Consider the following 144179-nt stretch of genomic DNA (forward strand, 5'->3'; position numbering starts at 1 on the left):
AGGCACCACTGCATCTGGATGGATGAACTCAACTTCTTCCTCCTCCAACCGCTACCTGCTTTCTCAACCTCAATCTTCACCATAGCTCTTGCCGCCACCTGGCTCCCACTCATCGTAATTTGCTTCCGCCTCGTTGGTCTCCTGCTCTGGGGTGTGCCTGCCGTGAGCACACAGGCTGCCCTTCCTGTCGGAGAAAGACGATCCCAGGCCGCTGGAACTGCGCTGGCTCGGGTTTGGCTTCAAGGCGGAGGAAACAGGAGTGTCCCCAGCCTGAATCGGACCAAAATGGGCTCCAAGGGCAGCAAAGGATGGGTTGGTCATGCACCAATGGATTCATATAATCCCGGATGTAACTGGACACAAATTCACCTCTGGGGATCCTGTGGGAGTGCTTTCCGTGTGTTCTTCATAAGACAGGGCTACGGGAAGCCCTGAGCTCCCAGGGCCCACTGTTTGGCATGCTCACGGACGCTGCTCACGATGATGATGGACAGTTAGGGGAGAAGAAGCTCCAGCCAACAGCGTGCGACGAAGAAAGGTTTGAACCTGACAAGCGATCGTACTGTGGACGACAGCCTCCGTCACCTCTGTTTCCCTGGCCCTGGATGAGATGCCTGGTTCAGACTTTCTCTGATGTTTCCCGGCAGTTCCAAAACCACTGTGGTTTGAGGACTTGGCGCTGAAGTGCGAGCACTCCTGGCTGTGTGAGGCTTACACCGCCAGGGGGCGCTGCGTCTTCAGAAGCAGAAGTTCTCCTCCTCCCCACCCCCGCCGTGGTGTCCACGCTGGGTAACAGTACTAGTACCGGCACCCACCGTTTTGTGATGATGAGAAACATGGAAGCCACATCACAAAGCCTGCACAAACCTTGTCCACAGAGCCTCAGTGATCTGGGACCAGCACGGCTCCTTGAACACGAGGCCTCCTCCCAGGACAAGGCAGTCAAACACCCACGCCCCTGGACTTCTATTTCCAAATCCCTTTCTTTAGGGGCCAGCGTGTGGCACAGCAGGGTAAGCCACCACCTGTGATGCCAATATCCCTCATGGGTGCAGGTTCGAGACCCGGCTGCTCTACTTCCGATCCAGCTCCCTGCTACTGTGCCTGGGAAAGCAGCAAAGATGGCCCCAGTGCTTGGGTGCCTACACCCATGTGGGAGACCCAGAAGAAGCTCCTGGCTTCGTCCTTGCCCAGTTGTGGCCATTTGAGGAGTGAAGCAGCAGATGGAACATTTGTCTGTGTGTTTCTCTTCTCTCTCTAGTTCCGCCTTTCAAGTAAATGAAAAATAAAACAAATCCCTTTCCCCAGAGACTGCACCCGTGTCTCTTGGGTTCTTTGGTCTCCTAGCCGATGGGTTGCCCTTTTAACTTCACAAGTACTCAGTGTGGAGTCCCTGCTCCAGTTCTATAAATTCACACTCCCTGCTGTTGCACCCTCGTGAGTCTGGGCAAGCATTAGTGATAACAACTAAAGCTAATTCTACTTGCATCATGTGTCATCGGCTTCCACATGGTTTCAGTTAAATCTGACTCAAGTCAACAAACACATCATGGTGGAGCCCTTGCAGGTCACAGGGGTCAGTGGGCCACAACCTCGTGGCTTTTGTGCACATGCAGAGAAACGGAATCTACAAGCAACTATAGTACAGGTAGAAAGGGACACACAGCTCAGGAGGGGATGAGACAAGCGCCCCGCCCCCAAGGACCTGAGCTGTCCACTCCCTGTGCTAACCCAGCCTGCACTGTGCCCTGATCACCTGGAATCGTCCCCACAGCTCTTGCCACCACCTGGCCCCCACTCCTCGTAATTCGCTTCCGCCTCATCTGCCTCCCGCTCTGGGGTGTCTACACCACAAGCACACAGGCTACCTAGGACATCAGCAGGGACCTGCGGGGAGCCTCCGCTGTGCTGACTGGGGACGGCCCAGCCTCTTGGCAGGGACCTGCTGTGCTTCTTACAATGCAATCGGTCCAGACCTTGAGATGAGTGATGGGGCTGGAGCATTCCAAAGCCAAGACAAGGATCAGGCTGGGACCGGATAATGGCCTCCAGGGAAGGTGTCCTAAGGCAGGAGGCATTCTCAGAGCCTCCTAGGGGACAGCTGGAGCCCTCTCCCAGCTCTGAGGGAGGGGTGTGGGCAGCACAGCCCTCCTCCCTGCAGCCTTGCAGCCCCTCAGGACCACACCGGGCAGCAAGAACTGTGGGCCAGCACTGTGCTCAAGCCCTCCCTGCCTAGCAACCCTGGAGCAAGGTGCCTCCTGCAGACGAGACAAGTCAGAGAAAGGAAGGGACTTGTCCACGGCAGGAGGCTGGAGCCCGGGTCCTGAGATGGCACGAGCGTGCTGTGAAGCCGTGGCCTGGTCCTGTGTGTGCAGCAACACAGGACTTGGAGGTGGAGGAGGGGGCGGGAGACACCTGCCCCTAACCAGCAGCCTGTAGCCCTCCCTCGCCGCTGGGTTCTGAGTCACCTCCCAGGTCTTCATTTTAACTCAACACAAGGGACCCAGCAGCGACTCAGTGCAAGCTGCAAACACTCTTCCTCCAGATGCGCAAGGCCCAGGGAGTGAGACACTGATGGAGACCCCCGGTGTGAGACACTGAGGGTCCTAAGTTCCCCGGCAGATGCTAAGTGAGCCCTCTGTTTATCCCGGCTGGACCACCCACTAGCTCTGGCACTCCGGGAAAGCGACTTCCTGTCGATGATCCCGGTGTTTCCTCCTCTGGAACAATTAGCAAAACCAACATGGCAGCTGCTTCGTAAATATCCCTTCCCAACGATAATTTTCCTGGTCTGATTCCACCAGTAAAGGCTGCAAACTATTTAATGACCAACATTAGAAAAATGACCCCATGACGTGACAGTTTCAGAACACTTACTCGCGTGGTATGAAATCATGAAAAATCACTTCGGAATATGAACAGCAATACTATAGTAAAAAAAAATAATGACACAAAAATTGTATCTGCAACTCGGTTGAGAAACAAATCCTAAAGGGACTGTTCTAAACTAGTGTTTATCAAAATCAGCAAGTTGTCCCACTGGGACATACTGCTGTTCCCAGACAACAGAAAGGCTGCACCTTTGCCCAGAGAAAAGTCTCTTAGTGGGAGCCTCCGGATGGTGGCTGGCGCTGTGGAAGTCTCGTGGAGTCCAAGCTTTGCAAAGGGTCATTTCGGGAGTGCACACCCACAGCCTGGTGGCAGACCCGCCAATCATGCCTCTGGATTCAAGCCTGGAAATTGGTCCTATTCCCCCAGGGGGCTTGGCTATAGCCTTTTCTCCCTTGTGCCTGCCGTCCCCACCACCTGCCAAGAGAGTCAAGGTCAACCCTGTGTGCACCCTGGTGCCTCCACAGAGATGCTCATCTGCCCATTCACTTCAGTCTCGGCGGTGGGCCTCAAAGAGCCCCTGTGGCCCAGCTCCAGCCCCCTCGGCTGCAGCCCCAGCTTAGTTGCACTGCTAAAAGGACCAGTGGGATACCTCCCCATATCTCCCACCCCATATCTCCCAGCCCAGGGGAACCCACGCCTCCTGACAAGTGCACTGGGAAGGTTCTCAGTCTGTGCCCCAGCCCCTTCCTTTGCACTCACCTGTAGAGGGGGCTGTTGTGAGATCCATGCTGGCCTCTGTCTCACAGCTCACTCTAACCCCCACCCCCCACCCCCATCACTGCCGTCAGGGGACTGTCCCATCTATGCAGGGATCTCCTGGAAGACAAACCCATGTGGGCTACAAGCTAAGCTTCCAGGCTCTGGTCCCTGGCTACATTTCCCACACAGCCCTTGTTCCCTACCTGGGACTCCCCATGTCCTTCCAAGCCAAGGTGCTGTGCCAGCCTTGCAGGACTCTTATAGTGCGTCTGGGCCTACTTAGGATGCCTCCAGTGCTCACCTGACTCTGGAATCAGACTTCCAGACAGGCCTGGTAAAGAAAGACAGGCATAAACCAAGGGGACCGCAAAGAGAGAAGTCAGTACTCAGCTCCACAACAAGCGGACACTGATGCATGTGTGCAAGTGTCAAGAACAAGCAGGTAGGAGCTGGCGCTGTGGCGCAACTGGTTAAAGTCCTGGCCTGCAGAGCCAGCATCGCATAGGGGCGCCAGTTCAAGTCCCGGCTGCTCCTCTTCCGATCCAGCTCTCTGCTATGGCCTGGGAAAGCAGTAGAAGATGGCCCAAGGACCTGCACCCACATGGGAGACCTGGAAGAAGCTCCTGGCTCCTGGCTTTGGATCAACTCAACTTTGACCATTACAGTCATTTGGGGAGTGAACCAGTGGATGGACCTGCCTCTCTCTGTAACTCTGTTTTTCAAATAAATAAAATACATCTTAAAAAAAAAAAAAAAAAAGAAAGAACAAGCAGAGAAACACTCCCACATCAAACAGACAAAATGCAATGCCACAACTCCCCTCAGTGGGATGGAGATATGCGACCTCTCTGATACAGAATCAAAGGGGCCATTCTAAGAAACTCCCTCAAGAAAACAACGAAAAGGAATGAAGAAAGCTTATGAGATTTATGGGATAACATCAGAAATGTACAAGATTTTAGCAATAAAGTGGGATAAGAGGGGCCGGCGCCATGGCTCAACAGGCTAATCCTCCGCCTTGCGGCACCGGCACACCGGGTTCTAGTCCCAGTCGGGGCCCCGCATTCTGTCCCAGTTGCCCCTCTTCCAGGCCAGCTCTCTGCTGTGGCCAGGGAGTGCAGTGGAGGATGGCCCAAGTGCTTGGGCCCTGCACCCCATGGGAGACCAGGAGAAGTACCTGGCTCCTGCCATCGGATCAGCGTGGTGCACTGGCCGCAGCGCGCCGGCCGCGGCGGCCATTGGAGGGTGAACCAATGGCAAAGGAAGACCTTTCTCTCTCTCTGTCTCTCTCTCTCACTGTCCACTCTGCCTGTCAAAAAATAAAAATAAAAAAAAGAGGGATGAGAGAGAGACAAAGGTATAGAAAGCTTATTTTTAAAATGATGGCAGGAAACTTTCCGTATATGGGGAGAGATGTGACCTTTCAGCAAGAGGGAGCTCAAAGGTCACACCAGTAAGATTTTGTCCGAATCAGACTACCCCAAGACATCATATAAGTGAACTGTCAGGAAGAGAGGGAGGGGGTATAATACAGCAAGAAAAAGAAGCAAACAGAATATAAAGGACTTTCAGCATAGATGGCCCCAGACTTCTCCCAGGAGACCTGGAGAGGGTGGAATGATGTATTCCAAGTGCGGATAGAAAAACATTGTGGACCAAGGATAGCGTGCCCAGCAAACCTGTCCTTCAGAAACAAAAGGGAGATAGAGACGTCACCAGATAGACTAGGAGAGTTCATCGCCACCTGGCCTGCCTTAAAGAAATGCTAACCAGGGCTCTCTCAGCTGAAAGACAAGGATGCTCATGAGTAGCACAAAGACACCTGCAGCCGTCAGACCCACTGCAGAAGTGTACGCTCTACGCCTGAGACCCCAGTGTCGCACAGGAGCGCTGAAGGGACACTGCTCAGCTTCCAATCCAGCTCTCTGCTAATGCGTCTAGGAAAGCACCAGAAAATGGGCCAAGTGTTTGGGTCCCTGCACACACGCCGGAGGCCCAGGCTCCTGGCTTCTGACTGGCCCAACCCTGGCCATTGCAGGTATTTAGGGAATGACCATCAGATGGCTGATCTCTCTCTCTCTCTCTCTCTCCCTCTCTCTCTTTCTCTCTCTTCCCCCTTCCCCTTCCTGCTTTCCCCCTCCCTCCCCCTTCTCTACATAACTGTGCCTTACAAATAAATAAATAAATCTTTAAAAGAAAAAGTAGTATATATTCAAATTCACAATATCTTTAGTGCGAAGAGTAAAAGGCAAAACCATTAAAATAAAAATAACTATGTTAATTTGCTAAGTGATACGCAATGTGAAATTGTGGCATCAAAAGTTCAGAATGAGACAAGAGAGGGCAGAGAACCTTTGCAGTGTGGTATAGTAGTTTTAATGCAACCACGGTTGTTACCTGCTTAAAACTGCTCATTAGAACTATACGGCATTCTTTGTAAGCCTCACGGTAACCGCAGAGCAAAAACCTATCATTGACACGCTAAAAATACAAAGAAGCGATCCAAGCATAGCACTAGGGAAAATGACTTAAGCACAGGGAAAACACGACGGGAGAAAGGAAGAAAGGACACACAAAACCGCTAGAAAACAATTTTTAAATGGCAGTACTACTTCTTTACCTACACACAATCATACTGAATGTAAATGAAATATTTTCCAGTGAGAAGTCCTACAGCAGTCGACTAGGCTTTTAGAAAACTGACCGTGCACTACCCGTGAGGGGCTTAGGTAAGCTGTAATGACACACGCACAGTGGACGGGAGGATGAAGGGGCGAGTGTCTGCACAGTGCTTAAGCCACCCCACGCATGCCCACAACCCATATCAGAGTACCTGCCGTGAGTCCTAGCTCCTCCACCAGGATTCCGCTTCCTGCTAGCGTGCTCCCTGGGTGGCACAGGGTGATGGCTCAAGTGCTCGCCTCCCATCACCCTCGTGGAAGACAGGTGGAGTTCCAGGATCTGGCTTCCGCTTGACCCAGCTCTGCTGTTGAAGGCATTTAGGGAATGAACCAGCAGGCGGAAGATCTCTCTGTGCCCGTCTCTCTTCTCATCTCTCCGTCTTTCTAATAAAATGAAAAAGAAGTGTAAATATAATTAATTAGTGACTTAACTGTGAGAATCCAAACTCTGAGACTTTTAGAAGAAAACATAGGGGAAAGTTTCACGACTCTGGTCTGGGCAGGAAGTTAGGTGGTGCGACCTCAAAAAGCATAGGCAATAAACCTAGAAGTAGACAAATGAGACTGCAACAAACACAGCAAAGGAACAGTCAACAGAGTGAACCGACAGGTAGCAGCACGGGAAGCGACATTCGTGAACCACATCTGCTGAGGGGTTACATTCCCAATTATGTAAGGGGCTCAACAGCACGCACAGAATAACTCTGTTTAAACATAGGCGAAAGAGCTGAGTATACGTTTCTTCAGAAGGGAACGCACCAAGGGCCAGGAGTCGTATGGAAAGATGCTCAATATCACTAGTCACTAGAGACATGCAAATCAAACACACTTCACATCTGTTCGAATGGCTACTGTCAAAAAGACAAAAGATAGCACGTGCTGGCAGAGAAAGGAGACTCTGATGCATTGTTGGTGGGAATGTAAATTAGCATAGGCACTGTGGGAAACAGTATGGAGAGTCCTCCAGAAAATTAAAAAATAGCAGTACCATATGATTCAGAAATCTCACTACCAGGGATGCAGCCAAAGGAAATGAAATCAGTGGGCAGACAAGTGCTTTGCTCTTTTATCACGGTCGTCACAATAGCCAAGAACTGAGTGAACAGAAGTGTCCGTGGACAGATGAATGGGTAAAGAACATGCAGGGTCTATGCAGACTACTGATCAGTGTGGAAAGGATGAGATCCTGCCCGCGTGTGGGACAGGAGAATGCTATGGTGAGTAAGACAAGCCAGGCACTGGCCAGCGCCGTGGCTTACTTGGTTAATCCTCCACCTGTGGTGCTGGCATCCCATATGGGTGCCGGGTTCTAGTCCTGGTTGCTCCTCTTCCAGTCCAGCTCTCTGCTGTGGCCCAGGAAGGCAGTGGAGGATGGCCTGAGTATTTGGGCACCTGCACCTGCATGGGAGACCAGGAGGAAGCACCTGGCTCCTGGCTTCGGATTGGCACAGCGCACCAGCGGTGGCAGCCATTTGGGGGGTGAACCAAAGGAAGGAAGACCTTTCTCTCTGTCTCTCTCACTGTCTAACTCTGCCTGTCCAAAAAAAAAATATTAAAAAAAAGACAAGCCAGGCACAGAGAGATGGGATCAGCTGATGGGGAGTCTAAAGCAGTTGGTCTTCTAGAAGTTGCGAGTGGAATAGTGATCGCCAGGGGCCCAGAATGACAGGAAGGAGGAGAGGATGGGGTGAGGTTGATGCACAGGCGCAATGTTAGAGCAGGAGAGGTGTTCGTTCCACTGTAGGGTGACTATGTTAACAATAATATATTGGTATGTCCAAAACACAAAGAAAGGATCGGGAATAGCCTCCCCCACACAAAAATGCCCAGCACCTAGGGTGACCAACACAAGAGTCGCCCTGACTGGATCGTTTCAGGACGCAGCTATGCATTGCAACATCGCCTTGTGTCCTGATATCACGTCTCATACAAAAATGGACCCCAACTTTAAGGCAGTGTGGATAGCGCCGGGGCACGGTCTCATGCCGTCTGGGTATTCCACAGGAGCATGCGTTTCTGCATAACCAGACCAGGCACTGCATACAAAGCTGCCTTTCTTTCTGCTTTGTAAACTTACCGGCCAACACTTTATCAAGAGGGGTCAGCCTGGAAGTGGAGGAATGAGGGGGAAAGAGGGGAGGAGGAGACCCCAGGTCCATCAACACGTTGTAAACACCTGCTCTGTGTAGGCCCTGTGTAGGCAGTTGATTGTCACAGCCGTGTGGAATCTTAAAGAACTCAGCTGGGCAGAGAAGGCCAGGGAAGGGCATGTTCAAATGCCCTGTGTGAAGCAGGGACAAGCAGGAAACAGGGAGCTGGGCCTGTGGGGGAGAGGAGAGGATGTGGTTAAGAGGTGAGCAGGCTAGAAATGCCTGGGGGTTGGGGGCGTGGCAGCGTGGGGGGGGGGTTAGCCCATACAGAAGGGTTTGCCGTTTAAATGCTAGTGGTGTATTAAAGCTAGACAGTGTTGCCACCTGTGTAGTTTTTTTTTTTTTTTTTTTTTTTTTTGTATCCATCTCTACACTGAGCCATTCACTGGTTCCAACCCCACTAACCACACCCACCTGCCTCTAACCCGCCTCCAATGCCCACCAGGATTTGAAGCAGCCAGGATGGTAACAGGGGGCAGAGTGGAAGGCCCCATCCTCACCGGTGAGAGTGTACAGTGGACGGGCTGGACTGGGGTGCCAAGTTCAGCCATGGCGAGGTCCTGGAGGTGGATGGCTTTGCAATTCCATTGCTGGGATGCCCACCTTCCAGGGCAGGTTCCCGGGGCTCTGCCTGGGGACTGAACTCAGACAGGAGGGCACTGAGGGGGCGGCTCCACCCACACTGTTAGTAAAAGGGGCAGCCTATGTGGCGCCATGCATGCCTCACTCGCCAGCTTAGGCTCTGGCCTGCAAGCTTAGGTCCTGAGCCCCATGGCCCAAGTACCGGTGTCAGCTCCACCCCCACCTGCTCCTACTTCCCTGCCCCGCCCCCAGGGCAAAGTTTTAAAAGGACCTGTCCCTGAACAGGTGGCTCTCTCTCTTACTCTCTCTCTTTTCCTTCTTTGCCCCTACCTCTGCTCTGTCAGGTTTTCCCCACCAAGGAACCCCTCCCCTTGCTCTGGTGTTTGGTGGCAGCCTTCCACGCACTGCCCTCAACAAAGGCGCAGACCCTGGCTTCCCAGGAGCAGGCACAGTCTCCTTTCCGGGTCCCTCCTTGGAGAGCTGGCCACCTGGCGAAGCCTTGCTCTTGCTTAAGGGACTCTGAGGATGTCCACAGCCAGCTCTCCCAGCCCGCAGGGCACGCCTCCTAGGGGACCCTCAGAGGCAGCCGGCATGGACGGACCTCACTGCGCCTTGTCCCCTCCTTTAGCCCTAGGAGGGCAGGGCTGGTTGATCCAGGTCCCGCCGCGCTCGGGAGAAAGACCTAGGCGGTCACAGAATCCTAAGCCTTCAAGGTATAAGGCAGAAAACTTGCCCACAGGAGACAGGCTCTGCCAAGGCCACAGACGCGGTCTGGTGGCAGACAGGGGGCTGTTTGGTTTCGAGTCCCGGTCTGGGAATAGCGAGGTGCAGTGTCTCTCTGAATACCTTCATGGGTACCTTTTTATTGAGTGTCTACTATGCGCCAGGGAGGGCTGGGGTTTTCCAGGCTAAGGAGCCAGATTGGGCGGGTGGCCAGGGCATCGAAGGGTTAAATTCCGAGCTCACCACGGGGGTGGGGGTAGTGGAGTTTCCCCTAGGAAGAGCCTCCTCCCTCCGGAAACCCGGGCGGGCGCGGAGAGCTAGGGCAGGGCTGCCCCGCTGGCGCGCAGCCTCCCCCGCGCCGCGCAGCCCCCTCGCGCCCCGGGAGCAGCAGCTCTCGGGTTACAACAAAAGGGGGCCGGAGGCCGGGCCTGCGGCGGGGGCCGCCTGCGGGGAAGGGGGTGGGCCCGGGGAGGGGTTTGCCGCCCCGCTCCGGTTAAAAGTCCGCGGGCGACTGGAGCGCGCGGCTTCCTCCCCTCGGGGCTCGCCTTGGCCAGCTCGCGGAGAACTCTGCTTGGCGACCGCTCTCCGACCCTGGGCTCAGCGGCGACCGGCGCAGATAGAGGCCCCCGTGGAGAGCGCAACCCGGCCCAGCCACAGCCACCCCGGACCCCTGCTGCCAAGTAAGGGCGCTTCCCGCGCTGGGCTTCCCGAAGCGGTTCGTGGGAAGGCGGGCACCGGTGCGCGGGTCTCCAAGCTCCGCACCCCGCCGCCTCTCGGCCGTGCTTGGGGTTCTGGGGGAGCGCAGCGGCGAGAGAGGACGTGCAAGGCGATGGGGCCCCACTCCGGCCTGGGCGGCCCCGCCCAGCCCTACTTAATCGGGACCAGGGAGCTGGGTTCTCCCCTTCCTCGCCTTGGAGCCTCGGTGCGCGCCGGGTCCCTTGAGGGTGCAGCATGGAGCCAGGAGTGCTGGGGGCTGCGCCTCTGGACAGATTCTGAATTTGGGGGGTGTGGAGCCGGGGTTGCCCACGGAGCTGTGGCTTTGGGGACTGGGAGCGCGCGGGGCTTGGACGCGTCGGGGTAAGGGGCTCTAGGAGGAGAGGTGCGGTCCGCACGCCAGAGACGCGTTCTCAAGTCAACCCTGGTGTGTCCGGGGACCTGGGACCCTGTCCCGCTGTTATTCCCTGTAAGGCCCTGGAGTCGGAAGGAACCAGCGCCGGCGAACCTCTTGAGGTGCGCGCTGGGTCGCCCGGGTACAGTTTATTCCGGTCTTAGGCCCCGACCCCGGTGCCTGTAACTTTTACGCAGGCGCTTAGCCCACTGCGCCCCTCTCCCCAGCCAAAGTCTGCGAGCTCCAGGTGCCGCTGTCGTGAGGGCCGGAACAGAGTGATTGGCTGAAAGCAAAGCGGTCCCTTTCTTCTCCATCGCTGTCCACTCCGCCCCAACAAAACCCAGCGAGAGTGCCCGGTGGAGAGGCGGCCGCGGGGGCAGAGGGGACCGAGCTGGAGTCCCAAGGGAGCTGTATTGACGGGCAGAAACCTGGCCGCAATGAGCTGCAGTCCTGACACTGTGGAGATCTTAAAATCGGTCCGCTCATTGCCTTGTGCACGGGAGGAACACTACAGAAGTTCAAAGCCAGGGGTTAGTGAGTATGGGATTCGAACCCAGGTCCATCAGGCCAGGCCCCTCCTCAACACCCACAGCTGGCCCGTGTGCCCTGGACTCCGGAGCTCGCTTGCCATCCTTGGGGGCTTTTCGTAGTTATTTATGTTGTATTGTGTTATGGGGCTAATGAGTGACTGACTGGGATCCGGGGTCAGGGGTCCCTAGTACCTGCCCATGGGGTGACAAAGTGCACACACCCCAGGGCTCCTGGCGGCTCTCAGGGCCCCTCCCTCCCCTGGGGATTAGGTCTGAGAGGGCCTCTCTGTGTGTGCATCTGCTTCTTTCCCTGTGACTCACTTAGTCATTGAGTGAAGAAGCCAAATATGGAACTGGAGTCTGCAGAGAGAGCAAGCTTCGGTGGCTGGCTGGACTCTGGGTGCTTCCCAGGCAGGGGCTCCTTCAAGTCACTGACGTTTATCTCCTTCCCGCCCCCTACTCCAACACCCTCCCTCCTTCCTTTCCTGGTCTCTCTTGGCCCCTTCCCAAGTCCTTGTCCTCTGACCTGTGGTGACCAGAGTGGAGTGGCCTGGTACCAGGGGGGAGCAGATTTTCCGTGCTCTGGACATGCTCATCTGTGGAGCTCATGTCCCAGAAAATGCTGCATCATTTATTTAAAATATTTCTTAATCCCAACAATATTTCAGAAATGTGCACCCAAGTTGACAGAAGGGATAATAAGGTACTTAAAAATGTTTGTGAAAAGTGGAATGAAGAGATACGTTAGTTTGGTACAAAAAAAAATTGGAAATCTGCATACAACGGGGTCTCCAAGAAGTTTATGAAATGCATATCATGAAAAACTGCATGGGTTTCAAATTTTTACACCAAGGCCTATCTTTTGATTCCTTTCTCCAAAAATGTTTGAAGTGCCTTCCACTGAGATGCAGTGGTTCTGAACAAGTTGCCACATTTAACGTCATCTGTCCCTTGGCTGTGTGCTCATACCTTAAGGCAAATGCCAGGTGTGTCCTGTCATGCCTGCATATTTCGCTGTGACCACTATCTGGTGTCGTTGCTACATCTAAGAATTGAATCAGGATTCTTTGATATCATCTCTGTTCTTTAAATTCCCCAACCTTCCCCCCAGATGTTTTTTATACTTCGTCTAGAAGGTCTGTTGATTTGTAGAAATTGTTGCATTCTTGTTGGTTTGTTTGTTTGAGATTTATTTAAGTCAGAGAGCTCCAGCCAGAGTGGCCTGGAAGGGGACTAGGCTTCACTTTTTTTTTTTTTTTTAATGAAACAGGTAGATATTTATGTATTTATAAGGCAGAGTTACAGAGAGGTAGAGGCAGAGGTGGAGAGAACGAGAGAGCTCTTCCATCCGCTGGTTTACTCCCCATACGGCTGCAACGGCCAGAGATAAGTCAATCCCAAGCCAGGAGCCAGGAGCTTGTTCCAGGTCTCCCATGCGAGTGCAGGGACCAAGCCCTTGGGCCTTCTTCCACTGCTTTCCCAGGCCATAGCAGGGAGCTGGACTGGAAGAGGAGTAGCCAGGACACGAACAAGCGCCCATATGGGATGTTAGCGCCACAGGTGGAGGCTTAGCCCACTGTGCCATAGCACCGGCCCCATTAAACCACTTTTCTTTCCACTGAAGCCTTTGATTCCTACGACGTCCCACTCAAGAGTGAGGTGGGTATTGCTGAATTCATTTATGGCTGAGGAAGGAAGCAAACAGATAAGCTGTCTCGACGGCCCAGCTAGTGACTGATGGAGCCAGGATCTAAGCCAGCTCCTTGTTCCTGGACAGCAGTGGTTTTAGCTTGCCCTCTGTGATGCTCGTGGAATAGCAGCTGCTCCCTGAAGACTTCCTCTTGGCTCGGCCTTCCTCCTGAGCGGGTCACTTCCCATACACCTGCTGTCAGAATTCCCCGGGTCACTGTTGAGTAGTTGGACATTTGGTGCTTGGGATAAATGAGCTGCGAGGTCGAGAAGCCTGGCTTGCTTCCTCCACTTATTGCAAAACCGTGAGAAAGCCATCCACCCATCTGGGGCATCTGAAGGAGGGAGCATTATCCACTCCCCTTCTGTAATGCAGGTCTCAAAGTTGCATGGGGCAGGCTTTTAACCTGGCATTGAAGATGCCTGTGGCCTGCGTTGGATCGTTCAATCCCTGGCCCAGTCCTGGGCTGCTTGTGGGCATTTGGATTAGGAGAGTAAACCAGTTGGATAGGAGATACCTGTCTCCATCTTTCTCTGTCTCTGCTCTCTCCCAAACTCATAAATAAGTAGGATGAGACAAACGACTGTACCTGGAATTCCTACAAGAAACAAAGTCCCCAGAGGGAAACCTGGTGGGGATGAATCATCACCCCTCTGGGGGCACTGCCTGGGTGATCTGCACACCAGTGTCCCCCGAATCCAAGACAGAGAAAGGGAGCAGAGGCACAGGGTTCCCGTGGAAGTCCTTGGTTTAGGGAACAACTCTGTTTATTCCGCCATTGATAATGGGGGCCTCCAAGAGTTTGGGGGACAGTGGAATCCAAAGTCAATGGATGTGCATTTTCCAGATCCTTTGGGGACCCCTGCATTGCACAGCACCAGAGCCTTTTGCTTTTGGCACCTGCCCGGTATAGGTTTCTTTGCTTTTGAGATGGGGTGATCAGGAGCAACTTTTACAACTTGTTAGGGAAACTCCCTGGCTCAGAACCTCCCTCCTTGGCAGGCTGCTTGGGAAAGGGAATCTGGTGCTGCTGTGTTTGTTGAGCTGGAGTAGGGAGTGACCAGACCTCCCACAAACAGCCAGGCAGGGGCGGGAAGCGGGTGCACGGGTCCCTTGCTGACCTGCAAGAACTCAGAAAGGACAAAGCATTCACCTTGGCCAGCAGCCTGTCTCCCTGGGGCTGCAATGTCTGGATGGTTGCCACTGCAGTTGCAAAAGCAGCACTGCTCCCTTCTGGGGCAGCCTGGGGAGCCTTGGGAGGAAGGGCTTCTGCCTCCCAGGGGCTGCGGGGGCTTCAAGAAGGGCAGCCTGTAATGAGCATGGTTCATCTCCCTCTGGAGAAAGCCTGTGTGGCAGTCCCACCCCGCCTCAGCTGAAGCCGCCGGAGCCGCCTGCTCCCAGGCCCATAGAACCGGCAGACCTGGAAGTCGTGGGCTACAACAGATGGAAGGGACAAGCAGAGTCCCACAGAGACGCCACAGCAGCTGCAGTCTGTGTGAGAATTTCAACAGTCTATGGACAACTGGAAAGAGACTTAAATTAGCTTTATTTTGCTGCGAAACATTTCATAGTTTTTTTCTTAACATGCACATTCCATGAACTTTTTGAAGACCCCTTGTGTGCACAGATCTCAGAATGTTTTGCCCCCAAATAAGCTTTTTGCATTTTGTCTTCCTCACTGAGCTTTTGTAAGTCCTCCCCTCCTCCAACCGAATCTTCTGTCTCCAGCCTTGTCTGGGGTGAAGCGAGGGCCGGAAACTGCTCATCCTGGTAACTGCACAGCTGTGCTCCTGCCATGGAACGTGGTGCGCGTATTTCCTCATCCAGGACATACCACCTGGTCAGGAGCACTGGCTGCTCTTCTGCCCCGGCCTGGCTCGGAAAATTCGCTGAGCCCCAGGACCACTCGCTGAGCCCCAGGACCACTCTCTGAGGACAGCCGCTTGCAGGAGGGTGATGCAGCACAGTGATGACAGCATAGATGAGATTGCGGCCCAGAGTTTCCAGCAATTGCTTGCACTTCCCTTGGCAGGAATGATGATAGCGGGAAAGTTGTGGGAGGGGGGTGGGGTGGGATAAGGATGTCAGAGCAAGAATTAATCGGCAGATAATGAGGATGCGGTTAGGATCACAGTCCGTAAATTCCGCCCAGAGCTGTCGGTCCCATCCTTGGGAGACCTGTAGCGTCATGGTTCGTTACGGCGCTCTGTGTGAGTGGCAGCGTGTGCTCTTGCTTTTTGGTTGCTGGGAACTATGTCAGACAAGCAGACGCAGCTGGCCTGCAGATGGCCTGCGACCACAGCTCCCCAAGATCCCCCTTGATGACTTGCCAGCGTGCTGTGGAGAGGGCGTGCCACAGAATCCTGCTGCTCACCTGTGACGTGGGCACCTATGACTTCAGCCATCTGTGACTCGTGAACAGCTGCATGCGTGGTTTCTTTCTCATCCTCTTTGAACCTGGATCTGCCACCTTCTCCCAGCCCCAGCCGCAGCCCTCCTGCAGCCTTGTCCTGCCCTAACCTGGGTAAACACCCCACAGCTTTTCAGAGTGCCTGTGTGATTCCAAGATCCAGTAAGAAGATGTTTGCCTAGATATATTTCTAAAGCAAATGCAAAGATAAAATTGAATAAAATACATTTTTAAAGCAAACCATTTTTTTTTCAAAGAATAATAATAGCTAAAAGAACACTGATCCTAAGTATATACCTGGACAGACTTTCTTGGGTCACTTTTTAAAAAATTTGGCAAAATGTACACAACGTACAGCTCTACCAGTTGAATTGTTTTTAAGTGTTCATTCACATTGTTGTATAATATCACCACCATCTAGCCTCAGAAGTTTTTCTTCTTCCAAAATGGAAACCTTGTACCTGTTAAGTAGTGGTTACAATTTTTATTTATTCATTGTATTTGAAAACCAGAGAGGCAGAGAGAAACAAAGAGGTCTCCTGGTTCCGTCCCCAGATGCCCAGCACAGCCAGGCAGCCAAGAGCCCCAGGTCCATCCGGGTCTCCCAGGTGGGTGGCAGGGACCCAGGTTCCTCAGCCACTACCTGCTGCCTTCCGGAGTGCACATTAACAGGAAGCTGGAGTCGGGAACAGAGCCAAGACTTAAAGCTAGGCACTCAGCCATAGGAGGCGGGTGTCTCGAGGGGCATCTTAGCTGCTAAGGCAAATGCCCACCCCTCATTAAACACTGACTTCCCGTCTCGCCCTCCCCCCAACTCTTGGCTACCACTGCTCTACTTCCTGTCTCTGAGCTTGACCACACTAGGTGTATCCTGTAAAGAGAATCGTAAGTGTTTGTCCCTTTGTGTCTGGCTTACTTCACTTAGTATAATGTCTTTAAGGGTTGGACCATGTTGTAGCATCTGTCAGAATGTCTTCCTGGTGTCATGCCCTTGAATGAGTATGGCACGTTTGTTTATCCACTCATCCATTGAGAAACATCTAGGGTATTTCCACCTTTTGGTTACGGGCAACAATGCTGCCTTTAATGTTGATGTACAAAATATCTGTAATGGGTGAACTCTGACCAAGGGAACGTGACCTTGCAGCTACCACCTAGACCAAGAACAGAGCATTAGCAAGCCTGTGTGGACTTGAGGGTAAAGCAGGTGGCTTCAGATGCATTCTGTGCCCACCTACAGCTGCCCAACCTATACCTCCAAAGCTGACCATTGATTATTCACTTTCTATACCCTGAAGGGGTTTGGAAGAGTTGTTTGGAAAGCAAATTTCTAATCCAGAGGCCACCAGGTTCATTTAGCATTTCCAGGGAAGGCAGGACAACATCCGTGAGACTGGCACTTGGAGCTGTCTTGGATGTCACCACCAGCTGTTGTGCTCCCAGGCTCGCCTGGGCCAGGGAGGGCTTGGAACCACCTCGAGCGCACCCGCCTGCTCTTTGGTCACAAGGCCGAAGCCCTCCATGAAAGAACTGGCCATTTCTCGCTTTCCTGACCCTTCTCCTGCCCTTCCTATCCAGTCTTCACTGTCCTGATTTAGTAGAGGCTCTGTGTACCAGCTATCCTGCCAGGCACGGCAGGAGACAGAGAAGTGAGTAAGACATGCCATTTGACTTGTGTGTTTCAAAATCTTCAGTCCAGAGTGATATGCTGATGCCTGGCAGCTAAGCCCACCATGCCCACCTGTGGCTAATAGCAGCCTTCAAAAGCAGCCCAAGAAACTGTGGACTCCTATGTGGCTCAGCTGCAGGGATGACCTAGGTCAGAACACAATTCCAGTGACTGTGCTCTGCACAGTTGGTTTTGTGCCCATCATCAGCTCTTAAAGAGACAGCCTTCCTTTGGAACTGCCTTCAGTCCAGTGCTCTGTGTGGCAGCATTCCACTCAACATGTTCTCAACTCGACATCAGTGGAACCCCGTGGGGTCTCTATTCTCTTTTGGTGGCACTTGGCGACTCTCACACCGACAGTCCTTGCGGTGTCTTCTCCTTCCCAGCAGCTCTCAGAGCTGTGCCCGGCTCTCCACTCTTTGTGGCCATTTGTAGCCGTCATTGCCCCCGAGTCACGATGTAATGCCATGGTCATGTTACCCCATGGTCAGTTTGGCCTGGGGGTTTGCAGTTGTCTTCCCCATGCAAAACCATCCTGTGCAGTTGTCAGGGTGATCTTTCCAGAGCAGGGGTCAGTAGCCTTTTTCTGCCAAAGGCCACCTGGCCATGTCTTAGATTTTATTACCATGTGGTCTCTGGTGCCGCTGGCCAACTCTGCCGCGTCAGTGCTAAAGCAAACCCAGACAACATGAAAGGAATGAACAGGACTGTGTTCCAGCAGAACTCCTCTTAGGAAAGCTTCACTTGCAGATTCAGCCCCCGAGGACCGTAGTTGGCTGACTCACTGCAAATCATGGACCTGCCCACGCCGCCCTCTTGCTCACCCTCGTGCTCCTCCCCAGCATGGGGAAGCCTCACACCTCTAAACGTGACATACAGAGTCCCTCATGGGTCCCGGGCTGGCATCTGCAGCCTCACTTCTGCCACTTCTCCTTGAGGTATCTGCTGCCCCAGCCCTTCACTGCTCGTTTGGCTATCCTGAGCCACCCCCAAAAGCCCCTGTGTGAATTCAGACCTGCTGCCTGGAATGGTGGCCCCCCCCTGCCCCCATCCAAGCCTATCAAACTCCTGCTTCCCTTCAAAACATGCTCAGGTTGTTAGCCACCTGCAGCTTTCCCTGATCCTCGTGCCCAGTTGGATTCACTGCCTTCCCACTTCTGTCTGTGGACGCTGTCTGTTAGTACGTTAGTGTGCTGCTGTCTCTTAGTACGTCCGGAAGGATCCTATAAACTCCTTAAGGGCAGGACCTGCTCAGTTTTATCTTGGTCTCAGTGCCTAATACAGTGCTTATCATGTGACAGATGTTTAATAAGTAAATACAACTAAGCTCAAGTGCTACATAAGTAGGGTTTTAAAAGTTAATTAATTGGGGGCCAGTGCTGTGGCGTAACGCCTGCAGGGCTGACATCCCATATGGGCGCCAGTTCAACTCCCAGCTGCTCCACTTCCAATCCAGCTCTCTGCTGTGGTCTGGTAAAGCAGTGGAAGATGACCCAAGTCCTTGGGCCCCTGCACCCCCGTGGGAGACCTGGAAGAAGCTCCTGGCTCCTGGTTTCGGACAGGTGCAGCTCCAACCAATTGGCAAGTGAACCAGTGGTTGGAAGACTTCTCTCTCTCTTTCTCTCCCTCTGCCTCTCCTTCTCTCTGTATTAACTCTGACTTTCAAATAAACAAATAAATTTTTTTAAGTTAATTAAATTGAAAGGGAGAGAGAGAGACGGGGAGAGCTCTTTTGTCCATTGATTCACTCCTCAAATGTCCCCAACAGCCAGGACTGGACCAGGCCAAAGCTGGGAGCCAAGAACTCCAACTGGGTCTCCCACATGGGTGATGGGGCCCAAGTATTTGAGCCATCATCCTCTGTCGTGTATCCTCCTGGTATGAAATGCTGTCTCATGGTCATTTTCATTTTTATCTGTCTAGTGATTACTGATACTGAGTGGCTTTTTGTGTGCTTGCTATCCACTGGTGTATTTTCCCTGCAGGAGTGTCTGTTTTTTACTTGGCTATTTTTATTATTGAATTGCCAGCATTTCTATGTATTTTGGGTACTGGATCCTCATCAGGTACACAGATAACAAATGTTTTCTTCCATTCCGTGGCTTATTGTTTTTCTTTCATGAGAGTGTGTTTACTTTTTTTTTTTCGTCTCCAGTTTGATTCACATTTACTCAGCATCTATTCTGTGCTGGTCATAGGGGATCCAGCAATGCAAAGATACAGACACCCTCCCTCCTGGGGGTTCACGGTCCCGGGAGGGAGCTAGACACGCCAACAGAAGATGATAACGCGGTAGACTAAGCACACTAAGTCACCCCCATCAGTGCTGCCTTGGTTCATGAGGCATCTCAGTAGTATCTTTTTAAAAAAGGAAAATGTCTTTTTAAATTTATTTCTCTTTATTTGAAAGGCAGAGACACAGACAGACACCTAGATCTTCTGTTCACTCCCCAAAAGTGCACGATAGCCAAGGCCGGGCAAGGCCAGAGCCAGGAGCCCAGAACTCAGTCCAGGTCCCCAAACGAGTGGCAGGGACCCAGGTACTTGAAGCATCACCCCTGCCTCCCAGGGTGCTTACTAGCAGACAGCCAGCACCCAGGGCAGACCGGGACTCTGACACAGGACGCTCACCTTCCAGGCAGCATCGCGCTGCTGTGCCGAGCGCCCACTCCTTGACGCTATCTTCCACACACACAAGTTTTTAATTTGCGTAAGGTCCAACTTGCATGTTTTTCCTTTGTTGCCTGTGCTTGTGGCGTCTTATCTAAGAAATCCTCGCCAGAGCCAAGACCATGAAGATCTGCCCCTGTGCTCTCTTTAGTTTTAGCTTTCACACTGAGGTCCTTGGTCGTTTTGGATTAATCCGTGTAAATGGTATAGGGCCAGGGTGCAGCCTCATTCTTTTGCGTGTGCCTGCTCAGTTATTCCAGCTCTGTTCCTTCAAAGAACATTCTTTCCCCCATTGGCCAATGTTGGCATCCTCATCCGCATCAACTGACCTTGGACGTGAGGGTTTATTTCAGGACTCCCAGCTCTGCTCCACTGATCTCTGTGTTTCTCCTGATGTCCGATCCATATGGTCTTGATTCGCAGTGCATGCTGAGACCAGGACGTACGAATCTTCTTACTTTTTGTCTTGGCTGTTTTGGATCCCCTGCAATTCCGCATGCGAGGTAGAATCACTCAGCTTGTCAATTTCCTCAAAGAAACAGGCTGGGATTCAGAAAGGGATTGGGTTAAGTCTTATGCTCTGTTTATTTAAGCAATGTCTTCTAGTTTTCAGAGCTTGCATTTTCCATTTATTTTATTAACTTTACCCCTACATGTTGTTTCCCGTTTTTGCTGCTACTATAAATTGGATTGCTTTTTTAACTTCATTTTTAGGATTCTTCACTGAAGGCATATAGAAACACAGTTCACTGTTGTGCATCGGTCTTGTATCCTGTAACACTCCTTCTCAGTTCTAACAGTCTGTAGTAGATCCCTTGAGCTTTCTTACATACGTATGCGAGTCTGTTCTCAAACAAGGTGTGTTTCCGAGGTGCGTGTGTGGTGTAAGAACAGGAAATGGGAAGTGCAGAGGTAGGGCGTGTGAAGCAGGTGGGCTCACCTGCGCACAGGTCAGGGTGGCCAGAGCTCGGGCGGGGGAGGCAGGTGGAAGCTGTGTGTGCCGCGGAGGCATCCTGCCACTCAGAAGTGACGTGAGACCCGTGCCGGTGACACGGATCAACTCCAACAGCAGCTGGGAAAGCCTGCCTCCCCGGATGAGCAACAACGTGTGGGTCTCTGCAGATGTCACTGCTGTGTAGATGCCGTCATGTTGATGGTGACCCAAGTCCAGCTGGCAGGGTGCAGCCGAGCCAGGCCAGCTTTGGTGATGTGGCAGCTGGCGCCTGCTGCTTTTGCTCACGGGGCTTCTGGGTGGGAGCCTGGGCTGTAAGGGACAGCAGAATCCCAGATCTTGCAGGCTTAACAAACTTCGGAGCCGCGCTCTTGCTCCACCCTCCCCGCCCCCTCCCATAGCCAGACGTTTCCAGACAAGCTGGGGATGTGACCGTGGCCTCTGTGCCAGCTGCGCCTGCTCTTGCTGGGCCTTCTGAGTTTGGCTGTCGTGTGATGAGCAAAGACCTGGAGAGTGGATTTGCTTGGCTGAGTGCTTGGCGGGGCCACTTCTGGAGATACAAAGGCGTCCAAAGCCATGGTGAGTGCTGCGGTGACACGTGAGCCCTGCCCGGGGCACAAGGCCAGCTTTGCAGCTTAGACACCGAGCTCAGGACGTGCCTCCCTGGCCCCTTTGTTGGATCATCACTCAGACTGGTTTGTGCACCTCCATCAGCTCCCACCCGTTGTCGGAGTGCCTGCCTGCCTGCCTGCCTACCTCGGGGTCTGGGCTGGACCAAGCCTCTGCACCCCTCGTCCAGGAGCCCCGGCCCTGGCCCGCCAGGGAGAGGACTGCCCGCCCAGTTTGCATGCCTTTCCGCACCTTGTTCCTGGCTTCTGCGCTCCCCTGCCTGCTTGGTGAGGACTTTAGCATCCCCTTCTACGTGGCGTGGAAACTCAGGCCCGTGTGACTAGGGATGGCCAGTTCTGAGCCCAGTGTGTCAGAGTGTGTGGGGTGGTGAGATCCTGTCACCCCCATGGCCGCTCAAGAGTAGTCACTGTGTGAGACCTCTTTTGCGTTTCGCCCAGGTGATTGCTGACTGTCATAGCTACGACGCAGTCAGCGTGAGTGGCGAACCAGGCATGTACTGGGTACTTTACACTTCCTCCCAGGTCCTCTTCTGACTGCAGGAGGCGGATTTGAACCTGAGACCACTCCCTGCACTGGTTCTTGTTCTATATATTGTGTTATCCCTCTGGCAATCCAGGTAGGAGGCGAGGGGTTGGAGCCTGTTTGCCTTGGTCAGTTTCCCTGTGGTGGTTAAGCAGGTTGTGCACTTCCGGGTCCCCTTCTGTCTGTCCAGACGAGATGTGCCTCTTGTGGTCGAGATCCGTTTGACCTTTGCCTGCTGATCCAGTCCAGGGGGCTGGCTGTCTGGGCACATTTCAAAGTGTTTGAAATCCTACCTTCAGCCTCCCCAGGAAGAGCCTGGTCAGAATGAGATTCCAGCCACAGCCAGAGCTGGACTGCGGGAACCCCGATTGGTCACAACAAATTATGCCAACAAAGGTTTCTTTTTAGAGGCTGAAAAATGTTCAGCTTTGTGTGCCTACCTTCTCGCCACCTCCCTGTGCCCTGACCATTCCTGCTGCTGTGCGGCCAGAAATAGACGAGACTGGGGTGGAATCCTTGGCCGGGGGCCAGAGGGAGCCGCTCTGGCCAACGCGGGCGTGAAAGTCTCCATTCTTGTCTGGGTGGCTCAGAGAGGCACTCTCACCCCACCGCTTCCCTCGTCTTGTGGGCACGCCCCCTTCACCCAGGACAGCCTCCCTCCACTGAGGAATGTCTTCCCTGGGGACCAGAGGCAGAGCCTGGCCACAGCTGGGAGGGGCGCTTAATCCCGGGTAGGGGGAGGGTGTGGTGGAGCAGGCAGCTCCCAGGCCAACATCTGGCAGAAAGGTCAAGAGAGGCATTCTCTCTGGGTAAAGGAATTCAGAGCTTAGAGAGAGGGGGGAGGAGGATGGCCGGGGTGGGGGGTGGCTGGGATGGCCGCAGTTGGGAGCAAGTGCCCTCTGCCTACACTGTGGCTACAGCTGAGAAGCGCATGGTTTTGATGCAAAGCTGCACATTCGAGCAGACAGGGCCCTGTTGCTGGGAGCCCCAGAGCTCAAGAGGTGGAGTAAGAACTCCCTGGGGCCCTGGGTCGAGGCCTGCTGCAGGAGCACGCTGTGCCCCAGCTGTTTGTGTCGGTAGAGGGGCTGGTTAGGAGGATCGGGTTGTATACGTGACTTAGAAAAGCCAGCAGCACGGTGGCTGCGTCCAGCGTATTCCCCTTGTCTGTGCGTGACCAGGACGTGCTGTTGCCATTGGCAGGAACAGTAATCATCCTCATTTTTGCTGCCTGGGGCTCACAGGGTGTCCCTGTGCGTTATTTGGGGGCGCAGTCGGGTGTCTGTGGGGTTGTCCTGTTGCTTAGGCGCTCAGGAAGTCAGCAGCCACCTGGCTGTCCCACCTGTATCCTTACACAGGTGTGCGCCCTTCTTCATACGGAAGGCACGTGGCAGTCTTTCCTTTTCCTTGTTGAGCAGCGTTGGTTTGAAATGGAATAGACCTTTCAAAGCATTTTCAAACAGTAATCAGTGATGAGTACAATGCCACTCCTGAAATAGCAGAATCAGGGAGTATTCTGGATTGTACTGGAAAGTTCCTGGGGACAGCATATGCTTCAGGGCCACAGACATCCTCCAATGAATGACATCTGCCACGCTTTCTTGATCAACTCAGAAACCTGGGCAGGGGTGGGGGTTAGAACCTCTTTCTGCCTCTGGCCACACCCACACCCCCGATTTCCAGCAAGACCAATGAACGTTGGTGATGTCACCCTTCTGGGTCCAGAAAGAACCACCTTGGCTGGGCCTGGGTGCTCCCAATTCCCAGATGACTCTTGGGGAAATTAAAGGTGGAAACTTAAATGCCAAGACAGATGTTCTGTGCAGCGGTTAAGAAGATGTTGCTTCTGGTGTCCAAATCCCATGTCGCAGAACTGGGTCCTGGCTGTACTCTGGAATCCAGATTCCTACCAATGCACGCCCTGGGAGGCAGCGGGGACGGCTCAAGTGCTTGGGTCCCTGGCACCCACGTGGGAGACCCAGATAGATTGATTTCCCAGCTTCCAGCTTTGCTTGACTTAGCCCCAGCCATTGCAGGCATTTGGAGAGTGAACCAAAGGATAGCATCTCTCTCTCTCTCTCTCTCTCTCTTCCAAATAACTAAAATTTTAAAATAAAATATATGCATTATAATCAAGCCTCAGTAGAAAAAGGGATAAAAGACATGAAGATACAGTCTCCAAAAAAAGAAGTACAGATGCTCAAGTAAGTTTGGAGAGAAAAGGCACTGGAGCTCACTAGTAATAAGGAAAATACTCATTAGAGCAAAACATCCTTTTTTGCTTATGAGATGGAGGAGAGTTTGGAAAAGCGGTTATACCCGAGCTTTCAGGGCTTGGGGAAACTTTCACACTGCCAGCTGAGACATAAATTGGCATAGTCTTTCTGGAAGGCAGTTAACACAATTTTGCAAAAGTGTTGGCTTTTTATATACCCTTTGACCCAGCAATTTCACTTTCAGGAATTTATTGCAAGACTGTGGAAAGTTTCAGCTGCAAGGATATTCATTCCAACAATTTTTACAGCAGTGCAAACATGGGAAATGTGATTATGATATAGCCATATGATTGAATACTATGTAGTAAAAACCCTGTTACAGAATAGCCCGTGGGGCCTAATGCTTCAATCTACTGTCCAGTGTGAAAAGCGGTTCACAAAGCAACATGTAGAAAAGGACTCCAAGTTTTTTTTCTTTTTAATTTATTTGAAAGACAGAGTTACAGAGAATCAGAGGCAGAGAGAGAGAGAGAGAGAGAGAGAGAGAGAGAAAGAGAGAAAGAGAGAGGTCTCTGTCCACTGGTTCACTCCCCAAATGGCCACAATGTCCAGAGCTGTACCAGTCCAAAACCAGGAGCCCGGAGCTTCTTCCAGGTCTCCCACACAGGTGCAGGTCCCGAGCACTTGGGCCATCCTCCACTGCTTTCCCAGGCCACAGCAGAGAGCTGGATCAGAAGTGGAGCAGCTGGGACTCGAACCAGCACCCATATGGGATGCGGCACTGCAGGCGGCGGCTCCACCCGCTTCACCACAGCACTGGCCCTGGGACTCCAAGTTTTAACTTGCAGATTCTGCACAGGGGTAAGCATTGGGCACAGCAGTTCCCATGCCGGTTGGGCTGCTCAGATCGATACTGGAGTACTTGGGTGAGAGTCCCAGCTCCGGCTCCTGACTCCAGCTTCCTGCTGAACACGCACCCTGGGAGACAGCAGTGATGGCTGCCATACGTGCGGCAGGCCTGGACGGGGTTCCCAGCTCCCTAGCATGTGCGGGGTGAGCCAGAAAATGGGAACGTTCTCCCTCTCTCGCTTTGTCTATCTCTCTGCCTCTCAGATAAAAAAAAATTAAAAAATTTTTAAAAATATCTACCCAATAATTTTGATAATGGTTGCCTTCGACAGTGCTGGTGCAAGTCATTTTCTTCCATTTACTTGTTTTGATTTTCCAGATTGTCTCACCAGCTTGTAGAGCTTTCACAATAAAGACCAAAACAATCATAGGGTTATTTTTAAGAGAGAAGCATCTGTGTCTAATATGTTACAATCCCCGGAGGAGGGAGTGGGAGAAGGGTCCAGTGGAAGAATGATTCAGGAACCCTCTTCCAGGGAAGATGTGGGAACTGAGCTTGGAGCAGCCCCACAGAGTGGAGAACCCGAGAAGATGGGTGGGGTGGGGCCGTGGGTGCTCATGGACATGCAAATCTGGAGGTGACGATTTTTTTACAAAATGGCAAGGCTGCGTGGTTTGGAGACAGGATTAGAGGCACTGCAAGCCTCACAAGCACTCATGTTGGTGAGGGTGGTACCCAGGGGAAGGCAGGTGCGGGCTGGGGGCAGCAGAGCATCGTGGGGCGGGCACTGCCCCCGCCAGCCTGCAACCACATTCGGGCTGGGCATGCGCTGCCTGTCTGTGCAGCCTTAGGCAACTCACTGAAGCCCTGTGTGCCTCAGCTTCCTCCTGAGGGTGACAGCGGTGTCAGGGCATCGAGTGAGCTCAAACGTTCCGGTGCACGGTCCCCCCTCATCCCGGGAGGCAGGTTCCGGGGACCCCCGAGGAGGCCTGGGACTGCGGGTAGTGCCCGATCCACACTCTGGCTTCCCTGTGCATCCTTACCCACGATCAAGTTTAGTTCCTAAATTAGGCACAGTAAAGGATTAATAATAATAAACCAATGATAAAATAGAACCATTCTTTTCTTCAAGATTTCTTTCTTTCTATCTTTGAAAGACAGATACAGAGAGAAAGGGAGAGAGACAGAGAAAGAGAGACAGAGAGATCTACCACCTACCGGTTCACTCCTTAAACAGCTGCAATGGCCGTTGCTGGGCCAGGCCGAACTCAGGAGCCTAGAACTCCATCTGGGTCTCCCGCCTGGGTGGCAGGGATCCAAGCACTTGAGACATCTTCTCAGGTGTATTTGCAGGGAGCTGGATCAGAAGTGCAGCAGCCAGGACTTGAACCAGTGCTCTTACGGGCTGCTGGAGTTATAGGTGGTGGCTTAACCCGCTGCACCACCATGCCAGCCTGAAAACAGAACAATTCTAATACAAGTACATGAAGGTGGTCTGTCTCAGCACGTCTTCTTACCCAAACCCTCCTTTCTTCTGGCACGGATTTCTTTTCCCTTCTTCACAATGTCATGGCTACGAGACACATTCTTACTGTAGCTATTAGCAATCTTGGCGTGTGATGTTTTCTTATTAACTCGAGAATTCACTTTCACTTAAAGGAAGCACTTATGGCTTCTCTTTGGATATCTGAATCGTTGGCATCACTGCTCCTGTACTCTGGCACCATTGATTAGCAGTGTGGTAAAGTAGGAGTTACTTGAACACAAGCGCTGGCATCAGCCAGGATAAGCTGTTAAGTGACTAACGGGTGGGTAGTGCATAACTTGTGGACCCACTGGACAAAGGGATGATTCACATCTTGGACAGGACGGAGCAGGCTAGTGCATTTTTCATGTTGCTATTCAGAGAGGCACATGAGTTGAAACGTAAGAGTTGTCTGTCTCTGATATTTTCCACTGAATGTGTTCAGATCACGTTTGACCACAGGTAATTGAAGCTGTCAACACGCAGTGCTCCAGAAAGACCCACGTGGGTTCAGCTACAGCAGGGCTGGCTGGATAGAGACTAATGGCAGGAAGTACATTTTCTTCTCCATCACTTCTAAAAATGTGGAGGTTGTCTAGTTATGCCTATATCATTGGTTTATGGCTTAAACTCTATGTGGCCAGACATTTCTCTATCATTGGATATGTGGGGCTTTGCTGCATGACCCGACTTGGGATCCTTTTTGGTAAATCTGCCATGTGTTCCTACGGTCAGTCTCTCCCCTGTAGTCTATCCATATCATAAACCTGTATTTTCAACCCCCAGTTGGTTTCCATCTAGATTTAGCTACTCAGTTTCCCATTCCGGATCCTTCAGCGCCTCTTAGGCAGCCAAACCAACATCTGGGATTCTTTTTCCTTTGGCCTTAAAAACTCCCTCCAGTATTCCCATCTTGTGGATCTGGTAACAAATCGCCTGCTTTTTGTTTGTCTGGAATGTTCTTCGCCTTTGTTTTCTTCACCGGGACAGGTTCTGGGTTGGCTGCTGTGTGGGTCACCCCATCAGGCTGTGCCCTCTTGGTCCCATATTTGGTTCAGGAGCCAACAGCTGCTGTTCCTGCTCTTTCTGGGGGTCATGAACCTTTTCTCCTCGGGCTGCCTGTAGGATTTTCTCCTTTTTTCTGGAGTTTCCCCAGCTGATTTCGATGTGCCCAGCAGTGGCTTCCTTTGCAAACTGTGCTGCCGGAGTTTGATATCTTCTGCCAGTTTGGGTAAATTCTTAGCCAAGTATTTCTCTCCCAGTTTTTCACCTGAGTGTTTTCTCTCCTCTCCTCTGGGATATCGGTGATAGGCAGTGTAGGTCTTTCCAACAACTCTCTGCCCCTCGGAAGGCCTGGGCCACTCACAGCTTCCCACCTCCTCCTTGGCAGGCTCTGAGCTCCAGTTTTGCTCTTTGCCATCCTGGCGGCTGCCTCAAGCGAAGCTGAGCTGCCCCGCCCGGCGACCACTGCCTTGGAACTGGCAGGTGCCTGAGGGGGAAACGCGGAGCCGAATGGGAGGCTCGCCCTGCTGCACCTCCCATCTCTCTGGACTCTTGGCTCCTTGAATCCTTGCTGCTGCTGCAGCTTCCCAGGGCCTGTAAATATAATATATATTATATATACAATTATATATTATATATATAACAACAGATGCATGGCTCTTACAGAAATACAAAGATGTGGTTCTGTCCCTTGGGACTTCGGGTCTGGAGGTAGAGCCGGATGTGGCACATGCCAGATGTAAAGCAAAATGCAATTTTAACAGCATTGACCTTCACTAACTGCTACCCTGGAGGGGCTCTCATCCCCTCCCGGTCTTGCCTTGCTTCCCTAGAGAGGATGAACCCCACCACCTGCCTCCTCTGCTCCCCAGGGTGTGGTTAGACCCAGAGGAGCTGTGGCCTTCCAGGAGCTTCGACAGGAAGGAGACACGGCCAGGACATCACTAGTTGCTCAGGCAGTGATGTGAGGGGCTGTCCCAGGGACCGCTCCGCTCTCCGGCTTTGTTTATGCGTTAGTCCTGTGTGTGATGAGGATCACAGGGTCTCCAGTGACACCAGTGGGCTTTTTGAAGTCCCTCATTTTGGCTGTCCCCCAGCGCCCACTGTAGTGCACTGGACACCACTGGCTGGACATTCCAAAGGGCAGAATACTGCCTGTCTCCAAGGCCAATCATCCCGTCGCAGGCAGCTCTGACTGTGGGAAAGGTACCTAATCTTTCCTTGGTGTCACACGTCGGGAACTGCGGAGTATGGTTGGCTTACCTCCGTGCAGGTGCAGGTGGTTAAATAAAAATGCATGATGCATGATGCACCTTTAGCTTTCATCCTTTGGTGCTGGTTTTTCCCCCGAGAGTCCCACAGTCCTTGTAAGATAGCTCCTTGCTGTCTGAGTTATGGAGGCACCAAACTCCCCTCTGTGCTCAGAGCAGGCAAGACGGGGCCCATAGCATGCCCTGGAGACAGGCACTGTGCAAGGGAAGGGAATTGCCTCCCCGGCATCCTTGGGTTCTTGGAGGGTGGCACCCACCTCAGGGTGGCTCTGAGGCTGCCGCTTGCAGACCCTCAGTCCTGCTCAAGGTGCACCCCGTCCAGGAGGGGCAGGAGGGGCTTTGCCACGGACTCCTTCACTCGGTGGTCTCACTCGCTGGCGGTGCAGAATGGAAGGTGTGATTGGAGCAGGAGACGTGCTGATGGGGTGGGAGGCCCGGCGCCGAAAGCGGGGTGGAGGAATCTTAGGATGTGTGCACCGGAAGAGACCCTGCAGCGAGGTCAGCCTGGGTGGGAGGCGGGGCTCAGGATGACACAGCCTGTGGGCAGCTGCCCTCCATTGTACCCATAGCCATAGTCTACAGACCCTGCTTCCAGGTCAGCTAGAGGGTGCTGTGCTCCCTGCCGGGTGCCCTGCCGAGGGAAGCTTTCCAGTGATACCCGGAACGCGGCTGGGCAGAAGAGGCTGGAGCTCGGGGACCCGCCTGGTGGCAGTGGGAGTTGGGAGCGGAGGCAGGTTTGCGTGTGGGACGGGAGGAGCTGCACGGCCCAAGCCGAGGAGTAGGAAGTGGCTGGGGCGCCGTGTGGGTGTCCGAAGCCCCACGTGCCCATCCTAACGCACCTGCTCTGTCTTTGCAGGAAGCACCTGCCGCCTTTCGAGCCGGCCCACCCCTCCCAGGGCTCCTTCCGTGGGATCCTCCAGCCACCGCACGGGGATGGAGAGGCCACTGGGCTCCTGCCCGCGCTGCTGCCTGGCTGTGCTCGTCCTGCTGCCCGCCCTGAGCCTGGCCCAGTACGAGAGCTGGCCCTCCTCGCTCCAATACCCCGAGTACTTCCAGCAGCCGGCCCCCGAGTACCAGCAGCCCCAGGTACCCTCGGACGTGGTCAAGATCCAGCTGCGCCTGGCCGGCCAGAAGAGAAAGCACAGCGAAGGCCGGGTGGAGGTGTACTATGACGGCCAGTGGGGCACCGTGTGCGACGACGACTTCTCCATCCATGCCGCCCACGTGGTCTGCCGGGAGCTGGGATACGTGGAAGCCAAGTCCTGGACCGCCAGCTCCTCCTACGGCAGAGGCGAAGGTAAAAGGCTCCGGGGCTCCGGTGCCCTGATGAGACCCAGGGCAGTCCCCAGCAGCTCAGCCTGGGGAAGGAAGCTGTGGATGGTTTCCTGGTAGCCGCTGGCCAGTGCCGGTGTGGCTGTGGCCGGCAGGAAGGCGGGAGCAGAGGGGGGCTGGGAGGACCAGTGAGCAGCCCTCCTGATTTGCCTGGGCTGAGCTGGGAAAGTCTCTCAGCAAACCAGGACCCCTGCCTCACCCCAGGTAGGGGCGAGATCAGCTCATCCGGTCCCTGTGGACCACGTGCCCTGCCTGGGGGCTCTGTCAGCACAGGGGCTGTCCTCCAAGTGGCTCCCCCGAGGAGGGCTGACCTATCCAGCAGTGTGTTGTCCAGCCTCAGTTTCCCCAGCTGGAAACTGGGCTCTCAAGAACTCTGGAAAGTCGATTAGTCTGTGTTTTCAAATGAGACAGTAGATAAGAGTGAAGGGTGGCTTCTTTTTTTAAGTTTTTTTTTTTTTTTTTTTTTTTTAGAACAAACTTATTTACTTGAAAGGCAGAGTTACAGAGAGAGAGAGAGAGGGAGAGACAGAGAGAGGGATCTTCTATCCACTGGTTCCCTCCCCAAGTGGCTGCAGTGGCCAGAGCTGGGACAGGCCAAACCAGGAGCCAGGAGCTTCCTCTGTGTCTTCCACGTGGGTGCAGGGACCCAAGGACCTGGGCCATCCTCTACTGCTTTCCCAGGCACATCAGCAGGGAATTGCATTGGAAGCGGAGCAGCTGGGACTCAAACTGGTGCCCATTTGGGATGCCGGCATCACAGGGGCAGCTTTACTCTCTATGCCACAATGCCGGCCCCTTGAAAAAGTTCGTGGCCTAGAGTGTAGTGTTCCCCATCCCAGGGTTGGTAAAGCAAAGACGGCGCCTCCATCTGGCTGGGCCTCAGCATGGGTCCTTCTGTGCGCTAATCCCATGCTGACTGCATACAGATCACCAGAGGGGATGAAAAATACAGCGTATCTCAGCCCTCAGCCAGGGTGGTGGAGCCCGGGGCACGGCGGCTGCTGCTGGGGCTTGGGCGGTGCCTGTAGCCAGGTTGGGGGTGTGGAAGGAGCTGCCAGTGGGGCTCCCTCCAGCCCTCCTTCCTGTGACTCGGAGGATGCTCCATCGCGAACGCCTCTGAGCTCTGTGTAGTTGATAATTTCCTGTTGGAGCCACTGGCTCAGGAGGCCACGCTTACGGCCAGATATCCTCAGAGCTCACCCTGGCCCCTCAGCAGTGGGAGAGGAAGCAGCCCAGATGCATGAGCGGACGCTGTCTCAGCTCATTTCCGGTCTCCCCTAACACAACTTCTCCTGAGTCTCCGTGCCCCCAAATCTCGGGCTCCTCTGCAGGCTGAGCTGCCCGGGGGACAGCAGGTCCACATTTCCTGTGCCAGGCTTGCCAGCCTTCTTGACTCAACAACAAAGGCTTAGAGAGACAGTGGGTCTTTCCCAGTGACAACTTCCTTTTTTAAGGTTTGTTTTATTTCTTTGAAAGGCAAAGTGCCAGAGAGAGGGTGGGAGACAGAGAGAGAGAGAGAGAGAGAGAGATCTTCCATCCGCTGGTTCTCTCCTCAAATGGCTGCAAACAGCCAGGGTTGGACCAGGCTGAAATCAAGAGCCAGGACCTCCATCCATGTCTCTCCTACGTGGGTGCAGGGACCCAAGTCCTTGGGCCATCCTCTGCTGCTTTGCAAAGCACATTAGCAGGGAGCTGGATCAGATTTGCAGAGCCGCTGAAACTGGAACCAGCACTCTGATATGGGATGCTGGCTTCGCAAGTGGTGGTTTGACCTGCCGTACCACAGCACTGGCCCCCACAGCTTTATTTCTGTCCAGATGCACACCTTACTTGTCACCAGACCAGGTGATTGTGGCTGCTCCCATTAGGAGCAGGCATGGGGTGGCTGGGTTTACCTGGTGGGATGTGGTCGGGCAGGAATGACAGATGGGCAGTTCAAGGGCAGAAAGGTAATGTGAGAAAGGAAGAGGTCAAAATCAAGGTCATGAAGCCCCTGCTGGGAGCTGTGGTTGAGACCAGTAGCTTATGCAGACACTTACAGCCCGCCTTATGTTCACAGCACTAAGAGGGTAGAAACTCAGTTTGGTTATGGCGTTCAGAAGTGAGGCCTTTTTTTAAAAAAAAAAAAAATTTATTTATTTGAAAGGTATTAGGTAGATATTTTATGTGTGTGTGTGTGAGAGAGATTTTCCATCTGCCGGTTCACTCCCCAAATGGTGTCAAGAGCCAGGGCTGGAGGCTGGAACTCCATCCAGGTCTCCTATGAGTGTGGTGGGGCCCCAAACCCTTGGGCCATCTTCCACTGCCTTCCCAGGTGCATGAGTAAGGAGCTGATCAGAAGTGGAGCAGCCAGGATTCAAACCGGCGCTCATATGGGACCCCAGGCCTTTAGGAAGTGATTAGGTTGCATAAGGCCAGGACGGTGGAGCTCCCGCGACTGATGCCTGGCAGCTGTGTAGGAGCCCACTCAGACACACCCACGCCCAGGCCCTTCCTTGCCGTGTGAGCCTCCGCACCACCTTGGAATTCTGCCAGCAAGGAGGCCACTGCCGGTGAGGCTTTGCATCTTGTGTTTCCAGAGTCGCAAGACAAAATAAACCTCCTTCTCCATAAAGTTAGATGGCCTCGGGCATCTCATTAGAGCGACAGAAAAGCAGCTACACACGGGGAAGGGGGGAAGTCGTGGTGGGGCTCTGAAGGGTTGTGCAGAACTGCTAGGACCCATGGCCCATGGGTCCCCACTGAGAGAGAGGGGCGTGGAGGCAGGGCGGGAGGGCTGGAAGGAGATTGAGGAGGGTGCAGGGGTCAGGCATGGCAAACTGAGCTCCACGCGTGTGGGAGCAGCCAGCGCCAGGGGCAGGGGAGCCACTGCAGAGGAGCTGCGGCAACAGAGTCCAGGCGTGCTGGCAAGGCCGTCCGCGTGGTGGTGACAAGGAGAGCGTCAGAGAGGGTGGGGAGAAACGGACGCCAAGGTGAACGCTGACTCATGTCCAGGGCTTTAAGAGTCGAGCTGTCTATTTAAAGTAGGATTTGGTCATTTGTTATGGCTGATCTTTTAAATATAAATATATTTGTACAGTATGTTTTTTTCTCTTTCTTTAAAAGATTTATTTATTTATTTGAAAGAGCTACAGAGAGAGAGAGAGAGGAGAGGCAGAGAGAGAGAGAAAGAGAGAGGTCTTGCATCCTCTGGTTCACTCCCCAGTTGGCCACAATGGCCAGAGCTGAGCTGATCCAAAGCCAGGAGCCAGGAGCTTCTTCTGGGTCTCCCAGGTGGGTGTAGAGGCCCAAGGACTTGGGCCATCTTCTACTGCTCTCCCAGGCCACAGCAGAGAGCTGGATTGGAAGTGGAGTAGCCTGGACTCAAACCGGCACCCATATGGGATGCCAGCACTGCAGGCGGCAGCTTAACCCTTGGTGCCACTGTGCTGGCCCCATGTACTATATATTTTTCTAAGAAAAAAAAATCTAGGAAGAATTTTGAATGTTTTCACCATAAGGAAATGATAAATGTTTGAGGAGATTTGTGCACTATACGATGTATACATGCATTGAAACGTCACATGGAACCCCAAGAATAGGTGTAATTCCTATATATACTCGAGACACAGTTCATGGCTGTGATTGCATTTGGATTCCATCAGCCTGAGTTCCGGTTTCTCAGTACTGGTTACATGACGGGCACTCGGAGGATATTAACATGTGTTTTGATTTGGGAGATCTGGCAAAGTGGTGCTGGGAGGAGAGGCACTTGGCCCAGCAGTTAAGGTCCTGTGTCCCCTGTAGGAGCTCCTGGCACATGTTCCTGGCTCCATTCCTGACTGCAGCTTCCTGCTACTGCAGACCCAGGGAGGCAGCAGTGATGGGTCACGTGGCCTCCCCATTCCCGGCCTCCAAGTGGGCCTCCGAGCACCTGAACAAGGCGGGTCCTGTCCACCCAGCCGCCTGCCTGTCTGGATCGGAGCGACAGGGCCAGCCGTGACCGTGTGGGGCCCTGCGGGTTCTGCCTTCACCCTGACACAGCCTCAGAGGCAGGCTCTGGCTCCCAGCACCATCCCATTTATGGCCTTTGTTTTGCACAGGCTCTGTTCATTTGTTGGTGAGTCTCTCTGGTCATCCGGAGAGCATTTCTGGCAGTCAGTGAGCAGAAAGAGTAAAGTGACATTTGGCTTCCGATGGGATGGCCCTCTGGGTCCAAAGCCTCACGTTGTGCCCCAAGCGCTGCTTCCCTGACAACTCTGAGACGGCTCCTACGTGACCAGGCCGAGACCCACCGTGCGTTCCAACAGGCGCACCCTGGAGCAGTGAACGCAAGACAGTCTAAGCAGTGTGCATGAGGCATAGCAGGGAAATAAACATCGCCGCTGAAGTCAGGCCAGAGCGTACAGGGTGCGTGGTGAAGCTGCCTTGGGCCAAGTGCAGAGCGACATAGCCGCAAAGACCTGGCGCATGCAGGGAAAGACTGTTGCGGGGGGGGGGTTGTTGAAAGAGAGCAGTTCTTCTGGGAAACTTAGCTCCCTCTAGAACTCCAGGTGCCAATTTCAAATGCACCCTATCCAAGAGAGGGCGAGCGTTTGGCTCAGTGGTTAAGATGCCTCCCAGGATGCCTCCATCCCGTATCAGGGTTCAGGTTCCAGGTTGTCCACTTCTGATCCAGCTTCCTGCTGATGTCACCCTGGGAGGGACTTGAGTACCTGCCACCCACATGGACTTCCAGGCTCCTGGCTTTGGCCTGGCCCAAACCCAGGCTGATGCTGGCATTTGGGAAGCAAACCAGTGGGTAGAAGTGCTCTTGGTCACTCTTTTCTCTCCCTCTTTCTCTGTCTTTTCCTTTCAAATAACATGAAAGCTGTATTTATTTATTTTACATGCTGTTAAAATACGCTATATGCAGGGCCCGTGTTGTGGTGTAGCAGGTAAAGCTGCCACCTACGATGCCGGCATCCCCAATGAGCACAGGTTCGTGTCCCGGCCGCCCCACTTCTGATCCAGTTCTCTGCTAATGGCCTGGGAAAGGCAGCAGAAGATGGCCCAAGTGTTTGGGCCCCTGCCACCCTCATGAGAGACTGGATAAAGCTCCTGGCCCTTGGCTTTGGCCTGGCCCATCCCTGGCCATTGTGACTTTCAAATAAATCAATCTTTTTTTTTTTTTTTTTTTTTTGTCATCTGGTCATCCTTGTAACCAACGCCCAAATTAAGAGCCAAGTGATTACTAGCGCTCCGAGAGTCCTCACTGTCCTCCCCTCTCTGCTTCTCGTTGGCAACTGTGAAAAGGAGTATACCATCATCCCCATGGCACAGGTCAGTGAAGCAGTATTTATCACGAGGTACCAAATGTGGTGACAGCCCCACGGCTCTTATCCTTTCTCTGTATCTTAACTACCACAGATAAGAGAAAACACAGTGTTTGTCTTTTGCAGCCTGGCTTATTTCACTTGGCATAATGATCTCCAATTGCATCATTTTGATGCAAAAGACAGGCTTTCGTGCTTTTTCATGGCTGAGTCATATTCCGTCTTGTATAAATGCCACATTCTCCTTATTCAGTCATCAGCTGTTGGGCATCTGGGTTGATTCCATGTCTTCGCTGTTGTGAATTGAGCTGCTGTCAACATGGGGGTGCAGATAATGCATATGCTGATTTCATTTTCTTTGAGTAATAGCCCAGGAATGGGTGGCCGGGTCATATGGTAGATCTGTTTTCAGGTTTCTGAGGAATCTCCATACTTCTTGTGGAGAAGAAATCTTGCACAATGGCTGTACCAGTTTGCATTCCCACAAACAGTGAACTAGGGTTCCCTTCTCCGACATCCTCACCAGCATTTCTTGTTTGTTGATTTCTGTATGAGAGTCATTCTAACGGGGGTGAGGTAAAACCTCATTGTGGTTTTGATTTGCATTTCCCTGAAGGCTAATGATCCTGAGCATTTTGTCATGTGTCTGTTGGCCATTTGGATTTCCTTTCTTGAAAAATGTCTGTTCAGGTCCTTTGCGTGTTTCTTGACAAGGTTGTTTGTTGGGTAGTTATTGAGTTTCTTGAGCTTTTTATAGACCGTGGATATTAATCCTTTATCGGTTGCCTAGTTTGCAAATCTTTCCTCCCATTCTGTCGGTTGCCCCTTCCCTTTGCTGAGTGTTTATTGCAGTGCAGAAGCTTCTCCGTTTGCTGGGACCCCGCTTGTTCATTTTGGCCTTGATTGCCAGTGGATGAGGGTACCTTTTTCCGCACATCCTGGCCAGCACTTATTGTTTCTTGATTTTTGGATGAAAGCCATTCTCCCTGGGGTGAGCTGAAACCTCAGTGTGGTTTTCTTTGCATTTCCCTGATGGCTAGTGATCCCGAGCATTTTCTCATGTGTCTGTTGGCCGTTTGCAGTTAGTTCATTGTGTGAAAAAGCGCAGCAGGCCCCATAGAGCCTGTGTCCTGTGCCGGTGCCCTGGCCTGTGTCCAGCTCCTGAGGGAGGGCGATTTCCTGCCCTGCAGATGGGATACTGGCTCCACTTGGTTCCATCCTCTCCGTCCCTCCAGCAGCTCGCCACAGAGCGCTTCAAGGCAGAGGCCCGCTTAGAACACAGAGGGTCTCTTCCCGTTGCTAGTGCTCACAAGACAAACAGCAGTTTGTTGTAGAAACAGCGACGGATGAGCCAGCATGTGTTACAGTGGAGGAGCCGGACAGCTTGGGAACCAGGCCAGACTGGGAAGCCGGTTGGAAAACCTCAGCCCAGATGTTGTCTATGAACTCTTTGTTCCCCACAATGCATCCGAGACGCACGCCTTTGCATCCTGCAGCCAGCCAGCCATCCGAGCAGACGTGCTGCAGCCGGGCCTGGGAGTCGGAGGCTGGCCCCGTGTGCTCCCTCACCTCAAAGAACCTCAGCGTCTCTCCTGGATTTTCCCATCTCTACCCCAGAAGTGCTTTTACCTGCTTTGCCCCTGCATCATTGTTTTCCTGACTTCCTGGAAGGAGATGAACACACACTAGGTACACACATTGTCTCTCCCGGTCTCCATGGCAACCTGTGTGTTGGGCATCATGGTGGTTACTGGGGAAACAGGCCACAGCTGGTGCAGTCTGACCCCAGGTGTGTGTGTCTCTGCTCTCCTACAGACTCCTAAATGGAGCTGGGAGGAAAATGAGGGGTTTGATTCTGTATGCTGCCCTTTTGCAGTGGCACTTATAGAAAGCACCATTTGAAAAGTTGCTAGCACTTTTTAAGTTTTTATTTTAATTGTGGTCAAATACGCATATCATGAAAATTATCGCTTTGAGGGGTACAGTTCACGAGTGCTGAGTGTGTTGATGTTGTTCATATGGCAAGATTGAAACTCCAGGGGCAGACTTTGGTGCAGTGGGTAAGATGCTACATTGTGGCATAAGGGATTAAGCCACTGCCTGGGACTCCCAGCATCCCTTAGGGGTGCCAGTTTGAGTCTTGGCTGCTCCACTCCTTTTTTCTTTTTTAAAAATATTTATTTGAAAGAGTAACACAGAGAGAGAAAGAGAAGCAGAGAGAAAGAGAGAGAGAGAAAGAGAGAGAGAGAGGTCTTCCATCTGTTGGTTCACTCCACAAGTGGTTGCAATGGCTGGAGCTGAGCTGATCCGAAGCCAGGAGCCAGGAGCTTCTCCCAGGTCTCCCACGCTGGTGCAGGGGCCCAAGCACTTGGGCCATTGCTATTTCTTTCCCAGGCCACAGCAGAGAGCTTGATCGGAAGAGGAGCAGCTGGGACTGGAACCGGCACCCATATGGGATGCCGGCACTGCAGGCGGTGGCTTGTACCAGCTATGCCACAGCGCCAGCTCTCGCTGTTCTACTCCTGAGTCAGCTCACTGCTGTTGGGGCCGGGAAAGCAGCGGAAGATGGTCCAGGTATTTGGACCCCTGCACCCACACGGAAGACTGGAAGAAGCTACTGGCTCCTGGCTTTGGCCTGGCTCAGCTACGGCTGTTGCAGCCAACTGGGGAGTGAACCATTGGATGAAAGATATCCCTCTCCCCACCCCCATTCTCCACCTCCTCCTCTTCTCTGTAACTCTGCCTTTTGAATACATAAATGAATCTTAAAAGAAAAAAACAAAAAAAGATGTTACTTGGGCTACCCACTTCCCATACTGGAGTGTCTGGGTTCAAATGCCAGCTCTGTTCCCAGTTTTAGCTCCCTGCTAGTGGACATCTTGGGAAGTTGCAAGAGACGGCTCAAGTACCTGGGCCCCGGCCACCCATGTGGGAGACCCAGATGGAGTTCCTGGCTCCTGGCGTCAGCCTGGCCCAGCTCCAGCTGTTGCAAGTATTTGGAGAGTGACCCAGTGGCTGGGAGATCTGTCTCTCTGCCATTCTAATAAATACATATGTTTTTTAAAAAGCCCTAAAACATGGTTCCTCTTAGGCAGTAATTCCCTGTTTCCCGCCTCCCTTCAGCCCTACAACCCCCCTTCTACTCTGCTTCTATTGGACTTATCTAGACACCTCATAGAAGAGGAAGCATCTAAGCATTTGTCTTTTCTACGTGGCTTGCTTCACTTAGCGTAAGGTCCTCATGACTGACGCATGCTGTAGTGTGCGTTGGAGTTGTCTTGCAGGTTCGTTGTATGTGTACAGCACAGTTTGGACACCCGGCTGCTTCTGCCTCTTGGCTATCGTCAGTACCGCTGCTGTGAGCTTGTCTCTGTAGGAATCTCCTGGAGATCCTCCTCCTCCTGATTCTTTGGGCCATGTACTCGAAAGTAGAATTGCTGGATCATTATGGGAGTTTTAGTTTTCATTTTTGGGGCGTCCCCTACTGTTTCCCATAGCAACTGCACCCTTTTACGTTCCTGCCAACAGTGGGTCACAGGTCTGTTTTCCGACATCGTTGCCTGCACTTGCTCTTTTCTGTCTTTTTTTTTTTTTTTATGGTAGCCACCCCAGTGGTGCGAGGTGGTCTCTCATTGTGTGAAGCCTCCCGCACTTTGCACACTGAGTTCTCTACTTAGTGCACGTGAGGAGGTGAGCAGGGTCGCACAGCACGAAGCAGTGGCTGGCTGAATGGCTGCAGCGGGGCTGTCTCAGCACAGGAAGTGAGAATGCGGGGGGATGGAGGCCTCAGCTTCTGGGCTTGGGGGCACTGAGCCACAGCCTGGCAGAGCAAGGAGATGACACCCCTGGAATCCCTGGAATTCTGCAAACCCTCCGTGACAGGGCAGCTGAGCTTTTCCCCGAGGGGTGGAAGCCCAGCTTCAGCTGCCGTGACCGTGAGACTGGCTTATGACGTAGGCAGCACAATGACATAAGCTTCGTCAGCACCATCACGGCCATTTTTGAGTATCGCGCCACGTAATCTCTCTCACCTGCACACACCTCTGCAAGGCAGGGGTCCCTGTTGTCCCCACTTCTCTGATGAGACAAGGCAGCTTACAAGGGATCCAAACCCTCCACCAGGTGACTGAACCAGGATCCAAACCCAGGGTAGAGTGCAAAGCCCCCGTCTCTCCATTGGCCTTCCAGGGCTAGGGGAGAACGCAGTTTCTACCTGCTGTGTTCATTCTACCCCAAACCCCCAAATCACACCCGCTGCCTGCTCTGGCGAGGGAACCAGGCAGCCCCCGTGTGCAAGATCTGAGATAATAAGCATGCATTGGTGGCCACCCACAGCTGCCAGAATTAGAGGAACAAGGTCTCTTTCCATGTGTGACCCGGGTGTCCCCAAGGACGCACACCTGCCCTGACGTGGCTCTCAGTGTCTCTCCGCTTCTTCCAGGGCCCATCTGGCTGGACAATGTCTACTGCACCGGGAAGGAGGCCACCCTCGCGGCCTGCACCTCCAACGGCTGGGGCGTCACCGACTGCAAGCACACGGAAGACGTCGGGGTGGTGTGCAGTGACAAGAGGATTCCTGGGTTCAAATTCGACAATTCGGTGTTCAATCAGATAGAGGCAAGTCCTGTGCTCTTGGTCATGACCCCTCCTGGGAGCGGTTTTCTTCTTCCATGTGGATTTCCACAAGTGTGTGTGTGTGTGTGTGTGTGTGTGTCCGTGTCCTGAGGAGGGGGACCCAACCCAATTGGATTAGGGAAAGATTTCGGGACAAAAGGAGGTAGCGGTGGAGGATGGATTTCCCAGGCCTGGAGAGCAGCCTGAACAGAGACCCCAGGTTCAGGGGTGTGCAGGCTGGAGCTGAGTCAGGTGTGTGTCTGGGAGCAGCGTGGACGGACACCAGGAGGATGGGCAGGAGACACCTGGCTGTGCTTGGGAGCTGGTCCTCCAGGTTGGAAACATGTCTTGGCTGTTACTTGCTGCATAGCTCCAAATAACCAGCGTGTATTATCTCACTGCTCTGGCTTGATATGATTTGGGTCCCAATCTCATGGTGAACAAAAAGCCCCAAAGTCATAAATGAATGGTACTAAGGTGGGTGCAGACTTGACCCAATTATGGTGTTTTGGTGGTGAGCCCAGTGACGGGTCCTTGGGTCACTGGGGGCTCACCCTCAGCAGGTGGTTCTCGGCAGAGGGGTGCTATAAAATCCAGAGATGAGCCCGGCCACTCTCTCTGCTTCCTGGCTCACCACATTCCTTCCCTCACGCACCACTTTCCACCACTGCCACCATGCTCAGAGGCCAAACCAGCGGGGCCACCTGATCTTGAAACTTGAGCCTCAAGATTTATGAGTGAACTAACATATAAAGTCAGTTTTCTCAGGTATTCCATTGTAGTACCAGAAAGCTAACACACTGCACGCAGTTCTGAGCCCCAGGGCCAGGTGTGACCTAGCTCGTCCATTCTGCTTCGAGTCTCTCCCAAAGCTGCAGCCAAGCTGTGGACGAGGACCAGGGGATTCCTTCCTTGGCTCGAGTGGCAGTCCGCTCGCTGGAGACTCCTGCTGGCTGTTGCCTGGGGCCCGCCACTCTTCTCTATGTGGCCTCTCCGTAGGCTGCCTGGGGGTTTACAGGACATGGTACTTGTGTGTCCCCGAGCAAGTGACCCAAAGGCCAGAGGGAAGGAGCACCAGCCGGAAGGCACAGTCCTCCATAACCTAACCCCAGGCTGATAGAGCATCCCTTCTGCTATGTTCCTTTGGCCACATGGAGACCAACCCCAGCGCCATGTGGGCGGGGGCATGTAGCACCAGGGTCTGAACACAGATGGTGGAGGTCCTTGGGAGCCATCCCGGAGGCTGGTGACCACGGGGCAGCTGTCCCCAAATCTAGCCCTGACCCACTGGATCCCAGTTGCCCGCTCAGGGGGTTGGATCATTTCCTTCCAGATCCCCCTTAAGGCTGAGACATTGCCAGCCTGACTGAATCAGGATTCAGAAGTGGCCCCAAGGCCGGTGACCGTCCCTGGGCATATGTGGTTCTGATTCGGGCTGAGCTTTCCGACAACCCAGTTAATGAACACGTGTTGCGCTACTCTTGCGTGTAGTTAGGTGGGGCTTAGGGCGGGAGGAGCCGGCAGCTAAGAGCCCCGCCCTCCAGGGCTGTGGGATCTGTAGCAAACCCAGGCTTCGCCGTGTTTTGGCCTCCAGCTCACCCCAGCACTCAGGGCTGAGAAAGGTGACTTGAAGTGGCCGTGTCTGGGCCCCACAGAGTCGTCTGTCCGTCCTCCTGTCATGACTCACCCGCCCTGCTCTTTCCACACACGTTCCTAGAGCGCACGGAATACATTGGGAACTTGTCCAAGCCTGCGCCATTGCGCGGGGTGGGATTTCCAGCCTTCTCCCGGCTGGCAGGATGAGACCCCTGGTGGTCGACAGTCTCCAGGGACTGCTGTTTTATTCATGGTCGCAAGAGAGTGTCGGAGAGCCTTGTACTTTATTTAGTGTTTCCGCACCGATGACAGCTTTGCTTCATCATGAAGTTGGTTATTGGTGGGAGGAGTTGTCCAAACCAATTCCGCAGAATGCCCACTGTTGGTCACTCATCTGCAATGGTTAGCACCCCCTTCTAATCGGTGTCTCTCGCCTCCTGTGAGATTCGGGTGGTCCCTAGAGAGCAGGGCTGTGCTTTTTCCATCACTGTTTCCAGTGGGTACAGTGTGCCTGTGGGTTAGGGCTGAGAAAATGAGGCGATTCACTGCCACCAGAAAACAAATATAATCTTGGAAAAAGGATTCGAGGGGCCTTTCACTGGCTAATGTTTATTAGAGACCTACTGTGTGCTAGTTCCATGGCAATAAGATGGGCATCTAAGTGGAATATACACAGGAATTTGGGAGACAAATATGTTGGCAAGGACTTCCTTATTCCCAAAGGGCTGAGATAACTTGATAAGAAAGCTTTGTGCCCACCTTTATTCTGCATGCTTGTTGGGTGCCTGCTGCACCTACACACACCGTGGTCTGGGCCCATGGCCCTCTGACCTGTGAGGACCTGCAGTGAGCCTTGCGGGGAGCCAAGGGCATGGGCCTTGATGATCGTGCAATAACCAGACAGGGGAGACACTGGGGTTAAAGGGCCAGAGGACAGTCCCAGCCTCCCACATGCTGCATGTCCCTCGCAGGCCACATTCTGGCCGTCACTCAGCGCTGAGGTCACCACAAGCCAGGGTGGAGCTTGCTCATCCAGCCACGCCTTCTTCCCTTTGGTGTTTGCTGGTGCCAAGGGCATGGGAGGGCCCGACCTCAGAACGTCTGGGGAGCTTTGTGAGTTTCCAGAGATTCTGGCACCCAGGGCTCCATGGCTAAAACTCCTGCTTACTGTCAGTGCTGGCCTGATTGGGGGGGGGAGGGCATTATGGCATCCACAAGGGATAGTTGTGGGATGCTGAGCGTGATCGTGTACTCGCCTGTGTCCCTGCTTGGAGTTGCAGAGCCAATCCTCTGGGCTAGGGAAATGCTCCCTGTTAGGTTTTCGTGGACAGGAGAAAGAGCTGTAGCTTCGGTGGACCTGCAGTCAGCTCTCGATACGCAGTGGGAACTAATTTATGTGAACCCAGCGGGGGATCCCTAGGGACGTACCTAGAGCTCTCTGCTCCTGCCTCATCAGGCAGGAATTGGCGTGGAGATTGAAATGTGCACCTGATAAAATGCACAGGGCATAGAAACTCGGAGAGATTGCTGGGGCAGAGATGTACGGCATGAAGATGAGAAAAACCCCGGGAGGTTGAATTAATAGGCTCAAACCATAGCTTGTTAGGAGCGAATATAAGATCCTCTATCATGGGGTGGGGTAGGGGGCGGGGAGGGAACAGCCACAAGGGTATAGGCTACAGGGAGAGAGACGGAAGAGCCTTGGTTATCTTTTGAAAGTGGTGGTGCCGGCGCCGCGGCTCACTATGCTAATCCTCCGCTTGCGGCGCTGGCACACCGGGTTCTCGTCCCAGTCGGGGCGCCGGATTCTGTCCCGGTTGCCCCTCTTCCAGGCCAGCTCTCTGCTGTGGCCAGGGAGTGCAGTGGAGGATGGCCCACGTACTTGGGCCCTGCACCTCATGGGAGACCAGGAGAAGTACCTGGCTCCTGCCTTCGGATCAGCGCGGTGCGCCGGCAGCAGCGCACCGGCCGCAGCGGCCATTGGAGGGTGAACCAACGGCAAAAAAGGAAGACCTTTCTCTGTCTCTCTCACTGTCCACTCTGCCTGTCAAAAAAAAAAAAAAAAAAAAAAAAAAGAAAGAAAGAAAAAAGAAAATGGTGGTGGTGGGGGTCTCTGAGAGGGCACTGATAGATTTATGCTAAAGACCCAGCATAGGCATGAGTATGGGATGGCTGTTACAGAAGTGAACGAAGCAGTTAGACTGAGAGGAGAATGCTTTCCCTGAACTTGCTGGGGTTTGGACCAGTAGCCGAGGGCAGGGTTCAGTCCTGGATTCAGCTCACAAGTAGGTCCTCCAGAGGAGGGGCCGGCAGGTTGGACACACGTCCAGAAACCATGTCATCAGAGGAGCTAAAGGGATGTTGTCAAGAAAAGAGCTGTGAGAGACAAGACGAGCTTCTTCGAATATTTGAAATACAGTCCTTCCTTCCTACAGGAGGGAGAAGGTCAAGATCTGTGTCTGTCCCTTAGAAAACATGGCCCAGAATTTGCATGCCACCTGTACCCTTCTCCCATACATGCCAAGACGTCTCTGGATGACTTAGCTTACCTAATGCAATAGAAATGTGGGGCATATGGTTCCTACACTGCATTGTTCAGGGACTAATGACAGGAAAAGGCTCTGTGCTTGCTCCACATGGACCATTCTTCCCCCTCCTCTTTGATCTGCGGTCGGCGGAACCTGCAGGTGCAGAACTTGTGGCTATGGAGGGCCGGCTGCACCACCGTGGAGAAGAATGTCAGTAATTCATTCCAGCTCCCAGAGCTGGGCCACGGGGGAGGGAGGTAGACTTCAGCTCACAGAGCGCTGGTCTCCCCTTGCAGGAGGGGTGCTCTCCTTGCCACTGGAGGAGTGCAGGCAGGAACTGGGGGGACCTCTTGCCTGGAATATTGTGCTGAGATCCCCACGTGGAGGAGGAAGTGGGATTATGTGATTGCCAAGTTCTCAGATCCCTCGTTCCTCAGCACCTGTGAAAACACACCCATCGCATGTTGGGATGGCTTTTGGCAGTGTGCACCTTGTGTCATACATGCTTGTGCACACACACATGCACACACGCACACGGAGAAAGCATGCTAACTAGTATGCACATCGTGTGCTTCTGCTCTCTCCCTGCTTATTCCCTGGCCCCTTGCAATCTTGGCCTTGACACCAGCTGCAAACCTTGCACCCTCACTCTTCCACATCAGAGAGGCAGAGCGAAAGCCCTCCTTCCACCTCCACTGGTGGGGCCTGTACATTTTAACGTGGCCAAGAGTGAAATGCAGTGAAAATTGTGACCCCAGCCATAAACCACGGGGCCGTGGGATGTGGGCAGGTCTCTGCTCACTCCTGGAGATCAGGGACAGGATACAGAGCTGTGCCTCCTCCGGCACCCACTGGAACTCCCCTAGCAGAGACTGGAAGAAAACAGAGTCCTTCTAGCCCAAGTTCATTCATACCAGAGACGTGAGTCACTGTGCCGGAACCTGGCTGATGGAATTTCACTTGATGAACTTGACTGCTGCCCTTGACTCCTGCCTTTGTCTGGGGCATCCTTGGGGGCTCCCCCGGCCCCCTTTGTAAGTTCCCTTCTTCTAACGAATGACCCCACCTGGGCAGAGTTCACAAGTCGACCCCTATGCTTCCTGCTGACCCGCAGCCAGAACACTGGACGCGTGCTGATGTCAGCTGAAGTGGGAGAAATTTTATCCCTTGAGCTGGGGCGGCCTGTAGTCTACAGTGGCAATGGTTTTCCCATCAAAATGATACAGCGTGTACTCATCATTTAGAAAGCAGTTTGGAATATTCTGCAGGGGAAAAAACAATCAGATGGTTTCTATAAAAGTGCTTTGCAGACTGCAGAAGGCTGCAGTAGGTTCACCCTGCACCCCCCTGGGGGTCGCCAGAGGCGTGAGTCACTCAGCGCCGGGGCCTGGCGGGTGGAGTTTCACTTGGTGAGCTACTGTGCTTTCATGACTCCTAGGGACGCCCTTGGGTGCTTCTTGGCTCCCTCCAAGGCAAGTTCAGTGAATGGCTGTGTGGTCTCCTGTAGGCAGTGAGCCGGGCGGAGCCTCGGTTCTCTTTCCCAAGGCAGGCTGTGCCTCTCCATCTTGCAACCTCAGTCTCAGTTTTAGACCCACGAGCCGAAAGCCTGGGCTGCGGTTCCACAGAGACTGGGGCTTGCGGCCGCTCTGCGCGCCATAACCGACCGTTCTCGGGGCCCTGGGCACCGCGCTATAAAGCGGCTGTTTGGCTGGATGCGAGGGAAATGAACCTTAGGTCCTGGGGCTTCCTGCGAGGCGGGCAAGCAGGCGCAAATGATGAAATGGGAAATGCTGCTGGTGCCAAGTGAACGGGTCTCTTTGAAACCCCGAGAACAGAGCCGCAGCCAAGCCCCCTGGGACCCCAGGGGCTCTTAAACCCGAGAGGCTTTCTTTCCTGCCTGTGGCCGGCGGCTGAGTTGGAAAAAACATTAGATAAGGTGAGACGACAAATCCAGATGCCCTTCTGAGAAAACCTATTTTCTTTGGCCGCTTTGCGCATGGCTGGGACCAGGTGGTGTTGGATCAGAGAACATTCGACTCTTTTCTCCTGCCTTCACCTCCTGCCTCACCTTCCTCCCTACCTAATTTTTTTTTAATGCCTCTCTTGGAAAAAGCAGTTACATTAGCAGAACGGGTTAGAAATCCCCAGGCTGTAGAATTTGGGTGCCGTCTAACCCCTGAGGGTTCTCCTTGGTGTCCGTGGACAGCCTAGGAGGTCTGGAGGGACAGAGACAAGAGAAAGCAGCTCACTGCCACCCGAGGGGAGAATCCGGTACCCAGCCGTGCGCTTGCTCACGTTCCCTGTTCCCTGGCCGGATGCTGAGACCTGAACAAGCCCTTTCTTCTCCCCTTAACCACAGGCACTGAGTCTGTTGCAAATGTTTAAAATTCCACGACGCCAGACTTTTATTGGTCGCAGTCACTGCCAAGTGTTTTTCAACATTGCCCTGCCAGCGGCAGCCCTATCTGTCCACCTCTCTGGGGGCTCCAGGAGGTGGAGCTGGAAAGGGAAGGGTCTCGAGAGAGACTTCCAGGAACTCTGAGCACTTCTCAGCGCGGGAGCTGGATCCCTCATCCCCACCTGCTGCCCCACCGGAGGGTAGATGCGCAGGTTGCCCTCAGCGGTGGCTTGGCAGAGAAAAGAGCTCCGTGTTCCTCTCTGTATACTAAGGAGGTGGTGGTTGCTCCGTGCCCAAATATGGACCCCTTTCCCCAGGTGATTGCGGGAGAGCTGGACAGCAGTGGGCAGTTCGGGCCATGCCCTGCATGCTTCCATTCCCCGGGAGCCCTCTACCTGTGGCCAGGGCTCACCGGCCGGCCAGCCCACCAGAGAAGAGGCACTGAGGTGACCTATTTTCCCAAATGAAAGTAGGTCGCAGCGTCTGGAGAGCAAAGGGGTGTCTGTGCAGAGGACAGAACAAGATTATTTGAAGTTATGCTCCTCCGGGCCAGCCTGGGAGCCTGGTTCCTGGCCTGGGTGCTGCACACGCAGCCGTCTGAGCAGAGCTCGCTGGTTGCTTTTGAGATGAGATGAGATGATCACATGGAGGAGTCAGCAGCATTCTGATTGGCTTTGGAGGAAATCGATCAATGAATGGTGTGTACTTAGCTCGGAAGAGTGTGCATCGGTCGGTCCATTGGGTGGCAGTTTGGAGAAGAGAAGGGACAGTTCAGGAGAGGCCAGGGAGAAACCGCCATGCAGAGGAAGTAGGGGCTGGAGTTGGGCCAGCAAAAGCCCTACCCTGATTGGGCGGGTCCGATCTGTAGGGCAGCCTGGTGACACCATGGGGCGGGGCTGGCAGTGTCCAGCCTGACTCTGCCATGGCCCCGAGTGGTTCCTTTGCGTCCTCTGCCATGCTGGGTGGTCAGTGCCAGGAATCTCCCTGCTTCATCCCCCTGAGGCCACTGCTCAGGCCCTGGTCATTCATTCATTCCCTGGATACATTTCAGGCCCTGGTCATTCATTCATTCATTGGATGCATTTAATTGCACTGAGCCCTCCCCCAGGCCAGCAGAGGAAGGAGGTGATGCAATGGTCAGCCTTGGCCAGCTGGAGCTTGCCACCCTGCAGTAGAGAAATGTCATGAGTCATCATCCCGTTACCATGGTGATGTTGCTATGAAGAGAACCACCAGATCCACCAGCAGGCTGTCTGGCGGTTGGTCTGGCCGGGCCCAGGGTTTGCCTGGCGTGTGGTCTCCATGTCCCCGCCAGGACTGGGGGAGCTTCGGGGTCAGAGGGACCGGCTGCAGGAGCCAGTGTCCCCCCATCCCCCAGGCCTCCAGCCAGGGGCAGGGCTCACCCCTGCTCCATAGAAGCAGCCTCTGTCGCCTCCCCCGGGGCTTCTAGGTCGGAAAATGAAGCAGAGAGCGTGCAGTTTTCCAGCCGCGCTGCGGAGCTCTTGATTTAAACAGGAGGGCGCAGACAGGCTGCCGGTTTTTTCCCCGGGTGGTGTCTGTGTGACCTCAGCTCTCCACGCACCTCCCCTCCACGCCATCCTCAGTCTCAGCCCCTCCGCCCCTGCCAGTTCCCAGCACGGATGGTGGGGGAACAGAAACCGTCTAAATGCCGTCTGGTCCAGCTGCATGCCTAGACCATGTTAAACTCTGAATTCCTGATTTGATCATCAAAAGGGGGTAATTGCAGTGTAATCGGCTTCTTCTGCATCATGCCTCATGCTGTCCAGACAGTAGCCAGCTCACTAAGCCTTCTGAACAAATGCGGCTCAGGAACTATTGGTATCAGATCTCAAGGGACCGAGAGGGGGGTGTTAAATAGCTCAGAGGACAAGAGAACGCCTGGACACAGTTGCCCAAGTAGTGCCTTTGTGCAAAATCTGGGGCCAGAGAGCCCAGCATCTCTAACTAAGCCAGCCTATCACTGGGTGGAAGAAAGCTCGTCCCAGGAGTGTTTGAGGACCTACTGTGTGTCTGGCACGAGAAGCTGTGGGCAATGCACTGATGCAGGAGGCACAGTTCTTCCCTCGAAGGGGAGCTCACAGACCATACTGGGAAGAGAAATATTAGACAAAATAGTCAGCGTCAGCCAAGGACTAACTGAGAAACTCGGGCAGCAGATGCTGGAGGGAAACAATGAAAAAAAAATAGGAAATCAGATCTAAGTGGGTGGGGAATGTGGGGGCCGGGAGAGGGCTTTGGGGAGAAGGTAGTGCTGTCTCTTCCTCTCTGAGCCAGGAGGCTGTGGCGACAAGGGACCTGTCCATCTGCTTGCCCTGTCCGTCTCAGGTCCCACACAATGCCTGGGACGGATGACACTCAACAGTATTTGTGAATGAACGGATGAGATCATCCCCGAGGGTCAGCAGGATGCTGATAGGTAAAGAGAAGGGAAGAGAGAATTGCAGAGGGTGGATGGAGCCGTAGCCTCCAGGGGGCGCTACAGTCTGAGCAGGGCGTGTCAGTGCGCCGTGGTTAAAGTGGATGAGCGTGTCGGTGGACTGGATCTGAGATGGCAGCCCGGGGCTCCGTGCGGCCAGGAGATTGCCATGCCCGTTTTCTACTCCCCCGGTGCTTGTCCATCATCCCAGCCAGGCCACTGCAGCAGGGACGGAGAACTGATGGGAGGGCGGAGAGGCACTGCTGGGTCCCGGTGGGCTCCAGAAGTGAGGATGAGAGAGGGGAGTCAGAACTGCATGGCGGACCCGCGCTCGGCAAAAGGACGGGAGCCCCCCGGGACCCCAGGAGAGGAGGAAAGTCTGAGGGCGCATTTTGAGTGATCAGCTTGTCGAGCTCTGGAAGGTGCCACGGTGGCTGAAGGTCCCTATCTGGAAGGCCGTTCCTTTCCTGTTTATAAATAACTGCAGACGGAAGGCTGAGGCCGGCGGAGCCAGATGCTGGGATCAGCCAGCAGTGGAGGCAGGTGGCCTGCTTCCCGAGCCGAGGGTGTGTAGAACTAACCCGCAGTGCGTTGCACTTGGCCTGCCTCTGGAGAGGCTGCATCTCCCCCACGTGGTCTCCCCTACATGGCCGTGTCTCCCCCACGTGGCCTCCCCTACATGGCCGTGTCTCCCCCACGTGGCCTCCCCTACATGGCTGCGTCTTCCTGACATGGTCTCCCCTACGTGGCTGCATCTCCCCCATGTGGTCTCCCCTTTGTGGCTGCATCTCCCCCATGTGGCCTCCCCTAAGTGGCCATGTCTCCCCCACGTGGTCCCCCCCTACCTGGCTGCGTCTTCCTGACATGGTCTCCCCTACGTGGCTGCATCTCCCCCATGTGGTCTCCCCTTTGTGGCTGCATCTCCCCCATGTGGCCTCCCCTAAGTGGCCGTGTCTCCCCCACGTGGTCCCCCCTACCTGGCTGCGTCTTCCTGACATGGTCTCCCCTAGGTGGCTGCATCTCCCTCACGTGGCCTCCCCTAAGTGGCCATGTCTCCTCCATGTGGCCTCCCCTACGTGGCCTCCCCACACCAGCACCACTCCTAGGATGACTTCTCCAGCGAAAAACCTGGGCTGGTCACAGTTCTGACTGCTAGAATGGAAGGAGGGAGAAAGCTAAGTAGTATCAATATTGAAATAGAATCCAAGCTGAAAATACTTATTGTTGATTAAATGGCTTTTTTCTATTTAGAATTAAAATAAAAGGCAGTCCTGGAACAATCAGATTTAAGTTTATCTTTTAGCTTTATTTTGTTTACACTCCACAAGCAAAGAGGAATCTCAAACAATCCTGAAAGAGCCCATTAGCTCATTCATGTAGATGCCAAAGGCTTTATGTAGGCTCTAGTACTCTCCATTGTCTCTCTTTTATTCAAACATGTAAAAAGCAGGTCTTATAATCAGGCCATAAATTTTTAATAAGTGAGTACCTCTGGTCTTTTTATTTATTTATTTAAGCCTCAATGCCAAATACTGCAATATTATATTTGGGATATAATGGGAACTGAGCAAATTATAGACTTATTTCTAGATGAATTCCCTCCTCTCATATTCATAGAAAATGTAGAGTTAATTAAATGCTTTAGCAATTAGAACAGTGCCAGACAGTGTCAGCAATGCTTGCTGGTGGGCCACTGTTGTTCTTTTCATCAGTGTCATGATCCTTTCATGATCTTAAACAAAAGTAACTCTGTAGGCAAGTTTTAGTTTTCCTTTAGGCCATTGAACTACTTAAATTTCAGGCACTAAGTGATTTAATACAAGAAGTAGGAAAGTACCACTGAATTATTCAAAAATTAAATTCCAGAGCACTGAAGCATCAAAGTGGGCCTGCTGAAAATGGCGGCTCTCAGTCCTTCCAGCTCCCCCGTGCCTGATGGCCTTTCCAAGGCGATGGTCCTAGGTGACCTTGTTCTGCTTTATGTTCTGCCTGGTGTTTGGCACATAAAAATCACTCAAAGTAATCACCACCCACGAATGCCAGTGGAACTAAGCTATTCTTTTTCAGGTGCTTGATTTGTGTCATTTAAGCCCAAAAAATATACTGAGAGAGAATTTGAATATTTCATTAAAACATGAGAGAAGTTCATATTAAGAGCAGATTAAGCAATCTCTCCAAATTGGCTTCAAGAGTACTTCAAAAATTTTGTGGAAAACAGAGGAAAATATAATTTATTTTGGTGCAAACATTTTTGAAGTCCATGTATTGTCCATATTCTCCAAGAACTTTATGAAAACACCTTGAATCTGGATAGACTCTGAAGCAGGCTTTGTGAAGTACTTTGGAGACATTGTTGAAAAATTTGCATTGGCATGTTTATAAGGACATTTTTCTAGGCATATGAATATTTGTATTTCCCAACCCTGGAAATGAGTTAGTCTGAAATTATTCCAGTATAGAAATATTACATAAGTGGGAATTTGTGGGAAATTAAGATGGTATGTGAGATTCTCATGTCTTAGATCAGAGCATGGATTTGAGTTGTGGCATTAGCTCCTAGCTCTGCCTTCCTGCTAATGCAGACCCTGGGAAGAAGCGGGCTATGATGTAAGCAGTTGCGTTCCTACCACCTGCATGGGAGATCTGTATTGAGTTCCAGGATCCCAGCTTGTATCCTGGGTAGGAGACTGTTGTGGGCATTTGGGAAGTGAACCTGCTGATGGGAGTGTTCATGTTCTCGCTCTCTCACTCTCTCACTCTCTATCTCTCCCTCCCTCCATCCACTTATCTCAAATAAATAATTTTTTGAAAACTCTATGAATAAAGGAACGTTGCACAGGTTGGAGGGAGGGAAGACAGCCAATTATTAAGGTCTTTTGAAAGATTCCTTCAGATACCAATCTCAAGACTGTAATTCCCTAACTGAAGGTGCAATAACAACCAGATCAAAATGCAAACTGTGCAGTTCTGTTCATGGAATAAGTGCCAAGTCCAAGCTCCATGTTTTAAGGACATTTCAAATACACATAATCAATAAGCTTCTGAGTCTGGCATGTGTTTTCTCTCAGCTTATTCTTTCAAATTATAAAAAACAGAAAGGAGAGACTAATTCATGACAGTAAAGTTCTAAAGAAGAGCTGTGAGAACAATGGAGTAAGTATAAAAACAACATTAATATTCTGACCTGTTTCACCCCACTCCGAATCATAAAAGAAAGTAGTGGTCTCAGTTTAAATTGAATAGTGTCTCCAGGGGTGTCTGATCACATATCTTTGTTCTGGTGAACAGAAAGACCAGAAACAGAATTGTGTATTTACTCCACTACTAAAGACAGGGATGTGATGGGTTGTACTCAGCCATTAATTAGCAAGCATTTATGACTATTCGGCTCTAAAAAAGTGCTGGGGAAAATAGGAAATGACAAGGGAATGCAATCCACCTTCACAAAGTTTACGACATGATTTCTTAATTGATTAAATCCATTTCATACATATGAGTACAACTGCAGAGTGGTATAAAAGTACAAAAAAAGGATGTGGAAACAAAGTTCATACATGCAGAAGAGGGGGTTACTTCCTGATTTCAGTGGCTGTGAGTCTGGGGGTTTTGTAGTTGTTGTTTTAAAGCTTATCTTTCCTGCATGCTGGGACCATTTCCCTCGCAACAAGAACACCACGTGCTTCAGGTTTTGGAAACAGATACACCCAGAAAAGATGCTCTGAAAGCTCACTAGGGGTTCCTAATCCAGTCAAGTTGACAGCTAAAACCAACCATCACACTGCCCAGGAAGATAAGAAGAGTGACAAAAAGAGAGAACAGCTTTAATCAGTGCTATTAATTTTATCTACACACACACACACACACACACACACGGGCCTTGATCTTAAAACAGGCCATGAGAGTTAGCTAGATGAAAAATTCTCCTATTTCATGTGTGGATAATCATTTCTCAATAAAAACTCCATCCTAGGGTTGGCCAGCTACTGGCAGAGGGACGAGTCTTATATGTCATGTGCTCTTGTAAATAAAGCTTTTTTTTTTTTGACAGGCAGAGTGGACAGTGAGAGAGAGATAGAGAGAAAGGTCTTCCTTTTGCCATTGGTTCACCCTCCAATGGCCGCCGCAGCCAGCTCACCACGCTGATCTGATGGCAGGAGCCAGGTACTTATCCTGGTCTCCCATGGGGTGCAGGGCCCAAGTACTTGGGCCATCCTCCACTGCACTCCCTGGCCACAGCAGAGAGCTGGCCTGGAAGAGGGGCAACTGGGACAGAATCTGGTGCCCCGACCGGGACTAGAACCCGGTGTGCCAGTGCTGCAAGGTGGATGATTAGATTAGTGAGCCACGGCGCCGGCCAGTAAAGCTTTTTCAAGACAGCATTATCTATGATTGATTTCTTGCTATCATGGCATAGTTGAATAGTTATAACAGAGATTATATGGCTCACAAAGCTGGAATATCCATCACTTGGTTTTTTAAAGATTTATTTATTTATTTGAAAGTCAGATTTACACAGAGAGAGGAGAGGCAGAGAGAGAGGTCTTCCATCTGCTGGTTCACTCCCCAGATGGCCACAACAGCTGGAGCTGTGCCGATCCAAAGCCAGGAGCCAGGAGCTTCTTTCAGGTCTCCCACGTTGGTGCAGGAGCCCAAGGACTTGGGCCATCTTCCACTGCTTTCCCAGGCCATAGCAGAGAGCTGAATTGGAAGTGGAGCAGCCGGGACTTGTACTCGCGCCCATGTAGGATTCCGGCACTGCAGGTGGTGGCTTTACTCGCTACACCACAGCGCTGGCCTCTACCAGGTAGTTTTTACAGAAAAGTCTTGTGATGCCTGCTGCATATGATTTAAGGGTATTTACAGTTAAATAGACACACCACGTGTGTCTCATACACACAAAACATAGGAGCACTTTGAAGTCAGCCATTAGTTTCTGGTCTAGAACCCAAGAACAGTGGTCTTTATTTCTATATAAAGCTGAGTGTTTGCTGGAGGTACCTTAACATTTGACAGTAAATTCCTCTACCATGCTGTGAATTACTGTTAATGTCAGAAGTCTGAACACTGGATTACGTATTACCTATAAAAGGGTTTTTAAAAGAACCTAAGAGTTAGAAGAAATATACTTGAAGAAATTCTGCTGTTGGAGCAGAGAGAAAATGGGTTTCAGTCCTGCTGCAGGTAAGAGAGAGCTAGTATCAAAACAGAAAGGTGAGATTGGGAAGTCCCGTTGGAGAAGAGAGGAATGGAAAACCAATTAATCAGTTATATATAAGCTTTCAGCCCAGTCTGGCTCATATTAAGAAGAGGATTTCTATATATGGGACAGACATAAATGCACTTAGTTAGAGACATTTGGCAGTGTGAGCATCTGTTCACTTTGAGGACTACCAAGTCCAGCGAAGCAGCAACTTGATTCCCCCAAAAAACAGGATTCTCTATGATTCCCCCAAACAAATAGGATTCTAAGTGTGAGGGAAACAAACGTACAAATACAGTTTTACTTTGCTTCAAGAAAATACTGAAGAAGAAAGTCTGAGACACAAACTTCCCTCCTCTTTATCCATAATAAAATACTAATAAGAGGCATATGGATCTTTGTCAAGCAATATAAATTAAAGGATGCCGATTATTGTCCATTATTCTCCCTGTGCCTAAGTACGTCATGGAGACATATTTAAACATAGGCACAGAAAGACATAAATAATTAGGAACCACATTATCTTAACCATTAACTATAAGAATATTTAAAAGAAAGTTTCCTTACTGTGGACCCATAGGGAAAGACAGATTTATTTACTTTAATGGTAAAATCCCTTTGACTGTAGATTCTGACTACAGAAGACACCAGTTTTCATGCTCCAGTTTTTATGCATATCCTAATTTGTACATTAAATCTGTTTTGCTATAAAACTGTTTACCACATCAAGAAAGAAAAGTTGCATATCTAAAAAGAGATAGGAGAATATCAAACAGGGGTTACATTAAACAAAACCTGTAAATCATTAAGGTGCAGCAGGCATTACATTTGAATGAGTATTGTTTTGAGTTTGTATTTAGAAGAAAAATAGATGGTAAAAGTTTGTTTGAAATGACATGCCCAGGGACTGGCGTTGTGGTATAGCAGTTAAAGGCCCAGCCTGCAGTGCTGGCATCCCATGTGGGCACTGGTTGGAGTCCTGGCTGCTCCTCTTCCAACTCAGCTCTCTGCTATTGCCTGGGAAAGCAGTAGAAGATGACCCAACCCCTTGGGCCTCTGCACCTGCATGGGAGACCCAGAAGAGGCTCCTGGCTACTAGCTTCTGATCAGCTCAGCTGTGGCCATTGCCAGCGGATGGAAGACCTCTCTCTCTCCCTCTGTCTCTCTCTCTGTCTTTCTCTCTCTCTTTCTCTCTCTCTGTAACTCTATGTTTCAAATAAATAAAATAAATCTTTAAACAAGTATATACATATATATATATATAAATTTATATCAGTTGTACAAGGAGATTGCATTTCAGGTTGTACTAGTTACTGCTTTCTCAACTTTTCAAGAAAATAGCCACACCTTCACCAGTTCCATAAACATTCTTAGGAGCTAACTTAATTTTTCAGTCATTTAAAACTTAGCATTGACTCATCAAATAAACAGCAGCTGATGAGTGTTAGCAACCTCTGTGAACTCATCAGGAGCAGAGAGAAATCACTCGAACTCATTTGCTTGTAAGCAATAAGGCAAATTGATTATTGATGCTGCTTCCAATGTCCTCAACTCCTCATGTAACTGTTCTGGCTGAAAGATTAATTGTATTAAACAAGTTTGCTTTCTCTAAACACATTTCTTCGGCTGCTGCAATCTAACATGATTTAAATAATTTACCGTTGGTAAATGGCTTTTCTTGCTTGGCTAACACATGAGGCAATTGGAAACTTATTATGGTTGTAACTCATCCTAATAATATACTTTTGTGAAGAAGTGCTGCAGTGATGAGATATGCTGCTTGAAATTTTCTATTTTTTTTTAAACATAGCCTGTCTGCGAGTGGAGAATGCAATGACGTTGGCTTGTCTTTGTGGTAATCAGCTTTTCATTTCAAGGTGAAATGTCTGAGGCAAGGTTTTATTTAGCTCACAGATTTGGAGATTTGGGCCCATGATCAAGCAAGCCCGCCCATGTGTCTGGCCCCTAGTGAGGATGGTGGATGGCAGTGGCGAAGCTGGTGTGTTAGGAGGATTATGTTGCAAGCCTGGGCCCACTGCTGCTTTTGTAACCAGCCCTCTCACAAGAACCACCTTCCACAGGCATGTCCACAGTGACCTAAGGTCTTTCCATTAGGCCTGTAAGTTTCTACTCATTTAGTACCAGTCACTTGTGACTTGGAGTTTAAACATATGCACAACTATGGGAGCCAAATCATATTCAAATTATGTCTATTGATGCTGCTCTGTGCTTTGAAGCACAGGTATAGTGTCATTGCATAAGAAACATACTCATGTGTTATCAAATTCAATAAAAGAGCAGGCATCTGGTCTAATGACTAAGACACTTCATGAAATGCCTGCATCCTACATTTGAGTGTCCAGGTTCCCAACACCAGTTTCTTGCTCAGTCACACGAGGGGCGGCAGTAGATGATGGTTCAAGTAGCTGGGTCCCACATCTATTGCAGGCATTTGGAGAGTGAACCAGCAGAGGGAAGATCCCTGTCTCTTTACAATTTACACACATTAAATATTTTTAAATATTTTAAAACTCAATACAAAATAACCCATCTTCAATTATGCCTTAAAAAAGCAACATTAGAAGTCCACTCTTATTTTCTTATTTTGTAAATGTATGGATATGCATTAGTAATGAAAAAGAAATGCAATATGTAGGGCTAGGATTGCTGCCAACATACAGCTGTGTTCCATGGTCTGTAGAGTTTCCAGGCAGTGGTATGAAGCAATCAGAGTGTGATATGCACAAATTCTTGTTCATCATTATTTAGCTTCTCTGCTGTCACGATGCAAAGCAGCCAAAGACAATCATGGAGGAATAAGCATGGCTGACCCCAATAAAACTACATAAGCCACAAAAATTCCTATTTCATATAATTGTCATGAGGCATAAAATAGTTTTTTTTTTTTATTTCTGCAACTATTTAATAATGCCAAAGCCATTTGAAGCTCACAAGTTATAACAAACAGGTTGGAACCAGGTTTAGGTCACAGGCTGTAGTTCACCAACATTTTATTTCTGATTTAGTAAACAAAATTCATGTATTTGATGTTTGGAAGACACAGAATGAAAACCAAGGTGTATTGTAAGGTCAACAGTAAACTTTTCAAAACAGTAAAATACTAAGGGTATTCAGAAAAATAAAGGACAATGCATTTTATAAAAAAATTGCATGGATTTCAAAGAAATGTTGCATCAAAATAAAATTATCTTTAAAAAAAGGATTTATTTATCTGTAAAGCAGAGTTACACAGAGTGATAGAGAGATCTTTGATCTGCTGACTCACTCTTCAAATGGCAACAATGGTCAGGGCAGGGCCAGGTGGAAGCCAGGACCAGGAACCCCATCCAGGTCTCCCTGGTGAGTGGTACAGGCCCAAACACTTGGGTCACCTTCTACTGCTTTTCCAGGCACATTTTCAGAGAGCTGTATCAGAATTGGAACAGCCAGCACTGGAACTGGTGCTTACAAGAATGCTGGCATCACAGGCAGTGGCAAAGCAGCTGTGTCACAGGGCCAGTCCCCAAAATAAACTTACTTTCCAATACATTTTTCACAAATGTTTTGAAGTCCCTGTATAATAACCAAAGAAAGCCAGTTTCATTATACTACATGAGTGTTTTAATGTTTGTTATAGGCCTTGGTGTTTTGTTGTTGCTGTTGTTAATTTATCTTCATTGCAGTTTGTCAGAGCCTATGGTTTGGTGACAATTCAATTTTGGAAAATTCTCAGGAATGAGATTTTCTTTTGTCCCTCCATTTCAGGGACTACAATAATATATATTGTATTATTTCATAATAATTTACATTGTTTGATACATTCAAATTAGAAGCTTATCCCATAAATTTTTCATTTCTGATGTCTTTATTTCAATGCACGCATTTGTTTATTTTATTATTCCCATACCTGAAATGAAATTCTCCATCTGTTGCTGCATTATTTTCATATTTTATTTAACAGAAAACCATAGTTAAAGTCTTTGTCCAATAATCTCAGTGTTTGGACTTGTTTCCTTTCTTGAATATAGGCAGCATTTCTTTGCTTCTTGTTGTGTCTTGTAATTTCTGAGTGTATGCTGGACCTTAAATAAGTGAATATAGCTTGCAAAACAAAGTATAGATGGCTTAGTGGTTTTTTTTTTAAACTATGAAATGCAAGAAAGTGAGAAACTAAGGATAATTAAGTTCAATATTCAATTTTTTTGTTAGTTTTGGTATCCCCTGTGCTCTGCTGCATTTATGTGGCACAATCTTCACTATGAACTCCAGATTTCCAGTAAAATTCTGCACATTTGACCACATTGACCATTGCTCTGTAAAATTATATATGAAAGATCTGGATCTGGATTTGTGTAGGTCCAGGGCAGAGATAGATGAATCACAAGGTCAGTGGATATGTGTTATTAAAAAAAAAAAAACTCAAGGAAAACAAGAAATCGTAACAAGAGATTATTAGCAGAAATATAAACCCCTTGAATTCTTACACATGAAATGAAGGGAAATGACTACAAAATCAAAAGTTTTGGGGAGCTGAAGACAGTTAACATTTTGGCTGCACTAATTTAACCAACATTTAAAGATATGGCTATTTTCTCATATAGTATCTCATATTTAGGGGTATGACCATTCCATTAGGTGGGATTGTTGGCTTCATTATGTTATTGAACTCTAGAAAACTGTTGTAGGTGTAACTATTTACACTTTTTGGTTGTCTACTTTTTATAGGGACTCAAGTTTGTTTAATTAGTCCTATGTAAAAGTACACTGGTGTTTTTGGAATAACCTTAAATGCTTTGTCACACAGAGCCCATGAATACACATGGAAAGAATGGAGTAAGCTGGGATTTGTCTCACTTTTTTTTTTTTTTTTTTTGGACAGGCAGAGTGGACAGTGAGAGAAAGAGAGAAAGGTCTTCCTTTTACTGTTGGTTCACCCCACAGTGGCCACTGCAGCCGGCGCACCACGCTGATCCGAAGCCAGGAGCCAGGTGCTTCTCTTGGTCTCCCATGCAGGTGCAGGGCCCAAGCACTTGGGCCATCCTCCACTGCACTCCTGGGCCACAGCAGAGAGCTGGACTGGAAGAGGAACAACCAGGACAGAATCTGGCGCCCCGACTGGGACTAGAACCCGGGGTGCCGGCACCACAGGTGGAGGATTAGCCTATTGAGCCATGGCACCAGCCCATCTCAGGTTTTTCTTATAGTCTCATAACATATCCTTTTGTCATTATATGCTACAAAAGATATTGCCGGTATCCCTGGCATAATAGCCATAGTTACTCTCAGAATGCACAATTGGTTCAAAAATCAAAATCATCAATTTCTAATTGTGCTTTCTGGTTCGCATGGTACTTATCTACCTGTCAGTGGGAGGACTGTGTGGATAAACTATCATTCTGACAAGATAACCCTGCAAGTAATGAAAACCTGGTAATCCCCACACTTCCAAAGGAGTGATTTGCCTGGTGACTGTTTGTAGATGTGATCTCTGGCATTAAGCTGCAAACTCTCTTTTCCTTCCAGAGTAATAAACCTGAATACTCTCTGTAGTGAGTGGATGTGACTTGATATTACTTCCATTACACAACAGAGAGCAATTTAAACAATGCAAAATTTACTTTTAAAAGGAAAAAGGATTCTAACATATCACTTTCAAGCAGGTTTCTGTTCTGTGGAAACCTCATTTACTCTGATTCTGAAGAGAGACTTGCAGAGGTGGAATGATGTTAAAATGCGTGCCATTTTAGTTTAGATGTGCCCATTTAGTTTCATGGCACGTTATTCCCGAGCACTTGATTGCCAGTGTTGTGTAGGAAATTGGTTTATAAAAGCCAGGCTGGATATTCAAGCTAAGACCAAATGACGATATTACAATTTGGATTTCAGAAGGACTGAATATATCAACTTTTCTTGATTTCTCTGAGATTTCTTTTATCATGCTCTGTTTTGTGCCTTTCCTAGTATCACAAGCACATGAACACATACACACCATATATGTTTACACACATGCATTACCATACACACACAAATATGCATACATTCTGAGACCAGAAACAGAGATCTCATGTGAATATTGAGGTAGTCAAATATTTGTATCTGAAAGCTAACTTTGAGCCCTATCTAATGTTTGCTCTTGAGCCTGTACAAGTTCCCTCTAAACACTAATTCCCTTATGTACAAAGTAGGACAATAAAGCACTTCATCGTTTTTATTTAATCAATGTTTCTGAATGAGTAATGTATTCCAGGATGGAAATATCTCAAGAAGTAGGTGGCAGGCATGCTATCGGGGATGGGTGGTTCCTGTCAAATGCTTGCTCCATAGTCCCAAGGCCACTGGGATCTAAGGATTGGCTCATCAGGTCCATACTTCACTGTATCATCAGGAACTGTGGAGAAGGGGTGGTAAACATACCCTCTCACAGCTGGAGAGATAGTGTGTGTGGAAGCAACAAAGTTTAATACACAGACACATCACACACACACACATGCACACACATCACCACGACGATGTCTTCCAAAGCCAAGGAGCTAAAGCTGCGAGTTTCCATCCAGAAACTACCCACCAACTGGATTTTCAACACCTCTAAGCCCTCACTCTTGTTATTTCAGTGGCAACACTGTTTTTACCATGGCAGATATACTAAACCTTGAGTCCCAATAAAATTTAGCTATTTCTGTCTTCCTATATTTATATATATGTATTATACTTCTCAGGTTGCATGGGCTTAGGAAAAGCAGGAAATTCCTAGGAGCCAAAGCTCATGGAGCTGATGTAGCTTTACATTTTTCCTTCTATAATTGTTTTTTAGGAAAGACACTAAGCAGGACTGCCATATGGGAGAGTGCTTCAAAAAGGTTATGAAAAATGAAATTAAAAGATAAGCTTATTATTGCAAAAATTGTGTATCTATGCGTATTTTCATAATATACATTTTTTCATGAACTTTTTAAGTGCAATCTCAATCAAAATTCAAAGGCTTAGGTGAAATATTCTAATCTTTTATTTTTATATGAAAATGCTGCTAACCTACATGGTTTAAAGGAATTTTTAAAACAATAACAAAAGTAAAACATCTACATTCCCTGATTTCAAGAATAAAGCTACAAATACAGCTATTATATTTAATACATTGTCAGGTTAGAGACAGATTAGACAAATGTATCCATGGGCAGGAGAGAAATTCAGTGATTATATAAATGCATACACCACTTTTGTTAGATTATGACTTTTGAAATTTCAAAGCAAAGTGATTTAAGTATTAAAAAAAGAGACATTTGAGTGCTCAAATTTTTTTTTTTTTTTGAAAGATTACTATCATTCTGCTTTTGTAGAATTTACTGAGAATTACTTTTAGTTGCTAGGATTACAACCACAATGTACCACAAATGGGGCAATGGAAGAGGGGAAAAAAAGCAATTTCTTTCTCTTATGGTTGTGGAAGTCAAAATATGCAATCAAGGTGTCAATTCTTTGATTCCATCTAGAAGATCAACAGAGAATACTTTCATGCCTTTCACTTGTGATGCTAACAACCCTCTACACTTCCTAACCTGCAAATGAAACACTCCAGTCTCTTTCTCTATTATCATATCATAGCCATTACCCCACAGCCAACTCCTTGTGTCTATGTCTCTATCACCCTCTTAGAAAAATACCAGACCTGCTGTGTTAGGATCCACCTACTTCAAAATGACCTCATCTTCACTAATTGCTTTTGCAAGGGCTCTATCAATATGGTGTTTTTGAGGGAAGCATAAATCAACACATAAGAATTACAATCCAAGCGCCTGTACGAGGGCGGGCTGGGCAAGGAGTGGACCACCAGCACCGGGGAGGTGGTGAACGGGAACTCCGAGTGGGGGAAGGTGGTGGGCCACAAGGGCAGCGTGGACCACGAGAACTGGGCGTCTAGCTACAGCGCCCTGCGGGCCGCCGCCGGCATCCGACCGCCAGGCTACCTCATCCACGATTCAGCATGGTGGAGCGACACGCTGCAGCGCTGGGTCTTCCTGCCCCGCCGGGCCAGCCACGAGCGCTACAGCGAGCAGGACGACGAGCGCAGGGGCACCAACCTCCTCCTGAGCGCTGCCCCCGACTTCAGCGACATCTCCGTCAGCCACATGGGCCGCGTGGTCCCCACGCACGGCTTCTCGTCCTTCAAGTTCTTCCCCAACACCGACGACCAGATCATCGTGGCCCTCAAGTCCGAGGAGGACAGGGGCAGAGTCGCCAGCTACGTCATGGCTTTCACGCTGGACGGCCACTTCCTCCTGCCGGAGACCAAGATCGGGACCGTCAAGTACGAAGGGATCGAATTCATCTAAGGGAGAGGCCCGGGGCAGGCAGGGCCGGGCCGGCACCGGCTGCGTCCGACTCGGATCTGGTAAACGCCTGAGGGCTCGCCGGCTGCGTTGGGTTTGTTCCCCTCCCAGGGCTCCGAGGTTGGGCCTGCGTGAGCGTCGCCAAACCCAGAGAAGCAGCCCCGAGCTGGGGACGGGGCCTGAGGGCGGCTCTGCGCTGCCCCTGCTGGTGGACATCGGTCATGGCAGGCATCGGGATTCTGGGGCTCTGGCTGACCTCTCTTTTCCCGCAGGAGCCCCCGCGCAGTGTGCGTGTGGTGCCCGACCAGGAAGAGCAAAGAGTGGGAGGTGGGCCAGGTGTGGGAGGGCCTGGCTCTGCGTGGAGGGCATGCCCACACGGCTGCGGGAGCCGGCCCGGGCCCCTCCCAAGCCTCACAGGGCCCCAGCCAGGAGAGCCCCGTGGCTGCCGGCCCCTCCGAGGGGGCACAGCCCAGCCACGGGAGCCACGTGAGCGCTCACGTTTCCGTGTGGCCGTTCCAAGCCCGGGCCGTCGGACACGAAGGTGAAAGGGCGTCCTTCGCAGCGCTGGCACGTGCGCCTCGCTCCACTCGGACGGACGCCTGAGGCTTTCATTCCCGACTCCGCGGGCTCGACCCTGGCTGCTGTGGGGCCCGGGCCCCTCCTCTGGACACTCTTGGCCCAGACTGCGGCTTGCCGTCCCCCCGCGGGGTCTGGGGCAGAGGTCAGGCGCTGCCTGAGCTGGGAAGGCCGTCTCCGCGCCATCTCCACGCCGTGGCCTGGCTGCTGCTGGGCCGCTCCCTGCACGCCTCTTCCACCGAGACCCCAGGGCAGCCGCCAGCGCGGGAGCGGAGGTGCCGCGGCCCCAGGACCCAGCGTCCCCTGCAGGTCCTGTGACCACCACGCAGCCTGGCTCTGGAGGCCCCAGGGCAGGCCTGTTGTGTGTTTTGTAAACAATAAAGCCACAGAGGGGAACTGTGTTCTTCCTGCAAAAAAAAAAAAAAAAAAAAAAAAAGAATTACAATCCAAATGAATCAACATATCATCTGTCATTGATTTACTTATTTATTCTAATCATCAACCCTTAGTAATGTTAACAATTAATTTTTACATGTGAGATAAGCAAATATTGTGTTCATAATGTTTCACTTTACAGATAAGATTGCACTCCAAATTATTAATTGGCTCAAAATTATACACAAAATAATTTGAAATGGCCTCCATTTGAGTTGGATTTATTTTAATGACTTTTGCGTTATACCAGGACCTCTCCAATATTAAGGACAAATTATTATCTGACTCTAAATAATGCATTTCTTCACATTCTTTAATTAGAAATCTAGTTTATAAATAAAATAGATTAGAAGAGACTTAACATAAGTAAATTGTATTTATTTTCTACCAGTTCATTGTGAAAATTAAAAACAATATTAATTTTTTAAGGGGAAAAACAACAAAAATGAAAAATAAAAACTCTCTGAAGAGATAAATAAAAAAATACCAATTTCTGTCCTTTGGTTGACTAGCTTAGTAGGATGGTTTCTAATCACAGTTTGAAAAAAGGTTGAATTTCATTTTCAGATATGACTACCCCACAACCAATGATAATAAGCTATGCCATCTTTAAATAGGGATAACTAAGAATTTCATCTGAGTTAAGGAAATACTAACGCTAACTTACCTGTTTTTGTACATATATAAAGTCTACCCAGTACTTTCTATACCCATAGGTAATACAGATTTACTCATTCTTTCATAAGCCCACACAATGAGAAAACCTGAATGCGATACTACTATGAATTAAAGACAGCCTCATTCCATCATCAAAGCACACTTGTAGATGAGAAACACCACAATTCAACACATCGACATGCTGATGAACTCTCTATAATGAAGATAGCCAAGATCCAGATTGGAGAAATTATCCAGAAAATGGTAGCATTACTATGAGGATCCCTCTCATCCTGGCATAGGACAAGGATACGTGTCATTGGGCAAACTTCAGCTAAGATGAGTATTATTGCAGCGTGATAGAGGTTTACTAGGAGATTTAGATTCTGTCTCTTAGAGTTCAATATCTACCTTGGGAAAGAAATTATCTTGAGTTGCCACCCAATTCCATGCTTATATTTAATAGGTCATATCAGGTGATTTCTAGACACTCCATAAATGCCCCACCCTTAAATATAAATTGCTTTTCCTTGAGTCCTCTTCAGTGGTTCCACCATTATCATCTGGTGTAAAAAATACCTATTAGCCTTAATGGTTACTTTCTGAGATCTTCTTCAATGGAACAAACAGTGTTTCCAGAGGAGGCAAAAAGTGTAGCTATGTTTAACATTTGAGCTGAACTACACAGATTGATTAAGCAATCTTTTACATTTGAGGTAGATAACCATCAAATGAACGTGGAACATACATGATAAGCAATTATAGCAAGGTTGCAGCATGCAATGTTAATAAAAACCAATCATTTTCCTAAATCAGCAATGAACAAATGGAAACTAAAGTTAAAATCATTACATTCGCACCCCAAAAATGAAATGCTTAGATAAAAATTTAAAAAATGTGTGAAATCTACATGAGGAAAACTATAAAACTTGATGAAAGATATCAAAGAATTAGATAAGGGGAAACATTTCATGTTCATGACTAGGAAGACTCAAAACTGTTGTCAGGATTTTAATGCAGATCAGTTCTTACCACATGACCTCTTACTTTAATGCAATTCCAACTGAAATTTACCAAGTTATTTTGTGGTCTAAACAAACTGATTTTAAAATTTATATGGAGAGGAAGTAGATCCAGAACAGGCAATTTTAAAGGGTAAGGAAGATGCTAAAAGGCAGGCATCGCTCCAACATCCAGATTCACTATTATCCTATAGTAATGAAGGCTTTATGGTATTGAAAAAGAGTGAAAAATAGGTCAGTGGAAGAGAATACAATCTCATAAATACAGTCCAGTGACATTTGACAAAATGGACAAATGTAATACAATGGAGAAAGGTAATCTTTTCAACAAATAATGCTGGAAAACTAGACATCCAAATGGTAATATATATATATATATATATATATATATATATAAAGAAACTAAATACCCTTCACAAATAATAACTCAAAATGGATCACAACCTAAATGTAGAATATAAAACTGTAACATTCCAAGGTGACAACATAGGAAAAAAATCTAGACGATCTTGGATTTGGTGATGGCTTTTAAGATACAGCAAAGGCACAATCTATTTTTAAAAATGAATAAAGTAGACTTCATTTGAAATTAAAAACTTCTACTCTGTGAAAGATGCTGTCATGAGAATGGAAGGACAAGCCACAGACTGAAGGGAAATATTTGTGATAGACATAACTGTTAAAGGACTGCTGTCCCAAATCTACAAACAACTTTTAAAATTCCTCAAAAAGAAAACAAACTAATTTTTAAAATATTCCAAAGACCCTAACAGATATTCCACCAAAGGAAACACACAGCTAATAAGCATTGGAAAAGGCCTTCCACATCATATATCACCTGGGAAATGTAAATTAAAGCAACAATGAAACCATACACACCTGTTAGAATGGCCACAATGCAAAACACTGTCAATACTGAATGCGGGTAAGGATGTGAACTAAGAGGGGCTGCCAGTTACTCCTAGTAGGAATGCAAAACAGCACGGACATGTGCAAAGACAAATTGGCAGTTGCTTAGAAATCCAAAAGTATCTTACCATAGGATCCAACAACTGTTCGTGGATTTTATCCAAAGTTGAAAATTTTGTGCATACAAAAGTCTGCACACGGGAGTTTATGACATCTTTATTCATAATGGCCAAAAGTTGGAATTTGGTGAATAGATATATGATGGTATATGCAGTGAGAGGAATGTTATTTAACTCTAAAAAAACTATCAAGCCATTAAAAACGGATGAGAAACATAAATGCAATATTACTACATGAAAGAAACCAATGTGAAAGCCTAAGTACTTCATGATTACAACTTTCTAGCATTCTTGAAAAATAAAACCATGGATGTAATGGAAAAAAAAATCAGTGGTTTCCAGGGTTGTGAAGGGATGAATACGTAGAGCACATAAAAGCTGTAGGGGGTGAAATTACTCTGTGTGTGTGTGTGTGTGTGTGCACTTGCACTGGCACCGTGGCTCACTTGATTAATCCTCTGCCTCACGGCACCAGCATCCCATTTGGGCACCGGGTTCTAGTCCCAGTTGCTCCTCTTCCTGTCCAGCTCTCTGCTGTGCCCCAGGAGTGTGGTGGAATGAGAAGGCCATGCCAAAATGGCCACTGACAAGTGAGCATCAGTTACTCAGGAATGGCTTTGAAACCCTCCTGGCAATGGAGCCTGCCTGGCAACAGGCTGTGATTGGTTAGGGCATAAACCGCCCCTTGACCAGATTGGCTGTCTTGGCTATATAAGCTGTTATACCAACTGAAATAAATGAGTCTGCGGGCTGCTCGCCTCTGGCCCGCTTTCACCTGACTCCTGGGGTCTGTGTGGTGACTCTGCGCCTCTTGCCCCCACCACGTTCCTCATCTCAGAATGAATCTACTGCAACACAGGAGGGCAGTGGAGGATGGCCCAAGTGCTTGGGCCCCTGCACCCACATGGGAGACCAGGAGGAAGCACCTGGCTCCTGGCTTCAGATCGGCACAGCACTGGCCATAGCGGCCATTTGGGAAGTGAACCAACGTAAGGAAGACCTTTTTCTCTGTCTCTCTCTCTCACTGTCTATAACTCTACCTGTCAAATAAATAAATAAAAGAAATTACTCTGTGTGATATTTTTTCAACTTTTATTTAATAAATATGTTTCCAAAGTACAACTTTTGAATTATAGCATCTTTCCCCCCCATAACCTCCTTCCCATCTGCAACCATCCTATCTCCCACTCCCTCTCCCATCCCATTCTTCATCATAATTCATTTTCAATTATCTTTATATACAGAAGATCAACTTAGTATATACTAAGTAAAGATTTCAACAGACTGCACCCACAAAGACACACAAAGTATAGAGTACTGTTTGAGTAGTAGTTTTACCATTAATTCTCATAATACAACACATTAAGGGCAGAGGTCCTACATGGGGAGCAGGTGCACAGTGACTTTCGTTGTTGATTTAACAGATGACATCAGTAATCACCTGAGGCTCTTGTCATGAGCTGCCAAGGCTATGGAAGTCTCTTGAGTTCACAGACTCCGATCTTATTTAGACAAGGCCATGGTCAAAGTGGAAGTTCTCTCCTCCCTTCAGATAAAGTTACTGCCTTCTTTGATGGCCTGGGATCTCACTCCCAGAGATCTTTCATTTAGGTCATTTTTTTTTTTTGCTACAGTGTCTTAGCTTTTCATGCCTGAGAAACTCTCATGGGCTTTTTAGCCAGATCCAAATGCCTTAAGAGCTGATTCTGAGGCCAGAGTGCTGTTTCGGATATCTGCCATTCTATGAGCCTGCTGCATATCCTGCTTCCCATGTAGGATCATTATCTCCTTTTTAATTCTATCAACTATTTGCAGACACTGGTCCCATCCATGCAATCCCTTTGACACTCAATCCCATCCCTCTGATCAACCTAAACTGATCACTCCAACAAGTAAGATGGTATTGGAACATGTCACCTTGATGGGATTGAATTGGAATCCCCTGGCACATTTCTAACTCTACCATTAGGGGTAAGTCCAAGTGAGCATGTGCCAAACTGTACATACTCTGTGTATGTATGGAAATACTTGCCATTATACATGTGTCCAAATCCACAAAATGGGCAACACCAAGAGTGGCTCCCTTAATGTAAACTGTGAACACTGATGTGTCCAGAAACTGTCATCAATTGCAATGTGTTCTACAGTGGTGTGCTATGTGGACAATGAGTGAGACTGTGCATGTGTGGGGCAGGGACATATGGGAAGTCTTTGTACCTTCCTCTCAATTTTGCTGTTAACCTTAAGCTGTTCTAAAAGGAAAGTCTGCTTACAAATAAAATTAAAAATGTAAATAGGCAGATTGTATACTATTCTGTAAACTCTTTGTTCTATCCCAGTTTGAAATGGAAATTCCTTCAAATCTGAATCAGAGTCAGCATCTTTATTTATGTTTTAGGCGTGGCCTTTTTCATCAGTGAAGACAATGAATATTGCAAAGGATATATAGCAAGCATCAAAACAGAGAGGGAGCCAAAAACACACAGTTGGTGAGCTGTCTGGATGAGCTAGTAACCAGATCAGTGGGACATTTGACTTGTGGTGATCAATGGAAAAACAAACATATACTAAATAAATAAATAAATTCAAGAGTCTGACCTAGGCTAAGAGCTAAATCTAGAGTTAAAGTTAGGTCCACACAGTCAATTGCAATTTCAGATTCAATCATTGCTAAGTCATCTATTCATTTCTCATAAGATTATTTTGTTTTTTCAGTTGGAGTATTTGATGGGTCAAGAGATTAAACCATGGTTCAACAATACTGGGGTACATTACATGTGCTATCTAGCAATATACTGTTATTAATAGCATGGCAAATTAATGCATCAAGAACATATTGTTGTTCACAATGACATCAGATTAGTGGTGCTATAATCTGAGCCAGGTTACCCAGATGTGGGATTCTTCCATGTAGCAGCTGTATACTGTTGGAAGGCAGAGCCAGAAAAGGACAGAAAAGAGCAGCGCATTTAGTGAAGCAAATGAACTAAATATAAAAATACTCCATGACCCACAGACACATCGGGACTTCCCAAGGCATCATAGCTACTCTAGTGCTTCAAGTCCAACTGTGGTGATCCATCCCCATTTCCCATCCCCTCTCTATTCACTCTTCTTTAGTTTCTGCATGGAGAACTAAATTTGATCTCATTGTGGCCGAATTTGCTTACCTACAGCAATGGGAGGTATAATCTGAGGAAAATTCTAAGGCAAGTAATAGTAAGAAAGAGATTTCAACCAGGCTGCCTTCAAAACAAGTACACAGCACCACACAGTGAGTTGTCTTTTTTATCACAATTATGCTACAGTTTTAAACTTGCCACCAGATGACTATCACTAAAAGACTATATCCTTTGTACAAATGAAAGTAAGTGAAATAATTTGGAGCTTGAATGACCAAGAGATAATTTGACAATAAAATTCAGATTTGAGGTAGTTCTGAAAAGTCCTTATCGAATTTGAGAGTAATCGTCTCCACCTGTTTGAAGTAAAAGCTTCCTTCCACACAAAGGAAAGAAATGGATTTCAAGTAAGAGGATTTTCACTCTGCTGTATCCCATTCTTAGAACTGAGAAACTACACTAACACTTCAAATTTGGTTAGTTCAACCAAAAGAGGAACAAATAATCAAAACAACTTAAATACACTTTTTAAATACAGGTACTCGTTTCTAAAGCTCCTTTATTTAAAAATAATAAGTAAGTGGTGTCCATTTCGCTCTGAAGCACATGTACAACAATGAAATAAAAGAGAAAGCTCAAGACACACTTGAATGCACATTTCCTCAATTCAGTGGTTATATACTTTTTAAAACTTTATTTCAGAGAAACTTTAACTTCTCCCATCTACAGGTTCTAAGTCACAAAGCCATAGATGTAGATGATACAGTGCCTCACAATTTGCAACACAGTGTCCCTCAGTGTTTTAGACATTACTGCTGAATTAGTCAAATAACTAATCAGTGAGTCAACAAACATTGAACACCTTATTTACACAACCATTCTAGATGATGAAGCTGTGCTGATTTGACCTCTGTTTCTTCATTCAGCAAAAAATAGGTGCATAATTAAGCATAACCCAAAACACAACAAATAATGGCTGTAATGAAATCATCAATACTACAGAAGGACAAAGAAAAGGAAGCCATTTATGGTACAATTTTCAAAGTAAACAGAATATTTTCTATGCATTGATCCAGCTTTCTTTTGTTATATAAATTCGAAGTGTGAACCATTTCATGGCTATAACCCAATACTTAATAGTATTAGGAATGGTCAATTTATCATCAAAACAACACTAGAGACATAAAGCATCACTCATTTGAGTTTTCCTAGCACCATGACTACTACTTGGTTACTATTTATTAATCTCTTACCTCCTTGTTTGAAAGCTTAGCTGAGAATATTTCATGATAAATCAAAGAAGACAAATCTCAGAAACAATAGCATAAATAAAATACCTGTGTATACCAGGAGAAATTTGTCATGGACTTCTATTTCAGAGATGGGACAGTATAGAGAAGCAAAAATGCCTCTTTCTGTTGGAAAAGCAATTATTGTATTTATAATTACAGTAATTACTCCAGAGCTATGCTCCCATTTGGGTGTTGTGTGTATGTGTGCCAAAGAGAAGGGAAATGACTATTCACCTCTGTCTTTTCCTATATTCTTCTGTGCATTTAATCTTTGCTGCCTTCTGCATTTTACTGGGAAACTCACTTGTGAAATGCATTTTTCATTGAGCATATATTAAGCACCTGCAATTTTCCAGTAATAACTTATGAGTAGAAATGTTGGTTAACATTTTGGAAATAGATTTCATTAGCTCCCCTTCACCGTGGTGGAATAAAACTCAGGCACATTTTAAGTAATTTACCACAATTCATGTAGCTAGTAAGCAAAAAAAAAAAAAAAAAAAAAAAAAAGAAATAAACCAGATATTTTAACATGATACCCTGTTCTCTTTCAAAATCCAACTTAGAAAAAAAGAACACCTTCTGAAACACTTGTTCACAGAGACCTTGGGGTCATGGGAACCACAGCCATTCTGATGTCCCAACAATGGGACAAGATGTTGTGGGGAAGACATGAGAGCCAAACATGCCTCTCACTTGATCTTGCTTGAACACTTATTCCCAAGAAATAATAGTCTTTTGCTTCAAAGGAAAGGAGGAAATGGCAGTTTGGGGATAACAGTTTGCACTGGCAGTTAAGACACAATGTCAGAGGGCCCGAGTTCCAGTGCTGGCTCTGGCTCCCAACCCCAGCGTCAGCAAGTAGTGCTCACATGCTTAGGTCCCTGACACCCACGTGGGAGACCCAGATTGAGTTCCCCACTGCTGGATTCAACCTGGTCCATCTCTGGCTGTTGGAGGAATTTGGGAAGTTAACCAGCAGATGGAAACTGCCTCTTTCTCCCCCTCCATCCCTCTCTTTCTCTCTCTCCATCTTCCTCTTTTTCCCTCAGCCTGACATTATAAAAATCAACTCTGAGTGGGTGGTAAAAGGTGTGTGTGTGTGTGTGTGTGTATGTGTGTGTGTGTGTGTGTGTGATTTATGCCCAATCCCTACTTTACTCATAAAAGTCTGCAATCATGACAGATACTTCAGATTCAGAGTTAGTTAAAGGAATCCTAAGTACTTAAGACTCACATCACAAGTATGGTTACTTGTGATAGGTAAGAAATAGAGCCAGAGTTCACTGCCTCAACCAACTAGGGCCTGACTCTGCATGCACTCAATAAATGTGTTTTTGCATTCCATTGAATTGCATTGAATTAAATAGGATATCGCATACTCTTTTCTGCAATGATAATTAAAAAAAAAAAAACCTTTATTAACTATTTCATTCCTGTCAAGGTTTTAGCATGTTCCCTATTGTATGTGGGTTGATAGAATAGTAAATGAGAAAGTTATAGTTTAGTTTTTCAACTGAGCGTATAATGATTTTTACTTGCAGTGCATGAAGGACAAGCATTGCAAGTCGTGCTCAAAAACAAGGTGATGAATAACAAAGCAATTTAGAGGCCAGATGTTCTCTCTAAATGGAGCATCTAATTCTTCCTAAGACTGAGTTTCATTCTGCAGACCTAATATGCAAATACATCTACTATCACATAAATTTCCACTTCTGTATCTGAATCTCAGTAAAAATCAGAGGGAAAGCATGACTGGAGACAACTAGAACTGTCTCTGGAGTTAGCGTCTCAGCCACGTTACTGGCATTGTGTGTGTGTGCCTAGGCTAACATTTTGGATCATAGCTATCCCACAAATTAAGTTCCAATGCAAACCATTTCTTGAGACTCTGGTGAGGTTTGACAGAATCGAGGATGAGATGTCATTAAGAAAAAAGACCAAGTAGAATTCACGGGAAGAAAGGGCTTCTCTGGGCAGAAACAGGCCTGAATGCATGCTGGCTCAGGCCTTTACACATTCAAGTCAGTACCCCACAATGTCACGGAGATGTCACCAACACCATCCCTCTATTATCTACATTGTGATAACACAGGGGTGTTTTGGAAGGAATCTGAATTACAAACATGATACAAAGCTGTTAAGGAAATGTGGACCCAGAAGGATGAAGAGAATCTATACCCCATGAGTACATGTCCACGTGGTCCTCTCCACCAGAGAAAGACTGATGTCCTGTGCGTTATTCCTTGTAAGAGATCACACGGTCCTTCATAGCAGACGTTTTTAAATGAAGGTTTACTGTGTATAGTGGTATTTGAAAGCATATCCATTTGTAAATGAAGAGTTCCAAGATCAGCTTATACACTTTAAGCCCCTGAAATGGATTTGAGCAGTAAAATCCACATGCATTACATACATATGACAAGTCCTTCGTGTTTTTATTGCAATCTCTCATTTGCCATACTTTTTTTGTTTTAAAGATTTATTTATTTATTTATTTGAAAGGCAGAGTTACAGAGAGGCAGAGAGAGAGAGAGAGAGAGAGAAAGTCTTCCATCTGCTGGTTTGCTCCCCAAATGGCTGCAATGGCTGGAGCTGAGCTGATCTAAGGCCAAGAGCTTCATCCAGGCCTCCCAGGTGGGTGAAGGGGCCTACACACTTGGACCATCTTCTACTGCTTTCCTAGGCCACAGCAGAGAGCTTGATCAGAAGTGGAGCATCCAGGACTGAAATCAGCACCCACATGGGATGCCGGCACTGCAGACGGCAGCTTTATCCACTATGCCACAGCGCCTGCCCCTGCCATATTTTTACAACTGGATTCTCATCCTTTGTTTTGCCCCCTGATTGATGTAAGACTTTTTTTAGAGTAGCAAAAAACAGGGTTGGGTAAGAAATAGATGGTCTCTCTTCTGCTTTTGAAAGGCAGAAATCTGTGGGAAAAGTTCTTTCTAAATACTAATCATGTATTTTCCTTAGTCTGCAAATAAATTCTCCCTGGTCTATTCTTAAAGATTCATATGTGTATTCCCCCTGTGTTTTATGACTTTTCAATGACAGCTTTGTTTTAGGATGGAGGTCAATCTTCATCTGATGCAGAAGAATCACAATAATAGCCTAATAAGGTAATAAAATTAGGGTTGTAAGCCCAGGTGTCTTGGTGTAATGTCAGTTTCACCAAGGCAAGAGTAAAACAGGCGTTTACCCTACTCCTTCTGTCTGCCAGGCTGAAAAACTGACCTAACAGGCCCAGTCCTTGCTTGAAGCTAAATGAGATTCCAAAGGGTGTACATTGTCCATACAATGCATGTGGGTCTGTTTTTTTGCAATAAGGAATTTCCAGTGATTTTATAGGTGAGTGTCTTGTTGTTCACATACAATAATAATGAGTCGTGGAGATCCAAGATGGTTGAACAGGGAGAGTCACTCTGGATTTAGCCACAGGAAGAGACCAAAAACCAAGGGAAGGATCACACTCCCAGGGTCAGTTGAAGAGAAGCTTTCAGTGGAATCCTACAGAGCAGAACAGAGACTCTATGGAACAGCAAAGACACAAAGCAGCTGGCAGTGTGCTAACAGCAACCCCTGTGGCCGGCACAGGTGAGGGAAATGCCAGGTGGGGGGCTGTGCTACACAGAGTCAGATTCTGTGGTCTGCAGCTTGGATCTGCCCTGTGACAGAAGTGCAGCTTTAATCTGCCCTGTGTTCAACTTGGTTAAATAACCAAGGGACTGGTTAGTCAAAGAAAGTATATTCCCATCTTGTAAGTGACCGGCTGGCAGCCAGGGCAGGGGTGCCATATTAGTAATGCCAATCCGAGCTTATTTATATGGTTGTGGTGGAATTTCCTTTCTTTCTTTTATTTTTTAAAAGATTTATTTTATTTATTTGAAAGACAGAGTTACAGAGAGAGGTAGAGACAGAGAGAGAGGTCTTCCATCTGCTGGTTCACTCCCCAGATGGCTGCAACAGCCGGAGCTGTGCCAATCCAAAGCCAGGAGCCAGGAGCTTCTTCACGTCTCCCACATGGGTGTGGGGCTTGGGCCATCTTCTACTGCTATCCCAGGCCATAGCAGAGAGCTGGATCAGAAGAGGAGCAGCCGGGACTAGAACCAGCGTCCACATGGGATGTCAGCGCTTCAGGCCAGGGCATTAACCCACTGTGCCACAGCGCCGGCCCCTGTAGTAGAATTTCAAAAGAATCAAATTGCAAAGATGATTTGTGGCCAAGGCTCAGAGCAGGCATACTATCAGTTCCACCAAATTCTATCAATAAAAGTAAGTTGTGCTGGCACCATGGCTCACTAGGCTAATCCTCCGCCTGCAGCACTGGCACCCTGGGTTCTAGTCCCGGTCGGGGCACCAGGTTCTGTCTGGTTGCCCCTCTTCCAGGCCAGCTCTCTGCTGTGGCCCGGGAGTGCAGTGGAGGATGGCCCAAGTCTTTGGGCCCTGCACCGGCATGGGAGACCAGGAGAAGCACCTGGCTCCTGGCTTCAGATCAGCGCAGTGCACCAGCCGCAGCACACTGGCCGCAGCAGCCATTGGAGGGTGAACCAACGGCAAAGGAAGACCTTTCTCTCTGTCTCTCTCTCTTACTGTCCACTCTGTCAAAAAAAAAAAAAAAAAAGGAAGTTGTAACACCAGATCAGATTCAAGATTCAAGAGGAAGACAATTATGCTCCAACTATCCATGAGAAATCTGCAAAGTCATATTGCAAAGGTGTAGACTCAGAGATCTGTGAAGAATCAAGGCCATTTTTGTCATCACTTTTCACAAGAGGTCTTCCATGCATGTTTGAGATAAAGATACAGTGAATACCACTGCCTATTGCTAAGACTACCTATATTTGGAACATGAGTTAACATAAACATTCATTTTGCAAACAGCTCTATATTCAGTTTTCTAACTTCAGTGAATTATTATTTAAAATATTTTCTATGGGGCTGCATTTTGGCACAGTGTGTTATGGTCCATTGGGTTAAGCCATGGCTTGTGGCACAGGTATCCTATATCGGAGCACTTGTTTAGGTCCTGGCTGCTTGGTGTCCAACCTGGCTCTCTTTCAGTGCATCTGGGAAGGCAGCAGAAGATGCCTAAGTGTTTGGGCCCTTGGCCACTCACATTGGAGCCTTGGATGGAGTTCCCAGCTCTTGGCCACAGCCTGGCCCAGATCTTGACCATTATGGACATTTGGGAAATGAACCAGCAGAAGGAAGAGTCTCTCTCTCTCTCTCTCTTTCTCTGCACTTAATTATGTTACTGTCTTTTAAATAATTTAAGAAATAATTTGTGGGTAGTAGCATTCAGTCTAGTGGTTAAGATAACAGTTATCCATAGTCCATATTGGAGACCCAGGTCCAGATCCTAAGTCCAGGTTCTAGCTAATGCAGATTCTAAAAGGCAGCAGGATGGCTCAAATGATTGTGTTCCTGCCACCCACATAGGAGACATGGATCGAGTTTCCCGCTCCCAGCTTCTGTCTGGTCTGCTCCTGCAACAGCAGCTGTAGGCACTTCAGAGGGAGAATTGTGGATAAAAGCTCTGTCTGTCTGCTCTGCTTCTAAGATAAATAAGTCAGATGTTACACTTACGCTCAACCGGTCATTTAGGTTTTGGAAAATAGAGAATAGAATCTAATGTGTTCTACATATTCTAAATTTTGTCAAAAAGTTAAAACAGTAGTAACCCAAGAGCAATGTTCAAGGTATGAACTCAAAGTACAATTCTTTAAAGTGATAGCAATCTAAAATTATTTCCTTTGATCTTCCAATTTTCAGTAACCTTAAAGCCAGTAAAAGTCTTAAATCCATAATTCGTTCAAAACATAAAGGTAATGAAAGCACTGACAATCAATATTTATCTTCAAAATAAGTCCTCATGATCATAACTGGGACCAGTAGATCATGGTTAAGAATGAGTAGTCTGGCTGGCGCCGTGGCTCATTAGGCTAATCCTCCCTCTGTGGTGCCAGTACCCTGGGTTCTAGTCCCAGTTGGGGCACCAGATTCTGTCCTGTCTGCTCCTCTTCCAGCCCAGCTCTCTGCTGTGGCCCAGGAAGGCAGTGGAGGATGGCCTAAGTGCTTGGGCCCTGCACCAGCATGGGAGACCAGGAGGAAGCACCTGGCTCCTGGCTCCTGGCTTCGGATCGGTGCAGCGCACCAGCCATAGCGGCCACTTGGGGGGTGAACCAACAGAAGGAAGACCTTTCTCTCCATCTCTCTCTCTCACTGTCTAACTCTGCCTGTCAAAAAAAAAAAAAAAAATGAGTAGTCCACATCTAGTTAATGTACCTTCTATCTATGATTCCATTGTTTGACCAGAGGAAATAAATGGAAGTTTTTACCCACTATTCTAGGATGCAGTTGGTACTGAGGTAATGCGGACAGTGAGGGACTGGGCCAGCCCTCTGAGCTCCAGGATCTCTCCCTGTGGTTCTTCCCTGCCAGGGAAAGCAGGGCTCCTTGTTTTAGCTATGAAAAGAACCAATCCAGGTGAAAGCCTCCAGCAAGCAGCAGACAACAGCCTCAGACAACAGCAGAACCTCCTCTGAGACACAAACATGTGAGAAGCCCATAGGCTGCAGTGAGCATCCATGACCATCCCGCGAAGGCTGGAGACCAGCAGCCTTCCATCAGGTGCCACACTGCAGAAGCCGGGAAACCACAAGGCTCCCGACAGGGGATGCTTCTTGAGAGGAGGAGTAGCAGGATTCATCAGCATGTTTGCATTTCTCACCCACCTGATAGAATTAGTTAGGAGGAACCCAGGGAGAAGAATAGATTTACTAGGAAGTCAGAATCTCCTTGTATATATTTAAAAGATTAAAACTATAGTTCCTTTTTTTCTGAATCTTGAACAGTTGAAATTGGTCATGTCAATGGAATTAGATAATAGAATACATTAATGTAAAAGCTATTTCTTTGTCTATAATACCATTATTCCAAAATGGAAATACCAAACCAGGGAAGAAAATAGTAAATTATACATAGTAGTCTCCACGTAGGAGAAGACAATAGGATAAACACCCAAATAGCTGAGAATAATCTGAACTATGAATGCATCACATTGTATAGTTGTATTTTTTCCATAAAACAGTTCACTCATACAATTTTAAAAAGAAATTATTCTATCTGCTCTCATCTGAAATTCCAAGATCAGCCCAGAAGCACTTTTCCTTCAGTGACACAATCAGCTGCTGCAGGGTTGGGTATCAGAATACAAGTTGCTTTTCCTTTCCCAGACTGGGAGATGGTCTGAAAATCTTCGTGGGCTAAGACTGCATACACTGTAAAAATGGAGCAAGAATAGTTACACTCCTGTGCAGCAATTATTCTTGCTGTCAGCAGGAGCAAATGTCACCACCAAAGGAAATTCTGAGTCAAATGTACTACCAGGCAGAAGTCAAACAGCCCTCCTGAGTTCCGTCTTAGATTCCCTGTGAAGTCTTTGGGAGAACAGCCATGGCTCACAGCTCAGTGGATGTGGAGGAAAACAGACCCGGGCAGCAGCTTTTGTGTGAGCTTAGGGGAGCTGTGAGGAGCTGTCCAGGGCTGGGTGAAGAAGGGCCATTCCCCAGGTGTCCACTCCCCTTTTACACACACTGCGACAACCCTCATGGCACCCTACCTGAATCCCACCTCCAAAAGCCTGTTTCTTTTTCTCCTATATCTATAGCATCTGTTGGTCATTTATCTTCTGGCTCTCTTATTCATGCAGGAACCACCTTCTACTTGACAGAAGTTTCTTTCAAAAATTTTATTTGAAAAGCAGAGAGATACAGAGAGAAAGACAGAGAGAGAAAGATCTTCCATCTGTCAAATCACTCCCCCGTTGCCTGTGACAGACGGAGCTGGGCCAGGCTAAAGGCAGGAGCTCAAGCACTCAGTCTGCGTCTCCTACTTGGATGGCAGGGACTCAGGTTCTTGAACTACAGCCTGGGAAGATGGGGTCAGGCGCTCCCATATAGGAGGGGGATGTCCCAGTGGCACCTTAATGGCTGCACCAAATGCCTGCTCTCGAGAGAAATTTCTTAGTGGTCCTATATCCTTGGGATAGTACATCTTCCCTATTCCTGAGTCCCCAGGGGCTGTCCCACATGGCACTAGGAAGTTACAAGGTGGAAAAGCAACTGCTCAACCAATAAGCCGGCTTATGGACAACCACCACCATGGCGCTGTCCTGGCAGCCTCGGGCCTGCTGTGGTTGTCACTTTCAAAGGTCAAATGAACTTTTATTTTCTGAAGCAACAATTCTGAAAATCTTCTGAGTTATCCCTGGGCCTTTCAAAAAAAATGGAGGTTGTACTTTTAAAATTCTCTCCCCCTCATTCCTCTTGCTTTATTCTCCTGAAAGGACAGATTTTGTTGACACATCGTTGCTTCCCTGTTCATACCCACTCCGTACTGTCTGATTAGGTGCTACGAGCGTACACTCAGAGATCTTTGGACACAGTCAGCACTCAAATTAAAACATGCTATTCAGGGCACAGCAGTGGTGTTTCTTTGGAGACTGTCCCATAGCATTTTAGGAGCCTTGGCATTTGCTAAGAAGGCTGCAGGCAGCAGGAGGGAGAGCCGACTCCACAGTGAGCCCTGGATGAAGGAGAGGAGCGGCGGTGTTAGGAGAGGAGAGGGACTAACAGGCACGAAGTGAGGGGGCTGGGGACGGCGGCAGCCCCGGCAACCGCGTGGCAAGAAGCAGGCCACCGAGGGGCTGTCAAAGGCAGATAAGCACGCATGCATGGCATTCAATTTGTGCTGGGCCAGAAGTCAGCGATGCAGTGAATGACGCCCCCAAGAGCTTCCTTGCATAGTTTGGAAATTAAACCTCCTTCTCAGACCTCATGATAAACAGCAGGCAGGGCAGTGCTGCCATGGGAGGGCAGAGGAAAAGGAGTAGCAAGTGTGGGATCTCCAGGGAAGCTTCTATTTCAGGGGAAACAAGTGCATTGGTTACATAAAGTCAAGACACTGAGTTCAAGTCCCAGAAAACCCATCGAGCAAAGGTGATGCCCTCAATGTTCTGGTTACCAGAGTTGGGGGAGGTGGACAAGCAGTATTTTCACAGGGGACAGCCAAGGGCCTGTTCAGATCAGCAAGGCCCACAGGATTAGAAAAGGCACAAATGCAGTGAACTGGCCCGTGAATGCTCCCAGGGACCTCCAACCCCCAAGCCTGGCAAGAGGGACACACGAAGAGGAGTTGCTTTGGTCATACGTAGGCTGCCCTCCCCAATGCACCATGTAGACTGGATATTAAAGAGACCCAGACAGGACAGATCAACACAGTGACCCCAGGCCTCTGCCCTGAAGGAATGTCTGTTCTCCCTGGGATGAAAAAGCATGAAGCACTCAGTGGGTCTCCCTTCTGAAACACGGACCGCCTTTTCCAGGCTGGGCTGGGCTGTCTCCCTGTTCTTGCTCTTTTCTCTACCCAAACTCTCCTTTCTCCTCTCATTGTCCCTGACTAACCACTAATCTTCCTTATTTACTTTGACCTTCAAAGATCCTTTCCTGATTCTTTAAACTGGATAAAATAGTCCTGCCCCACCCCAACCCAACCCACCGCACACAAATGTTCACATAGACTGTGTGTGTGTGTGTGGCCCCTTCCATGATGCAACTGCATTGTCCCCTACTTCCCTGGGAGTGTTTCATTCCATCACCCCCTAGATCATCCATGTGGTAGTGCAGAGACTCAGGAACCATATGAGCCTTCCTCAATTACATTCTCAGGACACAAGCTTGTACCTGGCACATAGTAGGAACCAAGCAACCCTACCTAAATGAATTAAAATTGCAACGAAGGACTTACAATTCATGAGAAGTATTTTTGGTTGTTGTTGTTACTGAGTATTGCAGCAGTGGACTGTTTGCAAACGTCTAAGTGCTCCTGAAGGATCACTCCAGTTATCACAGGAGATGAAAGGCTTTTGATACTGATAAACTGAAACATGGTAGTCTGGTTCCCCCACTCCCCAGTCTTTTTCCAGGCTTCTTGCAATAACCAACTAACAGTTCTTGTTCTTTTCTGACCCAATTCCCTATGTCACGTGGCCACAACATCCATTTTCCATTATGTAGACCAAGTGGCCTTCCTAAAACAGAACTTGAACATGCAACTTGCTTTCAAAGATCCTTCATCAGCCATCCAACTCTTCGCTATAGCCTGCATCTGTCAGATTCACTTCAATCTACTCAATATGGAATGCAACACCGCCTGTTATTTGACCCCTTCCCACTGCCTCAGCCTCACATCTTATCAACCCGTGCTTCAAAGTGTATACTATGTCAAAACCAAACCACTTGGTTCCATTGCTGTTAGTATATTGGGATAAAATAACAAAGATACTATTGAGTCACTTACATATTTACAGAAGTGTCAACTCTACTTCCTAAGTATGAGAAATTACACCCTTTTTCTCTTTCTCTTTTTTAAGGCTCAGATTGTATTTGTTTGTTTTAAAAGCAGGGAATTGACAGAGAGGGAAACAGAGCTTTCATCCACTGGTTCACTCCCCAAATGACTGCAAAAGCCAGGTCTGGGCCAGGCCAGAGCCAGAAGAAGCCAGGAGATCCAACCTGGTCTCCTACATAGGTGGCAGAGGCCCAGACACTTGGGCCATCATCTGCTGCCTTCTCAGGCACATTAACAGAAAGTTGGATCAGAATTGGAGCAGCCTGGGCTCAAACCAGCACTTCCATTTGAGAATGTAGGATGCGCAGCTTAACCCACCACACCACAACACTAGCCCTTGGTGTACATTTTAATTATGTCTGTATACAGTCTTTTAAAGTTGTCTCATATATGTTGGCAAAGAAAGGATCTCATGGTGTAAGTGTCTCTTCTACAATGCACTATAGGGTGGAGCTAATTTAAGGTATGATGGATCCTCAGCAGTCTTTGCATACGATGAATGGAGTTCGAGTGTGGGTGGCCTGAATATGTCCTTTTGCATGCACCTGACACACCCTTGGTCCCACAGGCTCTCCTGTTGCATTTGGGCCACCATCTGCTGCCTTCCCAGGCACATTAACAGAAAGTTGGATCAGAATTGGAGCAGCCTGGGCTTAAACCAGCCCTTCCACATGGGAGTGTAGCATGCAGCTTTTTTACCTTGATATAAGATCTGCAACAGAGAACAATAAAGAGCATTGTTTCCCAGCAACTGCTAAATAGCTCAATCAAAATCACATTGATATAAAAGCCTACCCAGAACAGCCACTTCTCTTGCATACTTGGAGGATTGCATACATTTTGTAGAATGGAAACAGACTAGCCCTGGGTAATGCAGATGTGAATCAGAGGCATGCATTATGCATAAATGCCCAACTTTTAACTACTGAATGTTTCCAGGATGACACAGATATGCCCCCGCTGTATGCTACAGGGTTCCATCACCTTCCACATAAAGCTATTTCTTTCTGAGAATGGCTTACTTGACTGATGGTGCAGTCATTGTGACAATAACTAATAGATCTTGTTAACTGAGATCTTTACTTGAGTTTGAATTTGGCCATCACACTTTAAAACATACTAAATTATTAACAATTCTGTGAAATGAATACTCTTTTCCCATTGACACTCTATTCTCTATTTAACATATTCAAATATCCCACTTACCATTAGGCTAAATACATCAGGATCTATTTCAGATCCCTTTTCAACTAATCTATGTGAAAGAGAGATGCCAGTGCAATAAGTCGCAAAAGGGGAGTAAACGTCTCCACAAGGTTTAAATTTAAGGCTTATTTCTTCCTTCTTACTGCAAGGCAAGCTCAAATGTCAACACATCAGCACATCATTTTCTTCTCATTGAGCTGTTTGCCTGGTATTCACAAATCCAATTACTTTTCAGTGGCACCAAACAAGATACTTACATGATTTTATTCTGCAACTCTGAATTTCCTTCCTGCTGCTTTTTGCTTTGCCGGCTTAAAAAGAAAAAAAAAAAAAAAAAAAAAAAAAAAAAAACCACCCTGCCATTTTTTCGGTGATGTATCAGCAGGTCTCACTCTCATCCTGGGTGAAACAAACATTCATCCCAGAAGCGAGCAGCAGCCTTGCTTCACACTTTAAACCCAGGGAAGATGAGACATCCTGGGGTAGCATTCTCATGCCAGGGATAATGCTCAGTTTATGACAGGCATGAAACAAAAGTTCTCACTGCAGTTTATTTATTATTTTTTTTGCTAAGGTCCTGATCTGGGAGATTGTGTAAATCAAGTCATCATTCCCTTCAATCTCCTCCCCTTTAGAAGATTTTCATGTTACTATCAAAATCACAGAATGCTTATATGCGAAAATTACATGGGGTGTTAATTATCTTTATGCTTAAAACTATATATGAAATTTGTTCCCTATACATAAATAAAAATAAAGTAAATGCATTTTTCTCATAGTTCTGGAAGCTAGAAGTCCAAAATCAATGAGTGTGCAGGGTTATATCCCCTTCAGAGTCTCCAGAGACAAGCCTTCTTTGTCTCTGGACAACAGCCCTTGCTGTTCCTCGGCGTGGGCTATCATCGCTCTAAAAGTCTGCCTCCATCTTCACACAGCCATCCTCCCGCTGTCTGATTTTATGTCTACATTTTCATTTTTTTAATACAGACATCAGTCGTTGGATTAGAGCCACTGTAATCCAGTAACATCTATGAAGAGCCTCTGTCCTGTTACAGTCACATTCACAGGTTCTTGATGGGTAAGAATTTGGGTAGAGACAGTGTTCAGCATAATACAGAACCATGGAAGGGCTCTATGCAAGAAGCTAACTTTACTGTGTGCTTTTCATGCAAAGGTCTCATCGGTCTGTAGCACTAATTAACACTTAATTCCCTTAAGTGCTACGTATCAACATGATATCTTGTTTAAATATGGACAGTACTTACCAAACATTTCAATTTGTTTGAAATGTCCCACACATAGCAAAATCAAAGTGTATTTGATCATTTCATCTCTTAAAAATGAGATACATAAATGAAATTCAATTCCTCAATTTTTAATTAATATTGTCACCAGACATTTCAGGCTTCAAAGTCCTTTTGCATTTTACATGTATGCTACAATGACAAGTGCAGATTTTAAAGCTTTAAGAAAAATATTTAAAATCTAATGATAATAAAAAAGAAGTTTGCTCAATTTTAATCTGGATATTTTTCAATAACAAACACACTACACTACACAAGGGAAGGGTAAGAACAACCTTCTATTGTATATCAAATTTCTGAAATATAGAATTTACAGTAAAGGAGGGTTTACAAGTTCAAGTAGACCCTTAGATTATGTAACCTTGAATTCCCAACTACTTCAGCAATATAACCCATTAAAATAGATTTTTCCAGAAAATCCTAAGGCTTCTTTCATGAGCACTGTCAGAGGAATTTTAGGGACAATTTTTTTTCTTCATTCACTTTCACATCTAATTCATATTTCTCTTCTCCAAACAATGAGAGAAAAATGTTAAAGGTGTACTTGCATGTGAAATGCTTGTAGTAATTTGAGTTCCGAAAACTGATAAATCTGTAAGTAGGGAGACTGAATTGAAAGGAGGCCATCAAATTTAAGTTTCAGGTTAAACTTAAATGGTTTTCAGACTGATGGTAGAATGCGGCCTTAGAAAAGTGACCGTGGTGTCACCCCCACAGTCTCAAATCACAGGTCCCCCCCACCTGTGCTGAAGTGTTCAGGTAGAGTGGACACACCACTGGTTCCCCTTATCAGGGCTTGAGACAGGAAGCCCCCTCACCTGCTACATCAGGGCTTCTTAATTCATGGGTCCTTGATCCCACAGAGACTCCGCCCTGGAAATCAGTTGTGTGAATGCCCGAGTGTTGTCTGCAGCATTGTATGGGAATAAATCATTAAAGTCATTATTACATATGGAAACACAGGAAATATCACGGGATTTGCCTCAAGCAAAAGCTGCACAAGAACTCAAAGTTAATTTACTGAGTAATAGAAAGATATAAAACCTCTTGGGGATTTCAAGTAGCCTGTACTTGCATGTTCATTTCTAACTCCTGGGAATTTAAGGAAGTTTAAAAAAAATCTCACAAATACCAGGGTGTACTTTAGAACCAAATCTGTTCTCCTGGCTCTGAACACTGAGCAGAAGTATCTCAAAAGGGAGTCTACAATGGAATCTACAATTAACCTACTTACAAGATCATTAATGTCACACGATAATGAAATATTTGGGCACAATATAGCTTTTTTTCTTTAAGTTTCTAAAGTCAAGCTGTTGATGCAGAAACAGAAATAAATAGAAATTCAACTAACTTCTACTTTTAGATCTCTTGTAATTATGAGGTTGAAAACCTGCACCAACTGAATTCCCATTCATTTGGGGCATGAATGTTCAGCACTCTCTTGAATTTAACATAGCTATAAAACCTTTTGCTATGCGAAGCATTTGGAAGTATTGCTCACAAATAGATAATAACTGAGGCGATGTTAGCAGCATTTTCACACTGATGCTGCACTAACTCACCCTTCAGAATCGGAGATTTTCCTTTACCACATCCTCTACCTGTGACACACGTTCCAGTTCTCAGGAGCTGCTGGAAACTGGATTAACAGGCAGAGCAGGTGAGGAGTCACCACTGGAAATGCGGCCTGCATTACTTCCACTAAGTGAAATCATTCTCCATCTGACTCACGGGTTTTTTTCCTGCACTGCTGGTGTCTTTCTCTTCCAAACAGAATCTGGCAAAGGAGCACTTTGAAAAGATAGAAGAAACCCCTACAAACAATTTTTGAAAGAAATCTATGCATGGTAGTTTTCTCATAATATGCATTTTCCAAAAAACACTTTAAAGAACCTCTCATACTGTACAATGCCACTTAATATCATTCAAAAGTCCGATAAAATCACCTTTGGTGAGGAATCAAACAGTGGAAACCACTGGAGTTAGCGGTTGAGAGGTGATCCAAGGACGCCTTGTAGGAGGTTGAAATGTTCTACTGCCTAATGATTGCAGGAAGGGTAAGAAACACTCCTCAGGTTTTTTTTTTTTTTTTCCATGTATTTTCGTATTTGCAGATTTAGGAACATGAATCCCCCCTACTCTCTCTCCTGACCACATTCTTCCTCCTCCCTCTCCCATTCTCACTCCTAATTTTTACAAAGATCAATTTTCAGTTTACTTAGTGATCATAAAGTTAACCTTATGCTAAATAAAAGAGTTTAAAAAAATAGTATGAAGAAAAAAACTAACATTCAAAATTTTCCTTAAATATATTCATGTAGTGTGGTTTCACATATGCATAAACATTTGCATATCATAATAAAAATACTTGGTACATACATTTAAAGCAAATCTTTGGCTACTTTGTACATTACTGGGTAATGTGTCAAGATGGGGCTGGCTTTGAGGCACAGAGGGTTAGGTCACTGATACACGAAGCTCACATCCCATATCAGAGCTCTGGTGGGAGTGCCCGCTGCTCAGACTCCAATCTAACTGCCTGCTGGTGCCTCTTGGAAGGCACCATGTAGGAGACTCGGATGGAGTTCCTGCCTCCTGACTTCAGCCTGGTCCAATCCTGGCCATTGTGACCATTTGCGGGGGGTGACCCAGCAGGTGGAAAAATCTGTCTCTCCCTCTTTCTCTGTCACTCTGCCTTTCAAATAAATAAAAACATCTTGTTTAAAAAGAAAAAAAGCAATGTGTCAGGGAAATTGGGATGACCACTAGGCACTGCTTTCCTCTGCCAGGAGTCTGACACAATCAGTATTTTGAAGGAACTGCTAGCAATAATAAGAGCGTAAATAAATTACAATGTAAGCACACATTTTTTCACACTCTGCTCCTCTGCACAAAGTAAGGGCAATCTATTTCAAAAATCATCACAGACAACAGACAAGATTGCAATGCGACTAACGGCCATGTTTGCATACTGTGTGGATGAAGATGTAAGTATACATGAAAAATTCCTGCATCGGTTGTGTTATTAAGAAGTCAGAAACAATCCCAGGTTGGTATTATAGCTCACAAAGCAGCAAGTGTAGGTCATTTTAGATAAAACATCCAAGTTTAGGCCTTCAGATTTGCCACAATTTGAATTAACACAAATATCAGTTCATAACAGAGTACTACCAAAAGAAACACAAACATCAGATTCACAACAAAAACCAACAGAACCTTTCCAAAATGTCCGTTATTGAACTTATCATATGCTGATTTTACATTCCCTCATCTGAAATGCATAATGAAAAAAAAACAAGAAATTGAGAAAATGAGAGTAAGAAGAAAGAATAAAAATGATTTGGCATATTTGAAAGGAAGCAAATTGCACTTCTGGAAGTAAAAGTATCAACACTGAAATAAAAACTCAACTGATTTTTTTCTGAAAAACTAGTTAAACACAGCAAAAAGAGAGTATGAGACATCTTCAGAAAGTTAGTGGAAAATGCATATCATGGAAAAACTGCCTAGCCTTGAATTTTTCTGCACAGAAATAAATTTATCCTTTAATTCCATTTTCCCAAGAACTTTTTGAAATACCTTCACACTCTATAGAGAAGTTTGAAGAAAATACTTCCAATGAAGAACAGGGAGGTGGAAAGTGGAGTAGTTGAGAAACACCAAAGGAAAAAAAAAGAGGCTAAAGAGAGGTATACATCTATAAGTATTTATATATAAGTGTGAATATATATGTACATGTATATAAAAATAGGACATGACCCCACAGATACAGGAAGCATAATGCTGAGACATAGTACACACCTAAGTGAAGAACCTCAAAAACAAGAGAAAATCTGAATTGTAGGAGGAAAGAAAATCAGGTGGCCTAGAACATACAATGTAGCACCATTAGACTAAGAGTAGAGATCTTAAATGCAATAATAGTATCCAGAGAACAGTGCCAGAATAGCTAAAGTACTAGGAAAGGAATAACTTTCAACCCTAACTTGTAATTCCACAAAAATTTTTTTTATCACAAAACATGAAATAAAAACATTTTCCCTTGGTGGGGGCAGCATCCCATATGGGCACTGGTTCAAGTCCCAGCTGCTCCACTTCCCATTCAGCTTCATGCTGATGCTCCTGGGAAAGTAATGGAAGACGGCCCAAGTACCCGGGCCCCTGCACCCAGATGAAGCACCTTGCTTTGGCCTGGCTCTGCCTTGGCCAATGTGGCCACCTGGAATCTCTCTCTCTCTCTCTCTCTCTCTCTCTCCTTCTCTCGTTCTATGTAACTCTGACTTTTGATACAAATAATAAATCTTGAAAAAAAATCAAATTTTTTCCTAAACAAAAACTTAGAAAATATACCACCAAGAGAGATTCATTAAGAGAATCTATGCAATTAAATAAGAAAAAAATCACAGAAAACTCTGCTATAGGAAAAGGGAAGTTGAGCAAATAAATTGGTAACCCAGAAGTAAATACAAAAATTATAAAGAATCAAAGAGTTCATGGAAAATGAAGTTAAAAGATAAGTTCATTTTGATGCAAAATATTTGAAATCCATGTGTAGTTTTTATTTTTTATTTATTTTATTTTTATACTTTATTTTATTTACTTTTTAAATATATTTTTTAATATGGAGAGAACAGATTTCATGAATTTCAACGGTTCTAAGAGTACAATGAAACTTTCCTCTCTCCCTCCCTCCTCTTTCCTTTCTTTCCTTTGTTCTTTTTAATTTTTTGAACTAATTTTTTGAACATTTTCCATGAACTTTGAAGACATCCCACATTATAAAAATCACAGTAGCAATTATAACTAATAATATGGTTGACTGTCACTGTTGTGGGTGGTTACATTCTGTAAGTCATCACGCACAAGTTAAGCAGTGAGCACGGCGCCTGTGAGCTGCTGACCACAATATTTTCATCAGCTTACCAATATATCTTTTCACATGCGTTTGTCTTAAACATTCTTTATAATACATGTTTCTTATGAATACACACACATTTATTTCTAATGAAGTAATCTTCCGATTATGGCTTTCTGTGTAATGTATTCTATGGCAGCTGGCTTGTACTACATTCACTCTCCCACTCAGTACACGTCCACATGTATGCAGTGCTGACACACAGTAAACACACGCAGTGGTACCTACTGTACAGTCCTATACAGGAAACACACACGGCACTGTGAATGTGCACTGTACCAAAAAAATACACTCTTCATGCAAACAATGTTCAGCTTCGGGGATGAAGGAATTGAGGAACCAAACCCAGAATACCTGGATGCCACGCACTTTTTTGGTCTAATGGACACCAATCTCTGACCTTTGAAATATTAAAAACTGGGACTTTGGGTCCAGTTGCTTTATACAGGTTGGTTTGCCGATGACCATAAAGTAAGCCAACGTCATTGGTATTACAAGTCTGCTCTTCCACATAACCCTACTTCTGTGGGACACTTGGCAGGTATTTAGAATGCTTCTACAGCCCACCGATCTCCACAACCTGTCTCACTTGCAAGTTTGACATCTTTACCGCCAAATCACCTGTTGAAATGTGCATCAGCTAACACTCCCCAAGAAGTGTTTAAAATGCTCCTGAGTGACTTGACTACAAATTTCAGCTTTCAGTTTCACAATAATGCTGTCCATACACTTTTTTTCAATCAGTGATCATCTCATGAATCCATAAATTTAACTGCTTTTCCATCTTTTCCGTAGCCCCTTCACATACTACACATCTTCCTTCGCTACTTTTGGGAGTGGTGCTAAGCATACAGCAGTGGATTTTCCTTTTCTGTTTCTTGTATGTAGCATTGAAAGGCAGAGAGATAGAGAGAAAGTCAGAGACAAAGACAAAGGCAACAAATAGGAAGAGAGAGTTCCCAAAATGCCCATAATGGCTGCATCCGGACCAGGCTCCATCCAGGCACTGAGAACCCAATTAAAGTCTCCGACTTGGTTGGTGGGGGCCCAATTACTTAAACCATCTCTGCTATCCCTTAAGTGTGCATTCGCAGTAAACTGGATTCAAGAGCAAAGCAGGGACTCAAACTTGGGCATTTCAATACAAGACATGGACAACTAACTGGCATTTTAATTGCTAGGCAGAATGGCCACCCTAAACTTATCACTTAATTCCATTTTCCACAATTCCAGTAATCCCACTTTTTGAAGCACCCTAACTTCACACATCCTGCCAGTGAAAAGACATTTTCAAGACAGACAACAGACATCATATAACTATATGTTATCTTCAATACATAAAACTTAGTATCAACAGATATAGGAAGTTTGAAAGTAGAAGGATAGAAAAAAATATCACTGTGTTCCTAAATCTGTATATATGAAATTTGTTTACCTTAAATATAATTTTTTAAAAAGTCATGAAAAAAAAAAAACTCAGGGTAACACTAAAAATATACTTACAGAGATAATGATAAAACAATTCAGCAGGAGAATGCAACAATTCTAAATGTATAATCACTACCAAAGTTTTATAAGGAAAAAAAAAAAAACAAGTGTTTAGTCAAAAGGAAAAGTGAATAAATCTAACAGCACAAAACAGTATTTCAAGACAATTTTCTCTGGTACTGATAGATAAAAGTAACAAAAAGTAGCAATAATATGGCATGGAGTAATAAGTAGATCCCTTGAACCAAATAATTTTGAAACAAAACATTTTTCTCAAGTGCACATCTGTAAAAATTGAACATTTTAGGTGCCATAAACCGAGGTGAAGCAAATGTCAAAGGATCTATAAAATACACTTTATACAATTATAATGTAATCAGTCAAACAGATTTAAAACACCATGTATCTGCAAACATAAAAACATCTTAAACCAATTAAGAGATGAATATATCAGAGTAAAATCAAAATGAATGTTAATCTGGGATAGTCTCAAGATTTTCCGCAAAGTTTAGAAAATCAACAAGAATATATCATTTACATGATGCCCAAAACCAGTTAAATAAAAGACAATATTGTGTGAAACACACACACACAAATGTAAAACACAAAAAGATATGTAAAGAATTCCGAATAGTGATTCCCTCTGTGGGGAGGGCAGGAGTAAGAAACAAAGTTGTCACTGCTATTGTTTTTTTCACAACAGCTGACAACCTCAAAAATATCCTGTAGTTAGGTTTCATTTACAACTTAAATAATAAATAACATTGCAAATAGATTAAATATAAAAATAAATATTGTTTTCCAACAGTAATAATTAGACTGAGGAAATATATTTTGGAAATGTGTGTGTGTGTGTATGTGTGTGTGTGGAGGGAGAGAGAGAGAGAGAGAGAGAGAGAGGAATTTTCAGAGAAGCCACAGAATTGAAAACTGTGAAATGTTCCAAAGAATGTGGTATTCTAGATGGTTCTGGAAGACAGAATTTCCTTCCTCCCCTTCACCCAGAAACAAGCCCATCTGCTTCATGGTCCATGAAGACAACCGATAGGAATTTTTCCATCCCATAAACACGGACAGGATTCTTCGCTACTGAGTTCCTACCTGCTGTATTCCAAGTTGTGCAGTGGCTGTTGTCAGGCTGTTGCCTAATGGACTTGTTCTGGGCAATCCTGATTCTTTCTTTCCTGTCTATTGGTCACTTCATGGGAGCCACTGGCCCCAACATGGGATCTCTCTTTCATCCTCACGTTTTTGAGCTCTCCTTTTGTTGTCCTCCACGTGTTTTCTGGAATGATGCTGAAATGTTCTCTTATTTTCATATCTGGATTTAATGCAAGTGTTTTGTGGCTCATAGCAAAGCCTCTGGAGCAGTGCTTCACTGTCTTTCTGGGCCTTTCAGGGATTACTTTGTGTGGACATGTACAGGTGTACCTCAAAAGTTCATGAAAACAGAAGCAAAACATGTTAATTTTCATGCAAAAACTCCTTGAAATCTATGCATATGAGGAGTCTTCAAAAAGTTCTTGGTGGGCCAGCACTGGGACATAGTGGGCTAAGTCTCCACCCGAGGTGCTGGAGTCCCCTATGGGTACCGATTCATGTCTCGGCTGCTCCTCTTCCAACCCAGCTCTCTGCTGTGGCCTGGGAAAGCAGTAGAAGATGGCCCAAGTCCTTGGGCCCCTGCACCCATGCGGGAGACCTGGAAGAAGCTCCTGGCTCCTGGTTTCAGATCGGTTCAGTCCAGCCTTTGTGGCCATCTGGAGAGTGAACTAGCAGATGGAAGACCATTCTCTCTGTTTCTCCCTCTCTCTGCCTGTAACTCCACCTCTCAAATAAATAATATAATAAAATCATTTTTAAAAAAGTTCTTGGAAATGCATATTATGAAAAAAATGTGAATTTTAAAATTTTTTGCATCAAAATAAACATCTTTTAATTCTACTTTTCCACAAACTTTTTTAGTACCATTGTATGAAAGCCACATCGTAACTGTCAGGTGATTCACAAGTGGAAAATATTCAAGACAGAGGTCATCAGAGCTCAAAACTGCCTCAAATGCTAATTAATGCCTCTTAGCTACTACTTGGATTTGACCAGAGCATTTGATCCAAATGATTGCTGCAGTACTTTACTCAGTTAATGTGACATGAAAAGAAAGCAGAACTAGCTCGCACCGTGGCTCACTAGGCTAATCCTCCACCTGCGGCACCAGCACCCAGTTCTAGTCCCGGTTGGGGCACCGGATTCCGTCCCGGTTGCTCCTCTTCCAGTCCAGCTCTCTGCTGTGGCCCAGGAAGGCAGTGGAGGATGGCCCAGGTGCTTGGGCCCTGCACGTCCATGGGAGACCAGGAGGAAGCACCTGGCTCCTGGCTTCAGATTGGCCATTTGGGGGGTGAACCAATACAAGGAAGACCTTTGTCTCTCTCTCTCTCTCACTGTCTATCTCTGCCTGTCAACAAGAAAAAAGAAAAGAAAGGAGAACTGATTCAGATGAAGTACGAGCACGCATGCACAGATTCTATGACAATTACAATTGAATATTTAACACTCACACATGAAACAGTGCACAAAGTCCACAGGGTATTCATTCTCTATTCTGTATGACAAAACTCCCACAAATGCAGTGACTTAAAGCAGCACACATATTTTTAACCTCACAGTTCCTTGGCTCACCTGGGATCTCTGCTCAGGGTCCAATCCAAGAAGGCTGCCAAAATGTTGGCCAGGTGCAGTGCAGAGTTATCTGTGTCCCAGTGCATGGACGTAGCTGGCAGCATCCCCTTCCTCTTGGCTGGTTGAGCCAGGGCCTCAGCTTCCTGTCATCTATGAGCTAGAGGCTCCCTCCAGGCTCTCTATGCTAACCACAGTTGCCTACCTCAAGGCCCTGCCATGAGCAGTTCACACGTGGCCACAGTTCACACTTCCAGTCCAGATGCAAGACTACTGCTCACTCGAGATGTCACCGAATAATCAGCCCCGAGCAGGGAAGCTTGATTTACTTGTGACAAACAAAGAGACAGTGAGAAAGCAGTTATCTAAAGAACCTGCTTCCCTGAGAACCAACTGGCTAAGGCTTTTATTGCAAGGGTTAGGGGAGTGCCCAGGATGTAGAAAATCAGGCATGGGAAAGCCTTCCCTCTAGTATTTTACATCTGGATATGTGGGAGCTTCAAAAACCTGACTCATCCTGGCCCCTTGCGGCTGTGACTGTCCTGTGTCCACAGTTGTCTGGCCCCCACTGAGCACAGAAGCTTTCCTGGAACATGCTCTGAAAAAGAAGTTCAAGGGAGCGAATTGTTCCAGATTCCCGCCCTTGTTCCAGGCCCCACCTTGTCTAACAGTTCCCTTGTTCCAGGCCCCACTCTTGTCTAACAGTTCCCTTGTTCCAGGCCCCACTCTTGTCTAACAGTGCCCTTGTTCCAGGCCCCACTCTTGTCTAACAGTGCCCTTGTTCCAGGCCCCACTCTTGTCTAACAGTGCCCTTGTTCCAGGCCCCACTCTTGTCTAACAGTGCCCTTGTTCCAGGCCCCACTCTTGTCTTACACTGGGTCACAAAACGCCCCCTGGGAAATGACACACCTCACGCTTGATGGGTGAACAAGGAAGGTCGTTGTTCCGTCACTACTTCCTGCTGGACGAGGCCAAGGGTATCTCCTAAAGTGAAAGGAGTGAACCTCTCATGCTGCAAAAACTCAACTTTCTCCTCCTCTGTGTCCAGGGCAAACAGGAGCTCCTGAGGGGAGATGAGGATTTTGTCGTGAGAAACCAGTCAGGGAGCCTGACCCTGCCCAGCGTCTGTGCCAGGGAAGTCCAACAGAACTGGCTTTATCTGGAGCCCTCCCCTCTGGGAGCAGGCTGGATGCCCAATTCCCAGCATCTTTCCTGCCTGCAGGATGCACACTGGTGAGACCCTAACTTTGCTGTGGCCTTTTCCTCACCGTGTTGGGTGCCAGGGTAGCTTATGTGTGGCAGTTTTCCTTGTCTTCCCAAGTTACCTGGGGCAGACTGGAGAGCAATGGCCAACAAGACCAATTGCCTTCACATCTCTCTGTCATCTTTCTCATCTCCTGCCACATCTTGGTTCGTGTAAGCCTTAAGATCAATCTCCACCAAGTGGGAACGATTGGCCAAATGACCAATAGCCATTTTCCAAAGCTTTCTGCTGATGCCCAGAGTGCTCTGAGTATGAAGCGGGTGTACAGAACTACCTGGCTTCCTGGGCCGCAGGGTCCCAAGAAGTTCACTGTGATACTCTCCTAGCTCTCAGAAAGCAGAGGTTTGTTTCCTGGTTTCTGTTGTGCCTCTCAGTCTACTTCTGTTCTTTGTGTGTGTGTGGGTGGGTGGGTGGGGGGTGATCTGCTTATTTCTGCACACTACACTTGGCAACCTATTCCTAGGATGCTCTAGTCTCTGTAGGCCCTTTGGGTTATTAGGACCCCATTTGGGACCATCCCTGCTGATTCCTCAGCTGGTCTGCACCTCTGGTTAGTAGGTTAATCAGCGTGCTGCCCATCAGCTTCCTCCCTGGCCCTGTCCAGAGCAGCTGTGGTCAGAAGTGTGGTCACTGAAGTTTGCCCTCCTGCCCAGGTGGGATTGAGAGTTACAAAAATACTGCTTATCAGTACCAGGGATTTCTCAGGGTTGGTTCTCATGCCTTAACACATGCCTGTCAATTATACAAGTCAGAGATGGAGAACTTCACAGGCACACTTATCGACCCTGACTCCACCTGGCACCTGACGGAGGGGTGCCTACCTCCCCCAGGCTGCTGGCTGGTCCCACGTCAGCATATGCCAGTCATGCCATCAGGAAGGGAGGGCTATGGTGCTGGCCAAGTTGCTCCCATATATAGAAGGTTATCCACAGAGTCAGGGGATTAGAGTGGGAGTGCTGTCACTTTCCAGCAACTGATCTGTTCTTCCATTAAGGGGATTTCAGAAGGAATGGACTTTCTTTCTCAATTGAATTTTCTCTTCATCCTGGGGCATACAAAGCACCAGATGATGAGGGCACAGGCACCACACCACCCACAAAGACAAGCATGGTTCTACCGACAGGGAGTTTGCCAAAGCACGGGGATGGGGCTCCAGTATGCATGAAGGGAAAAAAACGCTTTACCCAACTGGGCAAGCATAGAGAACTGGCAAAGATTTCAAAACATAAGGAATGCATTGCCAAAGGAAAATTACAGAAGTTGGGGCCAGCGCTGTTGTGTAGCAAGTTAAGCCACTGTTGCAGTGCCGGCATCCCAAATGGACACCAGTTCAAGACCCAGCTGCATCACTTCCAATCTATCTCCCTGCTAATGTGCCTGGGAAAGCAGCAGGAGATGGCCCAAGTGCTTGGGTCCCTGCACCCACATGGGAGACCCAGAAGCTGCTCCTGGCTCCTGGTTTCAGATCAGCCCAGCTCTGGCCATTGCAGCCATTTGGAAAGTGAACCAGTGGATGGAAGATCTCTCTATCTCTGTGAGTCTCTCACATCCTCTCTCTAACTCTGCCTTTCAAATAAATAAATCTTTTTATTTTTTAAAATATTTATTTTACTTACTTGAAAGAGAGTTACAGAGAGATGTAGAGACAGAGAGAGAGGTCTTCCATCTGCTGGTTCACTCCCCAGATGGCCACACGGCCAGAGCTGCGCCAATCTGAAGCCAGGAGCCAGGAGCTTCATCCAGGTCTCCCACATGGGTGCAGGGACCCAAGGACTTGGCCCATCTTCTACTGCCTTCCCAGGCCATAGCAGAGAGCTGGATCAGAAGATGAGCAGCCGGGACTCGAACCGGCACCCATATAGGATGCTGGCACTTCAGGCCAGAGCTTTAACCCGCTGTGCCACAGTGCCGGCCCTTCAAATAAATAAATCTTTTAAAACTTACAGAAGTAAAACCAGGGAGCAATACAGTTTTAAACCAATGTTTCACAATTTTTCTCAGTCCTAAAAGATAAAATCCCTTTTTGTTTTTAAGAAATAGTTATCTATCTATCTATCTATGCATTTGAAAGGCAAAAAGGGAGCAGAAGACATACAAAGAGAGAGCAAGAGAAGGAAAGAGAGAGGGAGAGGAAGAAGGAGAGGGAGAGGGAGAGGGGGAGAGAGAGAGAGAGAGAGAGAGAGAGAGAGAGAGAGAGAGATCTTTCATCCTGTGGCTCATTCCCCAAATTCCTGCAACAACCAGGCCTGGCCAGGACAAAACAGAGCCAGGAACTCCAGCCAAGGCTCCCACATTAGCAGCAGGAACCCAGGAAAATTGACCTTCCCAGGAACATTAGCAGTAGGCTGGATTTGAGCAAAGTGCCAAGATTCTAACCAGAAATCCATCATGGGAGGCAGGCATCCCAAGTGGCAGCTTAACCAACTGTGGCACAACACCTGTCCCTATCATGCTAATGTTCATCTGGACCCTGTGGCGGCCGGCCTCTAAACCTGAGTGAAACAGCCCCACATCTGTCCAGTGACCCTGAAACCTCACCTGCAGACTTCTTGGGCCACTTCCTTTGTGATCTTTAATCTCCCAGAGCCAAACCTGAGACATTCATCACAGTGTCTTCGAAAAGCTTGTCACTTTCCTGTACCGCATTCTGTCCTGTCCTGGCTGTCACTTTCAGTAACTCTTAGACACTGACTAGCGTGACAATCCCAAATCACTCCTTGATTCTGTGAGGTGCTGAACAGGAATGGTTCCAATTGGGTGCATCACCTGTGGGCAACTCAGCCTTGCCAGGCACCAAGGGGAACCTTGGTGAATGAGTGAGCCCTGGATGGGCTGCAGATGTCATGTGGTTCCCTCCCTTTCCCAAGTCACCCCACACCAAGACAAAGCAGGTGTTTCCTGGGAGTGACTATGCAGTGTAGAAGCAGCCACTGCTATTTGCCTTGCTCCCTGGAACTGATCGGAGGTTGAAGACAGAACCGTCTGACTTCACCGATTTTGTGAGTGGACGCAAAGGTCTGTACTCTTGGGAGGTCACCAAATAATCAGCCTCAGCAGAGACTGCTCACAGGAAAGCTTCTTTACTTGTGACCAGTAAAGGGACAGCGGGAAGGCAGACTTCCCTAAGGAAACAGCCTTGCTGAGCAGTGGTTTGCCAGGGCTTTGAAAGCAAGGTGGAGAGGGAGCATCCAGGATGTTAAAAGGGCCCTTCCTGCTCAAGAAACAGACATCACTGGGAATGGCAAGTTCAAAAATATGCCTCAAAGTGTGTACTTGAAGCTTTAGTGCGTTTGAGCACAATGTTGCAAGCTGAGCTCTCCCGGACATCCGAAGAGGCTAGCCAAAGCAAGAGCAGCTCAGATTCTCTGTCCAGGGTCCTCAGCCCCTCTTCTGCCTCAGTCCCACACTCTTGATTACAGAATGAGAGTCCCCCACTGAGCAGTCTAAGACAGAATTTCGTATAACATGATGTCGTCACAGGAGGTACCCCAGTAGCATTGTTATGGAACACAAACCAAGGGAGGAGTGGCAGGCAATTGTTTCTGCCATGTTCTGTCGTTGAGAAGGAAGTCACAGGTGCCACCTGCACTCCAGCAATGGGCTTATACGCGGCTCCTCGGGAGGTAGAAAACACTGAGAATCACCCTAGGGCCTGTCTGCTGCACCACAGATATGCAGTAATACTGCCTATTACCTAGCAGTTATACAACATGTTTTGGAATATTTTGGAGAAAATGAGTACATATTGTTAGGTGTCTATGTGCTACCTTATTGAACACATAAGATGTGAAATTGTTATTATGTCTCCTTAAATTGCTTTATTTTTCTTTTATCTTCTTTGGGGGAAAATGATTATGATTTTCACTTTATTTTCTGTATTCCTCATTAAAAGTTATGGTAAATGTATATCCTGTCTTTTTAAAAATATAATCTTAAGCATATAACTGAAGGCAAGAATAGAATTTTAGCTGTTATAGATGTAAAGAATTTTTAATAAAGAAAATCTACTAAATGCAAAATTCCAGATACATTGGTCTTCTATTATAGATCTGAAATTTTCATTTCCAAGAGGTAACCCCAAGGATTCAACCAGAAGTGAACTGAGGGTACTTTTAAATTTCCTTCATCCCTCTACAAGGGCCAAATCTCCATAATGGCTCTGCCCTGGATCTGATTCTATTGCTGAGAAAAGACCATCAGATGTGCCATTGGAATATGCCTCTCTTTTCTACAGAGTCTCAGGGGAGTGCTTTTTCCTTGTACCAAGCATGGCAGAAATGACATACTTACACTTCTGTCTCTGTGTCATTTTCATTAGTATAAGTTGGTCCCTCCTGGCAGAGTAATTACTTTGGGGATAAGATAAAAAGTGAAAATGCCATATGGATGTGGTTTACACATATGAGCACATTTGATAAAATATCGATTATGGCTTAAATGTTGATTCCAGTGACTTTACAGATGAAATGACTTGGTAAACTAGTCTGTCCAAAAGGCAGAGCTTCTCTGGGTCAGCAACTAACCCTGTGCCATCATTGTGAAACGACCCATCCTTGTCTTCAGTTAAAACACATTTCCTATTTATGGTAATCATTTTAAGTTTATCTTATATACTTGAAAGGCAGACAGGCAGAAATAGACAGACACATGGACGAAGAAATCTACAAAGACTTCCCATTTGCTGGTTCACTCCCAAAGCCCTGCATCCCCTGAGGCTGGGCCAGCCTGAAGCCAGGAGCCTGGCACTGAATCTCAGTTCCCCCTGTGGGTGGTAGGAACCCAGCTACTAGAGCCATCAACTGCTGCCTCCCAGGGTGTGCATTAGCAGGAAGCTGGAATCAGGACCATGGCTGAGTTTTGGGTTAAGTCACTAGGAATGTGGGTGTCCCAATTAGTGTTGTTACAGCTGGAGGACAAAGTCAGTCCTTGTCCCACACCAAAGAGGAATTTCCATGCAGACGGAAAGAGTGAGCAGGAGTGAAGGCTTTACTGAGAGCAGGGAGCCTCCTAACATAGCAGTCAGAAGGGAGCCTGCAAGGGAGGACTTGCCCCTGCCGCTTGGAAATGCAGGCTTTTTATCACACAAAAAGATGCTTGGAAAAAAAAAGGGTGCCATGTCCAATCAGTGGGGGTGGAAAGGATCATGGGTATACACACTTATGATTGGTCTTTATAGGTAGGGGTTAAAAGCCACCCTAGGGGACATTCAGGGAGACAGGGAGAGAAATTGGTACCAATCAGCAGGTCAAGGATAACAACCAGTCAGGGAGCCAGGGTATTGTCCAATCAGTAAGTGGTCTCATTCCATATCACTGGAGACAGGGAGCATCTCTGGGCTCTCTCTAGCAAACACCCAGGTTTTTTTGATAAATCTATGTGTGGCTAGAGGCCATCCCAGGAGGGAACAAGAATACATTTTCTTTTGAAAAATATGTATGAATTTCAAATGTTTTTGCACCAAAAATAAATTTATCTTTCAATTACATTTTCCGTGAAATTTTTGAAGTATGTAGATCTCTATATATTCACAGTTTAAGATTATTTGTAAACTTGCAAATACTACTAAATCAATACAACACAACACAACACAACCAAGAAAATGATTTTATAAACCACATATGATATGGCCATTGACTCATACAATGGAAGTGTACACAATGTGGACAAAAATATGAGTGGAGCATGAGGACAACAAAAGCCTCCCAAATAAAACTTAACAGTAATTAGCCTAATGTTAAAATAGCATACAACACTTTGCTTGCTATGAATTATAAGAGTTCTTTTTAACTTTAGTAATATTATATATATATTATATAGAGATGACATTACATTAGCTCTTCCATTTGAATATGAATCTGTTATGATTTTTAACTAGGTGCTTTTTAAGAAGTGTTATTATTGGATTATATTATTTAAAGGAATATTTCCATTTTCCCATATTGGAGACCTATGAATTCAATCTTCCTCTGCACCCTTGTGAAGTAATTAGTAATTACAGTCATCTCTCAGTATCCATGAGAACACGACCCCATGGATACCAAATGCTGCAGATATTCAGATCCCATAGAAAAAATGTTATAATATTTGCCTATCAAACATGCACATCTTACTGTATACATTTAAATCATCTCTTACTTATAGTTCAATGTAAGTGCTATAGTTGTTTATAGAATAATCACAATAAAAATGATATTTTCTGGGGCCAACGCTGTGGCATATGTAGTAGGCTAAGCCTCCATCTGCAGGGCTGGCATCCCATGTGGGCACTGATTCATGTTCCAGCTACTCCTCTTCTGCTCCAGCTCTCTGCGTATGGCCTGGGAGAGCAGTGGAAGATGGCCCAAGTGCTTGGGCCCCTGCACCCACGTGGGAGACCTGGATGAAGCTCCTGGCTTCTGGGTTTGGATCAGCCTAGCTCCAGCTGTTATAGCCATTTGGGGAGTAAACCAGTGGACGGAGGGCCTTTCTCTCTGTCTCTCCCTCTCTGTGTCTGTAATTCTGCCTTTCAAGTAAATTTTTAAAATCTTTTTAAAAAATTATATTTTCAGCTCACAGTTGATTAGATCTGCAAATGTGGAATCTGATGATACTGAGGGAGTACTGTACAGACTTCACAGGAAGTTGATGAGAAGATGAGGGTGAGGTGCAGGGTCAAGACAGTCACACAGTGGTTTTGATGCCAGGCTGTTCTCACTGGCTTCTTGCAAAGCTTTCCTTTGCACTCTTTTTTAATATTTTTTATTTATATGAGGTGAACAAATTTCATGTAGAAGACACAGATTTAGGAACATAGTGATGCTTCCCACCCTTTCTCCCTCTCACCCATGATCCCACCCTTCCTCCTCCTTCATTTTTATTCTTTCTTTTAATTTTTACAATGACATATTTTCAGTTTATTTTGTAATCATAAGCTTAACCCTACACTAAATAAACAATTCAACAAATAGTAAGAAGATAAAAGCACTGTTCCTCAACAGTAGAGACAAGGGCTGTAAACAATCATCAACTGGCAAAATGTCAATTTCATTCATTTAAATTACATTTTTAACTTTAGTAATATTATATTTTATGAATTACCACAGATCATGGAAACATATGATGTTTATCTTTTTTAGACTGACTTATTTCACTAAGTATAATGGTTTCCAATTGTATCCATTTTGTCGCAAAACACAGGATTTTGTTCTCTTGTTTTGCTGAATAGTATTCCATAGTGCATATATACTGTATTTTCTTTATCCAGTTAGTGATTGATGGATATATGGGTTGATTCCATATCTTAACTGTTGTGAATTGAACTGCAATAAACATGGGAGTACAAATAACTCTTTCATGTGCTGATTTCATTTTGTTCAGGTAAGTTCCCAAGAGTGGGATGGCTGGGTCATACGGTAGATATATTTTTAGATTTCTGAGGACTCTCCATACTGTTTTCCATAATGGCTTGTACTAGTTTATATTCCCACAAACAGTGGATCAGGGTAGCATTTTCCCCACATTCCCATCCGCATTTATTGTTCATAGATTTCTGTATGAGAATCAATCTAACTGTATTGAGGTGAAACTTCATAATGGTTTTTATTCACATTTACCTAATAGCCAGTGACCCTTGGCATTTTCTGGGTTTGTTGTAGATTACCTTGATGGTGTTGATAAATGTCCCTTCTATACCCAGTTGGCTTAAGATTTTTATATGAAAGGATGTTGTATTTTATCAAATGCTTTCTCTTCATGTATTGAGATAATTGTAAGATTTTCATCCTTCAGTTTATTGATTTATTGATTTGTAGATGTTGAACTATCCCTGCATATCAAGGATGAATCCCACTTGGTCTGGGTGAACTATCTTTCTGATATGTTGTTATAGTTGATTAGTTAATGCTTTTTGAGGATTTTTACATCTGTGTTCATCTGGGATATTGGCCTATAGTTCTGTTTATTTGTTGTATCTTTTTTCTGGTTTTGGAATTAAGGTGAGGCTGTATCATAGAAGGAGTTTGTGGGAATTCTCTCTCTTTGAATTGTTTCAAATAACTTGAAAAGAATTGGAATTAGTTCTTCATTAAAATTAAAAGCCTAGTAGAATTCAGCAGTGAAGCAATCCATTCCTTTACTTTTATTTTTTGGGTGAGTTTTTATTATTGATTCAATTTCTGTCTCGGTTGTTGGTCTGTTAGGTTTTCTATGCCTTTGTGCCTCAATTTTAGTAGATTTTATGTGTCCAGATAGCTATGCCTATTTTCTAGACTTTCCAATGTGTTGGCATATAGCTGTTTGTGGTATCCATGATGATTATTTTTATTTCTCTGGTATCTATTGTTTCCTCCTCTTTTTCATCTCTGATTTTATTGAGTTGGGTCTTTCTTATTTTGGTTAGTTGGGCCAATGATGCATCAATCTTGTTATTTTTTTTCAAGAACACATTTCATTGATCTTTTGTAATTTTTGTTTCAATTTTCTTTATTTCTTCTCTAATTTTAAATATTTCTTACCTCCTGCTAATTTGGAGTTTGGTTTGTTGTTATTTTTCTAGGTTGTTGGGATGCTTTGACAGCTCATTTATTTGATGACTTTCCATTTTCTTGTTGTAGGCACTAATTATTATAAACTTGCCTCTTAACATTGTTTTTGCTGTATCCCATAAGTCTTGATATATTGTGTTATCATCTTCATTTGTTTCCAGGAATTTTTTGACCAAATCATTATTTATCAATGATAACCTTGAATGTAAATGGCCTAAATTCTCCAATTAAAAGATACAAACTGGCTAAATGGATTTTTTTTAAAAAAAGACCCATCTATCTGTTTTCTACAAGAAACACACGTCATCAACAAAGGTACATGCAGACTGAAAGTGAAAGAATGGAAAAAGATATTCCATGCTCTTTCTTACTGAGATGCTTTACAATTTTTCTATGCTAATTTTAATAACAACATATGATTTTTTCTAAAGATTTATTTATTGATTTGTAAGGCAGAGTAACAGAGGCAGAAGCAGAGAGAGAGAGAGGTCTTCCACTGGCTGGTTCACTCCCCAAATGGCCTCAATGGCCAGGTCTGGGCCAGGCCAAAGCCAGGAGCCAGGAGCTTCTTCTGGGTCTACCATACAGGTGCAGGAGCCTTAGCACTTGAGCCATTTTCTACTTCTTTCCCAGGCCAAAGCAGAGAGCCGCATCAGAAGTAGAGCAACCAGGACTTAAACAGGCACCAATATGGGATGCTGACATTGCAGGCAGTGGCTTTACTTGCTATGCCACAGTGCCAGACCCCAGAATATATGATCAATAGTTAAGATGAAATGTATGCATCAAGAATGTTCAGCAGGTAACAAATAACTTATTAATCTTATAAATACAACTCCCAGTATGGAGAGCTATAATTTACTCAAGATCTCACAATCGGTGGTTGGAACATAAGCATAAGTATACTGTATGCTCAGGTTGGCCTCCATATTATTGTTTGATATTTTAAAGTCTCTTCTAGTTCTAACTATGTGTGGGGAGCAACTCGGACTAGACTGTTACTGGAATTAAGACTTATTCTATGCATCTGCTCTCCCACAATCTGGTGCTGGGAGAGGAGGAAACAGCTTCTACATAGCTGCCTCCAGTTCAACCAATAAACAGCAGGACCTGCTCCTGATTGGAGGAGAGCAGCGTACTCGGCGTGTGGGTAGCAGAGTTGGGATTGGCGAAGAGGACTACAAAGGAGGAGAGAGACAACATGCACCAGGAACACCTGAGGAACATCTGAGCAGCCCCCGAAAGAGCCGGCCGGCGGTGTGCCGCTCCCCCGCAGAAGTGGGGAAAGTGGCAGGGGGAACCGCCCTTCCACGGAGGTGGAAGGGTCGGTAGCCAACCCGGGAAGAACCAGCAGCAAACCCGGGGAGGGCCGAGCAGACAAAAGAACAGCGCAGGGTCCTGTGTCATTCCTCCACGAAGAGGGGGAGCGACATAATGGTGCCGTGACTCGGATATGAAGCCTAGGCAGGGTTTAGTGTCGTTCCTCCGTGAAGAGGGGGAGCGACAACTATGTAGATAATTCAAAATTTATGTAGAAAATGGAATTTGAAAATAAGTTCATTTTGTTGTAAATTTTTTTTAAAAAAATCCATGCATAGTTTTTTTCAACAAATACATTTTCCATGAAATTTGTGAATACCATTTGTAGGCACAGATATGAAAGCATTATGTACCCAAATAAACTTATTTTTAAATTCCATTTCTGATTAGCATTTTGAAACATCTTGTCATATGAAATATAGGAAGGCAATAAAAAGTGCGAGATAAAACAAATTAAAAGCAAAACTTTTCAAAAACAAATATTTTTGACAGCCTTTTATAATTCTCTACTACTTCTCATAATACTTATGGAAAAAGTAATGAAATCTAGTTGACCCCATGTCTGACAACCAGAAGACCTAAGTGGAACACTCCCTCACATGACTGAGTGTGGCAAGTTGCTAAGGCAGAACCATTCCTGCAAGACACTAGTCTCTTCTGTAGACTGACATGAGGACCCCCAGTGTCTCTTCTATTCTCATCTTGACTTACATAACAGTCTGTTGCCCCAAACCCTCCCTGTTTTCAGGGTCAGGCTTCCATGTAGTTCCCTTGCCCATCCTATAGCAGCTTACTACCTATTTCCTTGCATACCATATTTTACTTACTAAAATAATTATACATTTAATGACATCTTGAGATCAGCTTCTCAGCTGACTCAGACTAACAGGATGACTAAGGAAGTCCAGGTTTCAAAACTCTTTCTTATAATATCCCAACACCAACATTATTGAATGTTTAGTTGATTATAAATGAACTGAGTATGGCTCACTTGCAATTTTTATCGCTATTTTCAATTAATAGTGTATATGTTTGAAAAAGTGAAGTCAAATACGGATTATGTCAACCATTTGGTGATTATGTGCTTTATTGTAGTGTTTCTTAGTTAAATAACTTTCCCTGTCATAAGTTGTCATTCCCAGTAAATATTATGACTTTTTAACACCCAATCTCATGTAAGAAAGTTCCTCTCATGTAGTTTAATGTGTGGGCTTAGCATCTTAATTGAGAACATGGAAACTATAATTGATAAAAGAAATGTCAAGGTATCAGAAATAATTCGTTGGGCTGTCGACTGTTTCCCTCTGATCTTCACATTACACTGTGCAGATTCTGAAGCTCTTCTTCAAGAGAAATTAGAGCAGCATCAAGTTCAGGATTTACTATAGGAAGATTTTTGTTGTAGATCCATAGTGAAGGTCAATACTGTTGAACAAGGGGCTAATTAAGTGTTCACCTGTGGTAATTGCCTCTTTAGGTGGTGTAGTCTACTCTTCTCTCAGTTCCTGAAGATGTTTAAAATAGCTATAAAACAGACCTATATAAAGTAAATGGTAAATGGGAGTTGGACTGCAGAGTCTTATGTTGAGATGGAACCACACTTTCTCCTCTGAAACAATGTAATGGTAAATTTTGACACAAGGAAGACATTGCTGTTGACTTCCAAGTGAGAGAATGCATGCTCATCTGTTTCAAGGATTTTGCAGAGTCAGTGTTAAAACTGGGTAAAATCTGCTGTGTTGATGCAAATCCATAGGCAGTTGTGGTGTCTTCCCCCACCTTCAAAACAGGGGCTGGCGCTATGACCTAGAGGGTAAAGCTGCCACCTGCAGTGCCGGCATCCCATATGGGTGCCAGTTTGAGTCCCAGCTGCTCCACTGCCATCCAGCTCTCTGTTGTGGCCTGGGAAAGCAGAAGATGGCCAAGACCTTGGGCCCCTGCACCCACGTGGGAGACCCAGAAGAAGCTCCTGGTTCCTGGCTTCAGATTGGCACAGCTCCGGCCATTGTGGCCATCTGGGAAGTGAACCAGTGAATGGAAGGCCTCTCTCTCTCTGCCTCTCCCTCTCTCTATGTGTAACTCTGACTTTCAAATAAATAAATAAATGTTTAAAAAAAAACTCTTAGTAGTGAAGAGAGAAGATATTAAAGTACCAAAAAAGCTTAGAACTATACACAGATACATACAATTACAAAATCCCATCCAAAAGAACTGAATATTTTCTTCCATTTAATTCCTGATGCTTAAATCATCATCATTACCGTCATCATCATCAACATCATCATCTACACAGGAAATTTATTTAACTCAAAACATTTGTCTTTTATTCTCTCAGGAAATTCTTATTAGGAAGCTGGTTCTCAGAAGTACATTTTTGCACAAACACCACACACACACACGCACACACAAATGGTAAGTCAAAGAAGTAAGGAATTTTTCCTTCAATTTGTTAATATGGTTAAATATTCTTCAACCAGTTAACTGTTGCCAAAATTGCTGCAAGACCGAAACCATAAGATGCTCAACATCAAAAGAATGAACTGAATTTTAGATGTTGTAAGCCAGTGTCCAATGCCCTGTCACTATGCCACTTGAATAATATAATCCTTGAGCCCTGTAGAAGATTTAATAGGATTTGACTTGCTTTATTCTCTCCGCTCAATCCCACTGGGACTGTGTTTCAATCTGTCAAATTCTGTATTCCTTTCATACAACATTCTTTTACTGCTTGTATCATGAATTTGACTCTTGTTCTCTAGGGATCTGAGTGCAACTGCCAGAAGTCATTTCGCCTGTCACCTTTAACAACCATCAGAAAGATGGAACTACATCTTTCTATGATGGGTTTGAGTTTGCATCTGACAAAGCACAGGTGCTGAAAAATACTCACTTTCAATTTACAAGCACTATATATTGACTGCAACCTTGAATTGTTTTGTTCCAAAAATTTGGATCATATTACAGCACACATTCTGTATTCTCTTCCTGAAATATTCTGGAGATTTTTTTCACCAATAGCCATTGATACGAAGAAGTTGATTAAATTAAATGAAGGCTTGTTGGGTGAAGCCAAATTCTTTTGTTGTTCTCACCACAAATTATTGTTCTTTTCCTTACTTTCATTTCAGTTCGTGTCCTTGTAATTCTGTAATCAGAACTGTGTAATTTTTAAAATCCTTGAGTCAAAATGTATAATGTCTAAGTGTATTGGCTACTATTTATTAGGTGCTTATTATACATCAGGCATCTTTCTTACTGCTACATAAGGGTACTTCAAAAAATTTATGGAAAATGGGATGAACGGGTAAGTTTACTTTGGTACAAGGATGTTGAAATTCATGCATATTTTTTTCATAGCACACAAATTCTGTGAACTTCTTATAGACCCTCCATATGCAACGATTTTATCCTCACCATTACTCCCATGAAGAAAACATTAATTATTCTCAGTTAACATATTCAAAAATAGTAACTGAGGGGCCAGTGTTATGGTGTAGCAGGGGAAGCCATCACTTGTGATGCCGGAATCCCATTTGGGCACTGGTTCATTAGCCAGCTGCCCTACTTCTCAGATAATGGCCTGGGAAAAGCAGCAGACGAGGGCCCAAGTGTTTGGCACCTGTCATTCAATTTGGAGATGAAGCTTCTGGCTCTTGGCTTCAGCCTGAATCAGCACTAACTGCCGTGGCCATCTGGGGAGTGAACCAGTGGATGGACAGTCTCTCTCTCTCTCTCTCTCTCTGTGTGTGTGTGTGTGTCTCTTCCTCTCTCTATAACTCTTTCAAAAAAATGTATATTTTTTAAGAAAAGACAAATAGTTCAGAATTAAAAAGCTTCTTTAGAGTCCCCAAACTTCTTTAGACAGGAAGCAGTTTGGGAAAGGGACTCAGCTCTTAAAAAAACAAGTAACAATCAAAAGAAAATTTCCTAAAAGCTTTACAAAAAAATAAAAAAGAAAATTTCCCATCTGCTAATATTGATGTCCTAATTTCTGTTCCCACTTCATGTTTCCAGAATTCAAGCAGTGAAAAGAGACCTATTGGGGATCGATGCTTGGTATAATGGTTAAGATGCTGTGAGGAGTTAAATGTGTTAACAGGCAGTTAGGCAATATCAAAATTACTATCTATTTGTGACAAACAGATAAGAATGATATAAGTGTTAACTGTAACAGAAGCTGGGTGTGGGGTATGTGGGAACTCTTCATTCCACTTCACAATTTTTGTTTGTAAATTTAGAACTATTCTGGGGGAGGCACTGTGGCACAGTAGGTTAATCCTCCGCCTGCAGTGTCAGCATCCCATATAGACACTGGTTCGAGTCCTGGCTACTCCACTTCGGATCCAGCTCTCTGCTGTGGCCTGGGAAAACAGAGAAGGTGGCCCAACTCTTTGGGCACCTGCACCCATGTGGGAGATCCGGAAGAAGCTCCTGGCTCCTGGCTCCTGGCTTCAGTTCAGCTCAACTCTGGCTGTTGCGATCATTTTGGGAGTGAACCAGCAGATAGAAGACCTCTCTCTCTCTTTTTTTCTCTCTCTCTCTCGGCTCTACCTCGCTCTGTAACTCTGTCTTTCAAAAAATAAAATAAAATATTCTGAAGTAAAAAGCTTTGAAAATTAATAAAATAGTGAATATTGCCAAAAATGTGCATTATCTATAAACTTTTTGAAGACCCTTCATATGCATAGATTTATAAATTTTGCTCCAAAGTAAATTTATCTGTTAATTCCTTTTCCAAAGTTTTTGCCTATCTTATATGCAGGATACTCATGTTTTGGTAAACGAATACTTACTTTTAATCTTACCTGTAGGAAAATCTTACAAAAAATAGTTTTAGTTTGTTAAGTTGTCCCTTACTTAAGATGTTAACTCAAGGCCAGCGCCATGGCTCAATAGGGTAATCTTCCACCTGTGGCGACGGCACACTGGGTTCTAGTCCCGATCGGGGAGCGGGATTCTGTCCAGGTTGCCCCTCTTCCAGGCCAGCTCTCTGCTGTGGCCTGGGAGTGCAGTGGAGGATGCTCCAAGTGCTTGGGCCCTGCATCCACATGGGAGACCAGGAGAAGCACCTGGCTCCTGTCATCAGATCAGCGCAGTGCACCAGCCACAGTACACCTGCCGCAGTGGCCACTGGAGGGTGAACCAATGGTAAAGGAAGACCTTTCTCTCTGTCTCTCTCTCTCTCTCACTGTCCACTCTGACTGTAAAAAAATTTAAAAAAGATGTTAACTCATACGGAAAAATGCCAAGTTTTCAAAAATAAGTTATAAAAACTGTCCTTCTATGAAGTGAATACATAAGGTTGAGGCTGGGATGCAGCAAAAGGGGGCAGGCTTTACGAGAGGCCCCCAGGTTTTCCTTCTAGCATCCAGGACAGAGGAAATCACTTCAAGCATGCTTTAAAATGTCAGGATAAGAGCAACCTGGTGGGAGGAAGAGCCCACGCATCCCACCAATGGTTGACTGGTGCCTCTCATCTAGACACAATCCTCATCGCAGTGGACAATCTGTCCACAACAGGCCACAGAGCAGATTTTGTTGCTTGTTGTTTGTCATTTTTTTTAAGCACAGTGAAAGAAAACTGGCCTGATGCAGAAGAAAGAATGGAGTTATATCCCCAAGTCTTCTGCTAGCAAGTGCTATGATTTCAAGACACTGAATATTGTTGGGTCTTGGATACTCCACAGCAAACACAGAAGGATAAAAGTTAAATGCAATTAATAAGATAATGTATAAAAGTTATTAAAATTCTGAGGTATTATAATGAGGTCTTCAAGTATTTTACTGCTGTAGGAAACAATGAATAATATAAAACCAACTGAGAGAATCTTGAATTTTCATAACAGAAAATTGCAGCAATATTAGTCAACATCAATATGTAATAATTTATGGTCATTTTCTTATAAATATCACCACTACTTATATGGCAGACATATTTTTGCTTGGATAAACACAAATTCAGGGCTACTGGGTGCCTCTCTGGTCAGAGAACGAGTCAAAATACATTTATATTTCAGCAATTAAAAAAATCACTGAAAATCCATTTTCTGTGCTGTTTGTGAATCTGCATTTTTTATTTTAAGTACTTCCCTAGTCCTTTATTCAGTTGCCTATCTACTGCAGTTCCAGTTGGCATTCTCAAAGCTTGATGCAATGTTTTCCATTTGAAAACTGTCACTGACATAACACAGCATTGGTGCCATCTGCCTTAGGTGACAAATTTGAACTAAACAGCTTTATTGAAGTCTCACCTAGCCCTGAACATAATATTTATTTTTTAAATCTAGGTGCACTGAAAAGTGCCTATTTCTACAAGTTTATCAAATTATACAAATATGTTGAATTTATATTAAAACATGTCAGACAAAAACAGATAAATGCAATAAAAACACATGCACTTATCTTGTTATTTACTAAGATTAACAAAATGTATTGTCAGCCTAACAATTTTCTTGTTCTTTGCACATTGCTTTAGTGTGAGTGAGAAACATGTGTGTATTGTTTCCAGGTGTGCATGTGTCAACTGGCCAAGGGGGTCATCTTTTCTTATATGGAAGAAGTTGAAGGGTTGAGCGCTGTCCTTTCAATCTGATAATTACAGCAAAGGCCCTATACTGCCATCACCTGGAATAAACAGAATCAACAAAGGACAACTTATAGGAAGTATAGTATTTAAATTCCAAATTTGTGGGTTTGGTAATCATTTGTCAAGTGACCCTAAGCAATGCATTGTCTTAGCCAATGGAATAGTGAAAGGTATCAAAAGAAAAAGAGAGAGACCATGAGAGAGAATATAGTCTTGGGTTATATGTATTTATGATCTCAAATACAAAATACACAAGCTACAATAAATAAACTATAATTACATCTCATAATCCATGAACTGTAGAAGTTTCATTCCTCTTTCTCTGGAGTAGTTTAATAAAAATATTTTGCAATAATTCTGACTACAGAATGCAGATGGAAACAGCAAAAAGCAAGCAAAGTATTCACATTATATCACAGAATTATTTTTCAAATGTTGTTATTTGTATTGGTTTGACTTCACTTTTATTATATTTATTAGTTTGAGATAAAGGCAACATTTGACTGTTTATGCTGATTGTACAAAAGCATATAATACAAAAGACTCATATTTAAAAGTCACACAAAGTTATGATTTGTTGGGAAGAAACAGCACTGCTGCAGAAATAACAATTTGTAGCAAATTCTCAGTGTTGACCAATCATCATTTGTCCAGATAATATGCAGAATAGTCTCTTCCTTGATTTTGAACCTGAAAAGCCTTAATGTTTGGTAGGTGATTAACACACAGTCACAGACATCTGTGATGGAGTGATTGAGGGATGCCTACATAACTGGCAGATCACGACTTCTGGGTGTGTCTGTGAAATGCTCCCAGTGCTGAGAGGAGAGGAGTCACCTGCAAGGCAAGTAGGCATCTGGCTGAATGCAGCTGTGCCAGAGCAGGAAGCTGGGAGGAAGGACAACTCCTTTTCTGGCTCTTCCCTCTGGAACAGGCGTGTGTTTATGCTGTGACTGCCCTCTGGGGACCAGATAGCCCTGCTGGCCTTGGGACTGAGAACCGTGTACTTGCAGCTGTCTGGGGGCTCTCAGGCTTCAGCCTGGGGTTGGGGCTGCATCACAATCACCCTCCCTGAGTTGGCAGGCTTCCAGCTTCTTGGACTGAGCCCCATCACCAGATCCCCAGGCGGCAAGCTTACAGCTGACTACTGTGGAACTCTCCAGCCTTTCACCAACCAATCCAATAGGTCCACACATGAGGGGACTTCAAACTGCCCATGGGAAATTAAATGAAGAGATAGGAATTATGAATATAAAATCTCTCAATGTAAGCTCCATCAAGTTCAAGACATTTTTTTTAAATGGCAACACCCAAGAAGAAAGTCAACAAGCAAAAATACCTTGAGCATACGGTCAACTCTGCTTGAGACTGGTTCACTTTTGCTTTCTCACAGTCTCACAGGACCACTCCCATGTCTAGGTAACCATAGCTTTGGTTGTGCTTTGTTTGCAGGATTGTACTGGTAAAGCCAATTTTCATCTCCTGCTACAGTTCTTTGAAGAAATACTTCCAGATGTCTTGGTCCCACTTGAAAGTTTCCATGGAAATCTCTGTGCAACACAGCAGCCGATATGAGCCAACAGTTCTGACACCAGTCAAGCAGAAAGTTTGCTCCACTTTACTTTTTCAGTCAGAACTTTATATGCTGAACCAGTTAAGAAATCTATAGCATTGGCCATTGTTTCTGTTGTTCCTCCTCTGTGCAACACAGCAGCCGATATGAGCCAACAGTTCTGACACCAGTCAAGCAGAAAGTTTGCTCCACTTTATTTTTTCAGTCAGAACTTTATATGCTGAACCAGTTAAGAAATCTATAGCATTGGCCATTGTTTCTGTTGTTCCTCCTCCGTCCTCTTCAATGAAGTCATGGAAAAGATTAATTTCTCCTCTCAGGTTGCTCTGTGGGCTGCATCCTCCATGTCATCCCATTCCTTTTTAAAATGAGTTTTCCATTTGTAAGCCACCAGTTTATTCAGGACATTGTCGCCATCAGCTTTTCATAAAGCATCAGTAATTTCTCCATTCTTCCACCTATACTTCACCCCAGATTTGATGTTTGTTCATGTTGCTCTGATAGGGGCTGTTTTCAAACTAATGTCTTACCCTTAGTCTCAAATTAGGTCCTATTCACATGTGTTATATAGAGTTAGTATGTGAGATTATTTTGATGCGATGATTTTTTTTCATAATATGTGTTTTCCTTGAACTTTTTGACCACTCCTATACTCATGTGTGTGAGTATATATTCTTTTTTGCAATGGCTATTTATGTTATTTTTAATTTTATTTAAGTTATACAAGTTTCATGCATTTTATATATACAGCCTTAGGAACATAGTGATACTTCCCTCCCCACCTCCCAACTCATGTTCCAACGCTTCTTCCTCTTCTCTCTCCCATTCCCACTCTTAATTTTTGCAAAGATCTACTTTCAGTTTACTTAATGATTGTCAGGTTAACCCTACACTAAGGGTTAAACAAATAGTGTGAAGGGTTCAACAAATAGTGTGAAGAAACAAGACCAAAACACTGTTTCTCAACAGAATAGACAATGGCTGTAAACAATCACTGAATCTCAAAATGTCCACTTCATTTCAATACATTACATTTTAAGGAGATACTAGTTCCCTGGAGAATGCTGAGTAATGCAATATCTACTGTCCTTTTTAGTACATCATAAACTGCATAGTTTCTTAAATAACCTCAGAGATATAATATAGAAAACCATGGCAGTTATCTTTTTCAGAATTTTCTAATAACACTGAATTTTAAAATGTAGCCTCCTAACCTGAATCGAGTCCACAGCACAGAGCCATTGCAGGCATTTGGGGAGTGAAGAAGCAGATGGTTCTCTCTCTCTCTCTCCCTCCCTCCCTTCCCTTTCCTCCCTCTCTCCCCTCCCTCCCTCCCTCTCTCTTTTTTCTCTTTGTATGGCTCTGTATCTTTAAAACCTAAAGCCGCCTAGATGATTGTGATATTAGGCATATGGATCAAAATGCCTCATTATAGTTTAGTTTTCCACATTTACTGTTACTCACTGAAGATCTATACCCCTCTTCCTGTTCTTAGAAGAATACTATAATGACAAATGACTTTAACTGGTTTTTAAAATACACAGAAAATAGTGGTTAAATTTTTAAAGTTTATATGATACAGAAAAACAAGTATCACATCAGGTCACGCATATATGGGGCCCAGAAAATAACCTCTCACAGAGGTTAAAAGTGTACTGTTGGTTATGAGAGATTGAGGAGGGGAGGAGGAAGGGATGGAGTAACGCTGATCTACAAATACTAAGTTAAGGCCAGATGGGAGTTTGTCTGGGCCTCTATTATACAATAAGATGACTACTAATAATGCTAATGTACATATATAACTTTGGAGACATTATATAATATATACATGCTTTGAAACATCACCTAGCACTCCATAAATATGTATCATTTGTATACCTGTTCAGATTTTTTAACAGTGTTTCTGGGTGGTACACGGGGTTCCAAGCCCAGCACTGTCCCAGCCACCACCAACATGGAGACCTCATACTCAGTCCCATTTCTAGTGCTCGAGTGTCCCAGCCTGAAGCTGAAGGAGCCTCCCCAGGTACACACGCCTTTGGCCATGATGATGTACCTGCTAGAGGTGGTGTCTACTTCCTCATTACCAGAGGAATAATTTATGATGTGATTGTTGAACCCCCAAGTATTGGCTCTATCAATGATGAGCACACTCAACAGAGGCCAATGACAGAGTTAGTGGATAATACATACTGGAAAGGCTAGCACCCAGCTTCCGGGTTCCAATGAGAGGTTTAAGTTTCATAATCACAGATCAATCCAATGCACCAAGTATCCCAAAACTCAATAGATTCTTCTTCACTCATTGGATTTGTCTTCAACCTATGGAGTTTTTTCATGGTTAGAGCACTCATGAGAATGAAACTGGCTGGTTATCTGATGGGATAGAGAGCCTTTGAGAAGAAATCAATAGACACTGGATTTGCTCCAGTTTGAAAGATTGCCCCAGTACTCTATAAATGATGTGGACAAGAATGACGAGCAGCAGTAAAAGAAGTATCAGGTGAAAGCACAAGAATACTAAAGCTTAGTCTAGAATTTCTCCTTGGTATCAGAGAAGCAAGTTCATCACAGTCTTTTTCCCCACTGGTCTATACTGATGCACCAATGACGGCAAGTGGAATTTGCTTCTTAGTTTTTCATTTCTTAAAGAAAATATGCTCTACTCCAACAACTGTAATATTGAATGAGGGGATTATTCTTTAATAGCCCCTTATCATTTTTTGAAGATGACATTGCTGTTTTTCAGAAATTCATGTGAAATCAGGAAATAAGATCCCATAAACCGAGAACTCTGGAAAGCTGATCAACTTTCCTTACACTGCTTTGTCTTTAAACAGAACATGGGATAATGTGTTATTTCAGATATGTATGCATGACTACTTCCTGAACAGAAAATAGAATGAAAGGATCAGAAATAATTTTTCTAATTAAAAAATTTTTAGTTAAAAAATGAGAGAGAAGTTTGTGTGATATTTCAGAGGCAATATTTTCTAGTGGTTTAAAATCTGTAAGTACATTTTGTTACTAAAAATTACAATATGAGGCTTTCTGATTTTCATAAAAATTTGTAAATACATAATTTTAAACAAATGTTCATTTTGTAAGATAAATCTGAAAAAAATCAATGTCTTTAAATTTATATTTCTATTTTTAAGACCCAATATAAAAATTTTTACTATAGTTTTAAGAAAACTAATTGGCCATATAACGAATAACATACTGGAGTGCCATGAGTACAGTATTTTTATTATGGTATTAAAAGTAAGAAGTAGGTATACGAAGAATAAAATTAAAGAAAATCACTGAATAGAAATAAGAGGATTTGCTATTCAGTTGGATGTAGGAATGAATCCAAAAGAGGAAGCTGAAATTGATGAAGTTAAGGTTTCTGCAATTTGGGGGTTAGCAGTTAATAGGAGTATTGATATTTTTAAGTAGATATAAAAGAAGCATAAAAATTATTGAGATACCAGTAATAAATTACCCAGCTTAAAATAATCTGTGAGGCTTTAACAATGAGTGTTGGAACTTATGATGTTCAGCTAAAGGCATGGAAGAAGATGGTATCTGTAGACATGCCATGGTCCAAAACCTAGGGAGGGCCAGATTTTCCTAAGAGAACCAGGGGAAGAGAAAAGAGGGTGGATGGGAAGACTTACAAGAACTCCATGTACACAGTGAGCAGATGAGAGGGCCAGAAGGATCTTCACATGTGGGTGTTGAATCTGTGGCTTTTAAATAACTATGCAGAAGAAACCACATATGAAGAGGAGCTGGTAAGCTGAGTGGGGAAGATGAAAGGAGAACAAGACTTCTCAGCAGGCACAGAATGTTAAGCTGCCATATGGCATACCTATATTCCCTACCAGAATGGCTGCCTACTCTATCTACTCTCATCCAGTTTCCTGCTGAGGTATCCTGGGAGGCAGCAAGAGATCACTCAAATGCTTGGACTCTTGCCACACATAAGGAGACCCACATGGAGTTCTGGGGATCCTAGTTTTCCTGATCCAGCTCCTGCTGTTGTGGACATTTGGGAAGCAAATCAGGCAATGGAAGATTCCTCTCTGCCTCTCTCTCTCTCTCTCTTTCTCTCTCTCTCTCTCTCTTTCACTTTCCACTTGTTCTCCATTGCTCTAACTTTCAAGTAGATGAAAATAAATAAACATTCAAAAAAAAGTTAAGACAGACATATGGATCTAAGGACTAGGACTAGGAAAATATTTGCAACCTGGAAGAAAGCAGTTTTGGAAGAATATTAGATTTACAAAAGAAGAGAAACTCAAAAATAACAATAGATGCAGAGAAAGCATTTGATAAAATATAACATCATTCCATGATTAAAACCATGAGCAAACTGGGTATAGAAGGAACATTCCTCAACACAATCAAGGCAATTTATGACAGACCCATGGCCAGCATCCTATTGAATGCGGAAAAGTTGGAAGCATTTCCACTAAGATCTGAAACCAGACAAGAATGTCCACTCTCACTATTGCTATTTAATATAGTCCTGGAAGCTTTAGCCAGAGCCATTAGGCAAGAAAAAGAAATCAAAGGGATACAAATTGGAAAGGAGGATATTGAACTGTCCCTATTTGCAGATGACATGATCCTATATATAGGGGAGGTAAAATGGTATGATATAAAATCAACACAGAAAAATCAACAGCCTTTGTATACACAATGTCATGGTTGAGAAAGAACTTTCAAGACCAGTCTCATACTCAGTAGCTCCAAAAAGAATTAAACACCTTGGAATAAATTTAACCAAGGATGTCAAAGATCTCTGTGATGAAAATTGCAAATCTCTAAAGAAAGAAATAGAAGAGAACATTAAAAATGGAAAAATCTTTCATGTTCATGTATCATAAGAATCAGCATCATCAAAATACCCATACTGTCAAAGCAACTTACAGATTCAATGTGCTCTCAATTGAAATTTTTCTCAGATATAGAATGAAATTCTTCTCAGATATAGAAAAAATGATGTTAAAATTCATGTGGAAGCACAGGGGATCTCAAATATTTAAAGCAATCTTATACAACAAAAGCAAAGATGGAAGCATCACAATACCTGATTTCAAGACATATTACAGGGAAGTTATAATAAAAAAAAGCCTGATACTGGCACAAAAACAGAAGTGTAGACCAATAGAACAGAATAGAAACTCCAGAAATCAATTCATGCATCTACAACCAACTTATCTTTGGTAAAGAAGCTAAAAGCAATCACTGGCACAAGGACTGTCTCTTTAACAAATGGTGCTGGGGAAATGGATCTCTACATGCAGAAGTATGAAAGTAGATCCCTAACTTATACCTTACAAAAATAGCCACTCAAAATGAATGAAAGACCTAAATCCACAACCTGATACCCTCAAATTACTAGAGAACATTGGGGAAACCCTGCAAGATGTTGGCATAGGCAAAAACTTCCTGGAAAAGATCCAGGAGCAGAGGGACTCAAAGTCAAAATTGACAAATGGGATTACATGAAGCTGAGAAGCTTCTTCACTACAAAAGAAGCACTCAGCAAAGTGAAGGGGCAACCAAGAGCGTGGGAGAAAATATTGGCAAACTACATAACTGATAAAGGCTTAACATCCAGCATCTATAAAGAGCTCAAGAAATACAACAAAACTAACAACCTGATTAAGTAATGGGCAAAGGACTTGAACAGGCATTTTTCTTTTTCTTTTTCTTTTCTTTTTTTTTTTTTTGGACTGGCAGAGTGGACAGTGAGAGAGAGAAACAGAGAGAAAGGTCTTCCTTTACCATTGGTTCACCCTCCAATGGCTGCCGCGGCCAGCGCACTGCGGCCAGCGCACCGCGCTGATCCGATGGCAGGAGCCAGGTACTTATCCTGGTCTCCCATGGGGTGCAGGGCCCAAGCACTTGGGCCATCCTCCACTGCACTCCCTGGCCACAGCAGAGAGCTGGCCTGGAAGAGGGGCAACCGGGACAGAATCCGGCACCCCAACCGGGACTAGAACCCGGTGTGCTGGCTCCGCAAGGCGGAGGATTAGCCTAGTGAGCCATGGCGCCAGCCTGAACAGGCATTTTTCAAGAGAGGAAATTCAAATGGCCAACAGACACTTGAAAAATGCTCAGGCTCACTAGCCATCAGGGAAATGCAAATCAAAACCACAGTGAGGTTTCACTTCACTATGATTAGAATGCCTCACATACAGAAATCAATGAATGACAAATACTGACAAGGATATAGGGAAAAAAGTACTCTGGTCCACTGTTGGGGGAATGTAAACTGATGCAGCTATTGTGGAAGACAGTATGGACATACCTCAAAAATCTAAATATAGACCTACCATATGATCCAGCCACCCCACTCCTGAGAATTTACCCAAACCAAAAGAAATAAGCACATTAAAGAGTTATTTGTATCCCATGTTCACTGCAGCGCAATTCACAGTAACTGAGATATGGAACCAACACAGATGCACATCAACTACTGACTAGATATAGAAATTATAGTATATATACACTATGGAGTACTACTCAGCTGTTAAAAAATGAAATCCTGTCGTTTGCAACAAGATGGATACAACTGGAAACCATTTAACTTAGTGAAATAAGCCAATCCCAAAAAGACAGAAATCGTTTTTGCTGATCTGAGGTAACTAAAAGAGTGCCTGAAATGTAACATATTAGAGTGAAATAGACATTTCTAGATTTGATGATCGTTTACAGGTCTTGTCGCTTCCCTTTAGGAACAGTTTTTTTTGTTTGTTTGTTTGGTTGGTTTTTTTTTTTTCTTCAGATTATTTGCTGAACTCTTTTACTAAGTGTATGGTTACTAAGCTATATGACTGTTAAGTATACAGAAAGTAGATCTTTGTAAGAATTAAGAATGGGAATATGACAGGGAGGATGAGGAGGGGACAGATTATGGGTTGGAGGGGACAGAAGTGTCACTATGTTCCTAAGTCTGCATATATGAAATAATGAAACTTGTATAACTCAAGTAAAATTTAAAAACAGAAGTACACATAAAACAAGTGTCACCACTAAATTCATTGACAGAGCAAGTAGAATCATTATCTAATCAATAAAATGAAAGGTCTTACTTCTTATCTATCAGTCCCAATCTTGAATGTAAGTGGGTTAAATTCACCAACCAAAAGACTTCGTTTGGCTGAATGGATAAAAAACCAGGACCCCACTATATGCTGCCTACTAGAAGTTCACAAAAATGCACACAGACTGAAAGTGAAGAGTTGGAAAAAGATATACCAGGCAAACAGAAACCAAAAGCAAGCTGGTATAGCCATCCTGATATCAGATAAAACAGAGTTTAAATCAAAAATTGTAAAAAAGAAATAAAAGACATTATATTTTGATAAAAGGTTCAATTCAGCAATAAGACATGCAATTATAAATAAATATATATATATATATGCATCTAACAGAAGACCACCTAAATATATACAACAAATACTATTAGACCTAAAGAGAGAGATAGACTCCAATAAAATAATAGTGCATCAGTTCAACATCCCATTCTCATCAAGTGACAGGTGTTCCAGACAAGTAGTCAATAAAAACATATCAGAGTTAAAACATACTTTTGAGCAAATGGACCCAACAGACAATTACAGGACACTTCACCCAACAGCTACAGAATACACATTCTTCTCCTGAGCACATGGAACATTTTCTAGGATAGACCACAAATTAGGCCACAAATCAAGTCTCAGCACATTTGAAAAGACTGAAATCATACCATGTATATTCTCAAACCATAAAGGAATAAAACTAGAAATTAACAATAAGAAGAACAATAACACACTCATAAACACTTGGAAATTAAACAATATTCTACTGTGTGATCAATGGGTCACTGAAGAAATTAAAAAGGAAATAAAAACTTTCTTGAAATAAATGAATGAAAGTACAACATATCAAAACTTGTGGGGTACAGAAAAAGCAATATTAACAGGGATGTTTATAGCATTAAGTGCTTACATTTTAAAAAAAGAAAGATGCCTCAAAGTAAATACCCAATGATGCATCTTGAAAACCTAGAAAAACAAGAACAAACCAAACCCAGAATCAGGAGGAGGTGAGAAATAGTAAGTCTCAGAGCAGAAATGAATGAAATTGAAGCTAATAAAAAAAATACAAAAGATCAACAAAAGTTGTGTTCTTTTGATAAAATAAATAAACTGCTGGGCTCACAAAGAAAAAAAGAGAGAGAACTCAAAAAAATAAATTTAGAGATGAAAAAAATGACATTACAACCTAAACCACTGAAATACAAAAATCATAAGAAATTACTATGAAGAACTATATGCTTCCGGCGCTGCAGCTCACTAGGCTAATCCTCCGCCTTGCGGAGCCAGCACACCGGGTTCTAGTCCCAGTCGGGGCACTGGATTCTGTCCCAGTTGCCCCTCTTCCAGGCCAGCTCTCTGCTGTGGCCAGGGAGTGCAGTGGAGGATGGCCCAAGTGCTTGGGCCCTGCACCCCATGGGAGACCAGGATAAGCACCTGGCTCCTGCCATCGGATCAGCGTGGTGTGCCGGCCACAGCGCGGCAGCCGCAGCAGCCATTGGAGGGTGAACCAACGGCAAAAGGAAGACCTTTCTCTCTGTCTCTCTCTCTCTCACTGTCCACTCTGCCTGTCCAAAAAAAAAAAAAAAGAGAGAGAGAGAGAGAGAAAGTCTTCCATTAAAGAAAATCCAGGACCTCATGGCTTCACTACTGAATCCTAAAAACCATGCAAAGAGGAAGTAACTCCAATACTCTCCAAGCTATTCCAAAATATTGAACTGGATGGAACTCTGCTAACCTCTTTTTATGAAGCCAGCATCACTTTGATACCAAAACCAATACGACATGAGCAGAAAACACATATCTATATCCTTAATGAACATAGGTGCAAAGATTCTCAACAAAATACTAGCAAATGGAATCCAAAACAACTTCGAAGAGATCACACATCACTATCAAGTGGTATTTACCCCAGAAATGCAAGGGTGGTTCAACATTCACAAATCAATAAACATCATACGTCACATCAATGGAACGAAGAACAAAAACCACATGGTCATGGTCATCTCAATACATGCAGAGAAAGCATTTGATAAGATTCTACCTTGGTAGCTCATGACAAGAGCCTAGGGTGATTACTGAGGCCATAAACAAGAGTGTCAATTTGTTAAGTCAACAACAGGAGTCACTGTGCATTTACTCCTTATGTAGGATCTCTGTCCTTAGTGTGCTTTACATTGAGATTTAATGCTATAACTAGTACTCAAACAGTATTTTTCACTTTATGTTTCTGTGTGGGAGCAAACTGTTGAAATCTTTACTTAATGTATGCTAAACTGATCTTCTGTATATAAAGAGAATCGAAAATGAATCTTGATGTGAATGGAAGGGGAGAGGGAGTGGGAAAGGGAGGGTTGTGGGTGGGAGGGACGTTATAGTGGGGAAGCCATTGTAATCCATAAGCTGTACTTTGGAAATTTATATTCATTAAATAAAAGTTAAAAAAAAAAGATTCTACACTCCTTGATGAGAAAAGCCCTTCACAAATTAGGTAAAGAGGGAACATGCCTCCAAATTTTAAAGGCTATTTATCACTAACAAATAGCTGATATCACACTGAATGGGGAAAACTGAAAGCATTTCCTTCAGATTTGGAGCAAGTAAAATTAATTCTTCCCCCAGGACAGAAAAGTAGGGTTTCTGCTGTGTCCTGGTTTACTTTCCATACTGAAACTCAAAAAAATTGAGAAAGTAATCTGGTTAGATAGAGGGAGGGGTAGATTTTTGAAACTTTTCTTTATGTAATTGAGCATTCAAATCATACAGGATTCTATGAGACCACATATCTAGTAGGAGGAGTCTTCAAAAAGTTCATTGGAAATGCACATTATGAAAAAAACTGTGCATGGATTTTCAAATTTTTGCACCAAAATAAATTTATTTTTAACTTCATTTCCAAAGCAATTTCAAGCCTGCTAGTATTTATCATCCATTTGACATTGTTATTTAAAAAAAAAAGAAAATCAGAATTTCTAATTTATTGACACATGAACCTTATTAGAAAATTCAGGGCTGTCAAAGAATATCATTTCTCTAATATTGGATTATTTTGGTTTAGAAATGCTCATCAAAGCAGCAAAAGAATGATCCCCAAAACAACTAGTATAGACTGCCAACAGCAATACCCATATCTTGAAAACTTCACAACAAAATACTTCATTGATATTTTTACTAATTTTGGAAGAGTTAATGCATGCCTGAGATTAATTGTCTCTGCTATTACTATGCACCATAAACTTACTCAACAAATTATAAATGTCAAAAACAAATCTTAGGGATGAATCATTATTGTTTGATTATTGAAAACTAATTTCTAGTTTGATTATCTGATAATTTTAAAAGCATGAGAAAAGACAGTTTTGGTTATGAAACAATCTGACAGACAGGCAAGGTCTGGCTTCTGACCCGCAAACAAATATTTAGCCCATCCACGACTTCCCTCCCACAGCAGCTTCCAGGGTGTAGTTTTAAATCAGCAGATAAAGAGCTGCATGAGAGAGAATGAGGAGGCCACTGGTTTCCAAGGGCAGACCTCATGGGGAATAAACACAGCCGAGAAGAGAATCCCCCATTGGCCAACAGGGATTTTAGGCTGGCTGGGGCATCTACTGAGTCATTTTTTTTTTCAATTCAATTAAGGCTCTTAAAAATAAATTCTGCATTTGTGTTCAATAAAGCACATGTAAAAATTATATATTTAATCCTTTGAGAACTCTTGGCAGTAGAAAATATAAAACTTTCTTTTCTGGATAAGATGGAGATGAAATTTTGTATTACCTATATTGCAAAACTATGAACAACTATCAGCAAGACACTGGTGGAAAGCATTTTTGAAATGTTTATTATCATCTGAGTGATTCGATATATACTTTTCAAGGTAATGATCCTTACCAAGTAAATTACTGAAGGTTTCCATTGTAAATTCACATAAATTATCTTCTTTGAAACTTGCCAGATTTACGAATTAAAGGTAAATAAATTGTTATAGGATCTCAGATATTCTGAAGTATCTCATAAGCACAAAGATTTCTTAATCCTGGGCAATTAAGTTATCAGATGATATTTCCAGAGACTGGTTTCACATAACCAAAGGGAAGAAACCTACTCTAATCTTCTACCTTTATGCAATACACTAAAAATGAACTAAAAAGTTTAGATCAAATATTCACTTTAGGGCTTGAATTTCTTAATGTAATAAACTGAGTGGTAATCCAAAAACAAAATCTTCTTCCCATGTAAGTAGCTACAACACTGTAGGTTACTTTCTGTGAAAAAAGAACCCTCTGCGCCTTATGAGGAATGTAGAAATTAGCAGGACCTTGTAAGCTGCCCAGTATGTACAAGCAGAGGTGTCAGAAACTCAAGCTTACATTACAGAAGACAGAAACACTCTGGTTAGCAGCATTAACTCTAGAAACAAACTGGCTTCCAATTAACATTCCTTTAATTTAATTAATAGATTTTTAGAATGGGAAGCAATATGTGCAACACTTACTGGCTAATACTTAGACACCCAGTAAATATATATAATTTGATATAAAATTTGAGTCATTATCTCACCTGAAAAATCATATGTCTGCCACTTCTAGCCAATAGATTTCTTTTTTCTGATATCTTGCACAGAACCAAAGAGTTCAATTTCCTCTTATTTGCTTCTCACTTATCTTTCTTTTACACTCTTGATCCTTGAGAGATGAGGAAAGATAATGAAAGTAAGATGAGTAACCTAGTGTTTTAGCATAGTGTGCAGAATGGTATGAGAAGGCAACAGAAATGAAATGAGTTTAACCTTAAAGTGATGAAAATGGTCCTGGAATGTAGAGAGGACTCTGTCTTGCACCCTATCATCAAATCCTGGAAATGTTAGAAGTCTACAGTTTGTGGGGTCAGAGGGAAGCTCAGGAGATCTGAGTGAATAAATTGTTACTTATGAACAACATAAAGAGAGTTATTTGAGGAAGAGATTTTCCATTCTGTCTGCAAACTATATTTCAGAAGTACAGAGGCAGATTCTATCTTATATTGGAAAGTCTTTTTCTTTCTATTAACTCCATTATTTGATTGACATTTTGCTTGTTCACCAAAATAAGTACAGAAATTGTCAGCCAGAATGTTACATATAGAGATTCCATGGAAGCCATGCAAACATTATTATTATTACTATTTTATTATTATTGTTATTTAGCCTGGCTCCTATGGATAATCAATAAAGGTGTTTTATCTCATCTGGACAGCAATCATTTACCAGCATGAAAGATCAAAGACATCCATTGTGTTCTGGCAAGGGGCAGAGGAGCATCGAACACCTCATCCACACACTGGGAGCTAGTCATTTTTGGTTTCCACTTGCATAGTATACCTTTTTCCAGCCCCTCAATTTCAGTTTGTGTGCATCTTTACCTTGCAAATAACTTTCTTGTATACAGTTTAGTCTTGCATACAGTTGGCTCTCACTATTTTATTCATTAGGTCAACCTACAGCTTTTGACTGGGGAATTTAATCCATTCACATTCAAGATTGATAATAATAGATTTGAAATAACTCTTGTCATTTTACTGGTAGCATACTGGTTGTTTTATGTGTTACATATTTCTTTTTGCCTCTTATCATCTTTGTGTTTCCATAGCTTTTCATCACAGTAAGCTTGGATCCTCTTTCTCTTTTGTGTGTCTGCTGTGTTAGTGAATTTTGTACTGTCATGTGGTTTCATGATGATTTTTTTCTAATGTAGGACTCCTTTCAGGATTTTGTCTAGGGCTGGTCTGGTGGTGATGAATTCTCTTGGTTTACTTGTCTGGGAAATACTTTATTTCCCCTTTCATTGCTAAAGGATAGCTTCCCCAGATACGGTGTACTAGTTTGGAAGTCGGTTTTTCTTTTTTTTTTTTTTTTTTTTTTTTTTGACAGGCAGAGTGGACAGTGAGAGAGAGAGACAGAGAGAAAGGTCTTCCTTTGCCGTTGGTTCACCCTCCAATGGCCGCCGCGGCCGGCGCGCTGCGGCTGGTGCACCGCGCTGATCCGATGGCAGGAGCCAGGAGCCAGGTGCTTTTCCTGGTCTCCCATGGGGTGCAGGGCCCAAGCACCTGGGCCATCCTCCACTGCACTCCCTGGCCACAGCAGAGGGCTGGCCTGGAAGAGGGGCAACCGGGACAGAATCCGGCGCCCCGACCGGGACTAGAACCCGGTGTGCCGGCGCCGCTAGGCGGAGGATTAGCCTAGTGAGCCGCGGCGCCGGCCTGGAAGTCGGTTTTTCAAGACCTTGAATATATCATCTCACACTCTTCTGGCCTGCAGGGTTCCTGCTGAGAAGTTGGCTGTGAGTCTAATGGGTTTTCCTTTATGTGTAGCTTGGTGTTTTACTCTATCATTAAGATTCTTTTCTTGTCCTTAATTTTAGACCACTTGATTGTAATATGCCTTGGAGAAGGTTTCTGTTTGAGTCTGGTTGAGATCTTTAGAGTTCTTGTATCTGGATGCCCACATCTCTTTCAAAACTTGGGAAATTTTCAACTATAGTTCCTTTTGATACATTTTCAATGCCTTTTTCCTTCTATTTATCATCAGATTCAGAGGCTTCTGCACCACAAAGGAAATAATGTAATTAAACGACATTGGACAGAAAAGGAGAAAATATTTGCAAGCTACCTATCCAACAAGAATTAGTATCCAGAACATATCAAGAACTCAAAAAACTCAGTAGCAAGATAACAATTAATCCATTTAAGAAATGGGTGAAAGGCTTGAGTAGACAACTCTGAAAAGAAGAAATTCAAATGACCAAAAAGTATATGAAAAAATGCTCAGTATCTACCATCAGAGAAATGCAAATCAAAACCACAAAGGGACATCACTTTGCCCATGTTAGGATGACTGGTATTTTAAAAAAGAGCGAGGAAGTAAGACATTCTGGAAGGATGTGGAGAGATGGGAACAGTTACGCACTGTTGGTGGAAATGTAAGTTAGTAAAGCCACTATGAAAAACACCATGGAGATTTCTTAAAAACTAGAAATGGAATTTCCATAGGATCCAGCCATCCCACTACTGATATTTATCCAAAAATATGAAATCATTGTATCAAAGAAATATCTACTCTACCACATTTATTGCAGCACTATTCACAATAACCAGAAAAACCACAATCACATGAATGGGTAAAGAAGCTGTGGCATATATACACAATAGAATACTATCCAGCTATAGAAAAAAATGAAATCCTATCATCTGCAGCAAAATGGTTGGAACTCGTAGACGTTAAGTGAAATAAGCCAGACACAGAGGGACAAATACTGCAAATTCTCCCTCTTATTTGGAAACTTAAAAAAAAAAACCTCAATCTGAACATGGAATAGTCATTTCTAGGAGTTGCGAGGGGTGGTGGGAATAAAGGGAGCTTGGATTTAAAAATAGGGAAAGATGGGAGTGGTTTATTTATTGTGACAAATATGTCATAGTAATATGAGATGTTAATGGGAAAGTTGGATGGGGGTAAATGAGAATTCTTTGTACTACCTCACAATTTTTGTTTTCTAAACTAAACTACTCAGAAACAAAAAGTTATTAAAAAATAAAAATATTTGAACAAATAAACTCTAAAACATAGGAATGGTTTCTCTTCTTTCTTAAATAAAGACTACAATCTTTAATATATCTAATAGGGCCCGGCCTCACCACCCCTCGCTCGCACGCACGCACGTTCCTCCTCCGTCCTCGCGCCCCTTTTCCTACACTTTCCTCTTCTCCCCGACTGGAGGAGCTGCTCGCGCCGCGCGGTGCATTCTGGGGACCCAGGTCGAGCCCGTCGCCGCCTTCGCCGCCGCCGCCTGAGGGGAGAGAGGAGAGGCTGCGACCAGGGAGAAAACGCCAGAGTCGCCGCCGGAGAAAAGTCGACTCCCCAGCCGCCGCCGCTGCTGCCAGCGAGGCCCGCCCACCCGCTCGCCCGTCCCCCTGCCCCGTTCACAATGCAGCCTGCTTCTGCAAAGTGGTATGATCGAAGGGATTATGTCTTCATTGAATTCTGTGTTGAAGACAGTAAAGATGTTAATGTAAATTTTGAAAAATCCAAACTTACATTCAGTTGTCTCGGAGGAAGTGATAATTTTAAGCATTTAAATGAAATTGACCTTTTTCATTGTATTGATCCAAATGATTCCAAGCACAAAAGAACGGACAGGTCAATTTTATGTTGTTTACGAAAAGGAGAATCTGGCCAGTCATGGCCAAGGTTAACAAAAGAAAGGGCAAAGCTCAATTGGCTTAGTGTGGACTTCAATAATTGGAAAGACTGGGAAGATGATTCAGATGAAGACATGTCTAATTTTGATCGTTTCTCTGAGATGATGAACAACATGGGTGGTGATGAGGATGTAGATTTGCCAGAAGTAGATGAAGTAGATGATGATTCACAAGACAGCGATGATGAAAAAATGCCAGATCTGGAATAAGGAGTATTGTCATCACCTGGATTTTGAGAAAGTGATTTCTCTGCAAAATTTCATAATTGAGAGAATTCCTGAGTTGATAGCTCTAAAGGTGGATGCTGTATTTGCCTCCTTTAACCCATTTTTCAACCTATTTGTTTTTTTAAAAGGCTTCACTCAGGGTTGATATGTACCATTGTATGGGGCAGTTTTAAGTCAGCTAAGGCAATAACCTTATGCATGAACATTTCCCAGACTTCATGAAGCTGTTGAGGTCCTAGATAATTGATACAGCAGTTGTGATAAATAAAAACATTTCACTTAAGTCTCCTTTACTTCTTCATAACATAGATACTGACATGATAGGAAGTGCTCAGCTTAGGGAAAGATAAGTAAATTTTAGGGTTTAGAACATGGACTCAAACGTGGCTGAAACAAATTGGCTGACACCTTAAACTGATAACCAGCTATTCCTCTGGTGTATCCTTCAGGAGTGTTCCACTAAAGTTTATTTTTCAAAAAATTCACTTCACATTATTCTATATAAGTGATCACTTGTCAGTGTTCCAGATGTATCTTAGCTAAAATTAGTGAATGCCCTAACTTAGATGGTTTTTGAAGCCTATACATTTGGTATTGTTTGGCCCTTAAGCTTTTACATCTCTTAGCATGGAGGACGAAGAAAGCTGTACATTGTTGCTTGAGAGTCTGTACATTTAGACCAGATTTGTATTTGCACTGTCAGTATGGCAAATGAGTGAAGAAAATGTTAATACACTATTGGAAATTTTTTTATTTTTTTTTTCTGGTTTAGCTTATACCAGGGCTGAAAACCTCAATTTATGTTCATGACAGTGGGGATTTTTTTAAATGTCTACATTCTTTCTAATAAACTGTTGGAAGACTTAAAAAAAATATCTAATAGATCCAATGTAATCTCAGCCTACTTCTGTGGCTCTTCCTGTACATATTTCCACTAGTTCCATGATTTCTGACATTCAGGACATTATTTCACAAAATCTCTAATGTGTCTTCCTGCTCCAGAGTACTGGGGGTTTTATTCTCTGTAAACTGAAACACTTTGGCTTCTAAACCCTTCACCTAGTTAGAACTTCAGATGTTAACTCAAATTATTATTGTTCTACAGGAAAACTTCCTAATACCCAAGATAGAGCCAGTGTCCTGATATACATGTCCTATACATTTTTATTTCATTTTTGAACTACTAAATGATTCTCTTACAATTCTGTAATTAATGTCTACTATCACTGCAATGCTAGAACCCACTCAACAAAGCTTCCTGTAGTCTTCTACAGAGTACTGATTTATTTACACTATAGTATGCCTGACTCCTAATAAGTTTTCAACAATAATTTGTTGAATTCATTAATATAATTCTTAATTTTAAATTCAGTATCTCTATGTGTTCAGATCACATGAGCTTGAGAAAGAAGGTTGATTCTGTGGGAACCCTACACAGTACAGTCAAAAGAATGAAAGCAGCAAGTAACTACCAATTTTAAAAAGCTCCAAAGAGCAGAGCAAGAAGGCAAGACTTGGTTAGAAACCAATTATGAAAATCACAGGTCCTTAGGAACTATAAAGCAAAAATAGACTTTCCTCTTTCTTCACGTGTCTTTCTGAAGCATAGTTGCTGATATGCACTGAGGACTGCAGTATCAACACAGGGGTGGAAATAGCACATAAGGCTGTTACAAAGATTAAATCAGTAACATTTCAGAATTCCTGACAGTCAGTGCACAGTAAGTATTAGCCACTTCACAAGAGGTCAGATGGTCGTAGGTGGTCTCACTAACCTCTCCATCAGCATTGCCCAGGTTTCAGTGAGCACTGCTTTCTATGGCCCTCTGTTTGGCTGTATGTAAAGTAATCATTATTCAGCTAACTTGCAGATTTGAAAATTGTTTCCTGACTCTGTGATTTGTCCCCTCATTTAGGAATCTAGAAGTTGTGTTACTGATGCTGAACCCAAGACTGAGCCATCTGCATCAGTAATCAGTTTAAGTATCCTTGGAGAAATAACCGTGAGGATTGCCATGTCTGTTGTCATTTAAGATATTGTCATATTTGTTCTGAAATTAAAAACAGAAGCCTCGGTTTCACATCCCAGACCCATCTCTGTGTGTGTGACCCTGGGCATTTAGTTAGTCCTTGGCACACAGTAAGCTCTCAGTAACATGATCTTTACTTTTCTTAAACTTCAATGTTCTGACATTGTGGCCTCTTAAAAAGGACTAGAATCTGATGTTGACATAAAGCTACAAGGACCACACAGGCTGCCCCCGAAATGTAAAAACAACTGCAGAATTGTAACTTACTTTGCTACATGTGGCCTCCTTATTTTCCTGTCCTTTATGTGTATCCTTCAATCAAAACAACTTCACTGTTCAGTGTGCACGTGTTGATATGCTTCTTAATTGCTGTGGGTGAGAGCCATTATCCTAAGATATAACCTAATTCAGATTTATGAAAAAAATAGAAATATTGGGTTGATGTCTAAAAATGATGTTTATCTTTTAGATGATTATCTCCCATTATGAGTTAACTAAGCTGGATAAATTAATTTTTCACTGAGACTACAAAATTCTTCCCTGGAAACCTGAACATAGCATAAAAATTAAATCTATAATAATAAAAAGTTTAAAATGTTTAAAAAACTCATTATTAATTATTAATCATCTGCCTTACCTGGCTAGGGCTGATCTTAATGAAATAAATTGGCACAAGATCGAGTCATATGTTCTTCAATAATTTTTTGTAATTACTTAACTATAACTAATGCATTAATTAAAATGCAGCTTATATCAATTTAAGATAAACTGACAGATAATGTTAATTAATGGATTACTCATTATGTTTTCATGAGTCATGTTAGTATGGGTGTACAATATTCTTTAGAGACTGACTTTTGTAAATCTGAATTAATTACCACACTTTCATATCTCCATTCTATGAAAGTACAGAATTAGCATTTTTCTTCTCCTGGAATATATGTGCACATAAATGCATGATTATAAATTTCTATTGCATTTGTGTCTTTTTAGATAATCTTTCAGGAGGGCCAATGTCATTCACATTCAGTAACTTGCCATTGGTTTTTTCTTACAAGGCCACTTAGAATGAACTTCGCATCCCACATTTTGTTCATTGGAAGGTTATGACTGCTTTTTAAATTTGTTGTTCCTAAGTCATTTTATTATGATTGCAAATAATCTAGAACTCTTCCTGCAATTGTGTTACCTGTCCAGGAATTAAAAGTTTTTCTATATATGTATTTTATTTTTCATTAATTTCTTGATAATATTAGTTGAAAATGACTTTTTGGAAGGTACGTTTTGTGGCACAACATGTTAGTCAGCCCTTGGTTCACTTACATCCTCTATCAGAGTACTAATTCAACTTCTAGCTGCTCTGTTTCTGATCCAACTTCTTGCTAATGCCTCCTGGGATGAAGCAGATGACAGCTCAAGTACTTAGACTCCTGGCACCACATGGGATACCTAGATGGAGTTCTATGCTCCTGGCTTCAGCTTGGCCCAGCCTTGGCCATTGCAGGCATGCATTTGGGAAGTGAACCAGTTGATAATATCTCTCTCTCTCTCTCTCTCTCTCTCTCTCTCTCTCTCTCTCCCCCACACACACACAGCTCCCCCTTCTCTATCTCCCTCTCCCTCTCCCTGTTTATGTGTGTTTGTGTGTCTGCCTTTCAAGCAAGGTAAACAAATTAAAAAATTATTTTCATTCTTTATGTAAGGTAGAGTGACAACAAGGAAGGAATAGACAGATCATTCATCTTCTTTTTCACTCCCATAATGCCTACAATGGTCAGAGCTACACTGAACTCTACATAATCTCAACTTGATACATGAACTTTTATACCAAGTAGCTTTACATCAAACTTACTGCAAAAGAAATTGTCAGGAAAGTGAAGAGGCAACCAACAGAATAGGAAAAAAATATTTGCAAACTATGCAACAGATAAAGGATTAATCTACAAAGAGATCAAGAAACTCCACAACAACAAAACAAACAACCCACTTAAGAGATGGGCCAAGGACCTCAATAGACATTTTTCAAAAGAGGAAGTCCAAATGGCCAACAGACACATGAAGAAATGTTCAGGGTCACTAGCAATCAGGGAAATGCAAATCAAAACCACAATGAGGTTTCACCTCACCCCCGTTAGAATGGCTCACATATAGAAATCTGTCAACAACAGAGGCTGGTGAGGATGTGGGGAAAAAGGGACACTAACCCACTGTTGGTGGGAATGTAAACTGGTTAAGCCACTATAGAAGTCAGTTTGGAGATTCCTCAGAAACCTGAATATAACCCTACCATAAAACCCAGCCATCCCACTCCTTGGAATTTACCCAAAGGAAATTAAATTGGCAAATAAAAGATCTGTCTGCACATTAATGTTTATTGCAGCTCAATTCACAATAGCTAAGACCTGGAATCAACCTAAATGCCCATCACCAGAAGACTGGATAAAGAAATTATGGGATATGTACTCTATAGAATACTATACAGCAGTCAGATGGTGCTGCGGCTCACTAGGCTAATCCTCCGCCTTGTGGTGCCAGCACACCAGGTTCTAGTCCCGGTCGGGGCACTGGATTCTGTCCCTGTTGCCCTTCTTCCAGGCCAGCTCTCTGCTGTGGCCAGGGAGTGCAGTGGAGGATGGCCCAAGTGCTTGGGCCCTGCACCCCATGGGAGACCAGGATAAGTACCTGGCTCCTGCCATTGGTTCAGTGCAGTGTGCCGGCTGCAGCACGCTGGCCGCGGCGGCCGTTGGAGGGTGAACCAACGGCAAAGGAAGACCTTTCTCTCTGTCTCTCCCTCTCACTGTCCACTCTGCCTGTCAAAATAAATAAATAAATAAATAAATAAATAAATAAATAAAATAGAATACTATACAGCAGTAAAAAACAATGAAATCCAGTCATTTGCAACAAAATGGAGGAATCTGGAAAACATCATGCTGAGTGAATTAAGCGAGTCCCAGAGGGACAAATATCGTATGTTCTCCCTGATCAGTGACAACTAACTGAGCACCAGAAAGGAAACTTGTAGAAGTGAAATGGACACTATGAGAAACAATGATGTGATCAGCCCTCGTCCTGAGTGTCAAGGAACAACTTAATACTTTAACCATTTTAGTATTTTGTTCTACTTAATTCTATTGGTTGAACTCTGTAATTAACACACAGTTATTCTTAGGTGTTTAAATTTAACTGAAAAGGGATCCCGGTTAAATATAAGTGGGAATTAGAGAGGGAGGAGATGTACAATTTGGGACATGCTCAATCAGCCTTGCCCCAAACAGTAGAGTTAGAAACATGCCAGGGATTCCAATTCAATCCCATCAAGGTGGCACATACCACTGCCATCTCACTAGTCAAACTGATCATTTTCAGTTCATAATTGATTCTAATGATTGGATTAAGAGCCAAATGGATCACATAAATAAGACTAGTGTCTGCTAATATTGATACAATTAAAAAGAAGAGAATGTTCCAACATGGGAAGTGGGATACACAGCAGACTCATAGAACGGCAGATGTCCTAAACAGTACTCTGGCCTCAGAATCAGCCCTTAAGGCATTCAATCTGGCTAAAACGTCCATGAGAGTATTTCAGGCATGGAAAGCCAAGACACTGTGGAAAAACAAAAGACCTAAATGAAATATCTCTGTGAGTGAGATCCCAGTGGAAAGAACAGGCCATCAAAGAAGGAGGTACCTTTCTCTGAAGGGAGGAGAGAACTTCCACCTTGACTATGACCTTGTCTAAATAAGATCAGAGTTGGTGAACTCAAAAGGCTTCCAGAGCCTGGAAACTCATGACGAGAGCCTCGGCAACTCATGACAAGAGCCTCAGGTGATTACTGACGCCATAAACAAGAGTGTCAATTGTGAAATCAACAATAGGAGTCACTGTGCACTTACTCCCCATGTAGGATCTCTGTCCTTAATGAGTTGTACTATGTGAATTAACAGTATAACTAGTACTCAAACAGTACTTCATACTTTGTGTTTCTGTGTGGATGCAAACTGTTGAAATCTTTACTTAATATATACTAAATTGATCTTCTGTATATAAAGATAATTGAAAATGAATCTTGATGTGAATGGGATGGGAGAGGGAGTGGGTGATGCGAGGGTTGTGGGTGGGAAGGAGGTTATGGGGGGAAAATCCACTGTAATCCAAAAGCTGTACTTTGGAAATTTATATTTATTAAATAAAAGTTAAAAAAACTTAGCATCAGCCTTCATTACATTCTTAAATAATATTAAACTAGACTATATGCACAGAACTTTTAAATTTAATATATACTTTTATGGTATGTTACTTCCCTAGGATTCCTAACAGAAAGTTACAATCTTGGCAGGAAGCTAGAAAACCTTTTTTGAAAGACACAGCATATTTGTGCGTATTTATGAGGTCCAATGTGATATTCTAATCCATGTTCACATTGGCAAAAAAATTTTTGGAGGGATCAGTAAATCCGTTCCTTTAAATTTGGTCATTTCTTGATGGCAGTTACATTCAAAATCCTCTCTTCTAGCTACTTTGAGACACACAGAGCAGTGCTATTATATTCTCACCCTAGGGTGCCAAAGAACATCAGAGCTTATTTCTCCTATCTGACATTGTGCCCACTGACCAGCGCTTCCATTGCCTTTTCAAGCTACTCTCCCATTCTCTGCTAATCACTTTTCTGCTCTCAGCTTCAATGAGATAAGCTTCTTTAGATTCCACACATGAGGCTGATCATGCTACATTTGCCTTTCTGTGCCTAACTTAGCACACACTGAGGCAACTTGCTAACAACAGAACATTTCTGTGTTCGTCTCTTATAGGAAACGATGCCTTTTCCTCCAAGTCCAGTGAGTTCTGATGTGATGTAACTAAAGAATACAAATATCATGCCTCTGGAAGTTACATTGTTTCAAAATATTATGTTACTTCTTTAGAAGGATGTCAAAATATTAAAACTAATAAGAGGTGTTCCAATGTGTTTAAAGTATGATTATGAATGTTTGATGCTCCAGCAACTAAAACATTCTTATATCAATAAAAAGACATTGGGAACATAAATTTACATCTCTATATTTATTATGTATATATAAGATAGCTATTTATAATATAAATTTATGTCTACAGATATCAGATATATATAGATAACTGGATACATAGATTAATCTATATCTATATATATATATCTATCTACATAGATACATCTTTCTGTGCCTGTATCTACACATTTGTATCTAAGTATAGATACAGATATTGAAAGATATCTATTTCTGGGGCTTGCATTGTGGCATAGCAGGTGGGGCCACTGCCTGCAATGCTGGCATCCCATATGGGTGCCAGTTCGATTACTGGCTGCTCCATTTCCAATCCAGCTCTCTGTTATGGCCTGGGAAAGCAGTAGAAGATGGCCCAAGTCCTTGGGCCCCTGCACCCATGTGCAAGACCCAGAGGAGGCTCCTGGCTCCTGGTTTTGGATTGGCACAGCTCTGGCCATTGCAGCCAAATGGGGAGTGAACCAGCAGATGGAGGACCTCTCTCTCTCTCTCTGCCTCTCCCTCTCTCTCTATGTAACTCTGACTTTTGAATAAATAAATAAATCTTTTTTAAAAAAACAAAAATACCTATTTCTAACATCTATAGGCATAAATTTATATTCCCATTATCTTATATTTTTCATATAAAGACTATCCCTGACTTATTTTTCTTTATGATGATGTGAAAGTGTACCCAAATAATCATATTAATTTTTATTTCAGTACTGAATTCAATAAATGAAATGATATATTCAGCACTTTACTATAAAATAATCTTTGTGTTAAGTGATTCAATGCAAGTGTTCTAAAAATATTTAAAGTAGACTAGACCAAATTATGATGTTTGGTAGGTTAAGTATATAAGGTGCATTTAGACTTAGAATATTTTCAGTCTATGATGGGTTTATGATATAACCCATTATAAATTGAGGAGCATCTGTATATAAAAACAAAATAAATATTTAGTGTATCTGTATATAAAAACAAAATAAATACATTAATAATGAATTTCTGGGACACAATGATGTACACAAGTTAAAAAAAAAAAACAGTCTTCACAGGCTTATCAACATGTACACGCCAAGCAGAAATACAATATCAATAGGATGGTCTTCCTCAAGAAAAGAGTATGTTCACAATGTGGACTAACAGTTGGATTTGAAGTGTTATTTCACAGCAATTAAGTGAGTTGATTTCAGCTATATTAAAGAACTAAAATTTTTTAAAAGAACCAAAGATAAAGATGGTCTTATATATATATATATTATATATATATTCCTACATATATACACACATATAGATGCATGTATATATAGATATATGTATATATAGATATATATGGGTATATATAGATATATATGCATTATTAAGATTAGTAACAGTTCTTAATAAAAGCTATTAAATAGCATTGGTTTAGTAAAGTTTTAAGATCAGGGAGAGAAAAAAATGGGGTTAGTTTGTTCACTAATATATTGCTGTCACAGCAGGAACCCCTTACTGTGGTTTTATGGTCATTCCAACCCACTATACTAATATAAAGAAGAAACCAAATCGGAAGAAATTGAAAGGCTTTGCAATAATATTGGAGTAAAACTCAGAATTGTATTTCTCAGTCTTTTGAATCTTAGTATTTCTATATGTAATATTTATAATGTTTTTTATCTTTTGGGTGCACCTCATATAATACTCCATATTTACCTGAGTAACCTGTTTTCATTCTCTTATAACACTCTATAAGCTGCATTCATCTGAATTCTGATAAAAGCACAAAAATAGGGGCCAGCGCTGTGGTACAGTGTGTTAAAGCCACGGCCTGCAACACTGGCATCCCATAGGGGTACCAGTTAGAGACCCAGCTTCTCCACTTCTGATCCAGCTCCCTGCCAATGTGCCTGGGAAATCAGTGGAGGATGGCCCAAGTGCTTGGGTTCCTACACCCATATGGGAGACTTGGAAGAAGCTCCTGGTTCCTGGCTTAGGCTTGGCCCAGCTCTGGTCATTGCAGCCATTTCGGGAGTGAACCAGTGGATGGAAGATCTCTCACTCTGTTTCTCCCTCTCCCTCTCCCTCTCTCTGTAATTTTGCTTTTCAAATAAGTAAATAGATTTTTTTAAAAAATCACCCAAATCATTCCAACATTAATAGGATATTTAAATAGAAATAATAAAAGAATGTTTCACAAAGACTATGTTAACAAAGGAAGACTTTAAAAAACATGGATTGCCAATAATGGATTGGACTTACTTGTGTACAAACTTCCTTTTGTTTCTAAAGTAGACATAAATACATTTTGCCATGTGTCTTATAAACACATTGTTCCAACAGTTCCTAATATGATGGTAAACAGTACATAGCAGGTGAAAAATAATTACCGAATAAGATTGTAATAGGAGAAAGTCAACCAAGCATATATGTAAAAATTCCCCAAAATGTTCTTAATATGAAACTTAAATACTTTATAATATCAGAAACAAAGATAACCACAATTATTGTTTCAACTTGCAAAATATAGTATACTTGAAAGAAAAATGGCAATGACACAGGCCATCAAAATAGATAATAAGCATATACAGATTACAAAATCATTTTCAATGACACACAAACAAATTAAGTCAACAATGGGAGATCATTAGGCTGGCTGGCCAAATTTAGAAAGTCACATATTGGGGAAAAAATAAGGAAATCAATTAAACTTGTACACAGCTGATAGAGATGTAATGTGAAATTGGTCTGAAGAAAATACAGTAGCAACTTTAATTAAGTCATTGTCTAGCCAATGACACAAGTGCATCAGAATATGTAGTCAAGGATCAGTGAAGAAACAAGAATGAGAGTGTTTACTGCATGATTGCCTATAGTGGAGGAAATATGGGGACACTTTGGAAACATCTTTTTAGAGGAATGGATTTTTAAGTGGCAAAAAGGTGGAAAAGGAATTTGAAATCAGAGAAGACCGAGGCTCTCTGAACCTGCTAACCCCAAAAGGCATGAGCTGTGATGCCCTGGTGAACAACACCAGAACTCCATGTTTATGTCATCTCCATCAACCCATTCTTGCCACCCAGAAGATGCCATTCAGTGTGGTAAATACTATAAGCAAAGCTTGTCCCTGCTTACTGCATTTTCATTCCTGAAATGTACATCAAGTTAGCAGAAACCACTCACCTGTCAGTATTATTCTTATTAGCCAATGTGACTGTAGCCACCATTCTATTGTAACCTCTGCTGTGCCTCTTCTTTTGTCTGTAAAAGCAAACTCCCTGCCTGCCACTTGGGAACACTTGGCTCTGAGCAAAGGCGGTGTGTTTTCCTGGGTGGCCATCCTTACCCTACCTCAGATAAATGCCTTTATTCTTACATCTGTTATGTCTCAACTTGCATTCTAGGTGGTAATTGTATGTATTTTTGCTGAAGCAGAAAACTCTACATATCTAGGCACATGGTTAGATAATAAAAGTCATTGCTGAATGAGGAATTGGTGTCGTAGTGTACCTGCTGCCCTGTGATGAAGGCATCCCATATCAGAGTGCCAGTTCAAGTCCTTGCTGCTCTGTTTCCAATCCAGCTCCCTGTTAGTGAGCCTGAGAAAGCAGCAGAAGATGGTGCCAGTGGTTGGACCTCTGCCACCCACTTGGGAGACAAAAGTATAACTCCTAAAGCTTCTAGTTTCAGCCTGGACCAGCCCCAGCAGTTGAGGCCATTTGGGAAGTGTGCCAGGGGATAGAAAATATCTGTCTGCCTGACTGTTTCTGTCTATCATTCTACTCTGCCTTTCAAATAAATAAATAAAACTTTAAAAAATAAACAAGTAAATAAAAATCATTTTGAGTGAAATAATCAGGAAGTGCTTAGCACTATATTACTGATATAAATTCATAAGGTATAAATAAAAATAAGACTATACATATTATAACAATACACAAATGACAGTGAAGGCAAGAGTATATAGACTGAGTAACAAGGATCAAAATTTTTTTTTTTGTTTTCCCCCAGAAACCTTTTATTTAAGGAATACAAACTTCATGCATTTCATAAACACAGCTTTAGGAACACAGTGATTCCTGCCACCATCCCCACCGTCCCCCCCCACTCCCACCCTCATCCCCCTCCCTCTCCTACTCCATTCTTGTTTTTCATTAAGATCTATCTTCAGTTAACTTCATATACATACAATTAACTCTATACTAAGTGGAGTTCAATGAATTGTATGGAAAAAAAAAAAAAACTGCTCCCCAACAGTCAGACAAGGGCTGTTCAAAGTCATTGCATCTCGAAGTGTGAATTTCATGTCTATAGGTTACCTTTTAGGTTCCCTACTGGCTATCACAGGTCAGGGAGAACATACGGTATTTGTCCCTTTGGGACCGGCTTACCTCACTAAGTATGATTTTTCCAGTTTCATCCATTTTGTTGCAAATGACAGGATTTCATTTTTTTAGCCGCTATGTAGTATTCCGTGTATCCATGTCCCACAATTGCCTTACCCCATCTCCAGCTGACAGGCATTTGGGTTGATTCCACATCTTAGCCACGGTGAGTTGAGCTGTAATAAACATGGGGGTGCAGGTAACTCTTCCATGCGCTTTCTCGGAGCCAGGCTCTTCCCGCAGCTTTGTCACCAGCGGCTTGGGCTGCTGCCGTCTGGTCTCAGCTTGCCCCAAAGCTGGCACTGAGGCTCTCGGCCGCTGGGGTCCTGAGTTGGACGCATCCACACCCTTCACGTAGGTCCATGGTGTCCCCCTAGTTAGCGTGGAGTTCCCTCTGCAGTTCTCTCCCAAGCTCTTCCCTGGGACTCCACTCTGTTCTGTTTTTTTAAACTTCTTCACTCAGACCAGAGCAGTAATCCCCCTCCCCATTCCGCCACCTTGGAAGCTTGTTTTCCATTATCCTGGTTTTAAGGCAGGTGCAGCTGCATAAGCCAGTTTGCCCATAGCCAACTGTGTCCACCTGAGTCACACTGACCCAGGCATGAGGCCCAAGTGTTGCACTGTCCACAATCAGAGCTGGCACGGGGGAAGCTGAGATGACTCCAGTTCGGGCTACGTGGCTGGGCAGCTGGGCCTCTGTTTCTATTTTCCTTGAACAATTCCGCCCTGTGGCCATTCTCTGGGTCACATCTTGCATTTTTTCCATAGACCTCTGCGGGGCCTTCTCTGTCACTCATGTCCACTCATGCACCCGTGGCCTGCAGGGGTGGGGGCAGCAGCACCCCTGGTCTATGGGTGCCATCCCGAAGTTCCTGGAAACCCCTAACCATTCTGTAGCCTGGCTGCTCGCAGATGCTCTCAGGGGAGTGTCAGGGAGAAACCACTGTGCACGCGTGGGACGGGCAGATGTCACACAGTGCTCTCTCCGCCTGTGCCTCTGCAGGGCCAGCTGCAAGTGCTCGGAACAGCTGCCACCAGCACCAGCCCCCCACAGTGATGGACAGGGCGCCCCAGCCAGTGCCAGCCCCCCACAGTGATGGACAGAGTGCCCCAGCCAGTGCCAGCCCCCCACAGTGATGGACAGAGTGCCCCAGCCAGCGCCAGTCCCCCATGGCAATGGACAAGGCACCCCAGCCAGCGCCAGCCCCCCATGGCAATGGACAGGGCACCCCAGCCAGCACCAGCCCCCCATGATGATGGACAGGGTGCCCCAGCCAGCACCAGCCCCTCATGGCAATGGACAGGGTGCCCCAGCCAGTGCCAGTCCCCCATGGCAATGGACAGGGTGCCCCAGCCAGCGCCAGCCCCCCATGACAATGGACAGGGCGCCCCCAGCCAGCGCCAGCCCCCTATGACAATGGACAGGGCAGCCCCAGCCAGCGCCAGCCCCCCATGGCAATGGACAGGGCGCCCCAGCCAGCACCAGCCCCTCATGGCAATGGACAGGGTGCCCCAACCAGCGCCAGCCCCTGCGGCGATGGACAGGGTGCCCCAGCCAGCGTTCTTGGCCTTGGGCAGCTCAGAGAGCCCAGGGTCCCAGGGACTGAGCCACTACTGCCCTGGGCACAGGCAGGGGAGTCTTGGCGTGGGGCAGTGTGGCTCAGCCACATCAGGCATCGCGATGAGCATGGGGAGGCCGAGGAGGCGGCAGGCTGGGACCAGAACTCAACACAGTCTCACTCCAGAGCGCATGGGCTCCAGCACCCACCGTCCGCAGGGAAGGAGGTGAGAGAGCCGACGGGGATCTGCCTGGCACGCAGGTTTCACCTTGGGGACCATGGGCCGTGCTGGCGCTCCTGTCTGTCCTGTGAGACAGCCGAGGGTATGTGTCTGTCCTGTCTCCAGACACTGCCTCTGCAATCAGGCCTGGGACACAGCTCCACCCCACTCTGTCCCCGACAGGGGAAAGCCAGCCACCCTCTTCCTGCCAGCCCTGCTGAGGATGGCCTGGGTGCCCCCAGGCCTCCTGGGAACCCGGCTGCATCTTCGGTGGGGGGCTGGGCCACAGGATCACTGCCTGCCGCCGCCTCCCCACGGCCTGGTGACCTTGGCCCTGGGAAACCTCATGGCGTTTTTGGTGAAGAGTTTTGGGGAGAGAGAGAGAGAGACGGGAAGACTTGCCGGGATCCAAGTTACTGTTTCGGCTACAGGAACGTGGCCGGGCATGGCCAGGCTGTGGGCGGCTCCAGACAGCGCAGGCAGCAGGAACCCAGGCCACAGCTCTGCTAGGACACCGGGAAGCTGGGGAGCCACCACCCGGCCTCCCGGCCCCCAGGTAAGTGGCTTTCTGTGTGCACCTGCAACATCGGGGCAGGTGACCAGCGGTGGCCGCACCCAGAGCAGGCACTCACCCGAGTCAGCACCTGGGAGCCAGGGAGCTCAGCGCACCATCCCCCCACAGTCCGGGGCAGCAGGTTCCCCCCATGCCCACGCCACCTGCACGCTGCCCTCATGCCACCCCCATGTCATCACCCCACGTCCACAGCATGCCCACTGCCCTCCTGCCACCGCCTCGTCACCTCCCAACACCCCCTTACCCCCCACCTTTGCTGCTTTAACGCTAAGAGTCCCCGTTTCCTGTTTCTGTGAGCCCAGCTCCGTGTGTCCTAACAGCAAGACATGGGAGGTCGCATCCCTGCCCGCAGCCCCGCTGCCCAGCGGGTCCCCTCCCCCGGAGAGAGGGGTTGACCACCGCCTTTAGTGACAAATCCTGGCCGTCCCCAGGGGCTGCCGACGCGCGCCGTGCTGTCCTGACCCCACTTTCCCAGGTCTCACTATCTCCCCCAAATGTCCCTGGAATTTGGGCAAACACCCTGACCTCCCTCACGGACCCCCATGTGGGGCCCCACAGCGCTCATGTGCACACCGCCCCAGTGGCACCGCCAGCGCACCTGGGCCCAGCGGGGACCGAGTCCTCCCCCAGGCAACCGCGAGGTCTCAGCCCCTCCCCCACCCCCACGGCGAGCTCAGGGCACCAAATCTGCCAGGGTAGCAACCCCACCCTCCTACATGGCACAGACAGACCCCCACGCCCCGTGCTGCCAGCTGCTGGGGGCGGGGGCACAGGCCGGGGGGTCAGCAGGACCCTGGAGCCATAGCGGCTGCCTGGAGTCCCTCCTCGTCCTCTCCCACCCCCCCAGGTGATTAGCGCCTGCACCTGCTGGGCCCTGTTCCCGGCGCCAGGGATACCACGGCCGACCACCAGCCGACCACCGGCTCAGTGAGGCGGAGGTCAGACCAGAGGCCTGAGCCAGATGCAAAGTCCAGTTCCTGATGGGGCCAAGGGAAGCACGGGGTGGGGTGGGGCCAGATGAGCGGCCAGGGCCCCAGGCACCGCTGTGGCTGCTTTAAATCCCACGTTTAAGGTCAAGGTTGAGATCAGCACCGTTCTCCCAAGGGTGGGGGAGGAAGCGAAACGGAAGGAGAACACTTGCCTCGTCTGCACCGCGGCGTCCACGTGGCTTTAAATGAAAGACGGCGGGTGATGGGTGGAGGCATCGCCAGGCACCCCTGGGGGCTGAGACGCCTCAAGGGTCGCGTAGGGAGAGGAGCCGAGGCAGAGTCTCAGGCCCGGTCAGGTGCTGCCCTGCTGGCCGGTGAACAGGTGGAGCCCGTGGCCAGCCCCTCCCCCTCTGCCCACGTGCGCGGCTCTGCCTCCTCCCCGGCCCAGCCGACTGCCATCTTCCCAGGGCAGCTCCGTGGCCCTCAACTGCCCCGCCCCCCCGCCAAGGGATGCATCGCAGGCCCCAGAGCAGGGTCTCCCCCAAGCCCACAGCAAGGCCTGAGGCTTCCAGCGCCTCTGCCCTGCCCGCGGCTGCTCCACCAGCCCCAGGGAGGGAGCGCTCCAGGTGCATAAATTCACATTTGTGCTCAAAACACAAGATTCCCCTCGGGGCACAGGCAGCCCACGTGCCCGCTCCCCGCAGCTCTCGGTCCTCCGGGAAAGATCACCTCCCACGGCGCCATGCCGGCTCCGGAGCACGCCGGATGCAGTTTGGCGCACTGATGTCTCCAAACATACAGGGTGTGTGCGAGATGCTTCAGGACCAAGGCTCGCGTAAACCATGTCTCTGGGCTGCACTCCGCAGGGCCCGGGGAAGAGCCGGTGGAGGCGGCTGCACTGCGCCGCTGACTCCCAGCCGAGCCCCACAGAGCCCCATGTTCACCTCTAGGCAAAGCGCTCACTTCCGCGCCCGGCTAGCAGTGAATCAGGGCAGGCGTGCAGGAAGAGGCCCGGAGAGGGGCGCGGTGAGGGCCTGGTACCCAGGGAGGGGTGAGGTGAGGGCCCTCTCTACAACTGTGGTTGTCCTGGCTCAGGGGATCAAAGGAGCCCAACAGGAAGGGGTGGGGGTGGGTGTGACAGGGGTAGGTGCACAACTGGACATTGCTGGCTCTGGGTCACTCCAGGTGGGCTCACCAGCCTGGGAGCCCCCCTCGTCAGCCCAGCCAGAGCCCATGGAGGAAGCACAGAGGAGACAGCCACAGCATTTCGGGCAGTCTGGGACTGCTTCCTGGAGGCGGAGAGGGCCAGGCTGGGGCCTGGGGGCAGGATCACCATTAGCTAAAGGGAGAATGAGGTGGGTGAGGAGGGGAGGTAGGGGCGCGTCCCCCAGAGAAGAGCGCAGCGGCGAGCTTTGGCCGTGGCCGCTGGAGAGGCCCGAGGGGCGGACAGGACCACAGTGCCCATCCTGGGTTCTGACCAGGGCAGAAATGAGGCGGGCAACTTGGCCAATGAGAAACCACGCCTCCCCCCCCCCCATGGTGGGGAGGCCTCGGCAGCCAGGGTGGGCGGCGGGAGCCCAGCGCCAACCCCACTGGGAGAGCTCTGTGGCCGTCCCCTCTGCCGCTCCCTCCCTGTGTGCGGGGAGGCGGCAGACGCAGGCTTGGCGAGCCCCAGGCGGAGCAGCCCAGCACCCGGGACCCAGGCCAGCTGTGCCTGTGGGCGCGATTGGGCTCAGGCCCCGCCCTCGGCAAGGGCCCTACACGCTGCCATGGTGTAACCCAGGCCCTGAGACCAGACATGCCCCTGGGGGGCAGTGAGCAGACGACAGCGTGGACAGCAGCCCGGGGGCTCCTACTGCCCCACAGTGCCCGGCCTGCGCCCTCCCCACGCGCGTGCTGCCCGCCGGTACTGGGCCCCCGGGCCCAGCCTGCGCCCTCCCCACGCGTGTGCTGCCCCGCCGGTACTGGGCCCCCCGGGCACGGCCTGCACAGCCCTGCGCCCCCCGTGCCTGCACCAATCAGATCTGCACGTCTGGGTGCTGCCCACAG

At 45.7% G+C, this 144179-nt stretch overlaps 1 protein-coding gene and 2 pseudogenes across 3 annotated transcripts; all 3 read left to right on the forward strand.

The window, feature by feature from the left end:
- Positions 1-9854: 9854 nt before the first annotated feature.
- Positions 9855-83296, forward strand: LOC127486599 (uncharacterized). The gene is made up of 4 exons (XM_089301759.1): positions 9855-10407; positions 29626-30066; positions 39837-40012; positions 83234-83296. The coding sequence occupies exons 1-4, from the start codon at positions 9855-9857 to the stop codon at positions 83261-83263; spliced, it is 1200 nt and encodes a 399-aa protein (XP_089157885.1). The 3' UTR covers positions 83264-83296.
- A 19448-nt stretch (positions 83297-102744) lies between these two features.
- Positions 102745-120175, forward strand: LOC149124930 (oligosaccharyltransferase complex subunit OSTC pseudogene; annotated as a pseudogene). The gene has a single exon (XR_016211739.1). The product of XR_016211739.1 is annotated as an oligosaccharyltransferase complex subunit OSTC pseudogene (transcript).
- A 6425-nt stretch (positions 120176-126600) lies between these two features.
- Positions 126601-128299, forward strand: LOC127486028 (prostaglandin E synthase 3 pseudogene; annotated as a pseudogene). Its single transcript, XR_016211740.1, has one exon. The product of XR_016211740.1 is annotated as a prostaglandin E synthase 3 pseudogene (transcript).
- The last annotated feature ends 15880 nt before the right edge of the window (positions 128300-144179 follow it).

Source organism: Oryctolagus cuniculus, chromosome 8, assembly GCF_051225735.1.
Source record: "Oryctolagus cuniculus isolate XC-2025 breed Fujian yellow rabbit chromosome 8, ASM5122573v1, whole genome shotgun sequence".
Lineage (NCBI taxonomy): Eukaryota > Metazoa > Chordata > Mammalia > Lagomorpha > Leporidae > Oryctolagus > Oryctolagus cuniculus.

Bases quoted from the DNA above. Each gene is read 5' to 3' on its own strand.
- LOC127486599 (XM_089301759.1), top strand. From the start codon at position 9,855: ATGGGTACCTTTTTATTGAGTGTCTACTATGCGCCAGGGAGGGCTGGG. The intron at 10,408-29,625 runs GTAAGGGCGCTT...CTGTCTTTGCAG, and splicing joins CCCCGGACCCCTGCTGCCAA to GAAGCACCTGCCGCCTTTCG. The intron at 40,013-83,233 runs GCAAGTCCTGTG...TTTTTAATACAG, and splicing joins CGGTGTTCAATCAGATAGAG to ACATCAGTCGTTGGATTAGA.